Source organism: Urocitellus parryii, chromosome 9 (assembly GCF_045843805.1).
Source record: "Urocitellus parryii isolate mUroPar1 chromosome 9, mUroPar1.hap1, whole genome shotgun sequence".
Taxonomy (NCBI): domain Eukaryota; kingdom Metazoa; phylum Chordata; class Mammalia; order Rodentia; family Sciuridae; genus Urocitellus; species Urocitellus parryii.
This window is the reverse complement of record NC_135539.1, coordinates 128,443,389-128,565,284: the sequence shown is the minus strand read 5'-3', so window position 1 is coordinate 128,565,284 and position 121,896 is coordinate 128,443,389. Positions and strand designations below refer to the sequence as shown.

The 121,896-nt window shown below is 36.0% G+C and overlaps 1 pseudogene; it reads right to left on the bottom strand.

The window, feature by feature from the left end:
• Positions 1–431: 431 nt before the first annotated feature.
• On the bottom strand, positions 432–46,200 carry LOC144257020 (primary cilium assembly protein FAM149B1-like; annotated as a pseudogene).
• Positions 46,201–121,896: the final 75,696 nt, after the last annotated feature.

The window sequence follows — 121,896 nt, the reverse complement described above, 5'->3', positions numbered from 1 at the left end:
AATCAATCACCTCACACATTTTCCAATGGAATAAAAAGCTATCTATGAAAAGTAGGAGAAAATAGAAATTAATGTTTAGGATATCAACAAAGGGATCAAAACTTTTCAGTAGTAAAATTGAAATAGCAGTCACTTACTACCTCTTTAACTCACACCTCCCTTATCTTGGAATACTATTTCTTTAAAAGGATAGAAAATTACCATAAAAGACAAATGTATTAATAGATTTGGCTATGCAGACTATGAGTCCTTTGAGCCCAGAGCTGTGAGCTTTATCTCTTTTCCAAGTATGGTGTTTTCTAGAATGCATTCAAGTACCACTTAATGGATGGATTCTAGTTGATCTTGTATACACGCTCTCCATCATTTGATGGTCGAACACTGATTCTTGAAGTCTTCCCACATGTTTGCTGCAGCCTGATAGGTTCTTCTCATTTGCCTTCTGGTCCCTGCCTGGTTTTAGAGATTGGCCACCTCTGCTTTGAGATTTTTATAGAGGCATGCAAATGAGGACCTGCAGATCCCCTACTGGGTCAGGCTTGATGAGGTACTCAAGTGCATGTGAAGGCTGATACTGTGTTTCTGGCATAAATGACCGAGCTGTATTGGGCCTGGAGAAGAAGTTAGATAAAAGGAGCCTATCTTGAGGCTGCTGCTGGTTAGGCTCATCCACCACTGCACTTCGGGCTCCACTGGAATCACCATGGGGTTTCATTTGCCTTTGTGGCCCCACAGGGCTCAGGTGTTCCACTTCACTTGTGCCAATAGGTGGCAGCAGATTATTTCGACTCAGGGGTATTGCCAAAGGGACTTGTGACCCTCTGAGGATTTCTTCCACAGGTCTTGGTGTTCCAGTGCATGAGTGGCTGTGCTGATTGGATGAAGGGTACATGGTGGGGGATTACGTCTCTTGGCAGACTGCACTTTATATGACAGACATGATGTTCTAAGCTCCAAGGCTCGGTTTGGCCAATTTCGGGTTGAAAAGATGGTACTGGACCCAGGCCTCATAAGTAGCTTGTTATCAAGATCTAGGAGCTTATCAATTAGGTAGAGATTTCTTGGCTGTAGAGGCATCCCATGAATCAAGAAACCATTCGCATTTGGCTGATGACCACTTGCTTGACACTCATCAGATTCGAGGTGACAGCACCTTGGACTGTGGCACTGGAGGTAACACCAAAGTATGTGGTTCACTCAGCACAGAGACTTTCTGAGTCTGTCTGGTGACTGCAACATTACTCTCACCATCAGAAGGAAATCCCTCCCGGTAACTACGTGTCAATTGCTCCAAACAGCTCACAGTTTTGCTCCACACTTTGCGAAACACATAAGCAAGAATGTCCTCTTTCATGCAGTAAAATGGAGCAATGGGAGGGTACCCTAATTTCTGTTCCTTTGTAGCTGCTTCTGATTTATTTTCATGAAATCCCTCTTCCATATCTGTATGGTCAAAAGCTAGGTATTCCTCAACTATTCCTTCTGAGCAGATTATATAGTTGTCTTCTCTTTCCACAGCACACAAACCAGGGGATATTGCTGAATCTCTTTCTTGAGACAAGGCTGCTTCATGTGAAGCTGAAATAGCAGGTGGGGATCTAGGATATAATCCATAACCTTCACTTGGAGTAATTATCTGTTTACCCAGAATCCTGAGGTGAGGAAAGCTAGATGTCCACTCTTGGCACTCTTCTTGTAGACTCTTGGTATGCACACTTGACTTTTGCTCATATAAGAGCTCATCAATGGCTGTGAACATGGCCTGGACTTTTTCAGTGGCATTTTTATCAAGTTCACCATATCCCCAGGAGAAGTCTGAGCTGCCTTCTGTAGAGATCCCTGTGCCACTATAACTTGGAAAAGCAGATCCTGAATTCCCAGCATTGCCTGATGTTAAAGGTGATTCTTGAGTGAAGTCAGACTCACTTTGGGAATCAAAAGTGATTGTATTTTTACTACATGATTGTCCTATGAATCAGATTGGCTGTAACTCAGCCACTGGGGACAAGAGACTTTAGCCTCTGCTGCTTACTGCTCACTATGGGGAAGCGGCTCACTATGGGGTCCTAGCCCCTGTGGCTGGCAGTGCTTTTAACCCTTGAATTACTTGACCTAAATGCCAAACACAGACTAACTTAAGATCTGATGGTAATGCTAGCGTTCGCTGGTAAAAAACCTTTGGAGCACCCACGTGACACAGAAAAAAGTACAGGATGTACATGAGCTGCAACCGCAGGTCGCAGAGACAACAAGCTGCTACCGCAGTAAGATCTTGGCCAGGTGGGGGGAAATGCAGACAAAATCAAACAAAATGCAATTGGCTAGGAAAACTTGGGGAACTTTTGCCCCGAAAATGGGCATCGGACTCCATGTTGTTTTCATCACCATGGTAACCATGGGGTGCCTGGCGGGAAGAGCGGCTTCCTGGTCCACTCTTTCTGGTCCCACACTTTTGCGGGCTTCCGATTGGTTCTTCCACAGTCACTCAGACAGGACGTCTAGTCCGGCCTTCCAGCCACTAACCTGTACTACTGTGTTTCAGATTTCTACCGGAGCTGCTCAGAGCCTGTATTTTTAAAAATGCCTACCTGTAAATGCTAACGAAAGATATCTTTTTCAGACAAAATTTAATTCCACAGGTTTCTATGTTACAGTCCTAAATTTAAGTTAGTTCTAAGTTAAATAACCTGACTTTTCTCTATAATTGTGTTACTAAATAATGTTCTATTGATGAGAGATATCAAACATACTTCTTTATATTTTACTTTTAATTTTGGAGGTTATGAGGATGCATTTGCTTGCCACAGGAACAAAGCCGACAATGTTCCTATGATGACCAAAAAATCCTTATTCTCATTTCTGACTATAAGAAGTAAATATGTATGCACAAGGATTTTATTTCCGTTACATCAAGTGACGTCACATAGAAGAGTGCACTCCTAGTTAAAAATAAATTAAAATAGATCCAAATATTTTAAGACCACGTGGTTACATATAAAGTTAATACAATTATAATTTATGTTCTTATTCTTAATATATATTTTTTAGATAACCTATATTTGTTTATCTATAGAATAATTAGCACATGCCTAATTGATTAGTTAATTTATATTTGCCCAATTGTTTTTCTTCAACAGAAAACCCATAATTTATGTTTTATATTTACATTTATCAGATACTCTGCCTTTTCAGTTACAGATATTTGAGATAAATGTGTTTACTATAAATTTACTTTTAAGTAAAAATACAATCTTCAAGTAGTTTCTAATTCTCAAAGTTACTGTTCAAACTCATAAGATGATAAATAATTATAATTATGTCTACAAAATATCTAAGGATTTTAACTATATTTTCATTGATATTTCTTATCAAAGTATAATAATTTGTTTATAAATTCTAAGGTTTTCAGAAATTGTTCCAAAGTATAACCAAAAAAAAATTTTCTAAAAGAAAAAGATGCTTCAACAACAACAACAACAACAACAAAAAACCACACATGGATCCTAAAAAGAAGAAAATAATAATCTTTGGGTAAAACAAGGTCTTTATATTCATTTTCCTAAGTAAAAAAGATTTTTATATTGTTATCTAAACAGATGATATAAAAAGTTAAAACAATTAAAAAAGAGATTTATATATACTAAACTGGCTATAATTAATTTAAGGATATTTCAGGTTATTTTCCTAATTTAACTATACTAATTGAGCTAAAATTTTGTCCATATTTTGACATGATAAACACCTATTAAAATGTAAGTTTATTTCTTTAAAGAAAGATCCTTATTGCCTAATAATTCTTACTGTTTAAGATAAAGATTAATTTTGGTAAATAAATTCACATTGTTGATTAAACATTAAGTATATTGAACTACTAACTTAAATCCCGATTTTAACAATTGTCCTTAGAGACTAAAATTGATTAATTCTAAGACACTGAGATACTAATTTTTACATATTTTGTTTGTTAATTATAAAATTTTAAAAAACCATTTTATTAAGACTAATGTTCTCCAAATTAAAGTTATATGTTAATTTTAAACAATAAAGGTTACAAACTTAAAAAAAATTCATTGATATTATATAAGTTCTCTAACTAGATCTATTGTCCATAAAAAATACAGTAAGATTTATATACTGCTCCCTATACAAAAAATAACCTTCATCATATTTTTTAAAGGCAATTAAGAGATACCTATTTAAAGGATAATATTCTAAAATATAGAGATTTTGAGACCTTCTCTCAAAAAGATTAAAAATTCTTTCTAAATTGTTAGGATGGATCGACTAGTCTATATAAAAAAATTAATAATCAATAAAAGGTAAATCTATTCTTAGTCATTTAAATACTTATACTATTATCTATAATTTAAACTAATAATACTATGACTTATGCCAAGCCCTTACTCAATTTCCTTATCTAAGGAAAAGGGGGAATACAGGATCCCGGAGAGACACTAGATTTTACAAAATACTTTAAAAGTTTTTTTCTTAAATTGTAATATTGAGAGTCTTAATGTTACTGAACATGATTCTGTAAATTAAATCAGATATCAAAGGAGAGTTTGGAGAGTTTAAACCACTCATCATGATAATGACTGAGAAACCTGGTGCAGGAAGGTCAATTTCCAGCTACAGAGCTTATAGCCATGCAGCTTCACGAGCTTGTCAGGTAAATAAAAATTATAAAAAGACTTGTATGGACCCATTTTCCAGGTCCACCTTTAATGTGTCTTGCAGTGTGGACTGGAAAGTCCACCCATGAAACTAAATTAATTGTCCTGACTGTAATGGTCAGTTATACCTATATATTGATTCTATGGTAAGCAGACTGTCTGGAAGTATCTTTTGAGAAAAAGACAGTGTTAAAATAGTGGATTGTTGTGCATCCATATGGATAGCAGCTATGGACCAGATGTGAGTAACACCAATTAAGGACCAGTTCTGTATGAGGGATCTCTCTTCATCTGTCTCTCTCAGCTTTGTCACTATATTACAGTTTGTCTTTCTATGGCCTGTCTCCTTCCTTCCTGAACGAATTCCTACCAGCCCAGTGCTGAGAGCTGAGCCCTCCATGGAGAAGAAACCTGAGTTGGCTGATCCTAGGGTAAATGCTGGTGTGGAGGCCATGGGGGCATTATCTATCTAGGAGACAGAGAGCCCTCTTAGGGACGATGCCATGCACAGTCCACATCACCCTGTTTGGCCCCGGAGAATGGCTGGTTAGCCAGTGACGGGTAAGATTCCTCAAGGGAGGGACAACCTAAGACAGGCACAGTCGCAGAGGGGCCATCAGGAGAAAATTGGGGGCCAACAGAGGTGAGGCAAAGAACCTCACCCCCCCACTGGTGCAAAGGCCTAATTCTTCTCCCCTTCGGAGAGAGGTCTCCTGCCCCATGGCTGCTTTGCTCCCCACATCCAGCTCAGATCAGAACCCTAGTGACAGAGACTAGTCAACAGTGACTGTCTGCTCACCACAGCAGGAGACAAATGCAGCTACAGGAATGGGCCATGTCTGGATGCTTTTCTCTTTCTTGGTTCTCATTTTTTTCTATGCTTTTCCTTTCTTTTCTCATCAGGGTTATCCTTTGACAATAAATTTAAAAAAAAAAAGAAAAAATGTTAGAAAAGCCTTCAGTTGCAACTAACAGCAACGAACATATGAAGTTTCCTCACAGTATGGTTACACTAGGCAGAAGATGATTGGCTTATGGATATTATCTTGCTAATATAGATTGACAGGCACGCCCCACTCAAACCCTGTAACAGTTGTGTACATTCCAAAAAGAAACTAAGCTACTGGACATTGACTTGAGGTTTGTCATCAGTCAGTTATCACCAGCTCCCGTGGCTGAGGTAGCCAAATAGCTGAGCAACAAATTGACCACACAGAAACTTATGCTAGACAGCAGATAAAAAACCTAAGCCAGCCAATTATGCTGGACTTTAGTGACTAAGACTACATTTACCTTTATGGATAATTGTTAAAAAAATTATTAAAATAGATTTTTCCAAGGATATTTGTATTACTGACAGACCTAATTAACTCCTTAAATATGAGAGTGAAGAGAAAAAATGATAAATATCCTGTAGCCTATAAAAATACAACTTATTGCCTCATTAATTATTGCCAGCTAATATTTCAGAACTATAATATGCTAAAGTTAATATTCAGGCTTTAAAATAGGTGTATGTCTATTAACCAGACCTACACAAACTGCTGATCTCATTATCCCTAAAGTAACTACTTTAAATATTATTCCTTATTCAATTTTGGCCTTTGTGGCTATAATTTTTAGATTTTCTTAATGTTTGACTTAAATTACATCCAGCTTCCTTCATGGTCAGATAAGTACTGATAAAAGGATGAGAACTAAGTAATGATGTTCTAGAAGACAATGTAATAAATAATGTGAGTGAGCCCTTTGCTCTATGGTTTATGGAGAGGCCTAAATGCCATGGCAATAAAAATGTCTGTTACTGTGGCCAAACACAATGCCTCCCAATAAAATTGGGAAAAGATTAAAAATCTTCTGATGAGTGTTTGGCAAGGTAATAATAATCCAGATTATTGTGTTGACTGTTATGAAGATAATATGTTTTCTACTAATTCTTTTTGTGTTTCAATAGCAGATTGTGATGACCTTGGACCAAGAGCCAAGTGACTGAAAGAAAATTTCCAGTTACATTCTTTTTTTTATATTAAAAAAGGGGGAATATGTGGGAGGCCAACCTTACAGGTGACTGAGTTACACTCCCCAGCTGGGTGCTGAGGCGCTCAGTCACAGAAATGGGTGTTTCTTGCCACAGCCCCATGGGTGAAGCTATGCTCACCTGTTCCTTTGTAATATAACCCCTTGCCTTCTTTAGGATAGAATCTTCCATGGAAGTGCCTTGTGTGTGTCCCCTTCTCTTACTGTGCCCTTGGGTGTGGCCTACCCAGGTGTCAGTCAACCTGCCGACAGTGGACAACATGAAGATAGACTCAGCCCCTGAAACCTGACCCCTTGCCTCATTTGAATAGCTTTTCCTCAATAAAAGGGGTCAGTGCATGCTCTCGCTCTCTCTCTTTCTGCAGACCCTTAAGGTCAGAGGAGCTGTCACAGCAACCCCATAGAAAAAGGTATTTGTGTCTCTTGTGTGGTTATTTCGTGCAGCCCAGTTTAACTAGAGTGACCCCTGAGCCTTTTAGTCTCGAAAACAAAAACCCGGCAGGTAGGTCCTAAGGGTCAGAGTAAGTGATGCTTTAAGGACAGTCATGTATCACATAAGGATCTGGACATTTTCAGAGTAATGCATTATTAGGCAATATCATCATCTTGCAAACAACTTAGAATGTGCTTACACAGTCTAAGATTGCTCTGACATCACTGGACAATATAAATGTATGGGTCTACTACAGTGTATGCCATCCTTGATTGGCCAAAACATTGCTAGGTGGCACATGACTTACATAATATATGAACACACATCACTGTCAATTTGAATGTTCATATATATTCATATATATTCACGTATGTTCATATGTATAGCATCTAGAATATAGGAATATAAAGATTTTGCTTAATATTAAGAATAAATCTTTATATGACCTGGATGAGCATCATTATTTTGCATCACAAATCTTTCATGAACATTTGAAACACTGACATTAAATGATATAACATTATTTTGGTCACCTCACTTGTAGCGTTTTAGGAAATATGAAGAATTATCATAGAACATGATGGTAATGAAAATATAATTTTTATTTGCATTGTCCTCAGCGTGCATCAGTTATTTTGCACTGATGAGTATTCATTCTCTCAATTTAGGTAAGAATTTACAACTTCTTTTGTAAGAGAGACAGTCTCTTTATGCTGCCAAGCCTGACCCTGAACTCCTAAGCTCAAGTGTTCCTCCTGCCTCCCCTCAGCCTGTCTACTAGCTGGGACTACAGGCACACACCCTTGTGCCTGACACTTGATTTCTCTCTGCAAAATTACATTTTTTCCCGTAATCTCAGTCCATGTGCCTTAGATTCATCCTGTATTTAACCCTGTCCATGTCCCAAATTTGAGACTGAAGAAAGAGACTACAATTATTCATGTACAAAATTATTTAAAATATTTTACAAAATTACCTTCAGACTATGTGTAAAAGGTATATAAGAAACACAAATTTCTTGTTTTAACTTCCTTCCCATTCCCAAGGTATCCTGTGACATACATGCAAATATCCCAAAATGCAAAAAGTATCAGGGATCTGAGTTCCAGCATTTCAGATAAGAGAAACTCAACCTATATTTAAATATAACACATGCATTTATTTGAATATTTGAGTATGTTTACATAGTATATATTTTTAGTCACATTTTATCCATAATTTGTATAAAGTAAGATAATTATTCTGTATCAGTAAGGAATGCATTTCTTTTTCCATGATGCTTCTCCCACACAGAATATACTACTGCTTCCTTTGGTGGATTATTGAGGACATGTTGCAGGACATTTGTAGTAATTCCAAATAAGCCCCAATATTAGTATGTATCAAGAAGGGATAACTGAACATTAGAAAAAAATGTTTAGACATATGGATGCTTGTCACTGTGATTTTAAAAGTTACAAATAGGGAGAAGAGGAAAAGGCAACTTGCATTCAACACTCAGTAAAAGTACTGAGATTGAAGAATACCGAATAAGTATATCTGGCACCATGTTATGTTCTGAGAACACAAGCAAAATGAACAAACAGGCACAGTTCCTGCCCTCACAGTTTTAGATCACCAAACTGAGCACGCCATATGGAAAGGAAGACTCAGAATTGAAACTCGTTTGAAAAACTTAAACCTCCACTTTTTTTTTGTTAAGTAGAATACTGTTTAAATCTCATTAAGAACAATCTTAGTTTAAAAAAAAAAAAGAACTATTCAAACACCTATACAAAATTCTCATCCATATTAACTGAAAAAGGAATAGGCTCCACTGTACAATAATATTTAGAACCATGATATGTATCATACTAGTCATTTAATTTTTGGTTATCCAATAAATAAAAAGAAAGTATCCATTTACTAAGTCTCATTTTAACTAAATATTCTTTCTTTGAGAAAAGTTAACTCCTAAAATTATGTATTGTTTATTTTTATATTCATACATGCACATGTAATTTGTTTAATCTATTTCCCCAGTACCTTCCATTTTCTCCCTTCTTTCCTCCCCAGATCCTCTTGCCATAATATAGTAATCTCCCTACTATTAGTAGTAGTGGTAACAGTATTTTAATTAATGCATTATTGATACATATAGGAAATTCATTGTGGTATATATGGAAATGAACATAGTGTAATTTGGTTGATTTCATTCCTCAGTACTTCCCCATGGTGTCTCTTCCTCCCTCCCTCTGGATCCCTTCCCTCTACTGTATTGGGCTCCCTTCTGTTTTCTTGAGACTTTATCCTCCTTTATTTTCCTCTCTTTCTCATTCTAATCTCCCCATGTAAGAAATCATTTAACCCATGATTTTTTGATCATAGTAAAAATGACTTTTACTTTATTAAAACATTTACTTGAATCCAAATTTTAAAATGATTATTAAAATCTTATGTGTACCAGAGAAAATCTGTCACAATGAAAACACTTTTAACTTCATAATAATGTCTGCTTCAAATAATTTAAAAATTTCTACCTTCTAAGGGATGATCAATGAACTTATACCTGCTCACAGAGCATAATATTCACAGATAATTCTACAGCATGAAATATAAACGCATATAAGTACCAACACTCTTGGAAGTCAGTGATTCTCCGAAGTATTGCTTGTAAGCTAATGTCAAACATATCAGAAACTATATAGAATAAGCTCCTGTTAAATGATGTTTTTCCACTGCAAATTGCAACTGTTTTCCTGATCAATATTTGTTCAAAGAGCAGTTTCACAAGGCCAATGAATGACACACTCTATAAAGAAATTTACTGGAAGACCTGGCTTGTGGCAATATTGACCTAAGGCACACTGCTCCTGTGAGCTTTAATGTTTAGAAAATTTGAAAGAACTTTCACATATTTGATTATGTAAACTTAAGGTGATTAATCAAGGAGTTAAATAGTAATTACAATATTCACAATTAAATCTTATATTCTGCACTACTTTTTCTAATTGGAATGAAAATTAAACCAAAAGGGAATGTTTTTAAAATCAGTAAATATGCTATTTTTTAAATTTTTTTCTCACGATGAGAGTTGATCAGTTTGAAACCTTATTTTATAGACATTATCCCATTAGCATTGATCCTCATTCTTACAAGCCAGCAACGCCATGGAATGACACACTTTCGATGACACAGTATGAAGGAAACACAGCTCATTGGCAGAGAATGACTGGCTCTCCACGGAAACAGTCTTAGGGCAGACTTTGGTCAAGGGTCTCTCTTTTTCTCCTCAAAACTGGTGGCACTAGTGGTATAACAACTGTTTTCTTTCTTTTTAATTTTATTTGTTTTACTTAGTTACACATGACAATGCAATGATCTTGACATATCATACTTTTGAATCAGATGGGATATAATTTCTCATTTTTCTGAGTATAACAGGTTGCAGAATCACATTGGTCATGCAGTCACATATATACACACGGTAGAATGAAACATTTTATTTCTTTATAGATTGGTTGCTCCATCCATAGGCATATCTTGGATCATACTACCCCCAATGAGGAGATCACATGTGCCTCCTCAAATATCGCTCCTTAAAGTCTCTTTTGACCAAACTATCTGAAATTGCACCTCACTATCCTTCCCTACACAATTACTCTGCTATGTTTTTATAGCTTTTACTAGTAATCAAGATAGAAAGTACACGTCCTTATTTATGATTTGTCTGCCATCTTAACTACATCCAATTATAGTATAAACTATTTGAAGACTAACTACTTACTTACCCATACTTCTATCTTTACCCTTAAAGAGACTCTGGAATATAATAATCTCTCAGGAAATATTAATTAAATAAATATATGCAATAATTCACAGATAAACTCATATCTTTTATTCATGTTTTTATGTTTTATTATTCTTTCTTGTGGCATTTTCTCAGATGGACTGTGTACTCACTGATCCACATCTTTCTAGAAACTGCTTTCTTTTTTAAAAAATATCTATTTTTTAGTTGTAGTTGGACACAATATTTTTTTTAAAATTTTTATTTGGTGCTGTGGATCAAAGCCAGGGCCTCACACATACTAGGCAAATGCTCTACCGCTGAGCCACAACCCCAACCCCTAGAAACTACTTTCTTGCACCCATAAAGGTTGGTATAAGATTCTTGGTTTCAGTGATTTTCTGTCAGATGTCTATAAATATTTCCCCTTCATCTGGGCATTTCTAGTATAGCCAGTGAAAGGTTGTTCCATGGGTATAGATCACTCCTTAAGAATTTTATTAGCCTTCAACTGCTACAATGAGTATTTACCACAAACTTAGCAATTGAAAGAGTATAACTTTAGTTTCTCAAAATGCTGGATGTCACAAATGCAGGTGGACATGTCTAGCTCCACTGCTACAATTTTCCCAAGGTGAAAAATCACTTGGCGAGTGGATGAGGTTCACTACTAGAGTTTCTAGGATAGAAATTGTTCCCAGTGTCATTCAGATTGTGCAATGTGTGTAACAATTATTATATACTTTCAAAGTCCCTTTTGCCACCTAGCATAATATATTCAGTGACACAGATTAGGACATGGTCATCTTTAGGACTCATCTGCCTACCCTTTGGAAAATAGTGAGTATACATACAACTTATATTAAGTAAATAATCTATTGTTTTCCTACAAGAAGTGTGAACAAGTTTCTCTTGTCCTTGGAGATTAAGTACCTTTAGTAGAACATGCCAAGATGTATTTTTTCTCACATTTTAATCTCCAGGTTCATGTCTGTCTTAAACACTACATACCATTTTCCTATTTGTTTAATAATTATCTTTCCTCTATATTTTGCTTTTTCTCCTACTGACTTCTATAGAACTGATCAGGTATTCTAAATATATCCTCTATATGTATCCCTAGATGAATTCTCTTTCCTTGAGCAAGTTTATATTATTAGGGACAAGTCCAAATTATTGTTTATTTCCCTTACTTTGAATGCTGGCCCTCCTAGATGAGGTATTTCCTGGGATGTGCTCATTAGCAGGTGGTTGCAGTCCAAAAGAAAGTAGGGAAGGGCTTTTCTCCTAGAAACCAGAAGACCCAAGCTGAGGGACCCAGGGAAGCATCAGGAAGAAGCCTCCCTCACCTTTCTCTTTTCAAACATCCCACCTAAGAGATGGAGAGGCCTCAGCATAGTTCTTCAGTTCTTCCTTACTCTCGGAAAGTCAGAGAGAGCAGCTAAGTTCACTCAAGCCAATGTCCACCCTGGGTCTGCTTCATTCCGTCATGGCCCATGTACCTTTATTATGTTCTGGGTTCCCCTACTTCCCAGTGTTTAAATAGCTCCTTGGCACTTCTCCTGCCCTCCCTCTGGAGGCAAGAACAAGTGGAAGCTGGTACTGGAGACAGAGAAGGAGCAAACCATGTAAACATTTTCTACAATTTTTTTTTTTTTTTTTGCATGTCAGTGTTCTGTGCTTAAAGTACAGCATTCCCTTATTTTGAATTAAGTATGGTTAATGGTCCACTTTCATCTTCACCACTGGCTTTTTGGCCAGACCAATTCCAGGTCTCAACATTTTATGTATGCGGGAAAATTAAGACAATATTATTCCGAAGGTGTCATTTTGTCCTTTGATACCACTGTCATATATTATACATGTGATTTTCCTCTGATCATCCAAAAAAATGTCCTTCTATAGTCTTTCCTTTTATACACATCAAATTTCTAAAGTTTTAAGTTGAAGTTCTTATTTTATCTGCCCCTGTATCCCCTGATAATTTTTTAACAGAAATAGAATTTATTAAATTACTTTAAAATGTATTCTCTCTATGGCCCACAATGACTTTGTTCATACCATTAATATGATTTTTAAGGGTATAGCATAACTGTCATCAGAAATATATGCCTGCTGTTCAATAGACATTCAGAGCATTACATAGATAAATCAGAAACAACTTACAGAAAAATGACTTTAAAGCCCTCTTGACAGTAGACATAAATCGAAGAATATACATGTATTTGAGTACAGGTGTTTATACTTAAAGGGACAATTAGTGGTCTTGTGGCAAGTTTCCTGAAGCTAATTATTATTTTCTAGTGAAGCAAACTTCATGTCTCAACTGATACCACAATCAGAACATAAACTATTTTTCTAACAAAATAATGTCTATCTCCAACATCTATCCTCATCATTGATTCAACACACATTTATTATGCACTTTCTCCAGGTTGCCTGATGATAAAATGATAAAATATTCTTAAGTGTTATCTTTGACACAAATCCACACAAAATAAGTTCACTGTTATGTAACTCTAAAAAAAAATAAACTCTCAAGTTCCCTCTTTAAAAAATATCTAAAAATCCATGATTTGTCTCCTTCCTTAATATAAAAATAAAGGCACATTAATTACTAATCACTTACTCTGTGCCTTTTTAAATTTTCTGTTTTTAAAATGGTAACAATGCATTTAATACTACAAGTTTTTGAAGATTTGGAATGTTTTGCAAGGGAAACATTAATTTCAACGGAAGGAAATGTTGAGAGTATAAACTTTTTCACCACCTGGTAAATATCAATTTGTACAACAAATGGTTTCAGGGAGAAAAAAAAAAGAAGTCACAGGACAGAAATAAATAACCTTAAGCATCCATGCACTCCCTATGAATTCCATTTTGGTGCACAGTTACTAAAAAAATAATAATAATAACTTAATTAGCAATGGCATTCTGTGATGAAAGCAAATAGCACTTTGATTTCATGCCTGTAATTCAAGCATTAGCATTCAAATCAGCCCACAACTTGCACTTTGGTATTTATTGAGTGAATGCCAATTAATTTTTCCCATGTAATTATTTTCATTTCCTCTACAGTATCTCCTTAGCAGCTAAATTTCCCATGGAACATAAGATAATTTGAGATGCTGAGAGTTTACATTTTTAGTGATAATATTGTTGTGAGGTAAAGATAAAGTCAGTTTTTCTATTATTGAAAGAAATACCTCATCCTCCTAGGCACTGTCTTCATACCTGTGTAACAAAAAAGTTAGTGACTCATTCTATGAGCCATAAATTGGGAGTGAATATCCACTACAATTTAATAATTCCTGAAAACTGACCACATCCCACTCTATACCCTGATGCACAAATATGCATTTCTTTGTTTCAAGATAATATAGGATGAGTAGATTTTAGGAAGGAATCATGGTTTTGATTACATGATAGCAAAGTGAAATTTGAAGAAACAAATCAAAGCAGGAAAAAGAAACAACAACAAAAAAAACTACACAGTGGTGGGAAAAGAAAAATTTGATGGTCATGCTTCTAAAATCTAACAAATTTCTTTTTATGCTTAACAAAGAAGTTGATAGTTTGAGTAATTTTATTACTTTGTTCTGCTCCCTTAAATTCCCAAATTAAGAGAGCAGAAGACAAATTTCTCAAGATATAAATTCAGAAATTATATGGAGAAAAAATTAGCAGCCAAAATTTGATTTATCTGCAAATTCTCTTTTACGAGGTATGTATGTGCAATTTATAAGAATTATTTCAAAGGGTACTACCTGTTATTAAAAACTTGCATAAGTTTTACTATCCAGTTATATGTCTTTGTAAGAAGCAACAATTCTAGTACACCATTTTCATCGAATTATACCCTGGACTAGAAAGTTATGACAATAAGGATTCTTTCCCATGATATTCCACAAAAGTTAACTGTGGAAATAAGGGACTTAAAATGTAATGTTCTCAAAACATATGGTTTGAAAATGCTTTGTTTACAATAGTTAAGGTATCTCCAACATGCCAGAGTGTTAAAGTCAATCACACATCTTGTTAAACCTCTAGAATTTTCCAACCACCTTGAGAGATGCTGAATGTAAAGGTGGTGGAAAGGCATCCTAAGTTTTCACTCTTATGTACCATAAAAAACTAGAAAAAGCACTCATAATTAAAATTTTAATTATTATATATTTCACAATGTTTTTGAAAACTGAGAAAACACAGAGCAAGGATATCTCCCATGATTCAGGTAAACTTCAAGGAAGCTGCAAAGTCTTAGAGACTTAATGGTAAGTCTAAGAGAGGAATTTGGATTTTTCTTAAAAAATTAATATGAGAACAATTTGACTCAGGGGTAAATTAACTACACAATTCATACTGAGTGTTAAAACATTGTATTTTGAACCTTGTGTTAAATTTTATGGTCTCCTTTTACATTCTTTAACTTTGATGATATTGTCTTATTTTGATGGCTTTCAAAAATTATGCATAACCATTATGAAAATTTAAACAATAAAAAATAAGAGAGTTGAAAATAACCTCACAAAATCCATTGTCCATATGTAATAATCTGTTGAAGTACAATCTACATCACTATAGACATACAACAGAAATATACAGAGATGGATGAAAAGGGAAATGGTTACAAATTTACCAAATTGGAGATACATTCATGAGGTAATTTTATGTTAATGTAATATAGTCATTTTTGCCAAAATCTTAAAAAATAGTTATTTAAAAACTTTCTGAATTTGAAATATTTAATTATTCACACAAAAGACATGAGGTATAATAATGACTAATATATTCATTTGCAGCTAGTCAAAATATTTTTAAAACTTAAGATTTTTATCATCATAATGTATTTCATTAATTATAATTCTACTTATAACAATAATTTTAAAATTCACAGTAACAAAAATGAGGAAATCATCATAGTTCTATTGGATTTTTTAGCTTTTTAATTTTATCTATCTAGGTTTAGAACTTTCAGGACATCATACAAATGATGGGACTCTATTAGGTAAGAAGCTCTAAGTCCAAACTTGAATTTTGTTTCTTACTAATCATGGATCATAGATAAATTATTTAATCTCTGTGTCCCCAGTTTCTTGTTTATAAAATGAGGAAAATAATATATACCATGGAAGGCTGTTAAGCAAACTTAAACACTTAATACAAATAAGTCAAGTGAAAAATGACTAGCAAAAAGGCAAATATGAAGTGTTACCAAACATTAGTATGATACTTAGTCACTCTGAAAGAAATGAATAATTATTTCTGTTGCTACTATTAAACTGGTTTATCTCTTACCTATATTCTTCTAGTAAATGTTCCTTCTTTTTCCTTAATTTTATTTCTTATTGGTTAGATTTTTTTCTGACATTTTTTCAAGAGGTCTTCCTATGTATGCTTCTCACTAAGGGTATGCCTTGCGAAGAAAACAAGTTGACTGCTTTGATACTTGAATGACCTTCTTGGCTGGTTCACATAATGTCAGAGAGATATCTCAGAACTTTTTCTATAAAGACCATTAGGAAAAAATCTTTGATGTTCCATTAGTGTGCTGTGACAATGTTTCCCCCACTCCCTCTCTTCAGTGTAACTGGAGACCTTCCTTGGATGGGAGTCTGCTATAGACTGGGTCTCAAATGTCTCCTAAATGTCCCTGGTTAAACACTTGGTCTCCAGTTAGTAGTGCTACTAGAAGATGGTAGAACACATAGACAATGGGATATAGTAGGAGAAGCTTAGGTCCATGGGATCATGCCCTGAAAGGCGATATTTCTGTTTTTACTTTTACTTTTTGGCTGATATGAGATGTACAGGTCTCCTTCTCCACATGTGCCCATGCTGTACTATTCCACCAGAGGCCCAAGTCAAGAGTAAAACCTCTGAAACCACAAGCAAAAATAAACCTTTCCTCCATATACCTTGTTTATCCCAGATATTTTGGCACAGTGATGGAAAGCTAACACAGAACCTAAACCAAAAAAAAAAAAAAAAAAAAAAATTAACATTGCTGACTCTCTCTCAACATGTGTCTTTCAACTACATTTCTATAGATAGAATGAGGTGTGGACAGGGAGTTTCCCAGAAACAGATCAAATACACTGTATATTCAATTGTTTCCAAAACAATATAGTTTTTTCCTTTTCTTTTTTTTTAAATTTCTGGATTACATCCACTAAAATGGATGCTCAGAGTATTTTCTAAACTAATTAAATATCAGCATAATTTAAAGACAGTTTGATTTAATAGAATTTTGAATTCTAAGTCAATTTTTCCTGGAAACTTGTAGATAATATTCTAGAAACTCTTAGTTCAGAGAGAATCTGGATATGAGATTAATTCTTATTTCCTTGTAAAGATTATCTGTCTTTCATCCTGAAGTTTTAACATAGTCCACAGTAGATCCATGGGCATTGAAAATAAGTCTGCTTGGTTGTTTGTTTTAGTTACTTCCTTAACTATTTTGTGTCACATTTTTTCATCTATAACATCAGAATAATAATGGGATTTAATTTATGAATTTCTTAATATTACATTAGCCACTATATATAAAGTACTCAGAAAAAAAAGTTCTTATTCTCACTCTTGGCATGCTTGAAAACAATAATACATTTTGTCATAATTCAAAAGTGCCTTCTTCAATACAAAACTTTAAATTCAAACTGTTTCTTATTTATATTAATAACACTTTTATTATAATAGTTATGTATATATACTAAATAACGATATGCCCCTTTTTCCCCCTTGAACTTAAATCTTAGTTGGCTAATTATTGCATAAAATTCAGTGGAATACATATACAAAAATTAGTTGAGACAAGTCATTTTCTATTTTTTTAGTGTAATATCAACTTAGGGGCTGCTTGTTGATTGCCAAGTTTTCAGATAAATGTGCTTTCTGTCACTCAGTTATAATATAAACAAAACAAATTTTCAAAAACAATAACAAGTACCAGGTAGGATGCTGGTGACAATTAACACCATTAGACCATGTTGTAAAATTTCCTCCAAACTACATTATGTGACTTGCCACTGTCCACTTCACAAGTGGTAATTTGCCTTAAAAGTAGAATCTGCATGTATAATTTTATCAAAATACACTCAACTTTATGTATAACTATAAAGAAACAATTTTAAAAAATAAATTTTAAAAAGCAGAATCAATAAAAGTAGACTACTTCAAGAATTTAAGCATCCAGAATTCAAATAATTGTTAATCAATGCATAAGAAAATTCCAAATACTACTGAATAAGCATGTAAATAATATTTACCTAGGTCATTTTTTAAAGTACAGATGGATTTATTTTCTGTTGAAATAAGACTGAGAAACTGAACTGAATTTTTACACTTAACTACAATAGAAAATATTTATCTTTATAACTGTATAAAAATATTATGAAAATATATGTCTACATATTAATTCAGACAAAAAATTAAAGTTTGAAAAAGAGTACTTATGAAATAAATCCTAGTGCAAAATTAGAAACACTAAATGCATTATAAATTATGGTACTTATTATTGGTTAGAATATGTTGATAATTAAACTAAAGTCCTGCACTTGATTCCCGGATGTACCAGTTTATTCTGCTTTGTTTCAGAGACACAGGCTGAATCACAATTTGCAGCTGTCTTGGGAATGAGCATTATTGATCGCAAGGGGTATAGAGCCAACGTGTAGATGGATTAGTCCAATTCCATTACAATAACAGGAAAAACAATTCTAAGCACATTTCCTGAAGAGAGTGGGTCAGCAGCTTAATTTCTGTTTCAGTTTGGCATTGAGCATGTGTCCCTCATAGGTAGATGCTTAATGACAGTTCTTTGTCATGCTAAAAATGATTAAGAAAAGATACATTTTAAAAGTATATAGTAGCTTTCTAAAAACAGGTAATTTTAAGACTGTGAGATTCATGAATAATATAATCAATCATCCAAATATTAGCTCCTGAATTATTCAGTCTGGAATTAAAAAGTATACAGTAAAAGTTCCGATTGAGAGTCTTGCAATCTTGCTTTCTGGTATAATGTAACAGCAATTATTTATAACATATGGGGTGGTTATATAATTTCATAGTTCAGGTAGGAAAAAGAATATTAATTTCTGACTTGGCATATGTCTCAATTTTCAGAAAGGGAGGGTTAAAAAAAAGGATGAAATGTGCATTCTGAGGAGAAATAGTCTTAAATAGTCCAAACACTGGTTTAAACTTTTAACCTTACAAAGCACTTCCCTTTTATACACTCTGCTGTGTAACACCTTTCCCTATTTACATGTCCCTGAATTTACCTGTCATCTTATTATTAGGTCAAATACAGAAACTGTTCTAACCAGTAAGATTGGGGCCATGAGTATGTTGTGATGCTATGTTTATGAAATATTAAATATTAAATGGTTGGGCATGGTGGCACATGCCTGTAATCTCCAATGGCTCAGAAGGCTGAGACAGGAGGATCTCGAGTTCAAAGCTAGCCTCAGCAATAGCAAGGTGCTCAGCAACTCAGTGAGACATTGTCTCTAAATAAAATACAAAATAAGGCTGGGGATGTGGCTTGGTGGTCAAGTGCCCCTGAGTTCAATCCCTGGTAACGATAGATAGATAGATAGATAGATAGATAGATAGATAGATATAGATATTGAATGCACTGAAGACAGAGATCACCATTTTACTTCAGTGAGGGGAAATAAATGCAGGGAAAAAAATCTCAGAATATGTAGGACAAACTGGAATACAATATAGTGGATAAAGCTGTTTTCTCATATTTCATGTTAAATAGTTTTTTAGGCATTGTGATTCTGTTTTAAAGCATTATAGAGAGAATTATGAAATTTTATAATATTATTATTAGTTTTATGTTATATTATTTTTATATTCCTAAATCAAATACAGTTTATAACCATATGTAATTTAATCCTTATTTTAAAAAAAAAAACTTGTAAGGTGACTAACATCATTGTTTTATGACATGTACAAAAGTTGTTCAAGGGCACCAAACTATGATAGCCTTGAGTTTTAAACAACTAATAACACATGAACTTTTATGAACTTGTCAGTGCCAAAGACTTAATTGCTCTACCATATCTAGTTTTTATTTTTTATGTCATAGTACAAAATTCAAATGGGCACACTGTTGGCTAGCTAGACCACATTTTTGCAGGGACTCTGTATCAGTTGTGCATAGATACATAACTGGTTTCTAGCCTAAAACATGCATGCAAATATTCAGTTACATCTTATTTTCCTTCCTAAAGACTAGAGTTAGGATGTAATGGCAAGGGTATAACCAGCCATCTTAAACCAATAAGATGGAAATCACATTTTGAGAAAGGCTGAAAACAACATATGTGAAAATTCAGTCCTCAAGAGTTTCAAGTTAATATACCAATCCTGAACAAACTGCCCACGTTTCTGTTTGTTTCAGTTGCATTTATTTATTTATTTATATTTTATATTCCACATGGTGTAACTCTTTAATAAAGCAGCCTGTATAATATATTATGACTAAAATAACATTGTTCATACCCTTCTTTACAGATAATAGCACTTCGAATTGTGAATCTTATGATTTCTTCTATATCATGATGTTTATGATTTATGAAGATATTGTAATGCTAGAGAAGAATAAACAAATAAATCTGCCCTCAGTCTCTCCATTCTGGATAGAGGATATTAAAAATAATCCCAGAAAGAATTTACACTCCCAATCCCCTACCTGCCCTCCTGCCCTGCCCTAAATGACCCTGCCATCAAAACTTCTCCCATGACTTGGATCTACCCACTGCCCCTCAAAAGGGCCTGCCAAAGTCACTAACTCCTCCCATGGGATGGTTCTGCTATAAAACCCAGACCCTCCTTTGGCCTGCCGCCATTTTCCCCACAAAGACATACCCCTCAGGTGCACAATAAAGCATCACTTATCCATGAGTTCTGCCTCCATTTTTTTTGTATTCCCTTTCAGGTGCTTTCAGTAGATGTCATAATTTAAGAATGTATTAATAAACATGTGATTAAAAACAATAACATTTTACTCAGTTAAATTTCACATGACTTGCACAGAAGAGATATGTCCACATATCAATGTCATTTACAAGAGATATGTCCACATATCAAAACCTCCAATGGTCTAAAACTGATACACAAACAACAAAAATAACAGCAATTATAACAATAAATAAAAGCAAAAAACATCACTCAATGATGAATAAATTACACAGTGGAAACTTCACATAGTGAAAACCTTTCTCTAGGGCTGTTGCATCCCTTAGCATAAAAATGTGGCAAAATTTATCTAGTTGCTTCTCCAGAAATAAAAAACTACCCAACTAGAAGTACTAGGCAGAAAGTGGGAGTAAAGAGAAAACCTACTCTAGATGAAGATTTATTATAATGAAGATATCTCCAGAACTAAAGTACTACTTAGTGTCATGATATAAAAATAATTCATCTTGGGCTGGGGTTGTGGCTCAGTGATAGAGCGCTTGCCTTGTATGTGTGAGGTCCTGGGTTTGATCCTCAGCACCACATAAGGATAAATAAATAAAAATAAAGATAGTGTGGCCATCTACAACTAAAAAATATATTTAAAATAATAATAATAATAATTTATCTTTATTTTGATATTAAATATTTCAAAAAAATTTTTTTTCAGTGCTGGGGATTGAATCCAGGACCTTGTGCATGCTCAGCAAGCTCTCTAATACTAAGCTGCTCCCCCTCAAACAATTATTTCTTTACAATATTCATTTTAATAGACTCCCACATTTTACCTATAAATCATTAATTTTAATTTTTGTAATTATTAAGCAACTAAAAAATTAGCATATATATACTGTACATACAAAATTTCAAATAATTTTCCTCATGTAAGATAAGAAAACTCCTAAGTGATTCAAGTAATTTCATTATATGGATATTAAGAATTATTAGTGATTTTAGAAAGAAAGTTATCACTTTTAGTGTTTCATATTATTCAATTAGATATTTACTGGATGAAGCATAAAGACAATTTGTGAAAGATTTAAAAAAGCTGGTGCTGTGTAAAATTTAGATGGACACTTTATACTTATATATTAGATATCACAAAATATTTATTTTTCAATAAAAAATAAGGCAATAAAACACACCTGATGTACATTCCATAGTGATATTAACCACAAACTACTAACATAGTTACCATACCTATGTTATCCAAATCCACTGCACAGCAATTACAGCAGAAATCTACAACTCCTACAAAAGAGACATTATTCTACCTTGTATTTTGATAGCCACATATTTTTCTCTTGCTGAGGATCAGCATGACTCCATATGTACAATAGAGCACTGCACAATGGATTACTCAATAATTGTCAAAGTGTGACTTCCAAAAGAGCAAATTAATTTTTTTTGTAATAAAGCAAAATGCCAGGTGTTGCCTTGCACTGTCAGGAGATCTGCCCTTGCTTTCCACCTGACTGTACAAGAAAACATCTTATAGATGAGGCAGAGACACTGATAGGCAATGACAGTTTTCTCAACAGTGTTTCTGCTTTGAAGAATGTCAAAGGATTAGGGCACCTTTATGTCAGTGATTGGAAAGAAAATTCTTGTTTGACAAAATACAGTATGCCGTCCAAATTCTTGTAATTTGACTATTTACAACATATGGGAAAATGTGAGACATGCAGTAAATATCAACACCAAATAATATATGTGCTCTCCGTTTTGTCTGTAAGACAAAAGGAATGATTTTACTTTACTTCTGTAAGAGGCCTGCTGTATTTTATGGTGAATACATGTTTGCTTATTTTTAGCCAACTATTAATAAAATACTTTAAATAGGGTTTCCTTTAAAAACTATAATTAAATGAAACATTTAAAAAGTCTTACCAGGTGAAGATAAGGTATAGTAATGTAGATATCAAAATCAAAACTTGGTTAAACATTGCAGACTGCGTACGCTGAATGGCTCTATGTAGATGATTCTAAAATGATAAAGAAAAAAGCATAATGTAACATTTTGATAAATAATAAATGGGCATGAGTTTAATGAGATTTATTTTTATTCATTATATTTCTACTATCTTCTGTCCTCTGTATACCTAATACATATGCTTTTAAAGAATTTATTAACATATTTTGGTTTTGCTTATATCTTTATATAACTCACTATAGAACCTATATTACAAAGTAATAGTATGTAAAGGTCACTGGAGCACTAAATTTTAGCTTCCTTGCCTTGCAGACATCTGAACAGATGTTGTACTTACTACTCCCAAAAACACCCCAATGGTAATGATAATCTTGCATGGAAAATTCAAATTTCCAAAAATCAGAAAATACTAAATCCAATTAAAGGGGCAGTAATAACTGGGTGGAGCTGCAATAAAAGCTCATTCTTTAAAAATATATGACATGTATATGGTAGGAGTTTTATCAAAGACAAAATTATTCAATGAAAAAATTATTTAAATATCATTGATACTAATATTAGGATAAATGTGAATCAAGATACATTTTTACCTTCATAATATGCAGACAGTAAAATATAATAGAGACAGTTAAGCTTTTGGTGCAAGAAGTGACTACCATATACAATACCACTCAGTTAATTATTTACAGATTTCTGATAGGCAATTTGATTGCATAGGTTCAAAACTCAGAATTATGTCCTTTCTATTTCATGCACTTATTTTTTTATTCACTCATTCAATTTATTCATTCATTCATAATTCCATATTTTCTCAAATTTAGTCATATGAAAATCATGAGATGGGTACCAATATTTATGTATGTTCATCTCTATTATAAAATTATTACATGAAAAATGAATATTTACTACGATTAAAATATGAAATACAAAATTTTTAAAAAACTTAAAAAGAAATGTATGCTTAAAGAAAAATAAAGGGTTAATAACACATACAGGAAGAAATGCTCAATTTAGAAATAGCAGAGATGCCAAATGCTAAATTTAGACCAAAAGAGGATTCACGATCAATAACTTTACTTACTGTCTGTCATTATTATTAGTGTTATTAGAGTTCAATCTTCATAAATACATGTTTTTAAAAATTGTTTTCAGTTTAATGCTATGATTTTTAAAAGACCATTTTTTAAAAAAATGTAGAAATGCTTTTGGATATTATCTCAGTTAATTCAGGGGTCAGGACAGGAAGGTCAATGACTTCCTTCCAAATTTAGCAAAGGAAAAAACATGGTCCAAAAATAGAGCAAGTTACCTGCTCAAGTCCAGAGTCCCTCATGGGGAACTGGGACCTGAATTAGGTAGCCTAGGTTGCACCATGGACATAGAAAGGAATGAATTTGTGTTAAGCTGCTCAAGCACTATGAACCTCACTATGCTTATCTGGGAATGAAATGGATAATACTTTCCATATCTCAAAAGGCTGTTGAGAGTAAAATCAGACAATTAGATAATGAATGTCATAAAATAGCAGACTGCCATAAGTTATTATTCTGACTCATGCTGAGGGCTTTTTACATAGCTTTTCTTTCTTTAAAAAGAAAAAAAAGAAACTGTGCATTATAATTTTGGTTCTAACTGATCACTAAAGTGTCACTTCTTCAAATAATATTCATCATTTTATTTAAAAACATTTTTATTAGCCCCAAACAATGCTCTTTTCATAAAATTTGCATTCTAGATGCAAAGATAGCTCCATTAAAGACACACACTTTGCAGAAACTTCTAAATGTTTTCCCACTTGCAAGATGTGAACTGGGAAAAATAGACTGTTATCTTGTACAGAATATGAATGGTTCAGCAATATTGTAAGGCCAAGTCTGAATCCAGTCTCTAAGAACAAAATTTGACCATTGCTGCAATGCTAAAAAGGAGGCATGTAACCTCTAAGGGACATGATTTGTGAGCCAAGTATTGAGTTGGGAGTCAGTACACCTTTAGGTCAGTCAATTTGGAGCACGTTGTTTGATGTGACCTGATAAGCTCACCCACAAAACTTATACAGGGCATGTCAAATTTCCAGCTGTTCACAAAAATCCATGATCCCCTCCCATAACAAGAGTGGTCAATGGAAGACAGTTGTCCAGCCAGGATGACATTCTGGCTACATTCAGAGAGGACCAGGAGGCTAATTCCTTCCCATAATAGGTGTGGAAGTTTTGTGGGTCACTTCTGGGGGCTAGCATTCTTTTTTTGGGGAGAGGGGGTCCTTAAAGAAATACCTACTGCAATCTCCCTTCTCTACTTTGTTGACTGGACCTAGAGAGCTCCAACACTCCAGGCGGGAGCACAGTGGAAGGTGCCTGGTTCCCTGAATCACTGCATGGAGAAGGGCTGTACTATCCACTAACCCCCTAATCCCACACTGGAGAGTCCTGTGAACAAAAATAACATTCTGCTGTGTTAAGCTACACTCAAATGGGGGTTTCAATTATTATACCAGTCATCCTTACCCTGAGGGATACATCCTACTTATAGAGTGATGACACATTTAGTGTACTTATTTGAATCAAACATTTAAAATGTAAAACTTGATTCTTAAAGAGAAACTATTACCTTTATCACAATTGACTCCATAGAATCCAGGTGGGCAAATGCAGAAACCAGGAGTAACACAAAGTCCGCCATTCACGCATCGTGGTGTGCAATGGGCTTATGGGGAGAGAGAATTCTGATTAAGGCCAAATGGGGATTTGGGGTGGAATCATTTTTAAATATCAATAATACAACAACTTTGAACTTTGTAGTTAATTCTAAATTGTGCACACTTCCGAGATACGAGTTTGCTATATAAAAAAAAAATGTTTTGTGGTTTTAATTAGGCTATTTTTCAACTTCTCAATTTCTTAGAAAATAATTTTGAATTTGTTTCAATTTGAATGCCTGATTAAATTTATTTTTCCAGAGTCAAAAAAAAAAAAAAAAGTAAGATACCATGCAAGGAGAAGAGCAGCTGTTGCAATTCAAGTAAGATACAGAGCATACTGTCAAGGTAAAATTCAGCATGAAAAGTACCTGGCAACTTTAAAGGCTGTTAATATTCTTCAATCAAGTTTTAGAGGAGCAAGAGTTAGACAAACTCTAAGAAAGATGCAGGTTGCAGCAACACTTATTCAGTCATGCTATAGAAGATACAGGCAGCAAATGTATTTTAATAAGTTAAAGAAGGCAAGAAAAATAGTACAGCAAAGATACCGAGCAGTGAAGGCAAGAAACAAACAATTTCAGAGGTATAACCAATTGAGGCATTCTGCAGTACGCCTTCAGGCTACTTTTAGGGGCATGAAAACTAGGAGACTTTTTTTTTTCCTTTTTTTTTTATTAGTTGTTCAAAACATTACAAAGCTCTTGACATATCATATTTCATACATTTGATTCAAGCAGATTGTGAACTCCCATTTTTACCCTGTATACATATTGCAGATTCACATCGGTTACACATCCACTTTTTTACATACTGCCATACTAGTATCTGTTGTATTCTGCTGCCCTTCCTATCCTCTACTATCCCCCCTCCCCTCCCCTCTCCTCCTATCTTCTCTCTCTACCCCATCTACTGCAATTTATTTCTCTCTCTTGTTTTTTTTTTACCCTCATTGTTATACAAAATTACATATAAGAGAAAGTGAGGGGGAAGGGGAAAACTAGGAGACTTTTAAAAGTTATGCATTTAGCTGCCACCCTTATTCAGAGGAGATTTAGAACTGTGATGATGAGAAGAAAATTCCTTTCTCTCAGGTAAACTGTTATTTGGATTCAGAGAACATATCGTGCAAAACTTTGTGCAAAGAAGCATCACTTACAATTCCTTCAGTTACGAAAGGCAGTTATTAAGATCCAGTCATCATACAGAGGGTGGGTGGTAAGGAGACAAATGCAAGAAATGCAGAGGGCTGCTGTTCTCATTCAGGCGACTTTCAGAATGCACAGAACATTTGTTTCATTTCAGACTAAGAAACGTGCCTCAATTATAATTCAACAACATTATAGAACATACAGAGCTGCAAAATTTCAAAGAGAAAATTTTATCAGACAATGGGATTCTGCAGTGGTCACTCAAGCTGCATATAAAGGAATGAAAACAAGACAGCTTTTAAGGGGAAAACACAGAGCTGCTATTAGAATACAAAGCACATGCAAAATGTATAAGCAATATTGTTTCTACCGAAAGCTTCTTATGTATGGTCTATAATACCAGTATCTTCCATTTTCTATTTAAGATATTCATTATGCAAACTTGAAATTCTCCACTTGGATGGTTCCAGAGGAATTTATATCTACAAGTTTCATTAGCCTTTATCTGCCATTCATTTGCTGTCCTACAAGTTGCTGTCTCTAGACTCAAAGTGCTTTTCTTCTGTCACTACAATTCACTGTTCTTTGTTGAAGATGCTGTATAAACTGTCGTTCAAAGTTACCTCTAAAGAACTATTCATTTTCCCAGGGTTTCTCATGTACATGAATTATACATATTAATAAAACATGTTTTTCTTTTATTAAAAAAAAAAAAGAAATTCTCCACTTAACTGTTCAGTTTACTTCATGTGATACTTATTATCCAGTTTGTTGACATTATTTTATTGGAGTTGAGCTCCTCCTATTTCTTCTTATTTCTTTTTTCTCATGAATTCACATTCTCCAAGGCATGTCATCTACCGACCAGTAATGTGCCTCTCCTGGTGATAGAGATACATGCCTCAGGACAGTCTTTGAAGCCACAAAGTGGTGAAGACACATGCCCCCATCCCACTCAGTCTAGCAACAGTGACCCTCAGGGAGCATCCTTGTGTATTCACTAATATTTTTGAAGTCTTCTCATTGAAATTCCTGGTGCCTGAGTGTGCAAAATGGTGGGAGGAATTCTCAGGGAGTGGAGACTATTCTGCACATGTATTTATCTGGTGCTCTGCTCTATCAAGATGCTGGCAATTTTATGTTACTCATCCTTCCATGCCCATTCCCCTCAGCCATGGGCTGGCAGTATCATTATTTTATGTCTTTATTATTTTAGGGCAGTTTTAGGGTAGGCAGTAATCAAGGCATTGAAACCAGAATAACCCACTGGCTCCAGGCTTTCTTTGATCCATGACTCTGGTTTTTACTCAGTGTAACTCCCAGGAATTGCCCAAGGGTTTCTCTCCTTTAAGCATTTTTTTTTTAAGATCTCCAACATAACCAGAGATTTTTCATGTAAACATTCTATTTGGAATATAATAGACACAGAAAGAGGCAAATATCATAAGATAGAGTTGTGTGAATTTTAGGCAGCTTTGCACTAACCAAATCAAGATATAGAGCATCAATAACACCTAAAAACTTCCTAAAGGACCTTTCAAAGGTGTTAATTTCCAAAGGTAATCTTTCTGACTTCTTTTACCAGGGATTTTTAGTTTGTCTTCTTAAAAAGAGTTATATAATATATGTTGAGTGGCTTCCTTCACGTAATATTATGTTTGTGAGATTCATCATTCATTTATTTGTGTTGCTGTACATAGAACATTACAGGTATGCCTCATCTGAGATGTGTTTACCTTTTCTGCCATTAAAGGCCATTTAGGTTGTTTCTGATTTGGCACCACATGAACAGTGCTGCTATGGAACTCTTTGACACATCCTTGTGTTCACAGATGTGTGCTCTTCTATTGGATAATAGGATACATGCTCTGCTTCTATAAGCATTACCAATGTATTTTCTCATGTACCAATTTATACTCTCACTTGTAGTGTTATGAGAGGTCTTGTTTCTCCATATCTTTAACAACCATTGAGATAAACTTTCTCATTTCAACAATTTTAGTAGATTTGCAGTATCTCATGATAGTTTCAATTTGCATTTCCCTGATGATGAATAAGACTGAATACTTGATCTCTGACCATTTAAATATCCCATTTGTTAAGTTCTTATTTGAATCTTTATTTTAATCTGTCTTTATCTTGAGAGATGACCAAAAACCATTTACTTCACAGTTTGGGTGTGGGGGCGGTTGCCTATCTTAAGGAGAAGTTCATCTGTTTTAGAACCATGCTGTTCAATACAGAGGACAGTTTAAAGTCAGCCTAGGAGGGTTTTAGGCATTATGCAAATACTACTGCATTTTACATAAGGGTGCACCTTTTACATAACACTCCACAGTCCCATTGTACTAGGCAGTGGGACATGTTGCTGAAAGACTTGGAGACAGAGTGCAAGACATAAGGTTTATTGAAAACTGCTTATGTGGAAGGTCCAGTGGTGAGGGGCTGGAAACATAGCTCTTCTATCCTTTATGGTGCCTTGCCAGAAAGCAGTGACTCTATCCCTCACTGTGCTTTGTCCAGTAGCAGCTGGCTGGATGAGCACTGATCCCCTCCACAGCTCTCTGCTCCATGGTAGTTACTGCAGGGAGAGGAGAATCAATGAGTCAGGCTACAGAAGCAGTGACATCATTAGCTTGCTTCCTTGCATGATGTGACCAGCATTCCAAGGAACTTGACATACATGCAAAAAAGCAGCTTTCTAAGATAACACTAATTTGTCCTAATTCTCAGCATGCCTGAGAGAAAGTCCCTGTCTTTCAAGTAACACTTATCTTGACCATCTGGCTGGGGCCCACTCATTGTTCCCTTGAGAGGGTTAGATTCTTGGGAATATAAAGGAGCATTTTAGGGATGTCATGTTTTACTGTTCTTTACTCCAAGACCAACACAAAGGGATTTGAGCATCCATGGGTTTGGATATCTGCTGGACAGCCCTGGAACCAATCTCCTGCTAATTTTGAGGGACAATCCTATGACTGTTGAGTACTTGAAATGTGGATAGTCCGAGTTAAAAGGTGCTGTCAGTGTAAATACAGGAAGGATTCTAAAGGGGGTAAGAAGAATGCAACATATTTTAAGGTATTGGACCAAATAAAGCATATTATTAAAATGAACTTCAATGCTTCTTTTTTACTTTTAGTAATGTGAGAATTTTAGGAATTTTACAATTACATATGATTTTCATTATGCATCTATTAGAGTTGCTCAGAACTACTAGTATATTAATTATGGTGGGAAAAGAAAACAAATGCTTGAATTGTCCAAAAAAAAAATCACCTTAAAATTTTAGGTAATAAAAATAAGTGCTGGATTTAAAAATGTGTTATTGCTTGATTGCGACTTCCATGGTCTCAGCTTGAGTTTTTCTTCATTTCAGAGAAACGCTGTGATTTTCCCACGGTAGAAAATGGAAGGCTTGCCCAATATTACTATACTTTTAAGAGTTTTTACTTCCCAATGAGCATAGACAAAAAGTTGCCATTTTTCTGTTTGGCTGGCTACACAACTGAAAGTGGGAAACAAGAAGAGCAAAGCAGATGTTCAGCAGAGGGCTGGTCTCCAGAACCAAGGTGCTTCAGTAAGTGAGCAGTTGTGTTAACACAACGAGGGATGGCTATGGTGCTCCAAGATTCAATTAGTTTATTGAAAAAGCTAATTTATTCCTATGAAATATGCGCAGTGATTAAACTTTCTGGTATATAAGAACAGAATTACTAGTAAACTATTATATATTTTGTTAACCAATATCAGATATAATTAAAATCACTTGAATGTAGATACTTTGTTAATATGTTGTAAGTTATTTAAATTGTCCACCTCCTCAGGTGACTCCAATTTAAAAATTGTTACTTCATGAGATTTCATTTGAATTTTGGCCTTTGATCAAGGACAACGGACCAGGCTTTTGATAATAAAAGACGGGTAGAGTTAGCCAACAGGTTTGTGAAAAAAAAAAAAAAAAAACAGAACACAGGTGCAAAGGCAAACTTTATTTTTCAGTTTTGCCAAAGGTTAATTGTGCCATGCATTCTTGGAATTTGGTGAAAATATATTTTGAGATTTATTTAAACTCTTTTAAGTTATTGGTGAGGTTCATAAAATAAATAACTTTAAATTTTCTAGAAACATGTTCGGCCCCTGAATTACATAATGGAAATTATTCCACAACACAGAAAACATTCAAAGTGAAGGATAAAGTGCAATATGAATGTGCTGCTGGCTACTACACAGCTGGAGGAAAGCAGACAGAGGAGGAGGAATGCCACACGTATGGATGGTTTCTCACACCAAAGTGCACCAGTAGGTTCTCACGTTCAACACAACTTACTTTCACTCTGAAAAAGTACCTCTCACACTGAACTATTTATGTTGTTATGATAATTATGACCCATTATCATATTTTTTTAGTTTTAATTATATTCATAATAGAATTTGATCATTTAAAGTTTTCAAGTGGGAAAATTTATTTTTGCTTATGGAATTTAAATAATCCTAATGATATATTATATATCATAATTTATTTCATATATATATAGAAATAAATTCAAAAGCTTTTACTAGCTAAAACAGCATAAGAGAAACTTATTAGTTTCTATTGAGATATGGGTTGTAAATAGTATATAAGTTGTAGGAAAAATAAACACTTTGTGTTTTTATTCATTCTTTCAATTTTAGAATTGCAGTGCTCTTCTTTAAGATTAATAGAGAATGGCTATTTTCATCCTATAAAGCAAACCTATGAAGAAGGAGATGTGGTTCAGTTTTTCTGTCATGAAAAAATTATTATCTAAGTGGACCTGACATAATTCAGTGCTATAACTTTGGTTGGTACCCAGAATCTCCTGTATGTGAAGGTAAATTTTTAAATTTTATACCTGGGGAAGTAGCATATCCTAACCTCATATTTTGATAAGTTTTAATCTCTATGAACTCTGAAAAATTATTTGTGGTGATATCTAATTCTAGTCTCTAGTGCTATTTTTTAAGAGAGAGAGAGAGAGGAGAGAGAGAGCGAGAGAGAGAGAGAGAGAGAATTTTTTAATATTTATTTTTCAGTTTTCGGTGGACACAACATCTTTATTTTATTTTTATGTGGTGCTGAGGATCGAACCCAGCGCCCCTTGCATGCCAGGTGAGCGTGTTACCGCTTGAGCCACATCCCCAGCCCTCTCTAGTGCTATTTTAAAAATAAATAATGTCATTTAAACCAATGCTCTTTTCAGCAATCTTTAGTCCATTTGAAGAAACTTTAAGCTTTAAATTAGTTTGTAGAGAGGGAGTATCTTTTAAATATAATATTCAAAAATCTGTATTATCAATGTTAAATCTCTTCTTATAATTAACAATTTTAAAAAATTGGAAATTATTACAGATAGTTGCCTCAAGGGAGCATCTTTGTGAGGGCATTTTCTCCATTGGTTATGTATTTACTGATGTGAAAATTCAATCTCCAAAGTAGTGAGATAGAGAGCAGAAAACTTGGAAGACTATTACCTCAAAGTGAAAATAGAAAATGAAGTCATCTAGTTAGAGCTACTCCAAAAGTATAATGTCTAAGGTTACATTTCTATCACTGAATTTGTTCAGGCAGGTGGTATGCTTATCTGTCAGAAGACATCAACTTAATAATTACTTAACCATAACTACAATGTCATTTGAAGAAGGTCTTAATCCAGCAAAGGAAATATGAAAAAATAATTGCTCTGATATTGCAAATGTTGCTTTAAAATCAGGTACAAAATATTTAAATAATCATTAGATTCTGATAGGTATGGTGGGAGATGGTATTTGTTGAGGCAACGGGTAATATTTCACAGAAGTGATGGGTAATATTTGGACTGGGTCTTAAGAGATAAATAAGAGCTTGAGAACTGGGAGGAGGCACAGGGTTTGGTAGCAACCGTTTTCTCTGTAGTTTAGGAAGTAATTCATCATCCACAGGCAGGTGAAAGACATGAAGGTAGAATTTGGAAGAGAGCCGTGAAATTTGAAACAGGAGCTGGGAGAACGAACCAGGTTTCTGACCAGGGCTATGCAATGGGATTGCCTGGAACTATCAAAGTTTCCTAACTGCACCCAGTGAAAACTTGGACGGTTTTGTCATTTTCCAGTTGTACGAAATAGCATTGGGACAACAGTGGAGAGAAAGACTGTTAGCAAACTGTCGGCAGCATGTTATTTCAAACATAAGTGGCACAAATATTTAATATCTATTCCTCACCCTTCCCCTTTCCAAACTGGTATGCCAACATGCCTGCTATTTGATAATAAATACTCAGGAGATGTAGTATAGTGGGCTTAATAATGCTTCCCCACTCCCCCTAAAGATACCCACATCCCAATCCCTTAAACCAGTAATATTACTTTATATGGCAAAAGGAACTTTGAAGATGTGATTAAGGATCTTGAGGTTATCTGGGATTATTCACTTGGACCCTAGATGTGATCACAAGTGTCCTTTTTAAGAAACTGAAAGGAGATTTGACTGCAGAAGAGGAAGTAGGCAATTTGAAATGCATAAACAGGCTGAAGTGAACCTAAACCAAGGAATATTTGCCAAAAAACCATTAATAAGCAAATTAAACCAAATAGAAGAAAACCAAAATTATCAGTAACTTGTTTGAAACAACTGCTATTAGTGATTTAGATAATGAAAGATCTTCTAAGCTTTTTTCTATTCACATCTAAACACACATATACAACATAAAGATGCTGCCATACTGTGCAGACATTATGTATCTTGTTGTTTTTGCACTAAAAATTTTGTGAACATAGTTAATCTTACTTCTACATATATATTTGAATGGCTAAATTCTATCCCACAGTGCAGGTACATAAAAATTAATTTAGTTGATAACTTTATTGCTGGATGTTTAGCATTCAACATATTTACATTCCATACAGTACATTTTTGTAACTGAATGTTTGTACATTTTTAAAATCTTTATTTTTTCATTTAAAAAGTTAATTAAATGTATTTTGCCATGTTTTAGTTTTTTCTTATTTTTAAGATTTTCCAAACTGGAATTTCTACATAAAACGATCTGGAAATTAATTTTTTTTCTTAATTGCCAATCTGTCCTTCAGAAAGTTTATTCTGATTTATAACCCTACCATTAGTGAATTAAAGTAGGAGGTTTTTAATCTTTGTCAACTTTGACTATTTTAATCTTCACATTTTATTTTTAATTTAATAAGCAAAATTATTTTGATTTACTTAAGTATCAGCCAATTTGGAATTTTTTTCCATTTTCTAAGTGGCACAGATTTGTTTTTTTTTTCCACTAGTAAGTGTTCATAGCCTAGCCATTTTTCAGACTCATAAGGTATATCTACATAAATTCAATGGAGTATTTGAGAATCATGTATACTGCAACCATTTCATTTTACTTTTATTTTTATTTATAGTCTTTGAAAATATAGATGCTTAAGTCTTAAGCTTTTAAGCCTTTTGTTCATAGTTCCTGTCTTTCAAGCAAGTCTTAGGATGCTATCCCATTCAAATTCAAATGTATCTTCACCTATAATTTTTCTATTACTCTCATAATTTTATATTGAGATACTGGATATTAAGTTTCTGATTATGTGATTGATATTGCATTGAACAGGAGTACAATCATCTTGGAGGACACAGACTAGATTGAAATAGAAATGGAAAAGATAATAATGAAACAACCTCATAAGGAGTGACAAGGCTTAAAGAAATCTGTCATTCAGTATCTTGATCAAATGCCTCAAGACATTTAGGCATGATGTTGATGAACTGAGGCAAATAGTGATGATCAGTCACTGTCAGGGCAAGAGGAGAGCTTGCACGTCTTGATTATCCACTGGTATTGAGCATGTTATCTCTACAAAGAGATTCATGCAACAGTTGAATAGGAAAATATTTTTCTGAATGAATTATTATTTCAGATGGGAATCTCTGTAACCTCTCCCTACTTGTCTTCCTGCTCTCCCCCACTCTAGTGATTCTAGATTCCTTCCTCTTCCTCAGGCTAGGCATGCTCTCACCTCGGGGTTGTTCCTCTGTCAGGTACACTGTTTCATCAGATAAAGACACTTGTCAAACTTCACATTTTTCTGCAGACACTTACTTAGCCTACCCAGCCACCTGACTTGGAGTGTAGCCTCCTTCCCCCCAGCACTTTTGATAGCTCCTTCCCTTCACCCTTTTTCCACCTAATTTCATATGCTGTAGTTTAAGGATAGTTACATATTACAAAATTCATATATTAAGTATGTCTATTAATTATTGTGGGGGTTTTGTTTAGCAGGTAAGCTCCATGAGGTCAGGAGACTGTAGATTGCTCAGTGTAGCTTTTAAGTCAACTTTCTAAGCTCCTTAATTCTCTCTTTCTGTACCAATCAAGAATCCACAACTGCCTCAAGGGAAAACCCAATACAGAGCACCAGGCTCATTTTTCTACTCCTCCCCATTCCTCGAACTTCTTGGTTCCTCAAGCCTTGGTTGCTATAGCAGCCTCCAAACTCCAATTTTTCTATACTCAACCCTATGAGATTTCCGAAAAGCTCTACTTGCACTATGCCTGTTAAGGTCCATTCTGTTCTTGGTCTTTTAGCTGAGCTGACAATTAACAAACACCCTAAGAGGAAAATGACACATAAAATGTTGAACTCATCTAAATTAACTTTTCCAGGACTTCAGCTCATTGACTTCCTTGAAGGTTCTCTGCTGCCTTGAAATATGTGCTTTTTGTCTGTTTTCCAGATTTTCTGATCCTTGGTAGAAGTGCTGGTCTGATATTAGCTATCCATCATAGCAGGAGGTCTATAAGTCGATTTTTAATTTATTTTAATTAAAATCTTATTTTTTTTGTAAAACAATGACATCCTAAATTATATAGCTCCACTTCACCTCATTTTCAAAACTATTTTATAGTGATTCTAAAGTCGTTTTAAATAATTCTTTCATTTTTATTATCTGTAGCACTCCTAGCCAAACGTATAAGCATTCAACAAATACTTGAAAAATATCTGAATAAATGTTTGTTAATGTATTACAGGCATATTAATATGCAGTGTTGGCAACCCTGAATCTTTTTTTTAACTTATCTTAGAAGTTATTCTTTAATGTTACATAATCCTGGAGGCAAACGAGGATATAATAAAACAAATTTTCTGAAATATTTTATTATTTGAAACTTAAAATGTCAATATTTTTATGATGAAAAAAATCATCATAAAATAATTTTGTTGGAGAGCCTAATGCTTTTAATTTTTGTTGTTTTGTTTTAATACATGTGGAAATGAGGAAGGTAACAAATTTAAAACAATCAAATCTTCCTATTCCTTAACTGGAAATTTAAAAGAGAAAACTCTTAACTGCTTTAGATGATATCAGGGCAAAAAGTTGTTTCGTCATTGCTAAGAATCAGGCTTGTTTCTGCATTTCCACCAAGTTTTTCATTAATCAATGGTTTGTCTCATGAATATTTTATGTGAATTTTCTGAAGAAGAAAAAGGAAAAAGCATAATTTTAGTGAATACTATTGACTGTCAATACTTCTGAAAAAATAATTTATTGCTATCTTTGAATATCCTAATGGCATAAAACTAAGTGACTGGCAGGGTATACTTTCTCTAAATATAGGACCACAGAGGTAAATGGTGCCCTGTGTCCTGGGGATCTGAATGTATTTTCTGACTTGAATATTGATTCTAACTAATTTATTTTCCATTCTGTGCAATTGTTAGGCCATCATGTGCAGGCAACATAATTATTTCTGGTAGTACAAAGATGTTTCAAGATAGTTTTCTTCTTCTTTTTCTTTTTTTTTTCTTCCAGAAACTTGCACATTATCTTTTTTTTAAAAAAATGGAAAGAAATAATTTACTCTTGAAATGGGATTTTGATAATAGACCACACATTTTCCATGGAGAGTATATTGAATTTCTTTGCAGAAAGGACACTTACTTAGCTGAAGCATCATCTGTTATGATCTCTGAACTTAGAGTGCAGTGTGACAGAGGGCAGTCAAAGTATGCAAGGTGTATTCCAAGAGACAGGTAAAAAGAGACTTGTACCCATGGCTACTTGCTTCTTTCTATCAGATTGTTATTCAAGAGATTTATCATGTTATAATTTCAGGAATATGTTCTACAAAATGTCTACTGTATAGCAATTGGAAGGGAAACAGAATTGTATTTTCCTCATTTTTTTTTTACCTAAGAAAATTCCTGAAAGTATTATTTAATTCAGCAAGCTCTCTGAGTTGTATGAATAGCTATTTGCTATTTGTGGCACTTTGATAATTGGATAAATGATCCAATTTATAGATGCAATATTTAAATATTCAAAAATTAACATACATGTCTGAGACAAGAAAAAAAACATTTTCTTTTGTTTCTCATTGTGTGTAACAAATAAAGGTTTGGTAACACAGTTGTACAAACCTTTGTACTGAGGAAAGAGCACGTTTATAATTGTTTGAAATCATGTTGTTCATTTTCAGGATCACATTTATGTATAAAAATTTGAACTGGGTTGGGATTGTGGCTCAGTGGTAGAGAGCTTGCCTTGCATGTGTGAAGCCCTGGGTTCCATCCTCAGCACCACATATAAATAAATAAGTTAAATAAAGGTATTGTGTCCATCTACAACTAAAAAATTTAAAAACAAAACAAGCAAAAAAGAATTGAAATCACTAATATGTTTCCTTATATGATATTAAAAATATATATTCCACCACCTGATTAATAATTTTTTTTTCCTAATCAAATATTGAGAATACAATAAAATGAGTGAATAATTTAATAGAATCAGGATTTTGATCCTTTTGAAGATATAATAACAATGAAGGCTGGGCATGGTGGTGCATGCCTGTAATCCCAGCAGCTCTGGAGGCGGAAGCAGGAGGATAACAAGTTCAAGCAGTCTCAGCAAAAGCAAGGCAGCAAGCAACTCAGTGAGACCCTGTCTCTAAACAAAATACAAAAATAGGGCTGGGGATGTGGCTCAGTGGTAGAATACCCCCGAGTTCAATCCTTAGTACTGCCCCCACCCCTACCAAAAAAAAAAAGGGAAATTATATTTTGTGTTCAATTAAGAATAAACATATTTTTAAAAAGTAATGGCAAACTGCATGTAGTTCTATTTCAGCAACTGTTAACAATGATCTATAGGAACTACCTAAAAACAATATTTGGATACTTTGAAAACTGAGAAAAACATTCATAAGACACATCATAAAATCAGGGTGGAGAAATTTTATGGTATTTAAATGTTTTCATTATCTTTGGCTTCTAATTTATAAGAGAAAATAACAGAAAAAGTTACAAATAAAAAAAATAGTGTTGGAGAAGTAAATGGCATTGGTGTTTTGTTTTGTTTTTGTCGTTTTTTTTAGATAAAAGGAAATTTACTATTTTACTTATTTTTTTTATTCAATTTTTTAGATTTTTTAAAAAAATATGTTTTTAGTTGTTGATGGACATTTCTTTTATTTATTTATATGTGATGCTGAGAATCAATCCCAGTGCCTTGCACATGTTAGGAAAGCACTTTATCACTGAGCTACAATTCCAGCCCTGGCATTGGGTTTTTAAGAGGAAACTGTTGGTTTTATTTACTAAGTATGTTTACTTTCTTTTGTTGGTACCTGATTAGAAAAATGATTCAGTATCTGAAATGTTGAATGTTTAAGATCATAATAAGCTTCACTATAATTAATGCTTGTTTTATTAAAAAAATTCTGATCTCTTTCTCTCTAATCAAGGATTCTGTCTTATCAAGAACCCTTAAGGAAATGAAAATGAAGGGCAGAAAAAGAACAGTATTTCAACACATCATAAAATCTCTTTTAAAATACATTTTAGAAAGGATATATTAAATGAAATAGTCTTAAATGTTGACTTGCTAGAGGAGATGAATCTTATTTTTATGTTTGTAAATAAAAGCCAAAAATGTTTCATTTCTACTTTGGGTGATCTGACATGTAGCATAACATTTATTGCACATCTTTAACCTGTTAAAAACAATCTACACATCAAAATATTTGTTTGCAATAATATTGGACTATATGATTGTCTTCATATATGTGCAAAAATTTGCAATCCCATTTGTCTTTATTCTTTTCATTAATTTTAGACTTTTCTGTTACTCTCAATGCAATATACTTGTAATGGCAAAGAACCAATCACAGTAGGAGAGATTTACTTTATTAAATGCAGAAGAGACTGACCTTCAGACTGTTTAATTATAAAAAATTTTTAAATTAATTGTAACTCAAGTGGTTTAAAACCTAATAATTAGACCATAGACTCTACAACTGCTAGAAGAAACATAGACTTAACACTCCAACATATTGGTACAGGCATCAACTTCCTTAACAAGACTCCTAAAGTACAAGAAATAAAACCAGGAACCAATAAGTGAGACAGCATCAAATTAAAAAGCTTCTGCACAGCAAAGAAAACAGTTAAAAATGTGTGGAGAGAGAGAGCCTACAGAATGGGAGAAAATCTTTGTCACTTGCTCTTTAGTGGATTAATATTAAATGTATATATAAAGAATTAAAAAACTTAACACCAAAAAAAAACAATAACCAAATAAATGGACAAAAGAACTAAACAGATTCTTCTCAAAAGAAGAAAGACATGTGGCCAACAAATATATGAAAAAAATGTTCAACATCTCTAGCAAGCAGTCAAATGCAAATCAAAACTACATTGAAATTTTATTTCACATCAGAATGGCAATAATCAGATTATAAACAATAACAACAGATGCTGGAGAGGATGTGGGGGAAAGATATACTGATCTATTGCTGGTTGGACTATAACGTAAAGCAACCACTCTGGAAAGAAGTATGGATATTCCTGAAAAAAATTAGAAATAGAACCATTGTATGAATTAGCTACTCCACTCCTTGTTTCTTATCCAAAAGAACTAAAATAAGCATGCTATAGTGATACAGCCACATCCATGTTTATAGTAGCACAATGCACAATAGCCAAGTTATGGAACCAGTCCAGATGCACATTCCACAGATGAGTGGGTAAAGAAAATGAGGCATATATACACAATGGAATTTAAAACAACTATAAAGAAGATGATATGCATTTGCTGATAAAAGGATGGAACTGGAGGACATCATGCTAAGCGAAATAAGCACACTCAGAAAGTCAAGGGTCAAATGTTGTCACGGTTTGAAGTGTCCCCCAAAAGCTCATGTGTGACACAATGCAAGAGGTTTAGTGGAGAAATGGTTGGGTTATGAAAGTCTTGACTCAATCAGTGAATTAATCCCCTGATGGGATTAAAGATTGATGGCTGAAGGCAGATAGGCTATGTCTGGAGGGGGTGGGTCATTGGGGGAGGCTTGTCTTTGGATTATATATTTTGTATCTGATAATGGAGTCTCTTTCTGCTTCCAGATCATCATGTGAACGACTTTTCTGTGCCACACTCTTCTGCCATGATGTTTTGCCTCTCTTTGGCCCCAAGAAATGGAGGCAGCCTTCTGTGGACTCAGACTGCTGAAACCATGGGCCCTCTGAATAAACTTTTCCTCCTCTACCATTGTTGTGATCTGGTCTTTCAGTTGCAGTAGCAAAAAAGCTAAAACAAATGTTTTCTCTCATAATGCAGAAGCTAGAAAAAAATAAGGAAAAAAGGTGAGGAGGGATGAAAATAGAAGAGAGATCAGTGAAGTAGAGGAAGAGTATTGAAATGGAAGAAGGAGGAACAGGAAATGGGAGGAATGGTGGAATGAAATTGACCAAACTCTCTTAGGTGCATATATGAATATACCAAAGTGCATTTCACCTTTGTGCATATGTATAAAGAAATAATTTTTAAAACTATAGATAAATAGAAGGAAGACCAGTAGAGTAGGAAAAAAGGAACCAGAGGAGGAAGGAGAACAGGGAAAGGGAAAGTACTAGGGACTGAATGGAGCAAATTATATTCTAGGCTTGTGTAATTACATCAAAACGAATCATCATATTGTGTATAACTATAATGTACCAATAAAAAATTAATTGTGATATTTGCTATAAGGTTAATAGTCAAATTGTTTTTATGATAGTCAACTATCTACTTGTTAAAATATTGTTAAAGGAACATGGTTAAAAAATGAATGGCCATTGCTATTTTTATATTTTATGCTTCCCAAGTAATTCTTTTTGGTCAGAAAATTACTGGGGTCATGCAAATGATATGGTCTGAAATTAGCCAGTCCTGCAAGCATGATGACAGTGTCTGTATCACACAGATCTGTTGCAGACCTGAAAGAGCATCACTGTCACTCTTTTGTTTGAAGTAATGGCTATACTTTAATATTCTGATTTGTTAATTGTGAGGCCAACTAATTTTAATATTTTGGAGGGAGATAAAAATTTCTGTGGACAATATAGTTCAAAGCTGCCTGTTTGCAAATGTTCAATGCTAAAGAAAGAAAAGTGTAAAAAGTGCAAAAGTGAAAGCAAGTACAAGGTAAAATGGTGGCATATTCAAAGTTTAGTGGTTTGGGATAAGACAAGGTACAACAAATAAACTGTAAAGGGATGGCTGGACTGGTTCAATGGAAACCAGAAGAGATGATACTAAAACTACTGTAGACAGCATCCAGTATGAAATTGAGAATGGAAGTAGTTGAGGAATAAATGTAAGGTACAGAAAACCTAGATGTGAACATGATGAGCTTGTCAATAAGTAGGACTGTGAGTGGGGAGATACTGATAAAAGAGATCTTTTTTAATAAAATGAAATGAATTTTTTAATAAAAAAATATTGAGCATTTGTTCAAATTAAATGAAAGAGGAAAGAAGGAGAGAGAAAAAAATTTTCATAGCAGATTTCAGTGGTTTCTTAAAAAAGAGAGGACATTGAGATCAAAGGCACAGGAAGCACCTGACATTTACAGGAGGAGGGACTGGGTTTGTGGCTAGAAAGAGGTCATTTCTGAATTCTGCTTCTTCTGTGAAGGAGAAGAAGTTGGTGGTGAGAATATATTAATATATACTTAATATATTCCTCTTTAAAAGTAAATAAATATAAAAAATAAAGTGCAATACGATAATGAACCAAGAAAAAAACACATAGCAAAAACTTTTAAAAAATACACAAACACACATCATAGATATAACAAACAACAGAAGAGCTCAACTCACCTAATACAAGAGAAAATAAGATATCTTGAGGACATTTGGTTTAATGAAACAATCAGGCACAATGAGTAAAATACTCTCAAGTTGGAAAATTTATAGAAACAGATAAAATGGTGTTTGCAAGGTGTTGAAAGGAAAGGGGAATGGTGAGCTCATGTTCAATGGGTATAATTACAGTCTCTCAACATGAGAGTCTGGAGATGAATGTTGGTGATGGTTGCATAACAATGTGCATACACTTAATGTCACTGAACTGTAAACTTAAAACTAGGTATGATGGTAAATATTAAGTAACGTGTATTATATCACAGGTTTAAAAAAAACAGATAAGGGTATAACCAAGTCAAAAAGAAGAAGGAGGAGGGGGAGGAGGAGGAAGAAGAGGAGCAGGAGGAGGAGGAGGAGGAGGAGGAGGAGGAAAGTATTACAAGTATCTCAGTCTTGAGAAGGTGAAAATCTTGACACAAACAACAAAAGAACCAAAGAAGAATTCTTTATAGAGCCTCAATTGCAAAGGGAGATACAGTTCAGTTAAACATATCTATAGTGAAATAACACAACAGTAAATTTACGAAGCAAAAACTATGTGGCAGGTAAAAGGAAAGGAAATTAATAACTGTCTTTGTCTACTTCATGTGATCAATATACTAGAAAAGATGTGCTTTATGGATTATGCAAACTCTGCACCCCAATATTTTCAAGTGCACAGAAAGAAGTCATGAAAACTTGCCCTATATATTAGGCCATAAGGAAAATATAATTTAAATTCCAAATATAGATTTATTTTAGCCACATTCTGTGGTTATAGTGCAACACATTTAAAACGTAAGCCAAGTAAAAAGGCTAACCACCCTGAAAATGTACAGAATTTCTATAAAGGAATCCTTGGGTCAGAAGGATAGTATAAATTAAATTGATAGAATTTCTATAAAATAATAATGAAAATATTATATATCAGAATTTATGGGATGTAGCTAAAACAGCATTCAAGTAGTAGCTTACAAATAATAAATTAATACAAAAAGAATAATAGATAAATTAAACATCTGAAAGACAGGGAAAGGATAATAAGTAGGTCCAGGGGGGGAAAGGAAGAAATTAATACATAGTGAACTAGGTATAAGTGGGCATAGGTGGGTGGTAGCAGAGGTTTGGGTGACTAAGTATCATGTTCTGCTAACTTTTTGGCAATGACTGTGGCAGGAACTCTGAAAAACTTCTATCAATCTTCAGATTAAAGACAAAGGAATAGTAGAATATATGTGTGTGGAGCAACTGTACTCATCAGAAATCAGTGTTAGAAGGAGGAAGGATGACGGCTGAATAAATGAGTAGCTTGGCCAGATTGAGTGGTGGATTCCATTAGTTTGCTGGAAGTGGGATGAGAACAGAATAACAAAGTTTGTGTACAAAGAAGAAAAAAAGTTCCACACTGTGTTAAAATTAATTGCACTGAGTTGACATGTAATTAGTAATTAAACCATCTTTCAGATTTGATTCAGGCATAATGTATTACATTTCCTCTATTTATGTGCTTGGTAGATAATGGATCTAATCTAATATTGTTGCTTCAGGCCCATGCACAATGTATGGAACATAAACTTAGAAGCCATGTGCTTTCTTGATTGTATATTTCATTCAGTTAGAATTGAAGGTCTATTAAAAGAGTATTAACATAAGCCATTGAATATTGATTTCCATAAAGATTCAAATGGAAATAAATATGACACAAACCAAATCATTTTTCAGTTCCCTAATGAGGAAAGAATAGTGGTAAGTAGTGAACATCAGACTTTATAACTACACTTTTAGTGTCAGAACTGCCAACTAAATATGTATCATCTGGAAGTGCTTTTAGTAATCAAGTACTCTGTGCTCATATTGGTCATTTTATTAGAAAGTATAGTATGCAGAGAAATGGGTCAGACATCTTGAATAAGTACAGCATAGAGAAAAATGTCCAGTTTCTGTGATCAGAAACAGTCACCAGACATTAATCATATACTTTAACAAGATACACTAACTAGAGACATTACCCAGATCCATGACTGGGTAGAAGAACAGGAGATATAAGCCAGACAATATGACCATCTACAGTAACCAGAGAAAATATTCAAATACTATGACTTGGGTACAGTAATCAAGAGACATTTCCCAGACATTATGATCAGTTATAGTAACCAGAGACATTAGTTAGATACAGTGGCCAGAAACTATAACTAGAGAAATTAAACACTTACCATTACCAGGTACAGGAACCAGAAAAATTAGCTAGTTACCATAACCAGGTTCAATAACAAGAAATATAAGCCAAAAACCATGACCAGTTTCAATAAATAGAGGGAGAAAGAAAAACCAAACCAGATACTGTGACCAGTTACAATAAGCAGAGTCATTAGGCAAATACCATGACTAGGTATAGTAACACATAAGATGACCAGGTACAGGAACCAGAGACATTAGCCAGATATAGCAACAAGCACAGAAAACAGAGCCATGAGCAACTCCTGTGAGAAGTATGATAACCAGAGACTATTTAGCCCAATTTGATGACCAAGTACATAAACCAGAGAAATTATACACTTCCTGTGGCCAGGTTCATGAGCCACAGACATTAGCCAGATACTGTGGCCAGTAACCAGAGACATTAACCAGATACCAAGGCTAAGTAGAATACAAACAGCAAGATAATACCAAGACACCATGATACAGTACAGTTACCAGGACTTTGGCCAGATACCAAGACCAGAGATAGTAAAAAGAGTCATTACCCAGATACTGTGACCAGAGAAATCAGACACTTTATCAACTACTATGACAAGATACAATAACCAGAGAATTAAACCAGATATTGTGACCAGGTACAGTAAACTGAGACAATACCCAAGTATGGTCATGAGGTCCAGAAACCTGAGACTTGGCCAGATCCCATGATATTTACATCAAGCAGAGACCCTGATACCTGACCAGGTACAGTAACCAGAGTCATGAGTCACATACCATGACCCAGGACAATAACAACAGACCTTAGCCATGTAGGGTCCAGGTACAATTACCAGAAACAGCCAGGTACTCTGACAAGACACAGTAAACATAGACAACACACAGATACCACGACAAGGAATGCTAGGTAACCAGAAATGTTTAGTCAAATACTGTGACCGATTAAAAAACCAGATACTGTGGCCACATACAGTAAACAGAGATAATATTTAAACACTGGGACAAGGTACAATAACCTGAGAGACAAATAAAATAAACAAAATAACACCTATTTACTATGACTAGATACTATAACCAGAGTCTTTTATGCAGATACCTGACCAGGTACAGCAAACTGAGACACCAGCCAGATGTCATGACCAAATAGAGTACTAGAGACAATACCCAGAGAGATGACCAGATATTGTTCCAATTGGCATTGGCCACATATTGTGATCAGATTCACTAACAAGAGACATTTGATACTGTGATCATGTAAAGGGAACAACATCCATATACTATGATCAGATATAGTAACCAGAGACATTAGCCAGATATCATGACCAGGTACAATAAACAAAGATAATGCCTACATACTGGGATCTATTATACTAAGAGATATTACCCAGATACTGTGACCAGGTACTGCAACCACTAAGGCAATTGCAGTGACCAGGTACAGTAAACAGAGACAATAATTAGATAACCATGACCAGTTACATTAAACAGACATTAGCCACATATTTCTGACCAGGTATAGTGTGAAACACTGGACAGATGACATGACCAAGTAACCAGAGACTTTAACCAGATTCCATGAATAGGTACTGTTCAAGCTGCCCTGGGCTCAGCCCACCTGTCATTCCCTTGGTGACTTGGCTAGGGATGCCTGGGGCCGTAGAGGTTCTGCCCTGTGCTGGGTTGCACTGGAGAGGTGGCCCTACTTCTCCATATGCCCTTCACCTCTGCACCAGCTCTGACCAATGGGAGGGGGCCAGCTAGCCACATAGCACCCTTCCTGGTTCCCCAGGCCTGACTTCCAGTGCCAACCTCACCCCACCTTGCCCACCTGGGCACCTTTCCTACCTGGAGTTCAGTGTGGGGATTCTGAAGCCTCTGGAGCTACCATGTCCTGCAGCATGGCCATGGTGGTCAAGCACCGAGTCCCCAAATGTCCGCAAAGGAATGGAGATGAGGGCTGCACCGCTACACCGTAGACAAGGTGGTCAATAGGAATGCAGGGTGGACAATGGACACCTAACATGGGGCCCAGCTTCTGAATTGGGAACCTTGGAGAGGACTACACCATGTCCAAGCCGAAGGGAGCTCCAAGTCCCTGTTCAGCCAGTTTAGTGCCGCCGCACACTGGGTGGTTGGCCGTGGGCTCTTGGCCACAATACACATCAACCGCCATCCCACTGGAGCATGTGGATCATCCACAAGTAGAGCTTGTGAGCATCTGAGCCCAGGAGAGCTAAACCACAAGGGGGTGGGGCTGCCGAGGGCTTGCCACAATGTGTGAAGGTGGATCCTATTGCCCTAGGCCTTGCCCCCAGGGTGCCCTCAAGGTGCAGTGAGGCCAGGGCTTGAGGGCCAGGACAGGGGGGGCAGTGTGGTCCTCTTTGTGGAGCTTAGGGCCCCCAGGGCTTGCAGGGATGGTCAACGTGAGGGCAGGGATGTCAGGGCAACTTCATGGAGTTGCATGCTGAATCCTCCAGTCCTGAGACCCAATTCCCCAGGGGAAGAAGGACAGGTTGGAGTTCCAGGCACATATGTGTGGGCGCGCATGCAGCTGTATGCAATGTGGCCTTTCACCTACTGCTTGAGATGCAGGAGCAGGCACTCACTAAGCCTGTGGCACGCAGGTAGCTCAGCTGCCTCAGTGCCCTGCTACAGAGGGTCATGAACCCACTGTCCCAGGAGGAAGGTTTTAGAGATGGCTGCTTGCCTGGCACAAAATGGAGAGCCAGGGCTGGGACCTCTAGGTGCAGGGATCCCACCCTAGGCCTGTGGGACAAGGTACTGATGGCTGAGTCTGAGCTGGCCCACCATTCTGGGGTGCTGCAGGTGAAGACATGTCCCTGCGAAGGTGGGAACTGGACAATCAGGAGGACATAGCCTGGCCACCTGATGGGGTCAACAAGCAGTAGGTAGACTTGTGAGGGTGTTTGACATCCCTCAAGCCATGACAAGTGATTCTATGTCCACTCTCCTAAGGCAGAGCCATTTTGTCCCCAGTCAGGCAAGCCAAGGGAGCTCCAGGAGACAGGGAAAAGGTGAGCCCTTGGTCCAGTGCTTCTGGCCCACTTCTGTCTCATCACTCTCTCTCCACCTTTCCCAGCTCACTGTAGAGTGCTCACCCTGCAGCTCCAGGTGCAGCCTGTGCTTCCAGAAGTGGGGGTGTCTCTGGACCTCAGGCCCTGGGTGGAACACAACTCAATTAGTCCTCACGCCCACCCCCTGTGTCCACATGACATATCAGCCCCTCTGCCCTCTGGCACCCTAGTTGCCTACTCTGACCAAGCACATGTCCATCTATACTGTCTGATGACCCAGGGCCACTGAAATCAAAATGGTCGGCCTAGCCTCCTCAAGTGCATAACTCCAGGGGGCTGTCACATGGGACGCTTCCCAGGATGCCATGGGTGGGGGGACACAGCAGCATATTTTATCCTAATCCATCATGGAGCAAACAGTTATTGGATGTATGGGTCTGATCCCTGACCCCTGGACCTCATTTCCTCTGGTGGGAGAACTGTATTGGGTTTTCTGATGTGATTCCTTTATGTCAGGGGCAGGGGTCTGGGCTGGGACAGGGAGGAAGGGACAGCCAATGACTGAGTCCCTGTAGTCTGACCTCCCATATGAACCTCTTGAAGATCCAGAGGGGATCCTCATTCCTAGGATGGTGCTCAGAGTACACCCTGGAGCTACAGGAGGGCCGACTCCCTCTGAACCCTACACCTGCTGGTCTCTGGGAGGAGACCATGCCTCCAACTTTGTGCACTGAACTCTGCTTCATTTCTACCAGTTCCTTGGCAGAAATGCTGTTCTCTCTGTGCCAAAATGAGGAAAAGGGACTTGAAAACTCAAAAACCTTCAGAACATTGTTTTAATGTATTTAATTATGTTCTGGTCATTTTTCTCCTCAAAATTTGTCACAACACATAGTGTGATTTCTATCTTAGATATGTGAATTAGATTGCATGCCAATTTTTATTTCCCTGAAGCTTATTTTGCATATATGTATATATGCCAAACATTATATTGTGGGTGGCCATCCTCGCATGTGATTTGAGTTACCTCCCTGGCTGGGTGAGAGGCACTCAGACACAGCTGTGTCAGAGCTTTCCCCACCCTTCTCCAGGTCCCAGGGCTTGTACTTGCAGAGGCGTATCTGGACACTGCCCCAAAGACCCAATCTTGTCCTGATCTTGGGATACTGCCCCCCTTAACCTTCATTGGATAGAATTTTCCTCAGAATATTTTGTTCCCCAATAAAAGTCCACTCCCTGGTGTGTTCTCTGGCATGTGCTAGCCTCTTCAGTAAACCTTGGTACTGCATTAGGTGGCTGGAGGTTGTAGCCAGGAGAAGCCATTCTGGAGCTGGTTTTAATGGTAATTAGAGTCTTGTCTCTTTAATTTAAAACTCTCTAGCAATTTGCTCACATTTTGAACCTTCTTTAATGAAGCCAGCGCTGGTCGCTGGCTAGATTATATGTTTACTTTCATTTGTGCTCAAATTTTTATTAAGAGTTTTATAGGCAAAATCTGAAAAAGCATAATATGTTTCACATGTGTTAGAATGAAATACCACTTTATCTTAAAATTTATATGTGAATAGGTCCTATACATAAATATCACTGACTTATGACTACACTATAATAAACTTTTAGTTTCCATGCCATACTTGATGGTTAAAGGAAAACCCTAAAACAAGTTAAATTTTGCAGAGTTCATTTAAGCAAGAAAATGGATGAGTGGCCCAGTGGCGTACACCTGTAATCCCAGTAGCGCAGGAGCTGAGGATCACAAGTTCATGCCAGCCCCAACAGTGAGGTGCTAAGCAACTCAGTGAGACCCTGTCTCTAAATAAAATATAAAATAGGGCCAAGGATGTGGCTCAGTGGCTGAGTGTCTCTGAGTTTAATCCCTGGAAGACCCCACCACCAAAAGAAAAAAAAAAGAAGGGGGAGAAGAAACAAGGACCCACTGACTTAGCAGTCCAGGACTGGAACAGCTTCAAAGAACTTGGGTTCCCTGTGTGGCAGGACAACCCCTGTGAACAGAAGCCTCATGGGTTGCAAAGAGCTTGAGTCCCAGGACTCTGAAGGTGATGGCTCAGTCGCTGCCCTGGGCTGAGACTTGGCTGTGTTACTTTAGTGTCCTCCACTCTAGACTTTCAAGTAGTGTGAGCACTAACCTAGTTGGAGTTTGTAACCCGAGGACACAAATGTGGAGACATCCTCCCACCAAACCTAATTGGATAATAACACAACAAATACAAGATTAAAGAATGAGTAGCATCTCTGATTTTTCACAAGTTATTTTAGAAAAACAGATACTTGAGGACTGTAAATACTTTATATGATTTCCCCTATTTTTGATTCAGAGCAAAATGAAGTGGGCAATAACTGAACTATTATCAACACTGGTTTGAATATAGTAAGCAAAATGACTACCTTGTGAAGTGTGAAGTCAAACATTGTGAAAGGTGTGAAAAAGGAATTTCTCAATGATTAATAGTTCTGGGACCTGTATTTTAGGAAAGACCTACAGTGTAAATAATGATACATAGAAAACTGAAGTTGAGAGCTGGAGACATAGCTCAGTGGTAAGGCACATGCCTAGTGTGCTGGAGGACCTGGGCTCACTCTCCAGCCCTGGAGGGAAAGAAAATTAGGTTGAATATTTTCAAAACTCAATATTCATATGCAATATACTTCAGAATGCAAGACATTTTAGTGTAATGATCATTAAAAAGTCTCATTTCACTGGGTACAGTGGGGCCAAGCCTGTAATCTCAGTGACTTGGGGCTGAGATAGGAGGACCACAAGTGTGAGTCCAGCCTCAGCAGTTTAGTGAGGCCCTAAGCAAATTAATGAAACTCTGTCTCAAAATTAAAAAGCAAAAGGGCCAGGAATGTAGCTCAGTGGTAAAGTGCCCCTGGGTTCAATGTTGAGTACTAAAAGAAAAAAAATGCTCATTTCAGTTACTTGTGGTGGCAAACATATATAATTCTGAGATCCCAGCTGCTCTGGAGAGGCTGAGTCTAGAGCATCAAAAGTTCAGGGCCAGCCTAGGCAACTTAGTGAGACCCATTCTCAGTTGTAGAGCACCCCTGGGTTCAATTCCAAGCACCAGAATAAATAAATGAATAAATAAATAAATAAATAAATAAATAAATAAATAAATAAATAAATAAATAAATATACTTATATACATACCTCACATGAGACATTGTTCTATGCATGCCATATAAAATTGAAATAGCTCAATATGTAAATAAAGGAGAAAAAAGAAATGATGAATGCCCCATCACAGAAATAATTTTCACCAGTTCCTGATCTCTTAGATGATCTTGCACTTCTTTGTTCTTAAAGGAAATCATTAGTGTACTTTTATTATTAAAAGATCAAAGCTATGAGGAACCTCATATTTATTGAGCACATAATTTAATATTTGTGTTTAATTAATTTTTATTAAGCTTATGAATGCTTCCCAAATTCAGGTCAGTACACTTCAGAAAAATAGATTTTAACTAACCTTTAAATCTATGTTCAATACTATCTTCTGAAGTTATTTTCTTCTAATGCATATTGAAGAGCATTGAAAATTGAAAATTTATTTCTTCTATTGTTGAATTAGCTGTACTGCTGGTTCATATTGCTGATCATTTTGTATAAAATCACAACTTAGTCATAGGAATGTTTGTCTTCCAAAAAATAGGATTCCTAAAAGCTGCAACGAAGAATTGTTCTTGCTTTTGATAGATAACTATTCAAAATTAGCTTACACTTATTCACCATAGAACCATAGAAACACTTTTAAAGATAATATATTCACCAACATTTATTGTTATCTCTGTGAATAAGATCATAACACTCCTTAATGACTGAGTATTTTAATCTCTGTGATATCATTTGTCATGCCTCATTTCTCTTCAGTCTTCATTTGTTTATGTCTTTTTTATTCTTGATAAGACTAACTAAAATTATTTCAAAATTTGTTTATCTTTTCAAAAAAGGAAAATCCTCCAACTCTTTGTTTCATTGATATTTTGTATTTATTTTTGTTTCTGTATTTTTTTCGCTCTGATCTTTGTTATTTTTCTTCTAATAATATGAGGCTTAAAGGTTTTTTTTTTCTTCTTGCTTTTCTAGTTTCCTGAGGTGCATCATTAGGTTGTTTATTTGAAAGCTTTCTCCTTTTGATGTAGGCACCTATTGCTATGGACTTGCCTGTTGATTCTGCTTTTGCTGAATCACATACAATTCTTTCAAGCTCTGATTTTTCTCAGGCTCAGGGAGTAAAGGGTTTTTAAGGAGAGAATAGGATTAATTAAGCCTGGAGGCTGGGCAGGGTCTTCCTCAGAGAGTGTATTTGTCTTATCACAATAGATTTTGACCCCCAAAGCAAGCTGACAAGAAGAATGTTACAAAGGCCCCCTGAGATTTGGGAATCAAAGAAATGCTTGACATCCTAACTATTCAAGTGAGGCCTTGCAGAATTTAGACTCTGCATGGGAGGCCTTTCCTTATAATTTAAAATACTGAGTAAAAAGGAGTGGAATTCCTCCCCATATTTTTTATTGGTGCATTATAGTTGTACACAGTAGTGGGATTCATTGTTACTTACTTATACATGTACATAACATATCAATATAATTTAGAGAATATTTTCCCAGTATTTCCCTTTTCCTTTCCCTCTTTCCTCCTCCTGATTCTTTTTCTCTATTCTACTGATCTCCCTTTGATTTTCAGGGAGAAGGTATTAAAGGATTTGAAAAGAAAGTGAGAGATCTTGCCAAGAACAACTTCTAGAAGGGGATACCCTGTTAAAGTTCAAGTTATGGCTAGACACACTCCTTCAGAGGGTACATGCCATAAACTTTGGCAGCATTCACAGGAAAGTAATTTATCCTGAAGGTCTGCAAAGAGCTATGCAAGTTTGACAGTCTCCTCCTTGATTTCAAGGTCATACCCAGTGGCTCAGGCAGAGACTTTTAATGGGACAGAACCAGCACATTGAGCTCCCACTAGGACAATGCTAAGCAGAAGTGTGGGGTCAGAGCTAGAAACAACACAGAATACATGCTAGGGCAGTGACTAAGAAATCATGGGAGCAGAGCTATCACAGACAGTTCTCATTATAGTAGTATAGAGGCAAGTTTGGGATAGGGACTGTTGCCCAAAACCCCAGAACTGTAGAACACATCAGTGCAACAGGGCTAAAGCATGGGCTAAGCTCAACAAAACCACAGGACTATCAAGTTGAACTCCTTGGGGATTCCAATCTCCTTGCTGATTCCAATCAGCAAGACATGGAATTAAATTACTTTGTAGCTTGAGGACTGAACTTGATGCCTGTTACTCCTTTCTTCTTGCCTATTTCTCCATTTTTTGGAAAGTAAATGTCTATCCTATATCAGTTTTCCCATTGTATTTTGGAAGGAGATGACTTGTTTTAGTTTCATAGGTTCACAGCTATAGAAAATTTGCCTTAGAATAATTTAGGCTTTGAGTCTCACCCTTATTCAATTTAAATGACTTTGGACTTGGAACTTTTGAGTTGATGCTGAAGGAAGTGAAAACTTTGAAACTATTGGGATGAAAAGAATGTTATTTTGTGTGTAAGAAAGACATGAATTTGGGGGCAAGCAGAGGATGCTAGGGTTACCCAATCGTAGGTATTCTATGATAGCAAATGAAAGTGGACTAAGACAGTAGATATTCTTGCCTTAGTCCTGATCTTAGAGGTAAAGTATTTAACTTGTAACCATTTAGTATGATACCAATTGTAGACTGCTAATGTAAGTTGAATATCCCTAATTACAAATGCTTGGGACCACATTTTTGTTGTTGTTTTGAAGTACTTATATATACATAATGATACACTGGGGTGGGACCTGAGCCTAAACACAAAACTCATTTGGTTTTCATATTCACTACTTAAATATTTTCCAAAAATTGTTATATGCACACTCCAAATAATTTTGTGCATGAGGCAAAGAATCATGATGTGGAATTTTCGAATTTGGGCATTATTATCTAGAAAGTTTCAGAAGTATTAGCATTTCAGATTTTGGGTTTTTGGATTAGGATTATCCAACTTGTATATGGCCTTTATTGTCTTGGAATAACTCCTTCTATGCCAAATTTTTTGAGTGTTTTTATTATCAAATGATGTTGCTTTTTCCCCATCTATTGTATAATAATGATTTTAAAAGTTTATTCTGTTAATGTAATGGATAATATTCAATTTCTGGTATTTATTGAACCATCTCTGAGTCCCAGAAATAAATCACAGATGAGCGAGTCTTATGATCCCTTAAGTGTGCTGTTGAATTCATCTTATATTGAGGAGTTTTGGATTTCTATTCACCAGGGATATTCATCTGGTGTATTGGGTTATAATTTTCTCATAGTATACTTGTGTGGCTTTTTTGTCAAGATAATGCTGGCCTCATAAATGAATTTGGAAGTGCTTACTACTCATCAGTTTTTTGGGGAAGGACATGAAAAGGATGCATGTTATTTTTTTTTTAAAGCTTTATAGTTATACAAGGGAGTTGGGTTCATCCAGGTCCTGGGCGTAAAGTTATCAGGTCCTGGGCTTTTCTTTCATAAAAGAATTTTTAATAACTAATTCAAACTCCTTGCTCATTACCAGTCTGTTGGGATTTTGCATTTATGATTCATTCCTAGTAGGTTGCAACTTTCTACAAAAATTTGTTTCTTCTAGGTCATCCAAATTGCGGGTATAATTGTTCATACGAGAATTTGTAGTACATTTTGTATTTTTGTGCTATTAGCTGTAATGTTTCTTCTTCATCTTGAAATTTATTTACTTCCATATTTGTCTAGCTAAACTTTCATCAATTTTGTTTATTGGTTAAAAAACCAACTTTTAGGTTTGTTGATGCTTAATAGTATTTTCTGAGTATCTTCTTAATATTTTTTTTTGTGTGTGTATCTTTATTTTCTCCCTCTTAATATCTTTAATTTAGTTACTTCTTCATTTTCTAGTTTTTTGAGGTATAAAGTTTGAAGCTTTATTATTTATTTGAGATCAAAATCATGTAGGCATTTATAGTCATATACTTATTTCCCTTACAAAATTCCTTTTCTGCACCTTATATATTTTAGTATGCTGTGTTTTGATGTTTGACTGTAAGTGTCATTTAATTTTTCTTTCAAGTTTATCATTGAACTATTAGAAGGTCAGGAGGATGTCATTCATATATTTCTATATATTTGTGAATATATCAACATTCCCTGTTATTGATTTATAGTTTCATGCTTTTATTTGGCAAAGATACTTGATATAATTTCAGCATTCTTAAATATTTGAAATTTATTTTGTGGCATAACATATGACCTATCTTGGAGAATGTTGTGTATGCCCTAAGAATAATGTGTATTCTGCTATTGTGTAGAATATTCTAAGGATATCTGTTAGGTCTATTTGGTGTAACATACAGCTCAAGTACAAGGTTTTCTTATTGATTTTATGTATGGATGACCTATCTATTGTATTAAAGATGGAGTATGGAAGCACCAAACTATTATTATTATTTTGCAATCTATTTCTCCCTCAAGATCTATTAACATTTGCTTTTTTATATTTAGGTTCTCCCATGTTGGAAAGAATGTGTGTGTGTATATATAAAATGAACTTCTTTTATCTCTGTCTTACAATGTTTGGCTGAATTCCTCTGTGAAATAGAATTGTAAACACCACTACTGCCTTTTGGTTCTGTGGCATGGACTGTCTTTTTCCTTCCCTATTCTCTTCTATGTCCTGAATGTTTGTGTCCCCCTAAATGTCACTGTTTCATTCCCAGTGACCACAGTGAGCATATTAGAAGATGAAGTCTTTTTAGGTGAATAGGTGACAGGGTTCCATCCTCAAGAGTAGAAATAGTGCCCTTACAAGGAAAGGCTAGAGCACTTCCTTGCCACTTCCACCTAGTTAGTTTCATCTAGTGAGAAGACGCCATTTGCAAAACAGAGAATAAGCCCTCCTGTGACACCAAGTTAGCTGGTGCCTTGATCTTGGACACCTCAAGAACTGTATGAAAGATATGTCTTTTAAAAATAAGCCACACTGAACAAATTATATTTGTTATAGTGGCACAATGGAACTGAGTTAAGTATATTCAGGTGGTAAGATTAAACACAAGGATTACTTGCTTATTGTAACCAATTTCATTGAAATTGAAAATCTGTCTCAACTCAATTTATCTAAATCAGGATCTCAAACAAGAGGAAAGCATTTAATATAAGCCTTATGATTTTATGCAATAAGAGGTAACAATTTATCACCTTTAAGTTTTGTATATTTTTATCTCTATTTTCATCCTAAGATTATAGCTTTTTAAAAATCAAAAATGTTTCTAGCCAAAGTGATTTTAACTAAATAGTGCTGTCTAAAATGTAAAGACATAAAATTACACTTCAAAATCTTGTTACTGAAATTTTAAAAACAGAAAAAAAATTCTTGCAACAAAAACTCATTATTTGACCTTGAGATCATTACAAATAAGGCCTTTATATTTCTCCACATTATCACCTAGATTTTTAGGCATTATTGTCTTAAAACAACTTATTCTTAAAGTTAAAAACTGAGTATATTAAAGGTTGAAAAATTGTACAATATAATAACTGTTGATACTTCTCAACTTAGAATGGTGTTATATCCTGATTAACTCATGATAAATTAAAATTATTTTAAGTTGAACATGCATTTAATATACCAACCTATCATATATCATAGCTTAGCAGAACAGTATTCTGTAGTATAGTGATTGCTTACTTTGTTAATCACAATGCCAATTGGATGCGGTGAACTGCTGTTACCCAATACCATAAAAGTAGTCTACCATGTATTTCTGTTGCAGAAAAAAGATTAAAGTACAATTTCTACTGAATATATATCACTTTCATACTACTGTAAAGTAAAAAAATAAAAAATTTAGAGACTGTCTCATAATTTAGAGACTGTCTTTTTAAAGGAATTAAACAAGTCAATCCTCTTAACTCTAAGTATAAATATAGTTTTTACAGATTTTATTGCATTTTCTGCCAATCATTTTTCCATAGTTATATAGTAACAGTTATGATAGTTTTATAGTTATATATCCAATTAAACTTCTATTCCTCTTTATGATTTGTTTACATTGTTAAATGTTAAAATATGTGAATTGTTAGATTCACATATTTTAGAAGCTCAAATGTCATCTTTTTACATTTGCTTATGGATAAGTAATACTTAGTAATTGATTATATTTTTTACTAAAATAAGTTATGACTTAGTTTGGGTTTTAGATCTTTCTGAGTTTTATAATTTTGAAGATGGAGAGTCTATCTTTTCATGCACTGTGAAACAGAGTCTCAGAGAGCCCCAAAAGTTATGTAGAAAACTTTCAGTTTGGAGAATGAGGTATACAGACAAGCATGGAAGTAATTGCATCTAATTTCTTGGATAGATGTTTTATGAATAGAAATGCATGGTACTTTGGTTTGCTAAATTTGAATGCAGTGCTTTTAAGATGTGCGGCTCTAGCCTCTCAGATTCTAAACACATTAGCAGGTATCAACACAAATTCTAATTTATGAATAAAAATGAGTTAAAGAATGCTTTAAAATAAAATTGAAAACTAGATTAATAATAAAAATTCTGAATTTAAGTGCACATTTTAATGAAATTAAGAGTATCTTTTAATACAAGTGAGATATTCCAGGTGACCATCAATACACCTTGTACGAAATGATTGATTTCGCGTTGATGGAGAATATCCATATTTACACACAAATTCAACTGTGTCCCCTGATGAAGAATAAAGCTTTTGATGTTCTTTCCATCTTAAGGTTATGTGATAACTTTCCATGATTTCTTCTGATATTACACATGCATCTGAGAGAAATAAATGAGTATAATATATTAAGATAGATATGAGTCTTTTACCAAGACTTTGGAGTTTTCAAGTAGAATGTTTTTAATATTTCAGAAATTCTTCCTGAAAACTCTTCCTGAACAAATTCTGTGTGAATACCAGATAGATTAAAATAAAGTTAAAGTAGTAAATGATGTAAGAATTAGGTGGTTAATTTGTGATAATTATATTTTATTACCAATTCTTAAGATCATTTATCATATTAAGAGCTTGGCATTTTAGAGTGTAAAACCACTATGGTATCATGACTGATCTTGTTTTTCTTTTTTGGACTGGAGATTGAAACCAGGGGCACTTTATCCCTGAACTACATCCACATTCCTTTCTTTTATTATTATTGTTAGACAAGGTCTCATTAAATTATTGAGACTTGCCTTAAAATAGTGATCATCCTGCCTCAGGATCCCATGTTTCTGGGATTACAAGAGTGCACTATCATGACTGGCTGGTTTTTCTTTAATTAAAATATTGGTCAAAAGCCTAGGGATATAGCTCTGTTGGTAGAGTTCTTGCCTTACATGCACAAGCCCTGTGTTCCATCTCCAGCCTCACAAAAAAAAAAAAGAAAGAAAAGAAATATTGGTCAAATGCTACAAATTTTCAGTTATATAATGTATAAGATAGAGAGGGTGTCACATACATAAGCAGTATAAAAGACTAATGAAACTGTTGGGAGTCGCCCAGGCTCAAAAGACTAACTTCCACATCCCCTGAGAAGAGCCATACAATGGTGAGCCGTGCTGGCTCACATGATCCTTACCCACCAATTAGACTAGCCCTGCTGGCTCACATGATCCTTACCCACCAATAAGACTAGCCCTGCTGGCTCACATGATCCTTACCCACCAATCAGACTAGCCCTGCTGACCCACATGATCCTTACCCACCAATCAGAAAGCACCCCATGCCAATTGTCAAACCCTTCAACCTTTAAACTGTCATAATTGTCAAACCACCCCCGGCTCTATAAATATGCAGAGCTGTTCCTCAATAAACGGGCATTTTCTTTGACGACAAGCCTTGTTCATTCTTTCAGAAACAAAAAGTTGGTTATCATAAAAGGTAAGAACAATGAACATACCTTTAATAAGACTAACCAAGAAAAAGAGATGACTCAAACAAAATAAGAGATGGAAAAAAAAGAAAGACATTACAACCAATACCTCAGAAATACAAAGAGTCATTAGGGATTATTATGAGAAAATGTATGCCAACAAATTAGAGAACCTAGAAGGAATTTATAAATTTTTAGACACATAGATTCTGCCAAAATTAAACCATGAAAACATATAAACCAGAAGAGATCAATAATGAATAATGAGATTGAATCAGTAATAAAAAGTTGAGGAAAGCCCATGACTAGATGCCTTTACTGATTAATTTTTTGAAATCTTCAAAGAAGAACTAATTCAATTTCTTTTAAATTTTTTGTGAAGATTTGAAAGAGAGAGAATCATTCCCAGCCCATTCCTTGAGGCTAGCATTACCCTGGTATCATAGCAACAAAAACACAAGATAAAAGAAACTGTAGACTAATAACCTGATGGACATAGATGTAAAATTTCTCAATAAAATATGAGTAAATCTGAATGTGATTCAACAGAGAATCATAAAAATTATTTACCATAATCAAATTGGTTCCATCCCAGAGATGCAATGCTAAGAGCCACAGCCAAGTAATATGATGCATGGCACTCTTGGTTTTAAGGTGATGCCAGCTAGCCATTGAGATGATATGATTATGTTAAGATTTGCATTCATATGGATATTGGACTCCTGCTGTTCACCTCGGCCTGCTACGGGACTCCTGGAGAGTTCCCATTGGTTGGGGAAGTACAGTAGGAGGGAATTCCGGGGGAGGAACTGGTTCCCGGTTCCGGTAGAACATGGCCGCATGTGTGGACCGGCTTTCTTCCAGGACGTGTATGGGGTATTGGCGGCATTTTCAAAAATAAAGTTTTGTTCCTGCTTGAGTGGCTCGTGATTCTGTGCCCAGCCAGACTGCGGCAATTGGTGGCCCGTGCAGGGGACGCCTGAAGCTTGGAGGTGAGTAAAATTGCTCGCCCCTGAGGGAAGGCGACAGAATGGGTGACCATTTCAAAAAAACAATGTGTTCTTGTTTTGATTTATTATGTTTTTGTTTCAAGCTCCCTAGCCCTAGAATTTTCTCAGGCAAACTGGGAAAAATGGTTGGCTCAAGGTTTGAAGTTGTTAGGCCCTGAGAAACAGAAAATTGATACAACTATTTTCTGTTTCATTTTTGTTTCATTCTGTTTCGTCTTTGTTTTATGCTATCTTATTGGGTTGTGTTACCTTTATAGTAGATTAGAATCTAGTAAAAAACAAACCAAAAGACTGTTAAGTAAATTGTTAGAGGTCCAGGCTATGGTAGAAAACATGTTAGGTCAAGCAAAAGAGAAGGTCTCTCGAGCTAGTCAGACAGAGGAAGATTTGAAGAAAGCAAGCTTCGAGGAAAAACAGCCATCAGGTGGGGAGGCTGCTACTAACTCCGTTCTATCACCAGAGGGCGTAATTCAACCAACAGCTCCATCTACAGCTGAGTGGCCCTCAACTCCCATAGTTGATGGATGGAATCCTGAGGCAGAACCCCAAAGATTAGCATTCCCTGTACTTGAGCAGGCAGGAGGGCAACGAATTCACCATGCTTTAGATTTCAAAACAGTGAAGCAATTAAAGGAGGCTGTAACAACCTATGGCCCACAAGCCCCCTTCACTGTGAGCATGGTCGAATCCATTACCAACTTAGACATGACGCCAGAAGATTGGGCTAAGATGTGTCGATCTCTGCTAAATGGAGGACAATATTTGTTATGGAAGGTTGCCAATGAGGAATTTTGCATGGAGACAGCTAGGCGAAATGCAGCAGCCAGTTACCCTCAAAGAAATCTAGATATGTTATTAGGAAAGGGACCTTATGAGGGTCAAAGACAACAAATTGAATATGATCCTGGCGTATATGCACAAATTGCTGTAGATGCAGTTAGGGCATGGAAAACTTTACAGGGGCATGGAGATTTATAAGGTCAATTATCTAAGGTAATACAAGGAACTAATGAACCTTACGCTGAATTTGTAGATAGGCTTATTCAGACAGCTTCTAGAATATTTGGAGATACAAAACAGGCAATGCCATTTATAAAACAATTGGCTTATGACCAAGCAAATTGTTGCTGCAGGGAGGTCATTAGACCATGGAGACATGAAGATTTAAACACATATATTAAATTATGTAGAGACATTAATGAATAAGGGCAAATCTTAGCAGCAGTACAACAGGCTTTAGATGTCAGGCCAAAAACATGCTATAATTGTAATCAAACAGGACATTTTAAAAGGAGTTGCCCCATAGGAGGAGGGTTTAACAAAGCTAGGTATCAAAGGAATAGAATACTGAATATTTGCCCACGATGCTATAGAGGGAGACCTTGGGCTAATGAATGCCATTCTCAAACCACCATAGAGGGTATTCCGTTATCAAAAAATGGACAAGGACCAAGTGTTTACCCACAATATCATGGAGAAAGGCATCAGGCTCCATTGCCAAAAAACGGACTAGAGGTCCCAATGCCCCGGGGGCCCCAAACCACAAATATATGGGGCAATGGAGGAACCCAGCAGCACCATCAAGGTAGTGCCCAGGACGCATTATCCATTAAATCCCTCATCAGACAAACTAGAGGGAGTGCAGGGTTGGACATCTGCGCCTCTGCAGAGCAGTACTAACTCCAGAGATGGGAGTTCAAATCATTCCCACAGGAGGAAAAGGACCTCTTCCCCAGGGAACAGTAGGCTTATTATTGGGACGCAGTTCTTCTACACTAAAAGGACTCATGATAAGTCCCGGGGTAATTGATCCCAATTATGAGGGTGAAATAAAAATTATAGCTAGTTCTCCAAGAGGTATGTCAGTAATTTCACCAGGAGATAGAATAGCACAGTTATTAATAATACCCAGCCTGCATGATAAATTTTCCAGTTGTAATGTAGAAAGAGGTTCCAAGGAATTAGGCTCCACAGGTGTAGATTGGGCTATGCTGTCTTTAAATTTAGATTCTCGCCCCATGCTAAAATTAAATATTCAAGGACATGACTTAATGGGCTACTGGACACAGGTGCTGACCTTAGCATCATATCTCGTCAAGAATGGCCAAAACATTGGCCATTACAACAAGCCACTCAAACGCTTTGAGGCCTAGCAGTGGCAACAAATCCCCATAGAAGTGCTATGGTATTAGATTGGAAGGATCCTGAAGGATGTGAAGGAACTATACAGCCCTATGTATTGGATCATCTTCCCGTAAATTTATGGGGACGAGATGTCCTAGATCAATTAGGATTGACATTACCATATAACATCAATCCTAATGTGCCCACTACTAGGGCTAGACAAGGCTTTAGGAAAGAAAAAAGATTAAGAGAACAAGAGCAAGGTATGACAACACCAATTCAAATAGATCAAGAAATAAATAGACATGGATTGGGTTTTCAGAAAGGGCCACTGAGACAATCAAAATTACTTGGAGATCAGAAAGACCAGTGTGGGTTCCTCAGTGGCCCCTGACTAAAGAAAAGATACAAGTAGCCCATGACCTGGTCAAACAACAATTAGCAGAGGGACATATACAACCTTCCGTATCTCCCCATAATACTCCCATTTTTGTCATTAAAAAGAAATCTGGTAAATGGAGATTATTGCAAGATTAATAATGAGATGGTTATTATGGGACCTGCTCAATCAGGGATTCCCCAATTGTCTGCTTTACCAAAAACCTGGTATGTTTTAGCTATAGATATTAAAGATTGTTTTTTTTTTTCAATTCCAATTCATCCCGAGGATAGTCCACATTTTGCATTTACTATCCCTGCACTAAATCATGAAGGTCCTGATCAGAGATATGAATGGAAAGTACTCCCTCAAGGGATGGCTAATAGGCCAACTATGTGTCAAATTTATGTTAATAAAGCAATTCAGCCACTTAGAAATCAAAATCCTGAACTACAAATATTTCACTATATGGATGATGTGTTATTGGCACATAAAGATAAAAACACATTGCTAGAATGTTATGCCACACTTACAAATTTATTAAAAAATTATAATCTAGAGATAGCAATAGATAAAGTACAATTAAATCTTCCAATTAATTATTTAGGAGTTCTATTATCCTCAACCATGGTCCGTCCACCAAAAATTCAAATACGAGTAGATCAACTCAAATCACTTAATGACTTTCAAAAGTTATTGGGAGACATAAATTGGATAAGGCCTTATCTAGGCATACCAACAGGAGAGTTGGGACCTTTATTTGATATTCTAAAAGGTCCATCAGATCCAAATTCACCCCGCATGTTAACGCCTGAAGCAAGAAAAGCATTAAAAATCATTGAGACATATATGGAAAATATGCATTTGGATAGAATTGATATAAGTTTGCCTTTATTATTTATTGTACTACCAACAAAAAATATTCCTACAGGAGTATTTTGGCAAGTAGGTCCATTATTGTGAATGCATTTATCTTATTCTCCTAACACTATTCTTACTAGATATCCTGAGGCTGTAGGACAATTAATACTCAAAGGAATAAAAGCAGCAAAGGGAGTGTTTGGGATCTCTCCCAATAAAATTATTATTCCATATACTATGGATCAAATTGATGAGTTAGCTAATGAGTTAAATACTTGGGAAATAATCATGTGTAAATCTAGTGTTTCATTTGATAATCCCTTACCATCTAATCCTTTGTTGTCTTATTGGTCTAAGCATCCTGTAGTTTTTCCAAAAATGACAAGAAAAACCCCTATCATGAATCCTCCAAATATATTCACTGATGGGTCAAACAATGGTACAGCAGCAGTAGTTACTCCTGATCAAACTTTTACATTTTTAGTACCCAAACAATCAGCTCAAAAGGTAGAGCTTAATGCAGTATTACAAGCTTTTATGATGTTTAAAGATTCTGTATTTAATTTATTTTCTGATAGTCAGTATGTAGTTAATGCTATAGTATCCCTTGAAGATGCTGGTAAGATTTCCCCTTCCTCTACTGTTTTCTCTTTGTTTTCCGCTATACAAAGTCTAATCTGGGATAGAAAAGATCCATTCTTTATAGGACATATCAGGGCACATACAGGATTACAAGGGTGAGAAAATGATACTTAATTGCTAAAAGGAAGAATATATAATATAATAGACTTTTTCCTCCTCAGTTTGTTCATTTATGTTTATTTATGTTTGATGTTTGAAAGAAAACTATATCATTTGGTAACAATGTTCACTGTATGAACAGGAAATACTAAAGGGTAAATGGATTTAAATGGAAGCAAGCTTCTCAGGTTTTGATCAAAAATGAAATGCCATTACTAGTAGAGTGGTAAGTTGCAAATATATTATGTATATATTGTAATTCCTAAAGCAACATTTTAAAAAAGAAAGGTAGTAGGATAAGCTATCATAGAGATACACTCAAAACCAGGAAGATAAATCAAAATGAAATTCTTTTAAACTGTTCCCTGAAAATAATGGAAGAGATCAGAAACAAGAATGAGAAATAGAGAAAATAAACAAATAAAACAAGAAACAAAAAGCCCAATATTTATTTTAAATATAAATGATCTAAATATACTAGAGGAAAGAGCAAATAGGGCAAGATAGATACGTAAAGGAGACCTAATTCTGTGGTTTACATAAAACTGACTTCACCATTAGCCAAAGGTAGAATCAAAGTAAAGTGAGAGAAAATAAATTAGGAAAAATTAATTTTTAAAAATAGAAATGGATGATATAATATCTCCATTATTCATTTCCTGAATTCTGAATATTAGAATGCTGATGACCTAATATCCAAACTTATTTTTATAAATATAGTGATTCCCTGGCTGGCCTCAGTCACATATTTTCAAATATACTCTATATACTGAAGATGCCCAAATGTATATTTATATTCTATGATCAGTCTTCAATGACCTATTTTCTGTTTCTCAAAGTAGATATCTCTTGGAGTTGTCAAAATTTACTGAGTGTCTTAACGTTTAAGATGAGGAATTTTCTCAGATTGTAACTGTTCTATTAATCTGGTTAAATGTGTCTTGAAAAAAATACACCATATTTCTTAGTTCATTTTGCCAGAAAATAAATCTTTAGCAATATCATATTATTTGCATTTGAAAAAAATATAATCCCTAAGAATGACTTGACTTTATTTTTATCAACATATTTTACTCACATTATGTCCTCAAGCAAAGAAAAATTAGAAAATATGATCTTCTACCTTTGCACTGAGGTGGCTCTGTCCAAGTTCCATTTAGACACATCACTTCTACTTCCCCAAATATTTCAAAAGGTTTGATACATTCATAATGTACTCTCTCACCAGAGGGATACTTAAGCATCTGGTTTGATATTATATTAGCATTTTCCACTTTGGGTGGATTCACACAGGAAATATCTGAATAGAAAGTAAAGAAAGTATCTCCACCTAGTGTTCATTTTGAGTAGCTAAACAATGAATAAGATTCTGAATACATTTTAAATAGGATTGAAGATTAATAGATACTTTGTCATGAAGAACTTTTCTGATTTTAATAAATTCACATGTAATAGAAGGAAAAGAAGATATAGCAATATTTTTTGTCAGAGCTAACCTTTCATGCCTTTAAATCTCTTCGCTATCCTTCACTAGAACACTGATAGATATTTTATCCCCTTAAAAGCCACTGAGAATGAAATATTTCCCCTTGAGTTGAGTACAACAAATATTACAAAGTCTATAAGTGCAACATGAATTTTAAAATTCAACAAAAATAAAGAGTAACAAGATTATATAGCATCACTCTTTGGTATACAATTATCTTGCTCTTTAATTAACATTTTAGCCTCTTAAAATAAAAACTGAAAGATGCATCTCTTTAGAGAATAAGTCAAGAATTAAAAACATAGTTTGAAGAATAATTTGTTATTCTTAAAACACAATTTATAGATGTTATGTACAACTATAATGCACCAATAAAAGCAAAAAAAAAAATGTTAAGCAAATCTTTAAAAAAGAGGCAGATTATCAATTAAAAAACTAAAGATGTGGGAAAGTAACAGAAAAGTACAACTATATTTATAGAAACATAGCTTTTTAAATTTATTTATAAGTGCTTTTGGATACTATGATAAACTATGTGTAATTCCTCAGAGAGTTTTAGGTGCATGGTTAGTAATAACAGACTATGGCAATGGTTCCCAAATTGAGGAGTATGTAAAATCCTTTGGGGAACTTGATGAATAATTTCAAGTCATATCTCAAAATTATTTTTTTTCAGTAGGCCTAAGGTGACCTCAGGAATTTTCATTTGAATTCATAAAAATCTGTTCAAAATTTGATGCTGCTGGTCTTGGGACCACACTCTGAGAACTCTTTGGTATACATTGAACTGTGAGATTAACCACTATATATTTAATTCCAACCTAAATAATTAGATTATTTCTAATCTTAAACTTACTTTGACTTGACCTGAAAATTAACCTATACTCATTTTTAAGAATGGTATGGAAAATTTAATATTTCATAAGACACTATACATAAATTTATAATGCCATCAATGTACCTTTGCACATTGGCTTTCCTATCCATTTGCCATTAATACATGTTATAGTATTGGACCCTTCCACTTGGTAAAATTTTGGATATCTGTAAGTCACTTGATCTCCTGACTTATATGATTCTTTCCTTTCTCCTAAAAGCGTGGCATCATCAAAGTTGAGTAAATTAAAACAATCTGTTCCTGAAAGAAAAAAACATGTATTTTTTCACTAAATTAAAAAATATGTAATATTTAATAGTAATATTCTAAAATAATACTTAGCTACCTATAGAACCAATGAATAATAAATAACATACTTCTTACACCTTGGCAAAATATGATGTTTTGACTTCAATTGAACTGTTCTAAATTTATCAAACATATAAGATAGGAATGATGCTTGAAGAAATATTAGTAGTTCTAATGCTTTAGATCAGATTTTTACATTCAAATTATTTTTTTGCCCACAGTTGCCACATGTAAATTTATGTATTTCTACTTTTGGCTTCTGCAAATGTAAATTACTTACAATAATTATTTCAAAGTTTTATGAAATATGTATTTTGTAGTGAGATTGGTGATGAACTGAGCATGAGATGGATGAGTAGGGGCCAGTTTTTCTAGGAACAGAGAGAGATAAGAATTCTGAGAATGTACATTAGAGGATGCTAAATGTTTACACAAAATGATGTGACAATGAAACAATTTGGCTCTTACTGTCAAACATTTTTTAACTACTAGGTTATAATTCTCTGCCAGACTCAAGAAACTTCAGGTACCTTGTAAAATTCTAGAATAACAGCTTACTTTTTTATTTGTACCACTTATACTTTGAATGAGGGAATCTATCACACATATTATAAAATTAAATACACTGTACTTATGCATTCTGGTGGGGAAGACCATTTTCCTCCTAAACATTTTATAAATGCAGGTCCATCAATCCCAAAACCTTCAGAACAATTGTCAATAACTTCTTGTCCATATGGGTAACTGTCTAACTCATGAGACACAACACCATTAGGAATGGAAGGTAGAGGTTCACAAGGAAGTCCTAAAAAATAAAATAATGAAAGGATGAATCAATTTCACAGTACTGACCAACACAACGTGGTATTGACTGCCATCTTCCATTTTTGCACACAATTTTTTCTTCTTCCTTAATCAGATAATTTTCTTTGCAAAGAACAGATAATTTTTCTCTACCCTGATATTTCACTATGGTTTTCATATCTTCAGCATTGGGAATCTGAGGTGGAGGTGGGCAGAAGTTTATCTCCACTTCTAGAAAATATTAAAATTAGATTTCTTGAATAAAAAATAGTAATTTACGTATATTAAAATACTTTACAAAAAATAGAAAATGAATCAGCTATTCCACTCCTTGGTTTCTTATCCAAAAGAACTAAAATAAGCATGCTATAGTGATACAGCCACATCCATGTTTATAGTAGCACAATGCACAATAGCCAAGTTATGGAACCAGTCCAGATGCACATTCCACAGATGAGTGGGTAAAGAAAATGAGGCATATATACACAATGGAATTTAAAACAACTATAAAGAAGATGATATGCATTTGCTGATAAAAGGATGGAACTGGAGGACATCATGCTAAGCGAAATAAGCACACTCAGAAAGTCAAGGGTCAAATGTTGTCACGGTTTGAAGTGTCCCCCAAAAGCTCATGTGTGACACAATGCAAGAGGTTTAGTGGAGAAATGGTTGGGTTATGAAAGTCTTGACTCAATCAGTGAATTAATCCCCTGATGGGATTAAAGATTGATGGCTGAAGGCAGATAGGCTATGTCTGGAGGGGGTGGGTCATTGGGGGAGGCTTGTCTTTGGATTATATATTTTGTATCTGATAATGGAGTCTCTTTCTGCTTCCAGATCATCATGTGAACGACTTTTCTGTGCCACACTCTTCTGCCATGATGTTTTGCCTCTCTTTGAGCCCCAAGAAATGGAGGCAGCCTTCTGTGGACTCAGACTGCTGAAACCATGGGCCCTCTGAATAAACTTTTCCTCCTCTACCATTGTTGTGATCTGGTCTTTCAGTTGCAGTAGCAAAAAAGTTAAAACAAATGTTTTCTCTCATAATGCAGAAGCTAGAAAAAAATAAGGAAAAAAGGTGAGGAGGGATGAAAATAGAAGAGAGATCAGTGAAGTAGAGGAAGAGTATTGACATGGAAGAAGGAGGAACAGGAAATGGGAGGAATGGTGGAATGAAATTGACCAAACTCTCTTAGGTGCATATATGAATATACCAAAGTGCATTTCACCTTTGTGCATATGTATAAAGAAATAATTTTTAAAACTATAGATAAATAGAAGGAAGACCATTAGAGTAGGAAAAAAGGAACCAGAGGAGGAAGGAGAACAGGGAAAGGGAAAGTACTAGGGACTGAATGGAGCAAATTATATTCTAGGCTTGTGTAATTACATCAAAACGAATCATCATAATGTGTATAACTATAATGTACCAATAAAAATTAATTGTGATATTTGCTATAAGGTTAATAGTCAAATTGTTTTTATGATAGTCAACTAATCTACCTGTTAAAATATTGTTAAAGGAACATGGTTAAAAAATGAATGGCCATTGCTATTTTTATATTTTATGCTTCCCAAGTAATTCTTTTTGGTCAGAAAATTACTGGGGTCATGCAAATGATATGGTCTGAAATTAGCCAGTCCTGCAAGCATGATGACAGTGTCTGTATCACACAGATCTGTTGCAGACCTGAAAGAGCATCACTGTCACTCTCTTGTTTGAAGTAATGGCTATACTTTAATCTGATTTGTTAATTGTGAGGCCGACTAATTTTAATATTTTGGAGGGAGATAAAAATTTCTGTGGACAATATAGTTCAAAGCTGCCTGTCATTATAGTAAATTTGGGGGTCATTAGAGTACATTTCTCATTGAGTAACTGATGAAACGATCTTCAAAATTACACATATTCATCTTTGGTTTTATAATCATCTTCCTAATGCTTAGGGGAAAGGGCAAAGGTGAAGATTTAGGTATTAAGGGGACAGATTTATGTTTTCAGGTAGACAGTGACAGGTGGCTGGGTGTGCTTGCTGCTTCCTTTAATCCCTTGCCCTGCACAGCCAAATTTTCTTTGATTTCATGTGAAAGCCATCCATTAATGGAAAAAAGAGAAACATAGCTAATACTTTAATGCAAAAATTGTAGCACTTTGATAGAAATCTCTACTGTCTGCAAAAGAGATACAGGTTCTTCGATCTCCTGATGGAATGAAGAGGGGGAATGCTGCTATTTGTTGTTTTTAAATGGGGAAAATAATAAGAAAAAGGAGCATTATTTACAGAATATTTTTCTTTCAATTTAAATAATGATAGTGATGACATACAATATGATTGTGAGATAAAGACTTCTAGTCATAATTGCATAGATTACTGAAAGAAGAACTTAGTCAAAATGTTTCTCCTGTTATTTATATACAGTTTCAAAGTGGCAATTATAGCTTATCCTGTTTAAAGGAAAAAAAAGAAAAGGCCCCAAATGCCATATTTTCTTCCATCAAAATGGTTAAAGACAGGTTTGCATATTTTGCCAAATGAGCCAGTGGGGAAAATGGTATCTGGGTTTCTGCTCTTAAATGGTCCCACTTGACTCTAATTACATGGTGATACTGAATCCATCCAGGAGGATGCTATGTACAGTCATTTTGTATTACATTGAGGAACTAAGAGCTTAAGAGACCCTCCCTCCAATTAAAGCAATATGAAGGGACCCAGAATCCTCATTCTCAGGTTTAGTAACCAACTTGGATTTTCACTCTAACTTTTCCAACACTTCTGTTTTAAATGAAGTAAAGGAAAAAATATAAGGAGGAAATAAAAGAGGTTGGGCAATGCATAATTATATACAGGTTTCATTTTAAAGACTCTTTCCTGATGACAATTCAAGTTCTACACATAAAGTGAGACAATTGATATCTTTTTTGACAGTATTTAAGAAAAAAAATTCATGATTCAAAATAGCATAATATAAGACCTTTTTCTAGTTAGTGCTTAGGTTTATGCTAGGTATCAAAAAGTTCTTTCATCTTCATAGATGAAGGTAAAATACACAAGACTTCTTGGTCAGAGATAAACCATTCATGGCCCAGCAGGCAATATGGTCCTCCAGTTCCATGTAGCAGGTGATATTAAATAGACCCAGGTGGATGCCATTTACACAATATGTGTCTCTGTAAAGAACATTGAGCTAAGAGACAACCTCTCCTGACCCTAAATGTTATAAGATGGCTACTGGGAAACTTGCCCCAAAGGGAGGCTGTATTTTTATTTTGCTTTTCAAAAACAAATCTACCCTCTATTCCAGAGTGAAACACTATCTCTATTTTTTCAAAGTTCTTTGCTCTATAAACAACTTTGAACAAAAGCCATCACTTTTACAGGTATATAAAGCAGGACAGACTCTTGAAGAATCATCTCTTAACACTAGAACACACACACACACACACACACACACACGTAGACTCATACACATGATATATATGGTATACAATTTATGATGTGTGCATGGTAAATATAAATATTCCATAGAGCAAGTTCATAATTCTTTACATATTTTTTAGATGTAAAGAAACACTATTGGGGCTGGGAATGTGGCTCAAGCGGTAGCATGCTTGCCTGGCATGCGTGCAGCTCCGGGTTCGATCCTCAGCACCACATACAAACAAAGATGTTGTGTCCGCCGAAAACTAAAAAAAATAAATATTAAAATTCTCTCTCTCTCTCTCTCTCTCTCTCTCTCCTCTCTCTATCTTTAAAAAAAAGAAACACTATTAACTGAACATCTTGTCTAATTACAGAGATAGTGACCTTTCATTTTACTCAATAACCCATTTCTGCTCAACCAGTAGATTAATTGCCACAATAAATAGGAAGAAATGTATGTATTTTGTGATGCTGGGGTCTAGAAACAAGGCCCTTTGACTTTTTATATTACTTCCACCAGAATTAAAGAAACTCCTGTACTGTTGCTCTCCTCATAATTTGCCTTCTTACCAATTATATTATGTACCATACATACTGTTTAAACAAGTGGGCAAAATGGTGGCCAATGAAGCAGTATGATTTTTTCTCCCTTCAAACACACCACTTGCTAAATGTAATTATAATCTTGGGAGATACAGTTAAAAAGATGTTGAATTAAATTGAGCTCTGAAAATTGTTCACCTCATGATTCCTTCTGATTACATCTTGGCATAATTCCATCAAGTTTCAATATGCAATTTAGGGATAATGTATAATTGGTATTGGAACCATTGTGACTTCTCTACATTTAAATGGGAGGCCCGATCTTATTAGTAATAACTATAATAACTCTGCTAAATAGGTTGTATGATTTAGCTGCTCATTAGGAAATTATTTTTCAGCAGGAACATCTTACCTTTATATATTTGATTCAAATTTTAAGGAGGAAATTTATTAACAAGACAAGTGTTTACAAGGAGACTTTTAAAACAGATATTATAGTCAGGTCCTAATCAGACAATAATTTACCAAGGTATTCAATTCAAGAGCTTATTGTAATTAAGTATTATTTCCAGGAAAACTTTATCCACAAGAGGCATTTTAAAGATAAGCAATGAGGTTTAGGCCCATGGTATCAAAATACCAGAAAATGGACATGTCTACCTCTATTTCATTACACATTTTTTTGATGTGTTTCTTGGGAGAAAGCCTTTTGGTATTAAAAAAAAAATATTGCAAATCAGCCCAGTAGACATTGGTACCCACCAGCAGTGAAGAGTGCTAAGCACTGGGGTGTTGAGATTAATATACTCACTTGAATAAAAACTAAAAGGAGACTCTCTAGAGAAATAAATTTGGAGAAAAGCTGGTTTTAAGTAAGTTTTCACAGGAGTCCTACTGAAAAATAAATTCAGGATCTGAGAGGTTCCACTATAAATAAACTTGCTTTCTCAATGTCTTTCAAACTGGATCACTGATTCCTCTTATTTGGTAATTTTGGTGTCTTCAGATATTGACTAAAACCATCTATTCATTTGGACTATTCAGCACTCAGTATTCATACTAGTTCTCAGGCCTCAGGTGCATCTGAAGAAACATAGCTCAGTATGAAAGATGGAAGAGGTGACCTGAGGGACTAAGGGTTTCAGAGAAATGTTAGTGATGTCAGAGAATACATGGTAGCTATTTAGAGGTCATTGATTCTGAACCCTTATTTTCCACATCTTGACATCCTCATCTTTAAAATAATAGTAAGGCCCTCTTTGTGTGTCTATCATAAAGATTAACAACATAAATGTAGTTTGGAATCTCCACAAATAGCACTTGGCACAATTATTTATTATTTCAATTTTCAAAAAGTGTTTCTGGGTGTGGTATGATATTGGATCAGGTATTTTTTCCCCTAAAATTTACTATGACTTTAGGATTTTGTGACACTTATATGATGCAGTGTGAATAAATGAGCCTGCTCTGTATCTACCACAGGACAACATATACACATACTTTAATTCCTATGGTAATTAGCACTGAATTTCATTATGTTTGTTTGGCTAATTTAATGGTATTTTTGAGATACCATGTAGCAGATATTTCTCTGATAGAGGCATCAGCAAGTAAAAAAGAAAAAAAAATCTCTGCATGCAGATAGCTTATATTTTAAATTATAAGCAAGCTCTTGTACTTTTAGTAAAAGCAAAGAGAAAATTACAGAAAATTGTAAAAGTCGCTTAACAATAGTATGTGAATAGTATGTGAACAAGACAAATGTGATACACTAAAACTAAACAAGCCCTGATGTTTTTTCCCCCACTTTTTTTTTTTTTATTGGCGCATTACAGTTGTGCATATTGATGGGATTTGTTGTTAGCCCTGATGTTTCTTAAAAGAAGTTTGGCTCGTTTCTTGTCAGAGAGTTGGGAATGATAGATTATCTGTAAGAATGTGACTATAACTAAACTTCTAGTTTTAAGATGGAACTATATATATATATATAAATTACTATATACTTATTTTTCTACTGAACTTGTAGATACATTTCATTTGAGCTTTTAATCCATTCTTAGGAGAGAGATTATATATGATTCATTCCATTGTACAAGTTTGAACCCAGGCTTGAGCAGAGCTGCGTGTGTTAACAGAGACCAGCAGCTTGAGTTGGCAGAGGGAAGACAGAGACTGGATCTGATCCCTAGTCAATTTACTTGCTACCTCTGACTGTGAAAGGACAGTGGTATGTTTTCCTTAACAGGTAATTGAAGCAAATCATGACTAATGCTGATTTTCAGCATGCATAAAATCTAAACATTCTTCCAAGGATTGTTTTTTTTTTTTTTTTTTTTTTTCCTGAAAAGAGAAGATAGTATTTAAAGTGAAATACTGAGAACGAGAAACAGGTTAAGGTTGTAAAGTCTTATGTTTTATGTTGCAAATTATTATTTTATTATTTTTTTAGATTGGGGATATTTGAACCCAGGGACACTTTACAGATTTACCACTGAGCTACATCCCCAGTTCTTTCTAATTTTTATTTTGAGACAGGGTCTTGCTAATTATTTAGGGCCTCAATAAGTTGCTGAGGCTTGTACTTGTGTTCCTCCTGCCTCAGCCTCCTAAGTCTCTGGGATTGCAGGTATGTGCCACCATGCCTGGCTAAGGTCTCTTTTGATGGGCTAAAACCTGGGTCCAAATCACAGTTCTACTACTGAACTTCATTTATCTTCTTCAAGCATCCTTGTAAATCCACAATGGTGATAATGATGTCTGTTTTATGGTGTAGTTTTGAGATTTAAGTGAGATCATGCAAAAATATGACAGTCTTATATTAACTATTGTTTTCCCCCTTTGGATGTAACTAATCAAATCAAATGGTGTTCAACAAAATTCTCAATCTGATAGATACCTTATTTCATGCTGCTTTGCACAGAAGTTTACTTCGAAGAAGTTTAATGTTCATAAAGAAATATCAAATATTGGTGAGAGAGAACATGGCGGCGGGCGCGGAGAGATCAAGTCTCTGACCTCTTCAGCTGTGCAGGCATAGGGAGTCGTAAACAGCCTAAATCTGTTTGCTCAGGATCACTAAGCAATGCTGAGCTGACGTGGATCTGGGGTGATCAATCTGGACCTCTCAGAACACACACTGAGCCCGGATCGGCTGAATTCAAGCTCCCATTCGCCTGATTCCCGCAGACAAACAGCTGTGACTCAGCACTAATCCACCCGGCTGAAACAACTGGTCAGCCCTTCTGATCCTACGGAGGTAATGGCAACCGAGCCTTCATAGGTAGTGGCCACAGGTTTCAAACGGGGCTTGGGAGAGACAGTAAGGACCCACCCGTTGCATTGGTCACCCGGCAAAGGGAAACGAACTGTCGCCATTTGCAAGAGATACCACCATGGCAGAGAACTGATGTCATCAGACTGCAGGGAGGAGATAACTTCATTGAATCCTGCGGCTACAGGTGTGTAATCCCCTAGCCTTCCCTCTCCACACATCGGGGAAACCTTAAGGGCCCCTCCCAGCTCTCCCGTAAGGGCCCCTCCCAGCTCTCCCGTGAGCGCGGTAGCCAGACCGAGGGAATTAGAGGTGGCGAGGGACCCGCGGCGCGGAACTACCACTCCCACCAGAGCTGACAGCTGAGGTCTCGTGCACCAGCTACCGGGGGGCGTGGCTACCGGAGGGCAAGTAAAATTTGCTGAGGATTCTCAGCCCTAAGCTCCACAAACTTAGGGTCTGAGGGACAGGCAATCTGGGAGAGTGTGCCCAATCGTCCATGAAAACAGGGCTCCCAGGAGCAGCAGACCTGGCGTGTACCCAGTATTGTGGTGAGCGGCATCCGTGAGAGGGGCCTGGCTTTTCCTAGAGGAAAAGTGGGGAAGTGACTAGACACAAGAGGAGGCCCTAGGCACTCAGGATTGGAGACTCGCCCAGTCTGGGAGGAGGAGCTGCTGCACAGTGATTGGTTCCTGCGTATTGACAGGAGAAACTTGGCCTGGTGAGCACAGCGCCACCTACTGGAAGAGAAGTTAATCAAACTCTAAGACTGCATTTATTAGTGTTTTTTTTTTTCTTTTTTCTTTTCTTTTTTTTTTTTATTTTGATTTGGGGTTTTCTTTCATTTTCATTTTTCTTTCTTGTTTTTTAAATTTTTTTTTACAATTTAAAAAATTTTTTCTCTTCCAATTTTAATTTTAATTTTTGTTTTATACTTTTTTTTATAATTCTTTTTTCTTTTTCTTTTTTTATTTCCTATTTTTTTCTTCTTTTGTCTTTTCATTTCTTTTCAATTATCTTATCCCCCCTTCCTTGAATTCCACCTGCTTACTCTCATTCTCTTTAGTGACTTCTTCCCTTCCCTTCTAATACCTTTCCTCCCAAGCATCAAATAAATTTATAGGAGTAAACAGTAACTCAGCAGTCAAACAGAACAAGAAGTAACATGAGCAGCTTCAAAAAGCAAGGAAGAAAAGGAGTACAAACAATGCAGGACAGCCTAAATATTCAGGAGGACCTAGAGTCATCGGAAAAATGTTCATATAAAGAACTCAAGGAACACCTTAGACAGATGGAATGGAACCTTAAAGAGGATACGAGACAGCAAATTCAAGCAGCAAAAGAACACATTGAGAATGAGTTACATAAACAGATAAAAGAAGAAGTTAAGCATCTTTATCAGGAGATAGAGATTATAAAAAATAATCAAACAATAATTCTAGAAATGAAGGAAACGATAAACCAAATTAAAAACTCAATTGAGAGTATCACTAACAGAGTGGAGCAAGTAGAAGCCAGAACGTCACATACTGAAGACAAAATATATCATCTTGAAAAGAGTCTAGCCAACTCAGAAAGGCTGGTAAAAAATCACGAGAAAAACATCCAAGAGTTATGGGATAACATAAAAAAACCAAATTTACGAGTCATCGGGATAGAAGAAGGTACAGAGATTCAAACCAAGGGAATGAGTAACCTGCTGAACAGAAAACTTTCCAGAAATAAAAAAGGAAACAGATATACAAATTGAAGATGCATTCAGGACACCGAGCACACAAAATCACAGTAGACCAACGCCAAGACACATTGTTATGAAGATATCCAATATACAGAACAAAGAGAAAATATTAAAAGCTACAAGAGAAAAGAGACAGATTACATTCAGGGGTAAACCAATAAGATTAACAACAGATTTTTCATCACAGACACTGAAAGCAAGAAGGTCATGGAACAATGTATTTCAAACACTGAAAGACAATGGATGCCAACCAAGAATTCTGTATCCAGCAAAATTAAGCTTCAGGTATGACAACGAAATAAAAATCTTTCATGATAAACAAAAGTTAAAAGAATTTGCAGCCAGAAAACCAGCATTGCAAAGCATTTTGAGCAAAACACTACACGAGGAAGAAATGAAAAACAATAACCAAAACCATCAGAGGGAAGTGCCTCGATAAAGACAGAGGGTGAGGGGAAAGATAATCATGGAGAAACAAACTAAATTTCTTTAAAAAAGGATAAATAATCAAACATGGATGGAAGTACAAACCATATATCAATAGTAACTCTGAATGTTAATGGCTTAAACTCTCCAATAAAGCGACATAGGCTGGTATCATGGATTAAAAAAACAAATCCAACAATATGCTGCCTCCAGGAGACACATCTGATTGGAAAAGACATACACAGGCTGAAGGTGAAAGGATGGGAAAAAATATACCACGCACACGGTCCTCGTAAGCAAGCAGGGGTGGCCATCCTCATATCGAATAAAATCGACTTCAAGACTAAGTTAATCAAAAGGGATAAAGAAGGACACTATATACTGTTAAAAGGAACCATTCACCAACAAGACATAACAATTATCAATATTTATGCACCAAATAATGGCGCTGCGATATTCATAAAACAAATTCTCCTCAAGTTCAAGAATCAAATAGACGAAAACACAATAATTATGGGTGACTTCAACACACCTCTCTCACCATTGGACAGATCCTCCAAACAAAAGTTGAATAAAGAAACTATAGAACTCAATACCACAATCAATAACCTAGACTTAACTGACATATATAGAATATATCAACCATCATCAAATGGATATACTTTTTTCTCAGCAGCACATGGATCCTTCTCAAAAATAGACCATATATTATGCCATAGGGCAACCCTCAGTAAATATAAAGGGGTGGAGATAATACCATGCATTTTATCTGATCATAATGGAATGAAACTGGAAATCAATGATAAAAGAAGGAAGGAAAAATCCTGCATCACATGGAAAATGAACAATATGTTACTGAATGATCAATGGGTTACAGAAGACATAAAGGAGGAAATCAAAAAATTCTTAGAGATAAATGAAAATACAGACACAACATATCGGAATCTATGGGACACAATGAAAGCAGTTTTAAGAGGAAAATTCATCGCCTGGTGGTCATTCCTCAAAAAAAGAAAAAACCAACAAATAAATGAGCTCACACTTCATCTCAAAGCCCTAGAAAAGGAAGAGCAAAACAACAGCAAATGTAGCAGAAGGCAAGAAATAATTAAAAACAGAGCGGAAATCAATGAAATTGAAACAAAAGAAACTATTGAAAAAATTAACAAAACTAAAAGTTGGTTCTTCGAAAAAATAAATAAGATCGACAGACCTTTAGCCATGCTAACGAAGAGAAGAAGAGAGAAAACTCAAATTACTAACATACGGGATGAAAAAGGCAATATCACAACAGATGCTACAGAAATACAGAAGACAATTAGAAATTATTTTGAAAACCTATATTCCAATAAAATAGAAGATAGTGAAGACATCGATAAATTTCTTAAGTCATATGATTTGCCCAGACTGAGTCAGGAGGATACACACAATTTGAACAGACCAATATCAATGGATGAAATTGAAGAAGCCATCAAAAGACTACCAACCAAGAAAAGCCCAGGACCAGATGGGTATACAGCGGAGTTTTACAAAACCTTTAAAGAAGAATTAATACCAATACTTTTCAAGTTATTTCAGGAAATAGAAAAAGAGGGAGCTCTTCCAAATTCATTCTATGAGGCCAACATCACCCTGATTCCGAAACCAGACAAAGACACCTCAAAGAAAGAAAACTACAGACCAATATCTCTAATGAACCTAGATGCAAAAATCCTCAATAAAATTCTGGCAAATCGAATACAAAAACACATCAAAAAAATTGTGCACCATGATCAAGTAGGATTCATCCCTGGGATGCAAGGATGGTTCAATATACGTAAATCAATAAATATTATTCACCACATCAATAGACTTAAAGATAAGAACCATATGATCATCTCGATAGACGCAGAGAAAGCATTCGACAAAGTACAGCACCCCTTTATGTTCAAAACATTAGAAAAACTAGGGATAACAGGAACTTACCTTGACATTGTAAAAGCTATCTATGCTAAGCCTCAGGCTAGCATCATTCTGAATGGACAAAAGTTAAAGGCATTCCCTCTAAAATCTGGAACAAGACAGGGATGCCCTCTATCACCACTTCTATTCAATATAGTTCTCGAAACACTGGCCAGAGCAATTAGACAGACAAAGGAAATTAAAGGCATAACAATAGGAAAAGAAGAACTTAAATTATCACTATTTGCAGATGACATGATTCTATACCTAGAAGACCCAAAAGGATCTACAAAGAAACTACTAGAACTAATAAATGAATTCAGCAAAGTGGCAGGATATAAAATCAACACGCACAAATCAAAGGCATTTCTGTATATCAGCGACAAAACTTCTGAAACGGAAATGAGGAAAAACACTCCATTCACAATATCCTCAAAAAAAATAAAATACTTGGGAATCAACCTAACAAAAGAGGTGAAAGATTTATACAATGAAAACTACAGAACCCTAAAGAGAGAAGTACAAGAAGACCTTAGAAGATGGAAAAATATACCCTGTTCATGGATAGGCCGAACTAACATTATCAAAATGGCGATATTACCAAAAGTTCTCTATAGGTTTAATGCAATGCCAATCAAAATCCCAAAGGCATTTCTTGAAGAAATAGATAAAGCAATCATGAAATTCATATGGAAAAATAAAAGACCCAGAATAGCAAAAGCAACTCTAAGCAGGAAGTGTGAATCAGGCGGTATAGCGATACCAGATTTCAAACTATATTACAGAGCAATAGTGACCAAAACAGCATGGTACTGGTACCAAAACAGGCGGGTGGACCAATGGTATAGAATAGAGGACACAGAGACTAATCCACAAAGTTACAACTATCTTATATTTGATAAAGGGGCTAAAAGCATGCAATGGAGGAAGGATAGCATCTTCAACAAATGGTGTTGGGAAAACTGGAAATCCATATGCAACAAAATGAAACTGAATCCCTTTCTCTCGCCATGCACAAAAGTTAACTCAAAATGGATCAAGGAGCTTGATATCAAATCAGAGACTCTTTGCCTGATAGAAGAAAAAGTTGGCTATGATTTACATATTGTGGGGTTGGGCTCCAAATTCCTTAATAGGACACCCATAGCACAAGAGTTAATAACAAGAATCAACAAATGGGACTTACTTAAACTAAAAAGTTTTTTCTCAGCAAGAGAAACAATAAGAGAGGTAAATAGGGAGCCTACATCCTGGGAACAAATTTTTACTCCTCACACTTCAGATAGAGCCCTAATATCCAGAGTATACAAAGAACTCAAAAAATTAGACAATATGATAGCAAATAACCCAATCAACAAATGGGCCAAGGACCTGAACAGACACTTCTCAGAGGAGGATATACAATCAATCAACAAGTACATGAAAAAATGCTCACCATCTCTAGCAGTCAGAGAAATGCAAATCAAAACCACCCTAAGATACCATCTCACTCCAGTAAGATTGGCAGCCACTATGAAGTCAAACAACAACAAGTGCTGGCGAGGATGTGGAGAAAAGGGTACTCTTGTACATTGCTGGTGGGACTGCAAATTGGTGCGGCCAATTTGGAAAGCAGTTTGGAGATTCCTGGGAAAGCTGGGAATGGAACCACCATTTGACCCTGCTATTGCCCTTCTCGGACTATTCCCTGAAGACCTTAAAAGAGCATGCTACAGGGATGCTGCCACATCGATGTTCATAGCAGCACAATTCACAATAGCTAGACTGTGGAACCAACCCAGATGCCCTTCAATAGATGAATGGATAAAAAAAATGTGGCATCTATACACAATGGAGTACTATGCAGCAATAAAAAATGACAAAATCATAGAATTTGCAGGGAAATGGATGGCACTAGAGCAGATTATGCTTAGTGAAGCTAGTCAATCCCTAAGAAACAAATACCAAATGTCTTCTTTGATATAATGAGAGCAACTATGAACAGAGCAGGGAGGAAGAGCAGGAAGAAAAGATTAACATTAAACAGAGACATGAGATGGGAGGGAAAGGGAGAGAAAAGGGAAATTGCATGGAAATGAAGGGAGACCCTCATTGCTATACAAAATTACATATAAGAGGTTGTGAGGGGAATGGGAAAATTAACAAGGAGAGAAATGAATTACAATAGATGGGGTAGAGAGAGAAGATGGGAGGGGAGGGGAGGGGGGATAGTAGGGGATAGGAAAAGTAGCAGAATACAACAATTACTAATTGGGCATTATGTAAAATTGTGGATGTGTAACCGACGTGATTCTGCAATCTGCATTTGGGGTAAAATTGGGAGTTCATAACCCACTTCAATCTAATGTATGAAATATGATATGTCATGAGCTTTGTAATGTTGTGAACAACCAATAAAAAAAATATTGGTAATATTAACAAATCCTTAAACTTTGCATGGGTGAGATAAAGAGATAATACAAGGTTAAGTCTGTTTTAAACACAGCTTCTTCCATTTGTCTGCTAAGTTTGGTATTTACATATGTGCATAGAATAAATTCTCAAAGCTTCTATCTTTCATAGATCCTCGTAAGAAGAATTTACCTAGTAGAAGGATAATAAAGCAGATCATTCCTTAATTGATTTACCTTAACATGTCAGCCCTAATTTAATTAATTCCCAGGAAGAAAGGAGTGGGAAGAAAACAGGAAGGAGTCTGCAGAATGTAACAGGATTGGTTTTAGGCCTGAATGTGAAGGAAAGGAACTTATCTTCCAGAGGATGCTCTGGTGGCAAAGGACAGGATCCTAATTTACAGAGTTTGCCAGGAAATCATCCTGATGATTTTGTCCAAGGATAATGACAAGGCATTCTATCCTGGGAGTGACCTTCAATTATCGCTATAGTAATTATTACTAGGGTGGGGCTGGAAAGGGCAGGGATTGCAGGGAGTGTGGCTTCTCCAGGGAAACAATCTTAGAGGGCTCTCTGGGCTGTATGGGGTGGTTTTGGAAGGCATGCCTTTTAAGGAGGGAGGGAGGGGTGGTCTTTAAGGAGGTGTGAGAGCAGAATTGCTCATTTCAAAAGATAGTATCTTGAGAGGATTTTTTTTAAGTTTAGCTTTATGGAAAGTAATGTAGCAGAATTCAGCAGCACATAATGATCTCAGGATCCAGGCATCTTAGGGTCATAGCCTAGTTATGTCACTTCCTAACAGTGTGATTTTGAGTACATTCTTAAATGTGATTCCAAATAATAATGTTAACTTCATAAGGTTTCCTAATGATCTCATAAGACAATTTAGTATCGTGGAACACAATATATGTTTATGTGTACTGGTTATTCTTGTGCACCCCCACGCTAGGTTAGAACGCCTTAAAGTAACACAGCCTGTTCTTTTTTGCACTGCCTTGTTTAATCTTCATGTCTTCTGAAGTAAAAAGTTCAGGTGGAATTTCTTCCCTGACAAATCAGCAAACTGGGATTCCAAAAGATTTAGTTGTTTGCTGTTTTGGTCCATTTAGACTATTATAACAAAATATTTAACCTGGGTAAGTCAAACAACTTGTATTTCCAAAGACTGGGACATTCAAGATCAAGATTTCCAGTTGGAAATCAGCATATATTCTAATGTTCAAGTTGCCTCATTACTCAATGTAATGAGGGCCTGTTTCGCACCTCCATGCACCTTCTGGGTGTCCACACACACAGCCAGAGGTGGAAACACACCGACGTCCTTTTCTTTTTGAGGATATTAATGCCCTTCCCAAAGTCTTGCCTCTTAATACTATCACATTGGAGATGAAGTTTCTACCTATTCATTTTGTAGGGACACCAACATTCACACCACAGCACTTTCCCAGGTTGCATGGTTGCTAATCAATGAAAGGTCTGGTCTTTCTACTTTAAAATTCTCTTTAGCAGGTCATGCATTTACCATTGTCATGAGTGATGATTTATCACAGGACCCATATTTCACAAAATTAGCAGATGAAGGAGACAGCAAAGACTATGGAATCAAAGGAAGGTAGGCTACAATAACCAATGAAGGGACTGTGGGAAAAATTCAGGGAATAAGTAGTACTGATAGATTTGGATCTTGATAGGCTCTTTTGGGGAATAATGAAGCCTTGCATCTTGGCTGGTTCCTCAATGCAGACTTAAAATAGCTTTATCAGCTAAAATTATAAAATAATTTACATATAATTAAAGTATATATAATAAAGGAGACTGTATATTACCTAATGTTTAGTTTCCACATATCTAGAAACATTCAATTACCTGTTTTGTTTTTAGCAAGTTTAAACGGAAGGAATCAGCATATATTCTAATGTTCAAGTTGCCTTATTACTCAATGTAAATTGCCTGCCCTCAACAATTATGGAAGATATTAGGCACAGAAGGACAGGAAGAAAATTAAGTCAGTTCTGCAAAAAGAAATATTGCTGTTTCTATAGCTTTTACTAATGTCACTTTGAAAAATCTCAAATATCTGTTTTCCTGTTCAATTATTAAAATCAATACGCTTATGAGATGTAGTACATTACTTTTGGATTTTGTCTCATGCTGTTTGGTATTGGGAGATGCTGCTCTAATTATTCGAGGCAATAACTTGGCCCTTCAATATTTTTCTTTTCACTTTTTACACTCTGATGGTGATTTATAAATGCTCAGATACAAATACTAAAATCTTTTTTTATATATTTAAAAATAATTGAAAATAGTGAAGTGATTTCTAGAAAACTCTTTAATTTAAACATAAAAGCTTTATATTGCAATTAAAATTTCCACATCACTCGAAAGCTATAGACATATAAATTGTGGAAGAGGAAATGCAAATTTTTAACGAAGAGCAAAATACTTGGCAAAGTGGGCTATGTTATTTTAGAAGTACACGTTAAAACAGATCCAATCAAATACATGTACTAAATTTTGGCCCAGTTAAATTTTAATTAGTGATAAGATTGATTTTTATTATTACAAAGGAAATACTGCATAAAATTTATGTTCTTATAACTGCTGTGCTCAAAAACATGTAAAAGTCAAAGCCTCTTTTTATTGTTTCCCAAATAAAATCGGTATCATCTGGAGAAGGATCATGCTACTTTCACTGCTTACTATATTTTGCCACTAGATATCAGCCACCAGAATGTCTGATGCAACATTCCAGGAAGATAAATACAATGCTAAAGACAATCATTCCTAACTATGTTTAGATTATGATTTCTTTTGAGGCTCTCATGGAAAATTTGCCTCTGTTTTCAGAAGAACGAGCATACATATGTTCTACAGATCCTAAGTTAACTAGAGAAGTCACTTTTGCCCAAAGCAATCTGCCTTGTGACTTAATTGATTTAGTCAGCATCTATCTGAAGATTTCTCTCTCTCTCTGGAAACTGGGAGGAATTAGGTTTACATTCTGTGTTGGCCAGTGTGGTAGGACGGAGGGCACAGCCCTTGGCGGGAGGTACTAGTGAGGGGGGACTTATGAAGATATACAGGGGATGGGGTTGTTAAGTGGGCTAATAAAGGATGTGGAAGCACCGTTGACCAGAAGTAGCTGTATTCTGTCCCTCAGCCTGAGGTGGAGGAAAGAGCCTGGGGGATGATGTGGGACTAGATGATGGCTATTGGTTTTTCAGCGCCTTCCTCCTTTATGTGAATGCCAGGGCAGAGATCCCATCTATTAGAGGAAAACCTTCACCTTGAAAGACAGAACCCAAATAATACAACAAAAACAGAGGACATAGATGACTTAGGGAACAGGGAAACTTACATAAGGAGAGAGTCCTACAATTAGTCATGTTATCCAGGTGGTAATAGAAAATTTTGTATCCACTAAATAAGATCGGGGTGGGGGGGTATCCAAATGAATAATAAGAGTAAGAAAATGTTCTCAAAACTAAAAGTGACAGCTGACATTTAAACAAGAAAGCATGAAGAAGAAGAAGACTACCACTAAATAGGGAAGAGAGGTGGGAGAGAAAAAGAGGGAGAAGGGGAGTTGCATGGAAGATGGAAGGAGAACCTCATTATTATACAGAACACATATATGATGTTGTAATGAGAAAAAGGAAAAAAAAGTGTGTCACATTAGATTGCATAGAGAAAAAGGATGGGAGAGGAGGGGAGGAGTAAGGAGGATAGGAAGGGCAGCAGAATAGAATAGACAATATGATGGATGTATGAACATTCCATGTATGTATTATATGTCAAAATTCATTCTGCTGTCATGTATGACTAAAAAAAATAAAGAATTAAAAAAAATAAAAGCCAAAAAAAAGAAAGCATGAAGAATGCTGAGTAAATCTCTTCAAATAGAGGAAAATAAAAAAAAAGGAGAGAGAAAAAAGAAAACGTGGGAAATTTGGACACAGACACTCAGAGGAAGACCACCATATGAACTTCAAAGTAGAAATAGGAGAGAGAGATCTGTAAGCCAGGGAATGCCACAGAGTCCAGAAAAACCACCAGAGACCTAGAGGTGAAGGGTAGGGGGAGAGCATGGTAGATTGTTCCTCATAGCCTTCAAAAGCATCCAAATCTTGACCTCAGATTTCTAGCCTCCAGTATCGTGAGATGATAAATTTTTCTTGGTATTTTGTTATGGAGGCTGTGGAAAACCAATACGTGTGTATGTGTATGTGTGTGTGTGTGTGTGTGTGTGTGTGTGTGTGTGTAAAATACATATCAATACACACATAATACATATCAATTTAATTAATGAATTTATTAATCTAAAGAGTTTCCAACTACAATTCTACTATTTCTATTCTTCTTTTATATTTTCCTGAGTTTTACTTCACTTTGATTATTTTCATTTTCTTTATTTACAATGGTCCTATCCATTAAATTGTTTTATCTTGCCAATTAAACATTCATTTTAATTTTTTCAATTGTAATTTTAAATTTTCTGCTCATTATTTCTATGAAGACTGTTTCTCCTGGATGCAATATTAAATATCTATATTTTTGCCATGAAAATTTAATTCATCCAACAATTTTAACCCTATGCAGTTTTATCCATGCTGATTATATTTTATGCTTATTTCTACCAATGATATTCACTTTTTTTAATGGATAACTGTGGTTAGCTCTATTATGAGAAAATTGTAAGAAATTCTATGAAACAGAATTAGAAAGGGGGGAGGGGCACAGAGGAATGACAGAGAAAGCCAAAAGACAGTTAAGACAATCAGATGCACACAGAGAGACACATCCAAACACAGACAGTGACGGGAGCCAAGAGCTAAGTTTTCAAATGCCTGTTCAAAATGCTCTTGGGATCAATCACTTGCTTCAAAAGTTTTTACACAGAGTAAAAACTTTGGCTCTACAAAAGGTAGAGCATATATAGCAATCATATTTAATAAGACTTGTCAATCTTTATACTTTAGATCTACTAAAGAGTACACTTTATATGCTTGGAAATCATGAGATGCAGGGAGCCAGGTTTAACTTTTCCTACACACCCCATGAAAGTCCCATGGAGGACGTGGCATTGCCAAGAGAATTCTACAAATAGCAGTAGATCATGGGATTCTCAAAAAGAACAGGGATTTCCAGTGTTTGTTGTTTACAAGTGAGGAGACCAAACTCTCTGACAGGTTGAGGTGGCTTTCAGTATACATGGAGAGAGAACCATTCAGCTGGGAACAAAACCTAACAATCGGCTTTTTCTGGATTCTTGTTGGCCAGTTGTGTTTCCCTACACCTCATCCCTCCTCAGCTGTGTCCTACCCGAGACACAATTCGGGTATTGTTAATTCTAGTCTGAATCAGGAATGCTTTTACTTTCAAAATGTTAAAAATTGTTGTTACAGCTGTTTGGATCTCAGATGGATCCAGTTCGTGAAGTTCCTCTTAAACTTTAAAAGTTCTTTTTGCTAGTGTAAGCCCTTGAAGGAAAATTTATTGGTTTGCAATATTGACACATACTCACTCTGAGGGGAAAGTTTCAACCATCTCTAAATTTTGAGATCAATGATAAAATAAACAGAATATGGGATGAAATATAGATAGGATTGATCCTGGAATGCTTTATTAAATGGATATTTTTCCTACGTTTTAAATCTACAAAAGTTTACCTTTAAAGAGCAATGATTCCGAAATGACAAGAGAAAGGGCTCCCTTCCTCCTGGGTTCTAGAGTGACAGTTCATTTTGCCTCTTGAGTCTGAAATAGCCAATTTCATGCACAATTCATTCAAACTTAACTTCCACAGCAGACAGGCATTTTTATTGTTCCTCTTCTCTATATAATAAGCTAAAAGAAAAAGCAAATAGGTTAATTATCTTCAGATCTACTGCAATAGTTTTGCAATGGGATATTGAACAATTTTTCAGATCAGGATATCAGCAACTTTTCTTCTTCTCTATCATATGATTTGGATTGATAGATCCAAATTTTCACATTTGGCAGGTGCCACTTGTTTCATCCACACACACAACCTGTCCAACTCCCAAACCTGAAACATTTGTCTTCTTTTTTGGGAGGTAACTCATCTTTACCTCCTTTTTGGTGAGTCTAGAGAGATGTATCAAAAATATATTTCTGTATTTTTTGCTCTTTAAAACGAAAAGAAGAAAACCCCCAGCAGTATGAAAGTTATACAGTTTCACAGTTTCCTGCTAAAAAAATTGTTATTATTTTCGTGGGAAGTGTAATTTAGTTAAGAAACAAAATCAAACATGGGTTATAGGGAGACGGAGACGGTAAAGTGTAGTCTTTTATCTCTATCTCTGGCTTTGTGATGTAGCCTCAGGAAACATCTCCTTAGTTTCAGCTCCCTTATTCTATAAAGTGAAGGAATTGGAGATGATAATTTCTAAAGTCCAATTTAATCAACTTAATTAACTAGTACTAGTTATTCTGTTCTTTCCAGGCAAAACAGTCACGAGCTTGACAGCTATTAGCTTGGCTGATTCATATTCACTGTGTCCTCTAAGAAAGGAGGAGACAAAAAGTGAAAACTAATACAACCATTTTCTTGCAACTCTCAGTGGTACAGCCACAGCAACCGGCTGCCACTGATCTCTGCTTTTCCTCCTGGTGCAGTACTGGTGTAAATCTGTGAGTGGCGGGGATATTCCTCATGGTCTTCCCAAGACTTAGTGACGTGCAATAGTCAATTGATTCTTAGTAGAGACATTTTTATCCTTCAAGTAGATTTAACCTGGCATTTTGTCATATTGATAATAGAAAGCAAAAAGAGAGAAGAATGAAAATGTATTATCTCAGGTGTGATGTGAATTACTGACATTCTCACTGTGCTGAAAAGGGAGGCAGAAGGACACCTGGTAAGCAGCAGGGAACTTCTTCAACTATCTTGACAACTTGCTACTTTGACAGTTTCTAGGGAGTCCCAGCTGTGAGCAGGGTAAGCAGGATGGTGTCACTTTGACACGGCAGCTGCCCTTTTGGCAAGCAGAGTTCTGTGCAAGACAAAATGTGTGCCATTTCAAAGAGGGACTGCTTTACGACAATACCAGTACCTCCAGGTCTTCAGTAAGTTGATGGACAAAATGAAGTCTTAATTCACTGTTTGGGAGAACTAGAACTACCACGTGGCTATGAATTTCTTTTTGATTTGACCAGAAATCAAGGGAATCCAAAGCTGAAATAGATGTGTGGTCAGCCAGATGTTGGGCTGTTTTCTTCCTTTTTTAGATCATATATGAGTTCATAGTTTTATAAACTTATTCAAAATTAAAAGACAAAGAAGGTGATTTATCTTCACCTACAAAAGAGATTGCTAGACCAGAGTTGAGCATTGTCTTTCAGCAGCTTAGGAAAGGCATGACAATCCCAATTCTTTAAACCTATAAATATTGAGGAAGGACAGGAGGCATTTAATAGAGTAGAAGAGAGTACTACAATGAGAAATAAATGTTTAGAGCCTAGTGATTATATCAGGAATAATGACATGACATTAAAAGCTCTAAAATGGAATGTGCTCCTGAGGAAGGTTGTGCAAACCTTACTCTTGCCAAGTTTGCCATCCAATTCAGAAAATGGAACGTAATGGATCATGTAATACAAGAAAAGCAGATTTGTAGGCAATTATCATAAAGAGCAGATTATTTGACTCTCGACTTTATGACTGGCGCCTACTCCTGACAAACATCGCCTTGAGTCCTTTCATCTCTAGTTTTAATCTCTGGTTCTTGCTTGGGGCCATCACAGTAGGTGACTTGCTCTTCTCAAACTGACCTCATGATTGCTACATATCATGTCCATTTTCCCTGCAGGCTTTTGCGGCAACTTAAACTTTTATCCCATGTCTCTCTAAAATGTTACATAATAGATAGTGAAGTGGGAATGATTGATGGTGCATGATGTGTGGTTTTAATGAGGACCTCCTGCATAGCAAGCTAATGCCAGGAGCCACGATTCTCTGAGAGGAAACTGTGGATACTGCTAGGTTAGTAGTAACTAAAGCCTCCCTGGCACTCTTCAATCCAGAAGACCTGCCGTAGGTAACCAGTCCTGCACATTGTTTCCTGTAAGGACTTAATTTATTAGCTAGACTTTTCAACTCTCACCCTAGCTTATTGGATATGTTCATAAAACAAAGCTTAGTATTAAGCATGGGATTCCCCTATCGAGAGAAAGAAATACTAGGGAAAACCATATCAGTGTGGGCTAGAGATGGATACTTTATATGTTTGTGATTTTCCTGCTTGGACACATCCTTTGTTGATAGCCAATGGGGCACAAGTTCCTCGCTTTCCACTTGACTCTTCCTCTCTATTTATACTGAATTTAATATAGTTAACATGAGAAGATATTTAGTTCCAAGAGGGAAATTTGTAAGGAATATCAATATAGCAAACTCTAGCTGAAATTATGGGTTTCTATGTTGTATGGCATGGAAAATAATCATACTATCTTCCTTTAAGGTAGGGCTTTTATCATGAAGCTTATGTAAACAAATTCATCATGAACTGTATTGACAAATGGATGAATTAATGATGACTCAACAGAAAACCTCATTCTGACGTGAGGTATATAAAACTGTTCTTTCTTCACAGCTTTGCTGAGGATGGGACACTAAAAGCAACTAATATTCCCAGGGACAGACATTTCAGTGTCATTGTTCCCTCAACAGATATGGGCTTGACAATTATGTGCTCATTTTTGGTAGAGAGTAGCTTGTAGCTACAGGAAGGAAAGTGACCCTGAGGAAGCTGATAACAGGACATTCGTTGGATGTTTTCTAAGAATAAGCTGCACATTGAAGCAGTTGCTTAGTGACACTTTCTTTATGTAGTTGAAGATTTATCAAAAAAGCTATGCACAAATTGTTATAGAGCAAGTAGTAATAGAAGAGTGAATCTTATACATGTTGATTTAAAACTTAAATAAGATAATAGCAACAGTAAAGAGAGATGGAATTGTGAAAATACAGAGGTTTTAAGGTCATTGGAACTCCATACAATTTTTAGAAATCTGTAAATGTAATAGATTTTATATAAAGCCAAGGTTCAATCATTCCCAGAGATATTGACTATAAAGATTCCAGAATTCAAGTTTAACCTTCAGCATCTAGTTTTGATAGTTAAATGTTATTTACCTGAAAACTGCCAGTTTTGAAATGCTCTCCTAAGATATTATTAGGGTAGCAGAGAAGCCACTGGAATAATTGCTTCAGAATCTTTCCTGATGGAGAAGGCTTCTGCTGTGAGTTTGGATTTGGAGCTTAAAATGACCTAGGTAAGTTCCATCAAAGGGACAGAATGTGCACTTCAACCATCTTTCCAGGAGAGGAAAGGGAACACTTTCACGAGAAGAAAAAGAACATTAGATTTTTAAGTAAGGCATCTCATGACTTCCCTGTGGTTTCCAGAGGAAGCAGATTCTTCTCTCAAAGAGGAAATCCATCTCTCCCTTGAAATTGGTTGAGGAGGATTCAAAATGGGAAACTTCTTTTGTATTAATTGTTCATGTTGAAGAGCCCTAAACTTCTAGAAAGATATTTCTACTTTTCTAAAGGAGTACTTTCACTGTGCTAGTTTGCTAGGGTTGCCACAGCAAAATACCTAGGAAAGGGCAACTTGAAGCAAGTGGTTTGTTTTCTCGTGGTTATGCAGGCTGCAAGCACAAAATCAAAGTGTCGCAAGGTGGGTTCTCCCGAGGTCCCTCTCCTCAGCTGGCAGATGGCTGCCTTCTTGCGGTGTCTTCAGACAGCCTTTTCCAAGGGCACGGACCTCCCTGGGGCCTCTTTTGTGTCCCAATCCCTTATTCCTCTAGGAACAACAATCAGATGGGTTTAGGGCCCACCCCAATAAACAAGTTTTAACTTAATTACCTTATTAAAGGTCCTGTATTCAAATACACTCATATTGTGTGACACAGGGTGTTATGTTTTTGCACTATATAACTTTTGAGGTAGCATAATCCAGGCTCTACCAAGCCCTTTTTCTACTAATAAAGGGAAAAATAAAAAGTAATTTTATCCAGAGCTAATTAGAAATTAGAGCTCTTTGATATCTGCCACTTTCAGAAGTTAAGATTTTCAAACACGTATAAGGAAAAATTAGCTGCTTAGTCCCCCCCCCCCAACTTTTCTATATTCCACTAATTCTAATTCTACTAAATTCCCTTGAAAGATTTAAAACATTTCCCTTCAGGGAATATTTGAATACTAAACCCTTCCAGACCCAGAGACGCTTAGAACCTGGAAGAATTCTGATGCTCATTTTTAATGTAGCATTACAGTGAGTTTTAAAAGGAAGATGAAACAATAGTTCGTGTTTGTTTGAGAAGTAAAGACAATGTGAAGATAAGATCTAGGGAAAAAGAGTGAGGGAGGGAAATAAAATATTAGAAACTCAGGTGCTCATTCCAGGGGATTTGGGGGAGAGAGAGGCGATCCTCCTCAAGACCAGGGTAATAATAGATCTAGAAAAAAAAATCTCCTTGGGAAGCTGACAATATTTATTCTCACCAACACCTGATGATGAGCATCTTCAAAGGCAAGTTATTAGTTTAGGCCTTATGTATAGTGATAGGAAATGTCATATCCATCTATTCCTGGGTCAATATAACCACTCTCCATTAAAGACTGATTATTGAGATTTAGTACCTGGGCCTGCTCATCTCCTGATGATGCTCAGTGTCCCTGTGTGTCACCAGGGAAGTGATTCTCTCGGACAGAGTCAGAGCAATGGAGAAAAACACGTGGCCCAACTCTGAGCTGTGATGTGAGATCAAAGCAGGAGAACTCACTTCCCAGTTGTGTGGTTAGGGTGTTCCCAGGGGACTTGAGATTTCATGTGGAACTAGAAGAAACTGGAACTTGCTAGGATATTGTACTGCTTAGTACAGTGTCCTGGACAAAATCAGTATTACTGTCCGTTCTTAGAGTATTTCATGTTGGCTTTAGCTACGTGAGGAGTGAGAGGACCTAAGAGCTAATTCAGTGTGTGTAGGTGTGTGTTTGAGGCTACTTTCCATCTACTTATCCTCTCACACACTTACACGTGGAATTTAGAGTCTTAGGACTTTGAGACTCTCCAACTGCTGGCTAGTTGCCGTTAGTGGGAGTTTATCAGCTATGAAACAAATCTAGTTGCTCCTGGCATTTCATTTTGGTATCATGTAACTGGGATTAGGTTCATTATATAGAGCCAAACTGCAGTAGTGGCTAGGTGAATTCTTTTAGTAGAGTATCTGAGCAATAACAAGGCTCCTTGATGATTTATCTTTCTTGCCTACCCCAAATCAGAGACAGAAAAGCAGGTAAATTGAATGACATGAGTTCTGATGACATTTGGATAATACTAGCAAAACAGGAAGTGTGGGCTCCATTATATCTTTTGCTCTGGGAAAACGTCTCCACATGTTTGACCTTTTGAATAAATATTTCTAGTTGGGGGCAAGCTTCAGAGAGGATAAAAGGAAGTTTTAGATTGCTCAACTCCAATTTTTGCTAAGGTACTTTGAAGAGCAAGCAGCCCTAGAATTCCCCCACCCTCACTGCTCTCTAGATAGATGCTGGCTGAATGTTTTACACTGGTAGCTCGATAACCCAGAATATTCACTCAGCTTTTCCTGTCAGTGCTTCTGATAAGAAAAACTATCCTAATCTTTTCCCAAAAGGTCAGGATCTGCCAAAACTGAGAACAAAAACAGTTTCTCTGAGCACAAGTTGAGAGCTATTAACTTATAGCACAAGGTTATGAGGAGGAACAAGTAGAAGAGGATAGGGAGAGGTAGAGAAAACAGGAAGAGAGTAGTCTAGAAGAAGGTTCTGGTTTGCACAATTCCAGGGGCAGCATTAACTACCTATGTACATGTGACTCTGGTGCACAACCTCGTGAAGTAAGAAATGTGAATGGCGCCCCTAGAAGTGCCCATGAGTTTGGGCTGGGAATCTAAGGTCATGGGAGGGAAGGTTTTTTTTTCCTTTTTCTCACAATAAAATATGCACATTCCATATTAATTGGCAGTGTGGACGAATCTCAAAAATACTGAGAGAAAGAAGCTTATGTAAAAGGGTTCCTAGATCTACATGAAGATCAAGAAGGTGGCACACAGTAATCCTAGCCAAGTGGGAGGTTGAAGCGGGAGGATTGCAAGTTTAAAACCAGCCTCAGCAATTTAGCGAGGCCTTAAGCAACTTAGCCAGACCCTGTCTCAAAATAAAAAAGGGATGTGGCTTGGTGGTTAAGCACCCCTGGATTCAACCCCTGGTACCAAAAAAAAAAAAAAAAAAAAAAAAAAGAAGGGGGAAATATTAAAATAAAACACATAAGTATATCTGTTTGAAAAACAACCTCTAAGGAATTCTGTTCTTGAAACTATTAAACATTTTAGTAATAAGGAATGAACTCCAGTAGTGAAATATGGCAGGATCAAGCACCACAACAATCCTTGTGTTGTAGTCCTCTGCTTCTAAAGCCCAGATATGGGGAAATAAGGATTTATTGAAAGAGACTCATGTGTTAGAGCTTCAATCAATCAATAAACAAACATTTACTGCATACTACTTATGAAACTAAGTACAATAAATTATTTTGTGGAAAATGCTTTGGAAATAAAGAATTTTTATTTGATGAATTAAAGAGCTTAGTTAACATATAGGGCCAAGGCAACAAGGATGGGTGCAGTACTAGAGGGATGGATAGGTAGCTCTTAAATATCCCAAGTTCTTTCATAGAACTTGGTGTTGAAAACATCAACAGTATAAATTATGTTAAAGTACATGTCATGGAGTTAAAAATCTATCTGTCCTCTGTTCCAAGAGCATCAATCCATGGAGATCACTCATGAATAATCAATTGGCAGATGAGCTAGACTGGAGAACACAATATGGCTCAATTTGCACATCTGATACCTTGGTGGGAGGCTGGAAAGCAGGGCCCCAGATGAATGGTTTTCCAGAACACCTTAATCTGGTGGCATCTTTAGCACAGCAATCTCAGAGTAGTCCAACTTTTTACATGGTGGCTCAGGGCTTTCAAGGACAATGTTCCAAAACAACCATGAGGAAACTGAAAGGCTATATATATATATATATATATATATATATATATATATATATATATAAATATATATAGCTAAATATATATATTTAGCTTCAAAAAATAAGATCTGTTAATTTCCACTGCATTTTATTGGTTAAACTTGTCACTAAATCCAAATCAAAGTAAAGAAGTGGAGATTTAGAATCCACTTTTCTATGAAAGAAGTTCCTAAGTATTTAGTCTGCTACAAAATGTTATCCATAAAAAGATGTAATTCAGTAGAAGTGAGAGATTGAATGAAGCTCAAGATACCTTTAATATTACTAACCACTCTTTACCTCCTAACTTAAAAAAAATCTTATTTGCATAGCATGTAGAAGAAAGTTTTGAGCAACTTGATTATCTTACCTATGTTCCTTTTCTTGTAAATGTTTTATTAGAAAATTTGGTTCTTATTTCAGTATTTATAGGATACTTGGATTTGAGGATTGAATAAGACCTTAGAGGTGGTGCTCAATTCCTGGATTCAGTTGCCATCTCAGTTAGCACTAACTGTAGGTATCAGTCTTAAGCACAGCAAAGGAAAGCCAGCCAGCATCTGTGATGATTGCCCATTTTTTTCCTGCACTCATTAAATGGCAATATGCATGGGTAGGACTCATAAACCACCACTGCCTTTGACAGGTTTGCTTTAGGAATAGACTTATTTTGTGACTTCAGCAATAGATCTTCAAATAGCTTGGGGACAGAGGCTGTGATCTGAAGTTTAAGAAGCCTACTTCTGGAAAGCTTAGTTGTGATATATTTGAGACTCAGTGGGGGTGCTAAAGTACCCTGCAGTCACTAAAAGGATAGTCACATTTTTGGAAACAGATGGCAGAATTGATGGTAAGACTATGTAGAAACTCATCTGTGATGAATAATGAGACAAAGTTTTTAATGAAGAGAATAAAAAGAACTGGTGGTTAGATATAGAGTTATTGGTGTACTGAGATGAGGCAGGAAAAAGAAAAAGATAAAGACAGAGATGCTGTAGGGGTGGAGGCACATGGGTTCTATGGAAATATAGGTTATATAGGATAATGCATTTGCCTCAAGTTCTCTTTGGGATGAGATGAGGTATAAGGTTAATGACAACTAAAAATAAATTGTGTAACTCAGAAAGATACACTGACATGAAGAAATTTAGACAAAGGAATAGGGCTTTCCTATCAGTCATGCATATGATATAATACTTCCCCACCCCTGACATTCATTGAAGACATCCTATGAACACAGAAGGACTCATCTACTTTAGGCACTTTCAGGAATAAGGAAGGCTATTAATTAATGGATGACTGAAGGTATTATATGGAGACTAGGATGAAAGAGATTCAACAATCTGAGTAAAAATACATTAAGACACAGCTCACAGATAGACACACCTGCACAACTTTTTCTTCTTATGACATACCTACCCTGGAGTCTTTTAGGATTTTGCCACTAAAGCCATGTAAACTGTATTTCATTTTAGTATCATATGAAAACGTTGCCTTTGGGTATTTGCTTCATAAATCATATTAAACTTATCATAAGGTAGATTTTAGCTCAAGGACTGCAGACTCCTTGCTTTTGGCTTACTTTTAGTAGTAACAGAACTGCCTGTTGCTATTAGCTAACAATTACTTGAAAGGCTTAATACACCTTAAAAAATAATTGCAAGAATAGCTGTTAATGTCCTGTTTCAACAGATTATTAATGATTACATAAGCAATAAGGCATTCACATAGTATAACTCCTTACTTAATTTTTCAGGCACAGCTAATATTTTTAATGGTACAGGGTAGAAATAAATGAATCATTCAATTTAAAATAATGTTTAAACTTAATAGAAACTCCATTATTGAAAGATATATTCAGTTTTACTTTTTTATTGAAATCTAAAAATGAAATTCTGTAAACACTGAAATACTTTTTCATCAAGAATTTAGAAATTTTTACATAACTTTATTTTTGGCTATTTAAATTTTTTTCCACATTTAATTCATTATAATTGGCACATTATAATTATACACAATGGTGGGATTTGTTGTTCCTTGTGCCCATGATATAACAATATAATTTGACCAATATCATTCCCCAGTATTTCCCTTTCCCGCCTTTCCTCCCTCCCCTACGTCCCTATTCTCAACTCTGTTGATCTCCCTTTGGTTTTTACGAGAATCCCCCTCCCCCATCTTTTCCTTTTTCCTCTCTAGCTTCCACATACAAGAGAAAACATATGACCTTTGACTTTCTGAGTTTGGCTTATTTTGCTTAACATAATGTTCTTAAGTTCCATGCATTTTCCTTCAAATGACATAATTTCATTCTTTATGACTGAATAAAACTGCATTGTGTGTATATATATATATATATATATATATATATATATATATACACGAGCCACCATGTCTGCTCCAAAATCATTCTTGACTTTTGTGCAGAGTGAGAGATAAGGATCTAGTCGTATTTTTCTACATGTGGATGGCCAATTTGTCCAGCACCATTTGTTGAAAAGACTGTCTTTTCTCCAATGTATGTTCTTGACACCTTTGTCAAAGATCAGATGATTGTAACTGTATGGATTTGTCCCTGTGTCTTCTATTCTGTACTATATGTCTGTTTTTATGCCAGTGCCATGCAGTTTTTGTTACTATAGCTCTGTAGTATAAGTTATAATTAGGTATTGTGATGCCTCCAGCATTGCTTCCATGGCTTACAATTTGCTTCGGCCATTCTGGGCCTTTTGTTCTTCCAAATGAATGTTAGGACTGTTTTTTTCTAGTTCTGTGAGGAATGTCATTAGTATTTTGATGGTGACTGCATTACAATATTAATTGTCTATCCATGAACATGGGAGGTTTTTCCATCTTCTTGTGTCTTCTTAAATTTTTTTCTTTGGTGTTCTATGGTTTTCATTGTATAAATTTTTCACCTCATTGGTTAGATTTATTCCTAGGTATTTTATTTTTTGAGCCTATTGTAAATGGGATCTTTTTCCTGATTTTCTGAGCAGATTCATTATTGGTGTATAGAAAAGCTATTGATTTTTGTATGTTAATTTTGTACCCTACTATATCGCTGAATTTGTTTACTAGCTCTAGCCATCCTTTGGTGGAGTTTTTTGAATCTGCTAAGTATGGGGTCATTTCATCTACAAACATTGATAATTTGACTTTTTATTTTTCAATTTTTATCCTTTTTATTCTCTTCTCTTGTCTAATTGCTCTGGGTAGAATTTCTAGTACTATATTGAATAGGAGCAGTGAGAATGTTATCCTTGTCTTTTTCCAGATTTTAAAAGAAAATGACTTTAGTTTTTCCCTGTTCCTTTTAATGTTGGCTTAAGGTTTCTCATAATGCCCTTTGTGATGTTGAGGTAAGTCCCTTTTATCCCTAGTTTCTTCAGTGTTCTTATGAAAAGTTGCTGAATTTTGCTGAAAGCTTTCTCTGCATCTATTGAGATAATGATGTGGGGTTTTTTGGTCCTTAATTCTATTCATATGATGAATTACACTTATTGATTTGCATATGTTAAACCATCCTTACAATCATGGAATAAAACTGAACTTGGTCATGATGTACAATCTTCTTAATATGTTGTTGAATATGATTTGCTAATATTTTAAGAATTTTTACATCTAAGTTCATCAAGAATACTGATCTGTAGTTTTCTTTCCTCGATGTGTCCTTGCCTGATGTTGGTATAAACGTGCTACTGGATGATCATTGCCTATGCCTACCTATCCTTCTTTTTGTTTATTCTTAGACTGTGTGCCTGTCAGAGAGATCAAAGACTAGGGACTGTTAACTCTCTTTCTCTCATTGCTCACCAAACTACCAATTGGGGTGATGTACAATGGAAGCTGATTGAAATAGTTTTCAGCCTCCCTTCTCACCATTGTAAGGTAGGACAGGATAGAAAGTGCTGTGGATTGGAGTTTTGTTCATATATACCAGATTGATGCTCTCCCAGGGTGAGACTGCTGCCAAATTCTCAGTGGGGAGTTCTGGTGGCTGGGGCTTTGCTCTAACCAGGCCTTTGAGACTTCACTGAGTGGTTATCTGCTCTGGAGAGATTAGATCCACACACCCTTAGGACTGTGCAGATGCTGATTTCTGCTTGGAGTCTGAATCTCAGAAACCTTAGGAGATTGCTACCCACAGGGCAGGAGAACCAGCCCTCTGTAGGCTTCTCACACTCCACTGCCCATGAAGTCAGCCTTCCCAGGCTCAGTCCCCAAGTGTAATCACACATCCCTGTTACAGTCTTCCAACATTTTGCAGCTGGTCTTGTGGCACCAGACTCAAAGGGAAAGCAATCGCACTCCCTGCTGTACTCTAACTTGAATCCGCTGGGTACGATCTTCTCTGTGTCTCTTTCACATTCTCTTAAGTACATAATAAGCCACACGCTTTCTGTGGTGGTATGGTAATATTTGCTAGGATCTCCTGGGCTTCCACAGCAGCAAACTGCCCGCCTGATCTCCTCAGGGTAGCTTCCTGCCTCAGGACTCATCTCCACTTGATGATTGAGACACACAGACCACTGTTTGAAAAAGTGGTGCAGCTGCTGGATCAGCTAGGTTCAGGCTGCTTTTCTGCTCTCCAGGCTTTTCCATGCCAAATGTGTTCATTGTGTTTCTTTCTGTTTGTGTTTCCCCTCCCCTCTGTGGTAAACCAGTGCCATTTTTGCTGCTGCAGCAACCAGCATGGCTCCAATCTATTCCTTCTTGTGCTTTGTTTAGTGCACCTGCATTTCCAAGTCTCTATGAGTTTCTGATAATGAATTTCAATTTCACTTTCACTCACTTCTCTGAGAAGTAGTGCTTCTGCTGCTTGAATCCTGATCCACAGAGCAACTGGAAATGCCCCCTTCCTCAGATCTACCATCTTGAATCTTGTCTCTTTAACATTACAAAACAAAACAAAACAACCCCACTGCTAATCTGCTAATACACATCTTGGTCCACTTGTTCATGATGATCATATATGAGAACTGATTTAGCTCTAGGATGTAGGTTGTGTACTAGTGCAGAAAGTATATGATTATAAATTGAGAAAAAATTACAGATAGAACAAATTATATATCCTTGTAGAGGAGGCAAACCTCTTTTATTGCTTTTGAAACAGAAAAAATAAAATTTCCCTACTTAGAATTCTGAGATCAAACACAAAAAAGCATGCGTATTAAAGATAAATGACAAAATGTCAAATGAGGTCAATTCACACTTTGTCAAAGTATCACCTATTATTGAAGCAGTTTTTAAAGCTCTATTTTCTCAACTTGATACTAAATGACACATTGTCAAATCATAACAGGAAATGTCAGGTGGTAATAAGATACAAATTGTCCTGTTATTGGACACTTAACTAAATTATAAAGGACTGCCAAAGACCTAATATTTATGGTTTATTATGAGCTAAAGTTGAGAGATGAAGTGCCAAGTTACTCAAGGTAAGCAGCCTCCAAGATGACCCCAGGAGATTTTTGATTTTTGATATTCGTGTACTTGTGTATTTCCCTCCTACAGAGAGGGAAAGTAAGTAATAAGATATTGCAAATAAGGAGGAGCGTGGCTTCCAAAGCTATTTTATAAAACAGATTGAACCTCTGATTTGGTTCTCTTGGACCATGAGCTCTGTGGACTGAGCAAGATGCCAAGTCATAAGAACATTTAAACAGTCCTCAAAAGGTATTCTCATTGGAAGGAACCGAGTCTTTCTGAGAGTAGCTTTGCCATAATCCATTTTGGAAGTAGATCCTCCAGCCTCAGTCAAGCCTTCAGAAGATTGCAACCTGATCCACATCTTATTGCAATCTAAGAATCTGTAGAGAAACAGAAATTACTAGCTATGGTAACTCTTGAATTCATGACTCAAAGAAACTGTGTGAGATTATAAGTGTGTGTGTGTGTGTGTGGGTGTGTGTGTGTGTTTTAGTGCCAAATTTTGGAAGATTTTTTATACTTCATTTGCTAATTACACTTTGATGTTATAGTGTAAACTATAAAATAAAAGTACACATTGATGTTATAGGACTAAATCTAACACTTATTGGTGAGACATCATTGAGATTAATATTTGATTGGGTCTGAAAAAGTTATATACATATGCATTCATTTTAATAAATTAGAAATTATAATTAGGTAACCTCTAGAATCTTTTTTTTAGATACAATTGCTACGAATCTTTCTGAATCTATGAGACTGTGAATATTGGGTTAATCAGGTTCAATTATCTGACATGACTATTGAAGAAAGACTAGCTGTTTATTCATAGTAACTTATTCTTATTTTATACTTAGGATTGCTCAAAAGATAATAGACTTTTAAAGAGTAGAATTAGCAAGAAAACTCGTGCTGGAATCATTTTATAATTCACACATCTACTGTGGAAAATAAAATATAATAATTATAATATATACGACCTATTGATTAGAGATAATGGAAAATGACTTAACATAAGAAACGATTCTTAATTCTGGAGGCATCTTTGAACCATGTGGAAAACTGGTTGAAAATACTAATGCTGGAACTTCACCTAAGACCAATCAAATCAGAATTTATTGTAAGAGAATGAAGTAATAATACTTCATAGATAATTCCCATTTACAGCCGACAGACATTGAGAACAGATGAAGCACTTCTGGGGAGTTGGAGAGATCCTGGAGATAGATACATTGAAGAGTCCGTCCACTGTGGATAGAAAGTAAGGGCACTCAAAAACTCTGCAGGGGACCTTCCCATGAGAGGAGAGACCATTGGTCCTGGCCATTCAGTTCATCAGCCTCAGGTATCCAGCTGCCTTTTAAAGTCAAATAGCTAATTAAGTTCTCAGCCAGAGTAGGGAGGAAGCCGGAGGGAGTAGTTCTCACCTGGCCTACTATTTTTAAGTTAAATGTTATAAATTAAACTGAGAAAGTGCCAGAAGTTGAATGTACAGAAGAACATAGAGTGATGTGGGTAGGTGATAGTGTACTGCCAGAGTATTGAGAAATTTATTCACATGAAATTAAAAAAAAAATGATTAGCTCTTATGGAATAATTTGGGAAACACTTTTAGGAATTTATTTTTTAATCACAACATAAAAACATAAAAAGTACATATGTCAGCCTTAACACTTAGTATGCAGGTGTAAAAGCCTAGTAACTTTGCAAATACCCTAAGAGGTAAGCCCTTCACATACCAAAAATAAAGCACAATGCCATTCAAAAATCAAGAAATAACTTACAAAAAATTTTCAACATAAAACATAAATAACTCATACATCATAAGAAGAATAGATTGTGTCCATAAAGTATGGGCAAAAGACACAAGTTGGCAATTTAGAAAAAAAATACAAATGACTAATAAATAAATGAGAAGGTATTTATTCTCATAAATAAATTTAAAAATCTCATCTGTAGGATTAATGAATTTTAAAATGACTGTTAATAATATATGTTCCTTCCATTAACTTATAAGGAGTTAAGTCTTTCGACTGAAGAAAATTTTACCAATCTGTATCACATTTCAATATGTGCAAACATACTTAAATGTAAAATTCTACTCATTTAAAAAATATAAGTGGATAAGCTATCTCCAAGGAAGTTCATTCCATCATTGCTAAAATGCAATTTAAAATGTTCCAAATGATATTAAAAGGGGCCTTCATACTACGTAATAAGACATCTATGAGATAGGCATGAGAGCAAAGCAGATTTATAGAATGAAATAACTTGGGGCATTCATAATATTGTTATAGTTAATATTAGTTGGACCTACTAACAAAGGGAAGAAGATCCAAACAATATCTAAATCATGGGTAGTGGGTATACTAATGGACAATGGCCAGGCTACTATATGTAGACTTCTCATTACAACCTATAAGCAAATGGTCTGAGAAGACACCCCACATCCTCTTCAGGTCTACACTATAGTTAGAGACAGTGAAATACATTTTGCTAACCAGTAGCATTATGTCCCTGCATTTAGTCAGATCTCCTCCAATTTCTCTAGGCCCACAGCCTCCAATCAGAGCATACCTAAAACTTTTTTTCATTTCTACTACAAAGCTTTTTCACTCCTCTGCATGCCTTTGAGTTTTCGCCAAAAGCAAGTAATAGTGTCTGAATCACTTGCTATAATAAATTCTAAATAAATAGCCCTTGTTTGTTCTCACTTGGGCAGTCTTTCATTATTTCCATATTATCAATAATAGAATATAAATTTTGTGAGTCTTTGTGTGAGAAAGATCTCTTTCTGAGTATATGCCTGGGGATGTATATGATGGTAGACACTTGCTAAGCTTGGTTATCTCTGGGAGATGAGCTGTAGGGCTATTTTTATTTTATAGTAATTTTTATTTGATTTTTTTTCTATGAGCACATAACATTTAGGTAAATAGAAATAAATCCATTTTAAGTTTACAAATGGGTTTTTATGGTCAGTCAGTTTTCTGTTCATGTGGCAAAATAACTGAGATAAACAACTTATAAGGAAGAAAGGTTTATTTTGGTTCCCAGTGGCAGAGGCTCGAATCCATGGTTGCTGGGTCCTGTTATTTTGGGCCTGTGGCAGCACAGTGTATCATGGTAGAACATACAGTGAAGGAGGCACATTGAGCTTACAGTGGCTATAAATTAAAGAGAGTGACCAGAAGGGGCAGGGTCCCAGGATCTCCTCTAACGGCATGCCCCTGATGACCTAACTTCCATGTACTAGGCTCCACCTCTTAATGTTCCACCACTACCCGAAAGTGCAGAGACTGGGGACAAGCCTTTAACACATGAGCCTTTGGGGGACATTCAGATCCAAACCATAGCGATCATTATGTTTAATATGAAAGAAAAGCATGCATATTTCTATTCTTATATGATGTATGTGATGATGTTTGGTTGATTGGACTTTCCCTTTTCTCAATCCTTCTCTGAAAATGACTTTCAAATACTGCATACAAGAAAAGTTTTATTCTGATAGATATTCTTTAAATATGAAAGATAGGCTGAGTTGAGAAATATATTTTTAATTATAAAAATGATTAATGAGTATTAACCATAAGGGGACTCCCTGAATTCAATAGTCTCCATTATTCAGCCATAACTCAAATAACTATTATCATTCCAGAGCTAGGGGGAAAAAAATCCTCTTCAATTAATAAATATAAATCTTTGTGGTCATCAATTTCCCCCAATGTTTCCTTAACAAAGCCCAGAAAGATTAGATTTTTGAAGGGAGCATTGTTCATTTCTGTCAACATCCGATTATTTATCCTTCTCAGTTAAACAAAACCCTAGACATGACAAAGACCGAACTTTGAATAAACCTGTAATCTTAAATTACACTGCTGAGTGAGAAAAGGAAGTGTGAATTTGGGGCCAACGGCTCTCAGCAGAGCACAGTGCTGTCTTCCTCACTGAAGATGATGGCTTGGCGCTGTCACGGGAGGGTGTGAATCACTGAATTCTAAGGCAACCCGTTTCTGGGCAGGTGTCCCTCCTCCTTTGAATCCCAGGTTTTCCTTTTGACTTTTTTTCATCCAATAATCAGGGGCAGTGTCAGTCACCTGGGAAAGATAAGTAGTCATCACTTTCTCTTCTGTTCTCTATTTCTAGTACTGTTGTGAGGATGAAGGAAACACACATGTGCACACACACAGTTAGAAGGCAGACGCTTGTAGTCAACATCATATATGTGATCATTTCTATCCTTATTTCATGTTCCAATTTGTTTGTGGTCAATTCTGATACACGTTAAAACATCACCAGAAGGTTCCCTTCGCCCAGCTCGAAGTACAGAACACCTTCTTATTTCCTTTATTATTAACATTATAATGCATTTTTCAATTACCATGAGCTTTTAATACTAGAAGTCTTCCTACTCCAAATTTCCAAGATCTCAGCAAGTTTGCTTACTCTGGTGCAAGAACTGGTCTTCCTTGGGGCTTTATTTTTTTGTGGAAGCAGGACTCAGTTGTTCTAGCAAAACTGTTGCCTATAAAAGCTGAGTCCAGGATTGCCCTGGGTGCTGGGCCTGGTTCCTCATGTTAGGGATGAACTGGTCTCACAGCCATATCCAGGTAAGGGGGTCAGGTAAGTGCAAGACTCTGCAAACTCCCAAATCTTCCAGGGAGCTAAGTTGATCATGTTGGCAATATTTCCTATGCATACTCTTAAGGGCTTACTAAAGAACAGAGCTTTGCTTTTTTGTCCCCAGAGATTCTAGGGACTTTTCTATAATAAAAGAATTCTGTCTCTAGAGTAAAATGAAAGGGCTGAAAGCAGGAAATAAATCGGAGGTTTTAAAGATTAAAATGTATAGAAAAAGAAATAAGCAAAAAAAAAAAGTATAATCTGGGTCTCAAATTCCGACTGGAAAATTAGTTACATATCTTTGTTGACAATAAAAATGTTAAATAAGGCTCATTATCTTCCAAGATTCTCTTTCATAAAATATACTATAGATGTCCATAATTCTATTGAGAAACTTTATATAATGTTATGCTTTTTGGCAGGAAATGATACTTTCACATTGAATCCTTCCTGAAAATTTCCCCCACACGCATGACTCTCTTGTTGTTTCCTATATTATTCCTTTTTCAGATATAACAATTGCCTTGAATATCCTCATTCTACCTCCTCAGTAGCATTGTAAAACTATATTCAATTTGCCCATTTTGGAATTCCCTGTTCATTTCCTCAAGAATTCCCATCTTCTGGAAGTAGTCATATTTCTTTGTGTCCTTCTCAGTTCCTTGAATGACAATTGCCATGTAATGAGGTAAATTAATTTAAATTGCTTAATTTCTGATTTCATTGTGTATCTCCAAGTCACCATTTTGCAGCTACAAAGCATGCTTAATAATTATTTCCACTGGCAAATGATACCACAATATGTACTGGAGATATAGATTCCATTTCAAGTTTATATGTGCATCAAGAAAATCTCAGCAAGTTCATTCAATGTGAGCAATTTGATGTTTCTGAACTTCACTTTACTAATTTGATCTGGTGCTACTAGTGCACTTTCAGAATGAGAGCTCAGTGCCTGAACAAACATCCCAAGACCTGAACTCAGTGGTCGGGTTGGAGATGCTCTTGTCCTGTAGCCCCCTCCTGCAGGGATCCTGTCATCTTCAACATGGTGCGTTCCTTCTCAATGTGCGGTCAGTTCTAAGTGCCAGGAAACAAACAACTAGACAGAGTTATGCCCTGTGGCTTCTTGTACACTTTCAAAGCCTCCTCTGCATGATGTTGAAGACGGGAGGGCACTTCCAGTCCATGCTAGCCTCCCAGGCTTGTTTGGAGTGATGGAGGACATATTATGGGAAGGAGACTTGAATATGGTCATGAGACTTTCTAAATGTTGTGTTAAACCAATTCTTTTTTCCTTTTATGAAATGGCTCAAGAAGGTCTTTGGAGGAATAGATCGGAAGGTTGTAGTCTTTCTGAAAAGGCAGACCCATTTTTGTGCTGGTCTCTGAGAATGTCAGCTACCTAATGAATGAGTTTACAATTAAAGCTTACCTTTCTTCACTTTATTATCTATTCTGTAGATGAAGGTAATTCTTGACTAGTAATTTGAATGAGTGTTTAATAGCAGTGATTTTTTTTAAGGCTTTTGCTGAACATTCGTTCAGCTAAAATAGTCGCCATTAAAGAGCTCAGCAAAGCACCATAGAGACCTGACCTTTGGCAATTTCTTGGTTTCAATTAACAATGATAGGAAAAACAAACAAACAAATGAAAAACCCAGAATAATCATATGGGTGTATTGCCAATGGGAGGAAAAGTTAAGGACACTCCAGACATGATTAGAGTGCAAATACCACTACTGAAGTGGTGTCTTCATTAATGCACATTTTCCAGCAACCTACAGGAGGGTGATATTTGTGACTGGGTGATTTTGTCATCACTGTTACTTTGAGCATGAAGAAAAGACAGTTTGCATTGTTGAGAGTAAAGTGTCTACGAATCACATTCCAGCTGCAGATCTGACCATCCAGGCCACTCTGCGTGGGGGACTCCTGATGGGAACTCTTTAGACCTTCAAAGGTGGGATGCAACAGGGATTTGCTGGTGTCTGCGGCAGAGTGAATGATGAAGTTCCTATACTCTAGACGTCAAGGAAATTGTACACAAATGAGGCCAGAGTAGCTTTCTGAAAACCCCAAACAAAACAACCAGGAAAACTTCAAAGAAATCCAGAATCTTCTGTTCTGCCTTTTGGATGATCAGGCACTTATTTCGCATGAAGGTCAAAAGTAAAGTAATATTTTTACAGATATGGATAGAGGTGAATGTTTTGGTTTATTTTTTAGCTGAGGTCATTCTCTTTTTTATGTTCTAATTTTTATTGCACTTTTTTCCACAATGTTTTATTGGCACGTTATAGTTGTACATATTGGTGGGATTTGTTGTTACATATTCTTACATGCCCACGCTATAGCAATATAATTTGGTGAGCAATTCTCCCTTTCCACCCTACCTCCCAATCCTTGGTCCTTTTCCTTTGATGATCTCTCTTTGATTTTCATGAGATCTACCCCAACCTTTGTTTTCCATTTTTCTTTAGCTTCTGCATACGAGAAAACACATATGAGTTCATTCTCATTTTATAAATTGGGGAATACACTTTAAAGACTTCGGGCTATCAGAATGGATGGATATAAATTATAAAGCATATGAAAATGGTTTAAACATTGTTATGGTTTGCATGTGAGGTGTCTCCCCAAAGCTCTTGGGTGAGACAATGCAAGAAGGTTTAGAGGGGAAATGATTACGTTGTGAGAGCCTTAAACTAATCAGTGAATCAATCCCTGATGGGATTAATTGAGAGCTGGAGGCAGGTGGGGTGTGGCTGAAGGAGGTGGGACACTGGGGTCATGGCTATGGGATATATGTATCTGGCCAGTGGAGTCCTTCTCCCCCTCCTCCTCTCCCCCTCTCCCGCCTCCTCACCTCCCCACCTCCCTCTCTGCTTTCTGATTATCATGTGAACTGCTTTCCTTCGCCACACTCTTCCGCCATGATGTCCTGCCTCATCTTGAGCCCTGAGGAATGGAGCCTTCTGTCCATGGACTGAGACCTCTAAAACCGTGAGCCCCAAATAAACTTTTCCTCCTCTACAGTTGTGCTGGTTGGGTCTTTTAGTTGCAGTGGCAAAAAAGCTGACTAAAACAAACATTTTATGATTATTCAATGGTGATATGATATCTTCATTGAGAAACCACATGATGTGATGATGGTATGATATCATGTTATTTTTCTCAGGAGATAAAAAAGAAAAATGCCCCAACTTTTCTCTAGTAAACTATTTCAAAAGGATCCTATCCAATATTTCTGAAATGTTAAGATCTATGATATTATCCTGGCAGAGAAATCTCTGAGACCCTTTTCAAACACTCTTAGTTCAGTTTGTTACTGTCAGAAGCGCTCTGGTATTGCTATTGACCTGTTTCTGTAGAAAACTCACTGCTGAAACATTTCACAGGCCCAATCTATTCATTCAGTTTACGGCCAGATAGATGCAGTCAACAGGTGTAGTCTATCAACATGACAGTCTCTCCTGGGGGCTGTCCTTGCTGGTATAGACATTTTTTCCATTTTAGAAGCTAATATAAGCTCTTCTCTGATAAGTACAAGACCTACATATATTTAAAATACATTTGACTAAAAATATGAATTGTCAGTGAAAGGATATTTTAAAATCAATCTTAAAAATCACCTAAGTTGTGTGAAAAATTAGAGAAAACCCCAGTAACAAATTGAACTAAATAATGGAAAGAGAATTATTTTTTAAAAATCATACTATTTAAAAATAAAGCAGAGAAGGGGAATTACAAGCTGTTATCAGTTATTTATTCTCACATGGGTCTAGAGGGATTGGGGTAAGATAAAGTAACTTCAAAATGAGAATTTTCACAGCAAAGTAATGATCTATTCCTCATAACTAGTTTCTCTCTCTAAATAAAAAAGAAGACCTTCCCTGATAATGGTAGATTCTAAAGGTACACATGTTCAGATGAAAATAGACAAGTGGTCTACATCACAATAAAGAACTTTCTGCACCAAAAACAAACAATGGAGTGGAAAAAAGCAATCTAAAAAGTGGGAGAAATATTTGCAAACCACATATTTGAAAGGGGATTGATTTCCAAGACACAGAAGGAGCTTCAACAGAAAAAACACTTAATAACCCAATTAAAAGACAGATTAACGACTTGAATTTAGTCAACAGGTGTAGTCTATCAGCATGACGATGTCTCTTGGGGGCATTTCTGCAAAGATAGACTGTGGCCAACAGGTATAGGAAGAGGAGTTCTATGCCACTCATCATCAGAGAGGTGCAATGAGACATCATCTCACACCCTTCAAGATGACTATTATCCCCAAACCAAGAGACAGCAAGCGTTGGTGAGGATGTGGAGAGAAGAGACCCTTGTGCACTGTTGGTGGGAATTCAACATGGTGCAGCCACTGTGGAAAACAAAAGAAAAGCTGTAAAACTCTTATCCAGCAATCACAGGTGTTGGATTTTACCCCAAAGAATTGAAATCAGAATCTGAAAGTGATGTGGCCACTTCTGTGTTTATTGCAGCATATTTTCATAATGGCCAAGGTGTGGATCCAACCTAAAGGTCTATTGACAGAAGAATAGATCAAGAAAGTAGTCTGGTATGTAAACACCAAGGCATGCTATTCAGCCTTAAAAAAGAAGAAAATTCTGCAGTATGAGACCACATGGATGAATTTTAAGAACACAATGTAGGTGGAATAATCACAGAAGGACAAAGGCTGCATTACGCCACTTCTATGAGGTATTCAGGATAGTTGAAATCCTAGAATCAAAGCGGGGATGGTGGTTGCCAAGGACTGGGGAGGGACATAAACTGTCACCACTCAGGAGGACTGAAGATTTTGTTAAGCAGAATGAATAAATTCTAGAGACGTGCCTTCAGCATCGTGCCCATAGGCAAGGACACTCTATTGTATACTTAAAAGTTTAAGAGGATAGATCTTGTGTTAAGTGGTCTTAGGACAATGACTTTTTTTTTTAAAAAAAAAAAGCAAAAAGGTGTATTGCACTTACTCTGACATGCATTTAAACACAATTTTTGATTCAAGTATTAGAAGCCCACACATCGGTTTTGCATTGTACATTTCCTTTCATGAGAAATGACATTTAAAGTCAGGTTTGGAAAACAATGCTGCTGATGAGTCTGGCAAATCGATGCTCTAAAGAAGAGCAAAAATTACAAGCACTTGACTGTTCTGCCCTGGATTCAGACATCTCAGCATAAAAGCACATTTCCCCTGTGACCTCTCTTCTTTACCCCTGCAGCTGATAGGATTTCAGCAGATACACTTAGATGAACAAAAATGATTTCTTTTTGCGTACAACAACTTAATTTCCAATTAGCACTTTCATTTCTCCAGGAGTAACAGATTCTTATTATCAATTCATCTAGTTCCCTAACATGTATATGCACTTTACCTCCTCAATTGTGTCTGATCTCTGGAGGTTTATGTGTTCTCCAAAGAAGCAGAAGCAATAAGATAAATAAGATGTTTATATATATAATGTACAGACACACTTAAATGGTGGGGGGGATGATTTTTAGCAACTTGCTCATAAAATCATGAGGACTGATGAATACACAATCTGTAGAGAAAACTGACAGGTTGTCAACATAGGGAAATGTTGTTGGTTGAGTACAAAGTTAATCTGTTGGTAGAATTTCCTGTCTTCGGGGGATCTCAGTAAGGCCTTCAACTGACTACATATGGCTCACCAACATGATGGTTTAGAATTTGTTTTATTCAAAGTCCAGGGATTAAATTTTAATCTCATCTAAAATATACCATGATGGAAACATCAAAAATAATGTTTGACCAAATATCTGGGTAGTTTGGACTAGCCAAGTTGAGACATAAAATTAACCATCATAGTTTTTGTTGTACTACGGTGGTGGGGAGGTGGGAAGCTGGGCTCTCTGGTTTTGTATCACACTATGTTGACATTGAAAGAAAAGTGACCACAACACTCGGAGTGACCAAGAGATCTTTACTGCAGCAGTGCAACAGAGGAGAAAAGAAAGAAAGAGAAAGAGAGAGAGAGCGAGAGAGAGCAAGAGAGAGCAAGAGAGCAAGAAGGAGAGCAAGAGAGAGAGCAAGAGAGAGAGGGGCCCAGCAGGAGGGAGTTTTTATAGCCCAAATCTAATGAGGTCTCTGGGTCTGCAAGCTGCCTTGTTGGCACAAGGGGGGTTAAGTGTTCGGCCTTGAGCGGCGGGCTTGGGCGTTTGGGCTTGAAGCAAATAGTTGATAAAGAAGCAGAGGGTTTGGGTGGCCAGGTCATCCTGCAGCTAACTTTGTTTGGCATGCCCTGCAAACAACTCCTGTCCTGCACCTAACAGACATCCACTGAGATAGGTAAGGTCATTGTCTTCTCTGTACAGCTTCCCTGACCTTTGCAGATATCTGGGCTCATGAACTCCTATGAATGCAGCTATAGTCTGCTCAAGCCTTAACTGCTATCATTAAAGAATCCCTGAAAAGCTTTGTGACTTCATGAAAGATGCTTATGTGTGATTGAACTTAGAATCTGACTGTGGTGGAAGATGCAGAAAATTTACAGGTGTTAAAGCTGTATAAAACTAACACACACACACGCACACACACACACACACACACACGAGTATAACTAAAATTTAGATATCTGAATAAGATGGATGGGTTTTATCAACATCAATATTCTGATTATACCATCATTCTGTCATGAATTTCTCTGACCATGGAGAAAATATTTCTTATGACTACTTATTAACCTACAATTATCTCAATACAATTTTAATGACAAATACTAGATTTCATCTGCTCATCCCTGAAAATAGCCACTCGCTGAGGTGCCTCTGGAAGGTGCAATTGTGTGGAGCGCCTCCTTCTGGGGACCTGATGAACTTGGCTCCACCTTCCTTCGAAGTTCCCAAGAACTTTCCTGCCTGGAAACTTCCTTTCCTCTTTAATTCAGATCACTTTTTCACATTTTTGTCTATCTTTCTTTTTATCACAATATTTAGATGGTTTGAACCTGAAAATTAGATATAGACGAAAGGAAAAGGAAGTACATGTTTTCATTTATTCCATAAATTAAACATTCTTTCTTAGAAATTAATGAGCAATCAAGGAAATGACATTTATGGATAAAATAGATTATTATTAAATAGTCTATGAAAAAATGATTTCCCTTGGTAGTTTCTAGCCGTTTTAGTAGCTTTTGAAAAGCCATATGCTGTGTAACAAGCCTGCCAGCTATTCTGGAGGCTGAGCCAGAGGATTCCAAGTTCAAGGCCAACCTGGGCAATTTAGCCAGAGCCGGTCTCAAAATAAAAAGTGCTGGGGTTATGTCTCGGTGGTACAGTGCCCCGGGGTTCAATCCTATTGACAACATATAGATTAATAACAGTTCTCTCTGCCTTTACAGACACTTCTTGGATTGCTTCTCCTGCCAGTGCTGGAAGTGAACCCAGGTTCTGGTGTTGCCAGGGGAGCACTTTACCACTGAGCTATACCTCCAGCCCTGAGCCTTCTTTGATACCCTCATCTGTTTTCCTGCTATCCCACTTCACGCTAAGGACCAAATCTCTCTAGTTTACCCCACATTCCCTCCATGATGCTTCTGGAAACTTCCCATTTTTAGTCCCCGAACTTTGAATTCCAAGCAAACGCAGAAATTATTTAAGTGTCCAGCAGATGTCACTGTTGACCAGAGAAACGTGATTCCGCGGCTTGAGCTCTGAAACAGGTGTTACTAGTGACTTGATTCCTAAAATAGAAAGGGAAAAAAGCCAGAGAGAACAGGTAGATCAACAACACAACCTGTTCTTGGGCAGAGAGTAAGGACTGTCTCCATCCAGTGCTTTAGGTGCTTTTGCACTTCATCCCAGAGCCCTGCTAGGTAACAGGGCCGGTCCTTCTTCTTGTCCCTTCAGTGGCTGGAAGCTTCCACCTCAGGCCTCCAGTCAGAATGCAAATGCCATGGGCCAACTTCTTTAACCAGTCAGTCTTGAATTTTCTTACTTATACCTCAAGAATTTGAGTTTGGTAATTTACCCTCTCAATTTGAAAATACTATCATCCTGCTTCAAAAGTTTCCTAGATGTGCTTCTTTGGTCACACTCCTAATTTCAGAGTCTGTTTTAGTAACTCAGGTGTTTTTCCCCTGCTTAATGCAGGCTGGCTGAGTCCACCAGCACACCAAGCCTTTTCTGAACAGCTTCCTCTGCATAAATCAGCAAGAGACTCAATCCGGTAAATTACCTTCAGCTGCCATTTTCCTTTCTCTATGCTGAGCAATATTTACAATTCAAAAAAAAAAAAAAGGAACCATGCAGGATTTATTAAGATGATGTTCTTTTTTTTTGCTTTCAGATTTCATTATGTTTGGGAAAACTGTCTTGGCTTACTTTTAAATGAGTGTTTAATGAACGAAACTATACCAGATGCTGCATACATCCATGCATAAATGTTTATACATATATGAATAAAAAAATAAAAAGAACTTGTGTATCTACCACTCAACTTTACAAAACAGAACAGCTTTCCTACATTACTACACAAGGAAATTTAGGCCTTTAGTTCATCACACCAAACTTTCAATGTACTGCCCACATATGAAGATTTTCTTACTAACAAAAGTTATTTATTCCCAGATTTTAGTTACTGATAGCTTCATCCTCTCAGCTTGCCCACAAGTTTCATAATGCAGAAGTAGAAGTGTGTTCCTTTAGGGTTCCCATCCCATCATTACTCTTCCTTGGAGGGAAAATTCAAGTTAATACTTAAACTGATTATTTTTACTACCTGTAGGCTTTATTTATTTTAAATTATAGTGGATTTTAATTCCCATTAATGTTAAAATATGAATTATTTGTTTCATTTCTCAGGTAGCCTTGAGAAAGAAAGTAGAACGAAAAGAAAAAGGTTTCATTGTGGGTTAGAGAGGAGAAATAACTAATGAGAATTTTCTAAGGATGTAGATATTTTCAGGGAACTTTCTGAACTTAGAATGGAAACATTTAACATTTGAATTTATCTGCCATTATATTAGTCAGCTTTCTGTTACTGTGACAATATACCTTAGAAAATTAACTTGTATAGAGGAAAGGTTTATTTTAGCTTATGGTTTCTGAGTTGTTTGGCTTGGTTACTTTGGACCTGTGTTAGCAAAGTATATCATGCCAGGATTGTGAGGGAGAGGAGGCTGCTCACCTCATGATGGATGGAAATTGGAAAAGAATGACAGGGGAAAGAACTGTATTTCCAATATCCTGTTTAAGGGCATGTTTCCAATGACCTAACTTCCTCCCATTAGGCTCCACCTCCTAAAGGTTCCACCACCTCCCAATAGCACTGTGAACTGGAGACCAATCCTTTAGCATATGAATTTTTGGAGGGCAACTTGGATCCAAACTAAAGCAGCCAAGCAGTAGATAAATTTCATTATCTATTGCACATGAACTTCCCCTTGAGGCTCACAGGGTATGATGTGAAAAGACCAAAAGACTATTGGAGCAAGACAAACAGCAGATTATTCAGACAAATAAGGGAATTTGAGTAAGGAAGGATGGGAATAAATAATGTCAGCTCCCCATTGCTCAGTCTGTTTAGGGTGATTATGAGTCATTTGAATTTCAAAATTAGTAAAAAAGTTTTTATCATTATATTGAAAGATTTGAGACATCCAAAGAGCTGGTAGACAAGTTACATATATACAGAAAAATGACATGCATTAATTGAACATTTCAGAGTATTTTCAAGTTGACACACATGAACAATGAGGTTCCCTAATGAAAGCTTTGACTCTATTAACAATTAATATTCTTTGATCTTCTTTGTGAGTAACTTGAATTTCTTCCCATAGAATACCTTGGTAGTTCTGGGAGGCCTGGGACATTTCTTTGATTGTTTTAAACCTGAAACAACTGAAACAGTGCACTTCTCAGTTGCTGGTCGCTTTGGCGGGCTCCAAAGCAGTCATCTCTGCCACCCTTCCAAAGGGTTAAAAGAAAGCCCATGCTATAAACTGAGCAGCAATTACGGACTGACTGGGAAAATTGCCAGTCATTCCTGGTCTCTGACCCTCTCTACAAGGTGCCCAGCTACTTTGCTTTTGAAATTTATACCTTAATCATGCTTCACATTTGACAGTGTTTTGCATATTTCAAAGCACATTTAAATACATGCTTTCCCTTAGATATTATCGTCACTGCAGACCTAGATTGCTAGGACAGATAATATTCACTGTTTTACACTTGGAAATCTAGGAGGAAGAAAAGGTAACATTTCATGCTCAAGGTCACACAAAACTCAGAGAAAACCCATATTTCTTGTCTCCAAGGCTGATGAGTGTTCAGATACAGGAAGCCATTTCTGTCTCTAACATAACCTTCACTTCATTGTTGATGATATTTAACTCACCAAAGCCAAAATACCTCTGACTTCCAAATTAGCGCTATTGCTGTTTCTGCTTCCGTGTCTATTCTTGGTCTTTTATTTGTTTTCCCTTTATGCCTTGGGAAATAAATTCCAGGGAAGTTAGAATAAAATGATGAATTAGTTGTTTCTGCAAAAATGAATAGTGAGATTTGTGATGGGCTTTTGAGCCCCACTTCCAAGTTTCTTCTTTAGATAGAAGCTTCAGGATCATTATTCACAGAGTTGCAAGAAGTAGCAGAAATCCAGATCTATGTGAAATGCTAATTTAGCATTTCCCCAAGTGTGATATTAATGAGTGTTTTATGGGGCGGGGGGAAGGGTTGCATGTTCAATTTAGCTAAAGTTCTTTGTCAAGGGACCTGTCCTAGCATCTCATGCATGTATAGTCCTTGCTGGTGCGCAGGATGATTTAAGAGTAAGACATTGCTCTAACTTATCTTCCAGAAATTCTTCTACAGGATTATTTTGGGCCAAATTATGCTGTGTGGAGACCTATGTTAGAGAGTGCAGAGATGTCTCCAGAACTTTTTCTTAGTATCATTCAAAGAAGTCATCACAGTTTTATGTATTTCCGAATAGTGTTATATCAAATGATAGTTGCATAAAACCTTCATATAAATTTTCGTAAATGAAAATCTAAAAGGTCTTCTTTGGGGATTTATTAAAATAAAGTGAGGGAATTTAATTTGTATACCTTTGGGCAGGTCATAAGTGGTCTGAAGTATAAAAGCTGAACGTGGCAGGGTGCTAGTACTCCCTGAGGCAGAGGACTGGGATAAAAATGAAAAGGGGAAAATTCACAGAAAAATGCAATTTCTTCAATTGCCCTCGGTGGAGAGGCTGCATCCTGAACAATCAGAGATCCTGCTGGGCCTGTTTATTCCTCCAGCCTGTCTCTCTGGTTGAGATTGAATTTCCCTGGGTACTCACAAGGCCTACTGGGAGCCTCTGTTTCTTTCTTAAGCTTGCTTCACTGATTCTGGGAACAAATTGAAGATGTCTGTTCCCAGATAAATCACATCAGGTTGGATTGCAAGTACAGTTGTGTCTTTACAAGGCAATGCTTTAACTACCGCTTGGTCAATACTCTTAGACCTGGAACTCTATGAAGAGAAGCCCAAGTACCCTCCTTTTATAGATCACACGTTTCTTGGCTCCAGTCTTAATAATTCCTGACGTTTTTCTAGCATTTGGGAATTTTCAGAACACTTTCACTTACTCTACAATGCACAGTGCTGGGGTAACAATGTCCTTTGCACCAGAGACCCAGTGACTCCTGCAGGTGCATGTAGGTGGTCACTGCTTTAGGGGCTGGTTATGGTGTCTTTTTGTTACATATGCTAGCCTACTTCCAGGGATAAGGTGCCATTTCTAAGGTGACATCATAATGCAACACTTTGGTTATTAGTTTTGGCAGCCAGTGTGTTAAGCTGTGACTTAAAGGCAAAATAAATTGTGTTTACATGTCTCTAAGACTATGTAAAGGACTTTGTATAAACTTTCTATGGCAATTTAAAGTTGTTGAAAAATGTACCATTTTTCTTTACATATATTGTATACTTATATTTAAATAGGGGTATCATGATATATAATAACTTTACACATTTTGTTTGAAGTGTTTGGACGATTGCATAAAACCCAGTAATCATCATCTAAAATACATGTTATATAGAATGTGTCCATTCTCTGGGGAAGTTGTCCTGTGACTGCAAGGACACTCCTTGGCAGTCTGTTCACAGCCCTGTTTTAAATTTCTATTACTGTAGGTGTTCTTGGATTTCATGTAATTTTAACCATGTATTCCAGGTTCTGAGGTGCCAAGCTTCTTTTACTCAATACCAAGTTTCTTCTTAATTTAACCATTTTGAGTAACATGTATTATTCATGCATATGCAGGGGGTTCATTGTAATATTTCAATACACATATACTGTATGCAGGGATCAAATCAATATGATATTTGTTGGCTTTTTTCCATGTTGTGTATCAGCGGTTCATTCCTTTTAGTGAGTGAATGAGCAATATTCTATTAATGTACCATAATTTATTTTCCAGTCTGCTATGATGATCATTTGGATTGTTTCTACTTTTGATTATTCTGAATAAGACATTTTAAAATTTTCTTGTGCCAAGATTTTTTTGTAGCTATCTATTTTTACTTCTCCAATTAATGATGGGTTAGACTTTCTGGATCATAGGTTTATTTACCCAAATAAGAAAAAGACATTTTTTTCATTTTCCATTTTCACCAGCAGCAACATGTGGGAATCCTGTTTGCTCCACATCCTCATCAAATTTGTTAGTCTATTTAATTGTAGCCCTTCTATAGGTCATGAAGTCGTCTCCCCTTGAAGTCTTGATTTTCATTTCCCTGGTGATTAATGTTGTTGAGCAAATTTTCAGGATCTAGTGATTGTTTACTTCATTTAAAAAGTAAATCAGCGTGTCAGTTTCTCCAAAGATTCATGTCCATATTTTGATTAGGATTGTGTTAAATCTATGGACAACTTTGGAAAAGAATGGTCCTCAGACATGAGCACTGACTGTCTTTTTTTTAAATATTTTTTTAGTTGTCAATTGACCTTTATATTATTTATATACATGTGGTTGCTAAGAATTGAACCCAGTGCCTCACATGTGCTAGGCAGGTGCTCTACCACTGAGCCACCACCCCAGCCCTACTGATTGTCTTTTAATGTCTCAATTTATCTCAATATTTCAATTTTACTTCCTAGTTTTCAGGGTAGCAGTTTTTTAAATGTTATTATAAATTATATATATTTACATATATATATGTCTTACATTTTATTTTCTACTTGTCACTAATATACAGAAATATGTTATTTCTGAATATTGATCTCCTATTATGTGACCTTGCTAAATTCACATATTCATTCTTGGAGATTTATCTGATAAATTCTAATCCTACAGAATTTTTAATCATGCTATGTTTGAATGAAGAGAGTTTTGTTTTTTACAATTCGATTGCCTTATATTTGTTTTTCTTTTTACTGCTAAGATCTCCAGTACAATACTAAATAGAAGTAGTAAGGGCATATATCTTTGTCTTCTCCTCATCTTGGGAAAATTTTATTCTAATGTTCCACTAGTAATATTATTTATAAGTTCTATCTAGGTTCCTTTTACCAGATTAAATCAGTACCCTTTTATTCTATTTTTTTTTTCTTCTGGTACATTAGAAATATTTTTTAAGTGGCCACTGTTATTGACTTTTAACGCATGTCTTGTGATCTTCATGTGGCCTATCTCCTTCTTTGGTTAATATCATGACCTGCTTTCCTGCTTTCCTGTGTTAAAATAACTTCTGCATTCCTGAGATGTGCTCCATGTGGAGTTCATGCTTTCCACATGTTCTTAGATTTAATTTGCTGATTTTCTTAAAGGGTTTATTTCTACGTTCATGAGGGCGATTCACCTATGGTTTTACTTATCCATAGTATCATTGGCAGGTTTTACTGGCAGCATTAAGCCCTGAACTCAAGGAAGTCCCCAGGCCACAACGGGAGATCTTTTTCACCCTCCTGCTGTCCTCTCAAGCCTCAGGCTCACTTTCACTTGCCAGTATGTTTGGTGAAGGCCTGGAGGGTAGATGGGGGGCAAGTAGACTTGCCCTGAGGCTGGGGTCCTTGGGACTATTTAAATGGAAGCCTTTTTGAATAGCGTTGTTAGAACCTAGACTGTCTATGGTGGTCTTGTTTTGCCACCCTCCCTGGTATGAAAGTACCTCAGGTCCTTCTCTCTGAGAAAAGACTCATCACTTTCTGGACTTTAGTTCATTTCCATTTCTTTGCACTGACAGCTCTTGAATGGTTTCTAAAACCCACCATGTTGTAGTGTAACCAGCTTGTTCTCACAGTTAGGGTAGGAGTGATAGTTTTGTTGATTTTTCTGCTTTCTCTTCAGAAAAGTAACTTGCAAAGGGCCATTATCACCCCCATATTATGCATGAAGCCGGTAAAGGAAGATCTGGCATTTAATTCTCTTCTGACCCCTTTACTTATGTTCTTAACAGATTATGCAGAGTTTATACTCATTGCTTTACATTTACAGAAAAGAATAAAACATTGCATTTTGGCAGAGGAAACTTCACACTCTCCAATTTTACCCTTTCTGGAATCATAGCTGCGGTGCCAGGCAACATTTTTCTAAATGGATTCTACTTTGACCCTCACTCTACCAAGAATTTGAAGGGGTTTTCGCTCACAGCGGAGTCACTGGTACTTTCTACCAGATGCATCTGTAGGGCAAAATCAGCATAAACTCTATTTGTATTCCTTAGAATAAACTGAGCCTTTGTGCACAAGGAAAGGTGGGCTTCTGAACTGTTAATTCTAGAGGGAAGAAAATCTTTTCCTACATACTCATTGCTAAGAAGTTACAATGTCCAGGACATCAGTTTATATGCATTCAAATAGTTGGAAAGTGTTGTCCAAATGTAATCAGAGTAGAATGCAACGTTGTGCATTTTAAATGGAAAAAAATAACATGACAAAGAGGGTGTGTTTTGAATGGAGAGAATGTCTTCCTTACTCTCCTCCACTGTCTCTGGGAAAGGGCAGGGAGGAGACTCTTGTTTTCTTCTTGTTATAAAGGACCCCAACTACTTCTGGGGAAGTCACTGAAGCCCCTTGTTTTCTTTCTACTAGTCACATCACCAACTTTTCTTTTTCAGTTCCAGGGAAACAGGCTTTCTGACACCAATTTCCTATGTGTAAATTCTAAAGTGATTGCTTCAGTTTTCTCAGTTTCAAGGAAGAGTTGATTCTTGAAAATGGGAGTTTTGGGGAGAAGTCTGAGTTGGAGGCTGGGTGACTTTAGAGAATTTGGTTAGGTGGGGGAATATAATATTAAGTTCAATAGGGAAGAGCTGGAGATTTTAGTTCAAAGAGAATAAATGGCATAAAAGTTTACCCTCTTTACAATTTGTCATATAAATTGTGACTAGAACAAATATTCTGTTTTTTTAAAATTATTTATTTGCTTTGTTTTTATTAAATAAAATATGTAGTATCCTTTACACTTGAACAATAAATATTCTTTTAAATTTTATTCTTTTATTTATTCATGCAGCAACCATTCATTATATTTTTTATTCCAGACCCTTTCAATATGGTCTTCAAAATGCATATGCTCCAGTGAATAAAAAGTACACTTAAAAATAATGAAAACATAAAATCAAATTTTATATACTACATGCTGTGTCTTTAAAGAGAAGGAGCCTTTTTACAGAATGGCCCAGTTTTGTAGGCATGGCCTCAGAGACCATACCCTAACTGAGACAGTCCAGCCTGTCATAAAATTTTGTCATAATGAAACTGTCATAATTTTGATTATTCATATTTGGGTCCCTTTCTCAATCTTATTTACACAAAAGCCTATAGCTACCAATGCTAATAGAGCAGGGGATTTGGACGCAGACTTTAGAATCAATGAAGAAGGAGCACACCAGGCTCTTCCTAGCTGCAGAAACACTTTAGAGGCTCAGAGGCAGTTAAACTGTTAGAGTGATATTTTTTTTTATTTGCTAACATGTAAAATAAATGAGGCCATTTCATTTATGATGAGTTTTAGGTGACATATAAAGAAAACAAAGGTTTTGAGATTATGTGCTAGCTGGAAATAATGAAATAAACTTCATTTTTAGGCATTGAACATTAGCTAGCAAAAGGAACAATTGCTACAGCTCATTTTTCTTGCTAAACAGAAACACACTTGAACTCTGGGAAATAAGGTCCTGTTTATGTATCTACTTCCTTCACAGCAACTCACAGATAATCTTAATCTATTACTATAGTCTAAAATATTCTTGAAGCAAACTTTTTAAAATATTCTTTAAATTTATTTTTTTAATTTTAAATTGACCCATAAATTGTGCATATTTATGGGGTACATGTGAAAATTCAACACATGTATGTAATGTGTAATAATCAAATCAGGATTGTCAGTATTTCTACCTCCTTAGCATTTCTTTGTCCTCTCTTGTAGTTCTTCATAAAATATTCACTAAGTTGCTGTAGTTGCAGTCACCACACTGGGCTGTAGAACAATAGAAATTTTCTTTTTGCTGCTTCTCTCTACCCTTTCTAACCTGTAATCATCACTAATTTCACTATTTGAGATAAAACTTTTTAGCCTCCACATATGAATGAGAAATGCAGAGTTCTGTCTTTCTGGGTCTGTTTTCACATAGCATTATGTTAGTTTATTTTTCCATAAATGATAGGATTTCATTTTTTTTGTGGTTGAATAATGTTTATCTATCTATCATACATATATGTAGATTGACAAAACATCACATTTTTTTTTTTGCTCATTTGTAGGTGAACACCTTGCTTGATTCAGTATCTTGGATATTGTGAATAGTGTTGCAATAACCCAGGAAGTGTAGGTATCTTTGTGGTATGCTGATTTCATTGCCTTTAGATATATACCCAGAAGTTGGATAGCTGGATCATATGGCAGATCTATTTTTAGTTTTTCACTTGTCTGCCATGATGTTCAGCCTCATCTTGGGTCCAGGGCAATGGAGTTGACTGACCATGGACTGAACCACTGAAACTGTGAAAATGAAGATAAACTTTTCCCTCTCTAAGTCATTCTTGTCAGGTATTTTGATTACAGTGACCAAAAGCTGATAAACACGGAGATTATATCTCCTTGTGGCTTTGATTTGAATTTTTTTATATTCTTGTTTGCTACTTGTATTTCTTCTGAGAAATGACTCTTTAGATACTTTATCCCTATTTAAATTGGTTTGCTTCTCTTTTATTATTGAGGTTTTTTGAGTTACTTATATATTCTGAATACTAATCCCTTACTGAATAACCAGTTTGCAAACATTTTCTTCCATTCTGTAGGTTTTCACTTCACTCTGTTTCCTTTGCTGTGCCAAAGATTCTTCATCTGAAATCATCCCAATTGCCTGTGCTTTTGGAGTTTTAGCCACAAGACCATTGCCTATTCTGATGTCTTCAAGTATTTCCCCTCTGTTTTATTTTAGTAGTTTCATAGTTTAAGGTCTTATATTTAGATCTCGGATCCATTTTGATTGATTTTTCTATATGGTGAGAATAGAGACCTAGTTTTGTTCTTCTGATGATGGATATACAGTTTTCCAGAACCATTTATTGAAGATTCCCTTTTCTAGAATGTTTGTGTATATGTGTGTGTGTTTGTGTGTGTGTGTGTGTGTGTGTGTGTGTATTTATGTCTTTGTCAACAATCAGCTAGCTATAGATGTATAGATGCCTTAATTTTATATCTGGTTTCCTTCACATAAATTTTTCTTTCATTTTTGGCAACTAATGGACTACATTCCCAGTTTTTAAAATATTACGTTAGTGGTAATATTCCACGTTAGTAAAATTCAAGTCCTTATAAAAACATAAGCGAATTCCTACAAGGCTCTGAATGTTGATTCTGCTACATAGGCAGCATGAACTGGACCAAGATTCTATATCTCAGGTGGGCTGACTCAAAGTGTTTTCCTCTGGGCCTTGATTTATACATCTTCCTACTCTCTCATTTCTATTTTGGGGTAGAATTAATTCAGGTTCTGGACTCAGACCTACGTAGCACCCTTCCGGGCTCTTCCCAGATGGCAGTCACAGGCACAGGGAGGTAGGCAAGGCATTCTAGTCCCTTAGGTGTTACAAAATCCTGGGGCTTTGGCAACAACACAAGTCATCCAAATTGTGATAACAAGTGACATCCTGAAACCAGCTGATATTCTGAGGAAAATAAACTCAGAGAACTGAGCTGTTCTTTTAGAAAAATCCCCACTCTTTTATGTTCACATCTCCTTTTTTTCCTTCTTCTTTTCCTTTCCTTGCCCTCCAAGGAGCATTCAGCATGTAAGCAAAATATGCCAATTAGTGGGAACATTATTTGGTTTTCTTGACAGAATACTTGACGAGACATCATGGCATATGCTTCTTCTTCTTTTTTTAATGTCAGATTCAATATATAAATTAGA